The following is a 144,179-nucleotide window of genomic DNA, read 5'->3' as shown; positions in this document are numbered from 1 at the left end:
TAGCGTTTTTTAGTGTGTTACATTTCTACAGGATGGGGTCGCTAGCACCATGTCCAACCCTTGTAAAAGATGAATTCATTTGAACACTATTTCAAATTTGTTATATCATCTGATCACCACAGGTGAATGCACATAATCTGACATTTATACGAGTGATCTTGCATAATACAAGATTTGTCCTAATTCACTGAAATAATTCATGAATATTTTCTTCACTAATGTTCAAATTAAAGATAAATTTTTCTAAGTTTTTAATTAAGTTTTTAACATATATGAAATTATCAGAAGGTGGTTTTGTGGAGATTTTAGTAACTTTAGATATTTGAAATCATGAGTCAGTTGAAGCAAGAATACCACGGAAAACCTGGAAGCACTGGACGGCCGTTCCGTCCCATTGTGGGACTTCTCAACAGTGCGCATCCACGATCCCACCTCTCGAGATTTCGACCCAGGACCCATCAGTCACATGCGTGAGCGCTTAACCACTAGACCACTGAGCCGGCATCCAACGGTGTTAATGTCTAATTTCAACCAATTCCTGAAATTGAGCAACCGTTCACCATTGTGTTCAGTGAGTTACTATCTAGCAACAGATCCGAATGAACTCCACTGGTTACTGCTTCTCACTGGAACTCCAAGAAATATCTCAAGGAGTCAGTCACTAGTGAGCATGTGATCATTATCAGAAATTAATCAAGTAGTATGTGAATTGTTAAATGATTGATTACAATAATTGAGAATTGTGCTTAATAAGTGATTAATTGAAATCACAAAATATGAATCAGTTCAACAGTATAGCAAATGTTGTATTTGCTAGAAGTTTTCCAATGAACCTTTGGTAAACTGTTCAATGGAAATATTATGAAATGTTCGTGTATTTCAGTTTGCTTTTCAATAATTCTCTAGATCACATCATTATATATTGAATTTAAAGTTCAAATTTATGGGGTACATTTTATTTGTGATTATAAAACGTCCATTTAACTGAGAATATTCACTTTTGAATAATCAATGAATAGTGACCAATGTCATGTATGCTCAGTCTTTTTAGTGCTGAACAAATTCTGTTGATTAGTCCTCACTATGACTGTTAGTCTAAGTAATTCAACATTGAATGAAATATGATTCGATGTAAGGTGGTTGAATATAATCAACTGGAAACACTATTTTGTATAATTAAGCAACTGATCGATAGAATTTGGTCATCAGTAAAGGACTAAGTATCTATGACATTGATCACTAATCAGTGATCAGAGGATTCCAACTGTTTTTATCTCTTAGGTGGTTCCCGGAGAGCCCAATGTTAGTGTCTTGAAGATTGGTGATTCAGTGTAAAATCCCACAGGGGGCAATAACTTTTATGAGATTACCCGAAGTTTGTGCTGATGATGTCGTCCAGAAGGACGATGAAATCTTCACGACCAAACCATCCAGCTCAGAGAACAAAACTCCATCAAAATAAGATTACATGTAAGTTTTGCTGACTATAAATACTGTAACTACTGGTTTTTACTCGTCATCAGTTGTTTTCAACTCAAACTAAATTATTTCTCCTTTTCATTTATTCTTCATCCTTCTGAATAATTCAACAAGTGATTACCACTTTTTTCCTGTCTCTTTTCTCATAATCTTTATTTTGTAGACTAAAGAAAGACAAATATTCAACATTCATATTTTACAAATTGTTTTCATTCATCTCGCTCTTATTCTGGATAAATTGATTTACTTAACCTTCCATTACCATCTCATCACTAGTTATATCTTGTGACTTTGTAAACTTCGTAATTCTGTCTGAATTTGTTCTTATTTCTTGTTTTGTTGTGATTTGCCCGCACTCACTCACTCACTTGCCTATTCACTGACTCTCTCTCTCTCGCTTCTTCTTATTATTCATACTCATCAAGTAGTGTTTTTCACAGTAGAAAAAATATAAGATTATTGTAATCACATTTAGAGAGTTCTTTGAAAGAAATTGTGACTAAATAACTAGTAGAAAATCTGTGACAGATAATAAGATGAACTATAAAAAGTACTAGATAGTTATTATCAAGTTAAGTGGTACGTTACATATTTTTTATATATTTAAGTAGATATTTTTATACTTGATGGAGAAGCTTTGTAGGATGTGAAAACTTTTGCATATCTGATAAGCATCATTGATGAACACGGTGGATTTGATGCAGAAGTGAAGGCGCGAATCAGCAAATAAAGAGCAGCATATTTACAACTGAAGAACATCTGGAACACAAAAGAACTATCAACCAACAACAAAGTCACAATTTTCAATACAAATGTCAAGACAGTTCTACTGTATGAGGAGGAAACTTGGAGAACTACGAAAGCCATCATCCAGAAGATACAGGTGTTTATTAACAGTTTTCTACGCAAGAAACTTCGGATCGTTGGTCAGACATCATCAGCAACAACCTACTGTGGCGGAGAACAAACCAGATTCCATCCAGAGAAGGAAGAAATCAGGAAGAAGTGCTGGAATTGGATAGGACACATATTGAGGAAATCACCCAACTGAGTCACAAGACAAACCCTCACATGGAATCGTGAAGGCCAAATGATAAGAGGAAGATCAAAGAACACATTACGCTGAAAAATGGAGACAGGCATGAGTAGGATGAACAAAAATTAGATAGAACTACGAAGGAAGATGTAGGACAGAGTGGGTTGGAGAATGATGGTTGGCAGCCTATGCTCCATTCAGGGTAATAGACGTGAGTAAATAATTTAAGTAAATACTGGACTACACAGATGTATATAACCTAAATAGGTAATTCGGTTCTGTTCGTCATAGATTGATCTCACATAGGATGCTATTAAAATTAGGTAATAATACGCAGCTGTTTTATTTAGTATGGCAACTCTCTCATTGTTGAAAAGCCTGAAATTCACTAGTTCCTGGTTCTTTCTCTGATGTGGTCTTGAGTGCATTCAGCTGAAAAGTCCTGCAATAGGAAGAAACGGCTGCCCATTTCTCCCTGGTTTTCAGCAGTATCCCAAGGTCTGACTGTGAATTATATTTCTTACAAATTGAAGAAATGTTATGGTTTGGTTAATTTTTTTGGAACTGAATTTATTTGTTGATTGTTGTTTTACTGAATCAAACTTACTTTCCTATTCATTGGGACAAAACCATAAACATTTGTCAGTTATCTGTTCTGTGTAGATTCTCTACGAAAAGATCAATTATGAGCCCAGTTGTTTCTATATATGAATAATAGACCTGATAATGAAATCTAATATATAAACCTTCTACAATAAATAGGCTCCAGATCAGTGATAACAACTTCTGGTATAAAGTATGTCAGCTCAAAGAGAACGAGCTACAAACAAAAGCATCCACTTGAGTTGCGAGTCTTCTATAACACTTAAAAATCCTACATAATTAACACTTCACACATTTTTATCTCAGTAGTGAATTATTCAAGATAGAAGATATTCTCAAAAGGGGGTTTCGTGGAGATTTCAGTGATTTTTCATATAGTTGAAATCATGAGTCAATTGAAACTAGACCACCATGGAAAATCTAGAAGTACTGGACGGCCGTTTTGTCCTATTGTGGGATTCCTTACCAGTGCGCATCCACGATCCCGCCCCACGAGATTCGAACCCAGGACCTATCAGGCTCGTGCGTGAGCGCCTAACCTCTAGACCACTGATTCGGCATCCAACGGTATTGATGTCTAATTCCAACCAACCCACAAAATTAAGCAACCATTCACCAATGTTTTCAGTGAGTTACTATCTCCCAACAGACTTTGTTGAACTCCACATTCGTTAAATGATTTAGGTTATTTTCTTAAACATCATAAGTGAATTATACATTTTAATTTAGGCACTTTTCTGTCATTATAATACTTTAAAGTTTTAGTATAGATTTATTTCTTGGATCATTGATTTTTACAATTATTAAGAAGAAATAATCTTAATTTACTATGGTGAAACTGATTTCTGGTTGAATGATTACAATTAACCTATTTGCATTTACATCTATTTTTAGGGTGTAAAACAGAAAAAAAAAGAAAAACAAAGAAACGGTAGATTCATTAACTGAATAATAAGCAATTTCGTGGATCGGTTAAAGTTGGACATAAACACCGTTGGATGCCGGCTCACTGATCCAAAGTTTAAGCGCTCGCACATGAGACTGATAGATCCTGGTTTCGAATCTCGCGAGGTGGGATCGTGGATACGAACTGTTAAGGAGTCCCACAATAGGACGAAACGATTGTCCACTGTTTCTAGGTTTTCCGTGGTAGTCTAACTCCGATTGACTCATGATCTCAACCATCGAAATCCTTTTATTTATTAGAAAAAAATTGAAGACATTTTACTTCATTTTTATCTAAATTAAAATGAATATAATTTATAACTTCCGGTTGGCAAATGATAAATGGTTAATATATGAGTTTATTTAAAACTTTATATAATATGATCATCATATGAAAGAATAAAATGATAATTATAATTTTAAAATGTAAGTTATCAATGCAAAAACTTGATAGAAATGAGTTAATTTTTATCATTGACAAAAATGGATTGTTCTTAGATTAAAATTAAAAACTAGAAAACATTAGATAACTAGACGTTGGAAGTGGATCGGACATACATTACGGAAATCACAAAACTGCATCACGAGGCAAGCCCTAACTTGTAATCCTGAAGGGAAGAGGGAAAGAGGAAGGCCAAAGAACACATTACGTCGGGAAATAGAAGCAGAGATGAAAAGGATGAATAACAACTGGAAAGAACTGGAAAGGATTGCCTAGGACCGAGGTGGATGGCGGGTGGCCTATGCTCCTCCACGAGGGGTAACAGGCGTTAGTAAGTATTAGATAACTGGATCATTCATGAATAGGAATCAACATCAGTGTCCGTATACGATTTCAATATAAGAAATTACCTTTAGGATATTTGAACTCTTGTAAGAGCTCTAGGACTTCAAACCACTGAGATAATATCTAATGATGTATACGTCTAACGTCTATCGACTCGTAATTTTGGATGATATCATGTATAAGCTCTGAAAAATTTATCTTTAATTTGAACATTAGTGAAGATAATATTTATCAATTATTTCAGTGAATTAGGACAAATCTTATAATATTTAAGATTGATTTTATTGATAGAATGAGGTATATTACTCGTATAAATGTCAGATTATGTGCATTCACCTGTATTGATCAGATGATATAACTGTTCAGATGAACCCATCATTTACAATCTCACATTCAGTAATTAAAAAAATATTATACTTTGCAAATAAAATATATTAACTCCACCTGTAGCTTTTCTATAGTTACTGCTGATCACAGGCCCAGGTAAAGGAGGAGGGTTGGACATGGGGTTAACGACCCCGTCCTATATAAAATTAAACCGTCTAAAAAAACGCTAAGCAGAAAATAATATATATTGGTTAATGGATATCGTTGGAGATATATTTCGAAACATGTTCACTTGTATAGTCATAAACATGTTGGTTATACTAGTCGTTGGTTGTTCCTGACCTTGACGAGGATCAGTGAACCGTTCGATATTCAACGATCCGACTGCCGGATGTTTCGGCCCAGTGATATTTCACTAGCCCTACATACTACTTAAAGTAATCAAACAGTTATTTGTTAATGTATTCATTTTACCTGTTTTACTGTTTCACCACTAGGAATCATATAACTCTTCATGGAAGATTATATTCATCACTTCAAATACGACATATTCGGGGTAACTGAAGTACAACTAGTCATTTTTATCATTAGACTTATCAAATTATTAGCGGACAGTTGTTAACTTTATACCATTTCGGTTGATCAGATTTATAATTTGACTATTGATTTAAAAGTTTGGAAAGCGTACTACTAACTGACCACTGAGTAATGACCAATGTTAAGTTTATCTAGTCCTTACTGATAACCGGATTCTATCAATGAACTTGCAAGGTGAATAGCAGTTCGCGTGAATCGACATCGTATGCACTATAATTTGATGTTAAATATTTGGAATTAATTGACAGGAAACCCTCTTTGACCTAGGCTTTTTTCCAGTTGACACTTGTCAACAAACAGTACTAGCCATTCACTTAGTATTGTTTGTTTGAATATTCCCATTGATGTTTAAGACTGCAACTGGTCAGTCTCTAATTGACATATGTGCATACTTTGTGTATTGCCTCGACATAGCCTGCCATGTTGAGAAAATTTGTGTCCCTTACGACTATCAAATCTAAGTCAATTGACTTCAAAATCCGAAAGAGTCTCAAATTATACAATCCTAGTCTAATCACAAAGTCTATATGAAAATTTACAAAAACAGTAAAGAAATTAATTTGTTCCATTTGTTTTCAATAGATTTGTTAATTTTCATTAATGGTAAATTAGAAATTTCCCCTTGTCAAACAATAATATCTAACAATTGGACTTTAACCTGTTCAATAAAAGTTTATTAAAATATAGAATAATCGGAAAATTGATCTACTATAATCGATTGGTTAAAGGTGGTGATAAAAAATGATTATTGAGTAGTTCATTGAGTAGTATTTAATCTTAATATTAAGTCATAATAGGCAAGAGATTTGTCACATTTTAAAACTATATAGTATTCCTATAGTAAAAGTTCGTATTACTTACTTACGCCTGTTATCCCTAATGGAGCATAGGCCACCGACCAGTAATCTCCCATCCACTCTGTCCTACATCTTCCTTCGTAGTTCTATCTAATTTTTGTTCATCCTACTCATGCCTGTCTCCATTTTTCAGCGTAATGTGTTCTTTTATCTTCCTCTTATCATTTGGCCTTCACGATTCCATGTGAGGGTTTGTCTTGTGACTCAGTTGGGTGATTTCCTCAATATGTGTCCTATCCAATTCCAGCACTTCTTCCTGATTTCTTCCTTCTCTGGATGGAATCTGGTTTGTTCTCCGCCACAGTAGGTTGTTGCTGATGATGTCTGACCAACGATCCGAAGTTTCTTGCGTAGAAAACTGTTAATAAACATCTGTATCTTCTGGATGATGGCTTTCGTAGTTTTCCATGTGTCCGTCCCATACAGTAGAACTGTCTTGACATTTGTATTGGAAATTGTGACTTTGTTGTTGGTTGATAGTTCTTTTGTGTTCCAGATGTTCTTCAGCTGTAAATATGCTGCTCGTGTTTTGCCGATCCGCGCCTTCATATCTGCATCAGATTCACCGTGTTCATCGTATTTGTAAAAGGTTCATTTTCATTTTGAATTGTTTCCAATTACAAAAAGGAACTATTAAAATGCATAGTTATCATTTCAATAGCTCTTCTCCATGAACCTTATACGACTTATAGCGACCATCCAACAATCAATTTCGATTATAGCCAATTTTGGTTAAGCTCTTTTTATTAACTTACTTAACAGACATCGTCATTTGGATAGTAACAATTTGCATATTCTTTGCACTGCTATACCACTAGAGCACATGACACTCTATCCGAAATGTTGACTGCTTAAATATCATTCGATGACTCATACTCCTTCCCATATATGTACGCACGCAAATATTATTATCAGCCTTTGTTTTGGTTTGCTGTGCCCTTATTAAATTTGACTATAAATTGCCTATGTAATTACTTGCTATTCACTCGCTTGCTCCTCGTTCGCTTCCTTCGCTTATTCGCCTGTTTACTCGCTCGCTTGCCGCTCACTCGCTCGTTGATACTCGCTCAGGTGTTGTTAACTTTCTAACCTGAGTTATTCGACAATAAACTGTAGTTGCTGCTATCCTTTGTCTTCTGATCTTACGCGCCGTTAAGATTAGAATCATAACGGTTGTCGAAGTAAACGATTAACGAATCGCGGCACTACAGACTAAACAATTCATAATATTAATCTAATTAATGACTGAACACTAAACATGTCGGTTTCTTATTAAAACTGATATCATTTGAAAAGCAACTCAGAATTTCTTAACTTCATTATTGAATGAAGACTATGAATAATTAATGAATTCTTGAGTTAAATGATTTTATAAGTCACATTGATTTTCATTCATTCTCGTGATGATATTCATTTATTCATGATGAAAAATTAGTATTAATTATATGATATAAGTATTTATAAACAGTTGTCTACTCAATATACTCAATGTATATTGGCTGGATACCATCAGCAACAGCCTACTGTGGGAGAGAACAAACAAACTTCTGGCTGAAGAGGAAATTCAGGAAAGACGTCGAAAATGGATAGGATATAAATTACGCGAATCATCAAAATGCATCATGAGGTAAGATCTAACACGGAATCCTGAAGGGAGAAGAAAAAGAGGAAGGTCAAAGAATACACTGCATCGGGATTCGGCAGCAAACATGAAAAGGACGAATAGCACCTGGAAAGAAGTGAAAAGGATTGCCCAGGACAAAGTTGGATGGAGAATGCTGATGGGCAGCCTATACTCCTCCATGAGGGGTAACAGGCGAAAGTAAGCAATATGGTATAATTTACTTGACATTCTTCAAAAACAAATTGTTATTTAATTTCATCAACCAGCTTGCCAATCATGAATAAAATAAAATCTGATTTCAATACATATCAGTCTCATATTGATATATCACTTAGTTTTGAAATTAATTACCTAAATATAATGAATCAATAAAACTTACCAGTTTTTGGTGAAGCGTCGCCTCACTGTTTAGTGAACTATTTTGTATATTGAAACCCTAGTCCATTTGTTTCATTTTAGGTGATGGAGTATTATCACAATTTTTTAACTTAAAGTTTGTCATTAAATTAAGTAAACGAGCATGGAAATACTATTCATCACAAACTTAAAATTGGGCAGCCCCTCTCTGCCAGCCATAGGTACATGGTGAAGCCTAGTAGGCCCTTCTGGAGTAGAGTGCTACATCGAAGCACGGCACAACTACCGGGGCGGGATAGTTGTTTTTGCACTGCTTACGCAGAATCATTACATAACACTTTCATTCTTTTTCGGGGCAGACTCATTTTTTACCTTCTTTTTGAACCTTCAATAGTTATGCAATGACTCTTTGTAGCATTCGTAATCGTTTGTGGGTATAGGTAAAGTGGTTGATTAGGCCGATCTCTACCACCCGTATTACTGCTCACGTTATTACATGGGATGATTGCTATGATCCAGGATGCACGACGAGGATGTGTGAGTCGGATTTTGCCTGGTCCACGAAGGTTCTTGGTACCTGTGTGGTTGCGCCACAGGGTTGAGCTGTACTGTTCAGATTGAAGCATTGAAGCCCATATAGTTTCTGGTTCTCCTGTGGGGTGGGATTGAGCTGTACTCCTCGGGTTAAGCCTGGGCAGCGTCTAGCTCTCCTGTTAAACGGGATTGAGCTGTACTGTTTGGGTTGTCACGTGAAAGCCTGGATGATGTCTGGTTCTCCTGAAAACCAATGCAAAATTACCCTGGCCCACAAGGGTATATTATATAACTGTGAAATTCGGGTTGCACTCAACTTATATTTCATTTCATTAGAAAACTATTCAGTAGTACATATTCATAAGAACATCAGAGATTGAACCTAAGACAATCGAATGTCATTACATTGATTTCTATTAATGCACGTTTCCAACTTCAATCATGTTGTGCTCTAGCCCAACCAGAATTCAATGACTCTGGCAATGTGTGTGTTTCATATCTATCATATCTGAATTTCATTAGTCACTAATGAATTAATTATTATGAATCAGTAGGTAGTTTTGTAGATATTATAGTAATTTTAACGAAACGGCCGTCCAGTGCTTCCAGGTTTTCTATGACGGTCTAGCTTCAATTGACTCATGATCTCAACTATTATGAATCACTTCAATATACTTCACCTAAGATCACTGTCTAACGAATACAACCTACAAACTTTCTGTAATCTTTGAAAAAACTCCCTTACTTAACCATTCATCAATTTAGTAATATTAAATTCAATCAAATGTGAATGAAAATTCTACACTTTTTCTTCCATTCATTCATTCATTTCCTTCTTTTTTTCTTTGTGTGGACTTCAATGGTAAATTTTCATAGAAAACTTTGTTGTTGTCTTTTTTATTTTTCATTATAAACTTCAGATATTTTTCATCTTTTTTTAATATTTTTTTATATTTTTTACTTCTAATTAAACAAGTTGATCTCCCCCCCTTTTTTTCTTGGAAAAATCTCATTTTTAATGTTTCTTTTGTTGAATCGGTTTCTTTCGATTTTTACATTTTCAATGACTTAAAGTTTAGAAATAAACTATTTAGAAACATTTTGAATACGCTTTGTAGCGTAAGTCAGTCGATAGGATGCTTATAACCTTTGTTTTGTGATATATGTTACTTGCTTGCACCGATCTTGGATAATATTAAAGGAACTGGGACTTCTTATAATATTCGAGGATGTATAACTATTAGGAATAGAACGACGTTCAATGAGCGACAAGAACTCATTTATTTCATGGGGATATGAAGAGCCAAATTTGGATAGTGACTAACAGTGGAATCCATGATGCGCGTTTCATCCTACTTAGAACTCGTCAGCTAGATGTACCTGCATCTCAGAGTTGATGTTCACTCTGGGACTCGAATCCGGTACTTTTCGCTTCAAACACCATCGCATCAACCACTTAGCTACTGAGTCCTGATAGCCACTTACTTGAGCATTTTTTATCATGTTTAACTGATTTGATGTAGTCAATTGAATTGATTCGTGTAGTTATCACGTTCTAATGGTAATAATGCAATTTCATTATTATTGAACAAGATACTTCACGATATATAAAAAGAATATTTAGATGTAACACCAAAAAAGGAAAATGAAGAAATAGTATTTAATTTGAATTCTAAGAATTTTAGGAATGACTATTATCAATAGACTATAGTTCAATGAGCGACAAGAACTCATTCATTTCATGGGGATATGAAGGGGTAGAAATTGGTGTATATACAGTGAAATCATTCACATACACAACAAAAGTATTTTCTGTTGAAGATGATAGAACATGCGGAAGAAATTAAAAGCGAGAAAGAGGGAAAATCTATAAAAATTTTAAAACAGGATGTAATAAATACAAAAATCAAGTTAAAGATGGACTGAAATTGTTAAATGAATGATCGAAAACCTATAGACGACTAAGAAATGTTTTGTGATGTAATCACTAATCTAATGATATATTGGACCAAAGACCATTTACTTGTTAACATTTTCCTGGATATCTAAGCAGAATTGTAGCTAAACAACTTAATCTTATCTGATCTAGTTGAAACGAGTCATACATACAGCATTGATCAGTCATTTTCAATAGTTCACTATGTTAGTATTATTCTGTTTAGAGCCCCTTAAACAATACAAACAAAAGTCATAAGGCTTAAAAACAAATCATTATAGACTATGTTCCAGACTGATATGTTTCCTTAATGAACTTCACATTTGATAAGTAAATAATCAATTCAACCAAAATGTGACTTAGTTCAAGTGATGTTAACATTCCATCAACTTTTATATATTTGCATGAGTTCGGTTCATTTGATAGAAAAGGATAGGACATACATTACAAGAATCATCAAACTGCATCATGAGGTAAGGCATAACTTGAAATCCTGAAGGGAGAAGAAAAAGAGGAAGGTCAAAGAACACACTGCATCGGGATTCGGCAGCAAACATGAAAAGGATGAATAGCACCTGGAAAGAAGTGAAAAGGACTGCCCAGGACAAAGTTGGATGGAGAGTATTGGTGGGCGGCCTATACTCCTCCACGAGAGGTAACAAGCTTGAGTAAGTAATTCATTAGACTCGATCGTTATTACGTAATATTACCATTTTTTTATAATATGAAAAGTTCATTTTATACTCATCCTACTTTACGAAATCTTCCTGTTATAAGTCTCGATCGAATGTGCTATTTTGTTTTATTATTATTTCTTCCACTCTAAGTTACCCAATATTTATTCCAGTTAGCTTAAACAAAATCTTTTTATGATTCCAAATATAATCCCGTGGCCGAAGTCTTGAATTTCTAACGAGAATTCATAAGTAATCAGTCTTGTTGTGAGAGAATAGTGATCAATAATGTTACTGCACAATCATCGTGATGTTTAATAAAATGATTGATGTTGAGTAAGCATACTTTTGTTTACCGAATGATCAAACAGTCGATAGAAATTATCATGAAATCTAGAGTTCCATGATTTAATTTCTAGAGAACTCAAGTGTATGCATGGTTGATGGATCCTATACATGAATGAAACAGTTGTTCACTGTTCCCTGTTTACCAATGCTATCAAGACTAACACTATTTTGTGAAGTAAAGAAAATGGTACGATTCAATTATGAGTAATCTGTGAATATACGTTTCATTCAAAGATAAATTTGATCAGAATCTGATATTGATAATGACATAAATATGAAACATTAATGAGCATTGGATAGTGATTTCATCGTATTCTAAACCTATGCATAAGCGAATGTCCCCTACACAATACATTTGTCAATAATGTTTAGAAATACCAGTACGTAGTTGAAGGACTTTCGTAGAGACTCGTCTCATTCGTAGTTTCTATGGACAACGGACTAATTTCAGTCGAGGTATTGTTGATAACCAAGGAGCAATGCACAGCTGTTTCATCCTAGTGTGCGACTCCTCGTCAATGTACATTCATGAACCTATCTGAGACTGAACCCAAAAATTCAAGACCTAATGATGAAAGCTTGAATATTAGGACTACAAGGCCAGTTCCAAGTGATATAATCCCAACTCAAATCAATTTAAAATAGAGCTCATCAATCATCCAATCCCAATAGTGACAACTGCTTCACTGCCGACATGTATGATTCCATCAATCAAGAATTCTCACTAGAACTTTCAGAACCTATCAATGATCAGTCTTATTTGTAGACTATAGATTTCACGGACAGATTCATCGAAACTTCATGACTGCCCAATCTACTGTTAACAAACCTTATGATAAAATGAAAAAGCTGTCTAGTTCATTCTGACGAGTGTCAAGCAGCACGAAACCCGTGTCTAGGGTTTCCTGTTGACCACCTCCAACCACCATCTTATCTTAACATAGTGCACACAGTGTCAAGCCACCTAGACTAGTGGCCACATTGCAACTTGATCCATAGCATTTGATCAACACTAAGAAGGACTTAACACGCATGACATTGATCACCACCTAGTGATCAACCAATTGTGATTACATCTCAGTCCTACAGGAGGTCGGTCGCAGCCCCAATAGCTCAGTGGTAACGTCTCTGACTGTGAAGCTGAGTGACACGGGATCGAATCCGTCACGGAGCACCAGTTCCCTCAAGAATACAGGTACACCTTGCTGACGAGTGCCAAGGAGCACGAAACCCGAGTCCAGGGTTTCCTCTTGACCACCTCCAAACACCATCTTAGTTCACTCAAGTTTCTAATGATTTCTCGATCAGGATCACCCTATTATAAGTACAACCTACAAATACCGGTACAGATTGTTTTTAAATGACTCTCTCTATTTATATGTAAATCTGTTATATAAGTCGTTTTTTTTGTTTTAAAAGGAAAAAACAACAACTAAGATTCGATGTACTTAGAAGTTATTATCTAAGATGGGAAAAACAGAAGCATATGTCTACTACTACTACTACTATTTATATTAATAATTCCCTAAGGAATGATACATTTAAATAAATGACATCAAGTAGAATGTAAAAAATCAATAAATTTCGTAAATATAAAGTGTTTCTTTCTTCATTATTTATGCTTGAATAAGATTTACAAAAATTGTAAACAATAATTGAACCCCCTCTAATTTTATACAAAATAATTATTTTAGAGAAGAGTGAAAAGTTCACTTGATACATCTAGCTGACGAGTCCCAAATAGGACGAAACGCGCATCCTGGATCCCACTGCTTGCCACTACCCATCTTTGATTGGAGTGAAAATTTGCTTATCATTTATAAAATGAAATCTACTTTTATATTTAAAGACAACTTTGTTTTAATACTGTCTATTATAAGTATACTGTTGCGTGTGCTACTGATATCGATAGATACAAGTAGTACGTATCATCAATCGAGAGTGAAATATCTAGAGGAAGAAGGTTAAGAAGATCAAAGAAAACAGAACGAGAACAAAGAATGATTCGAGTGGAAACGAATGGGCAATGAAGTATGAGACAATTGACTGATATTTTGCAAATGAAGCATTTACGGTATAGTTCTCAGATTTTACTAAGATATTCTGTAATTTTGTATTCAAATATATTCGATTGTCCACACGTGTGTTTTTGTTCAATACAATACAAATGATTTTTCTAATGATTATCTTTGATTACATGTTTTATTATGTCCACCAGAATACTTAACTGACTAACTTTCGCGTTTCGTCCTATTTGGGACTCGTCAGTTGGATGTACCTGCATTTCAGAGTTGATATTCACTCCGGGACTCGAACTCAGTACCGTTCCCTCCAAACGCCACGTAGCTACTGAGTCCTAACTGACTTACTTAATTGACACTAAGAAACCATGAATTAAAAGAAATAAATAAGAATATGAAGGGGATAGAGAAGGATATATTTAACATACAAAATCAAGCAAATGATATATATAATTCTACTAATTTTTATTTGATCAATTTACAGTTAGACACACATTGAGGAAATCACAAAAATGCGTCACAAGACAAACCCTCACATGGAGTCCTGAAGGCCAAAGGAAAAGAGGAAGACCAAAGAACACATTACACCGAGAAATGGAAATAGACATGAAAAGAATGAACAAAAATTAGATAGAACTAAAAAGGAAGGCGTAGGTCAAGGTGGGTTGGAGAATGCTGGTCGACGGCCTATGCTCCATAGGGAGTAATAGACGTAAGTAAGTAATTTACAGTTATATTTTTACTGAGATGTAATCAAAAATCAATCTATAACTTACTATGTGAACATATATTTACAATTTCATATAATCAAGAGTTTATACCAAATAGATATAACTAATTGACAAACACACGAAAGGTGCCTTGAAGCTAGATGTGAATCGCAACATACACGATGAACCTGTTTAAAGCTGAATATTACAGCACCACAAATCATTTACCTCTTTGAATAGTTTTGTGGAAGGTATCTTTTGTTTAGTGATGAATTCGTCTGGAATTGATTAGAAAAGTCTGTCGTGGTATTGTCAAGTCAGAACGGTATGGTAATAAATGATAGTTACATAAAATTCCCTTTGATGTTTATTTCACTCTACATAAAAAATACAACAAGCATTTCTACCAGTATTTTTTAAAAATAGACATCGCATTGAATGACGTCATTACTGATGCTGGGAGCTAAAGATAATTTTGTATCGTTCAATTTGCTGAAAGGATTAGAAATGTCGTTTTATTTATTCAGTTCGTTATTACTGCAATCTATCGGCAAACCAGTATACAAATAAAGGTACTGGGTTCGAGCACCAGAGTGAACATCAACTCTGAGATGCAGGTACATCAAGCTGACGAGTCCCAAATAGGACAAAATGCGCGTCCTGAATTTTCACTTCTAGCCACTATCCATCTTCGCTTACAAACCAGTATACAAATACTTTGTCAATTAAATACGACCGTAAAAATGACTCAAATATAAGTTTATTTATTCTTTAGTGAATGAGTTTTCTTGGGAACTGTATGAGGCTTTGTAGACTATATTTTAAGTTTCTTGCTTCGCTTAATTGATAGCCGTTTTGATAAATGGTAATTTGATTTTCAATATATTCTTCTATTATTCTTAATCTCAATCCTAATTATTCGTCATTATCATCTTCATGTTTTTAAATGTATTCTTAATCCTTCTCATATTCGTCAAGTGGAAAGTTATCTGTCACATATTTGATTCAATCTTATTATCTCTCTTCAGTTTTAAACTATCAGTAACTTTCTTTGACACATGATATGACGTAATAATCCTCCCATTCATATATCTATATATATATATATAATATATAAATTAAGTGTAAATACGGTTGTACAACTTGAGTAATTGATATCGTCGAAAAGAAACTTTCCTCCGAGGAGTTGTCTTTAATTCTTGTCGATTGATAAGATGGGTTACTTTCGTTACTTGAAAATAGCTTTATTTTACATCAAATTGCACAATTGTATTAGCGCATTATAAATAATTATTATATCAATATGGCTTATTAGCTATACTAAGATTATTTAGATTTCACTTGTCAACTTAAATACCTGATTTTCTGGATTAAATCATTGTCTAAAAACAGTGATTTCTTTGACACTTCTACTAATCTACATATAAACAATATGAAAAGAATATTTATCATTCATTTATTTAAAAAAAACTGACAAAAATGATTCAGATAGAAAGTGATTTGATTTCAAGTGAATGAGCATTTTTTTCGTTAGAAAGCATAGTCTGAAATCAAGGATTTAAAAGAAATTATCTTTGAGGGGTTTCGGGGATTGTTGAGTTTTTGACTGAGATCATGAATCGATCAAAGTTAGACAATTGAATACATGAAAGCACTGGAAGGCTGTTTCGTTCTAGTAGGAGAATCCTCAGCACTGCATGTCCACAACCTCACATGTGGAGTTCGAACCCAGGACCTTCAGTCTCACGTAAGAACGCTTAACCTCTAGACCACTGCGCTGACATCCAAAGGTGTTAATGTCTAACTTCAACCAATCCATGAAATCGCGTGACCATCTTCTTTCAAAAGCAATTAACATGTATGACCTTACACAATACTATTTAAACAATAGATTCTTCATATCATATTTCTGTCTATCGATTTGTGAATGAAATGTATCAATTTTTTAGTTCATTTTCAAAGCTACTCAAATGTTATCAGCATACATGGCAAATCAATCGATGGTAACATTCATTTTATATTTACAACAGTAATATAAGTGATTGTTTTTCAAACGGATAGAAGTAAACATGTCTTATCATGATGATGATGATCATCATCATCATTAAATATTTAAAACAACTTTTGTTTATGTCTATTTTTCTCCTTCTCATACTCAAGCATTATTATACTAATAAAAACAAAGAAAATAGAAAATAATCAGGAATTTTATTTTACAATAGGTAGATGAAATTTTTTCTTTCTAATAAAGTAAGCTTAGTTGAGTTGATCAAACTTCAAAGAACAGATATTTCAGAATTGAATTCACTTAGTACTGTTTGTTTGAATCTTCCCATTGATGCTTAGGACCGCAACTGGTCAGTCTCTTATTGGCATATGTGCATACTGTGCGTACTGCCTCAATATTGCCTTAATTCACAAGCATTATAAACAAAGATAGATACTGGCTAGCAGTGGAAGCAAGTGGCTATCAGGACTCAGTAGCCGGGTGGATAACGCGATGGCGTTTGAAGCGAAAGATACTGGGTTCGAGTTCCGGAGTGAACATCAACTCTGAGATGCAGGTACATTCAGCTGACACGTCGCAAATGGGACGAAACGCGCATCCTGGATCCCACTGCTAGCCACTATTCATCTTTGCTTATTTAAAAATTGTTTTTATAAATGTGAATACTTATTTCCTTCAAATTTGAAGCTACTCATTGGTATGCATCCATGACACCACATTGTATATTACTTGTATATTCAATCATGGCTTGATTCGGTTAATTAATTTACCGATTCACTAGTAAAAAATTGCCTATGCTACTGAAATGATTAAGTTGATGGTGGGAAGGGAACACATCAACAATGTTGGTTGAGTATTGTATCATATTGAAAAGTAATGTACGTTAGATTTGATAAAAATCTGATGCCAACTCAATAGTCTGAAGATTAAATGGTCATTGTAAAGCCTGAAGATTCTCGGTGAGGTCAAAGTCGTTGATTGTTAAAGAATCCTATGCTAAGAAGAAATAGTTATTCGTTACTTTCTTTATTTCAGTGTTTGTCAAATTACTGTCAGTCCGTAATGTTGAACTACAAAAAAATCTTTATCATGAAACTGAATTAACCTACACAACCATTGAAAACCAGTATGCATTACATAGCTATTTTATTCCAGTTTAGGACTGTTCAACAATTCTTAAATCTTATTCCACTATACATCAAACCTAGAACTTTTAGGTCTCTTAGAGAATACATTTTTCTTAGATAAATAATTCAACATCCTTTGTTTTACTTCAATTGGTTAGAAGTATTGTACATATTTTCTCACAGCTGACTTCACAAATATCCCACAATAAGGTCAAATAAATTCTCGGTTTTCAATGATTATTTATTAGAAATCAATTCGAGATATTACATATTTATAGACTGAATAATTTTCACAAATCATTTAAGTTTTAATAGTTGAGATCATCCAGACCACCATGGAAAACCTGGAAACACTGGACGGCCGTTTCATCCTATTATGCGACTCCTCATCAGTGCACATCCACGATCCCGCCTCACGAGACCCGAACCCAGTCCGACAATAGGATGAAACTATTAAAATTACTATAATATTCACAAAACCCTTTCATCTAGGTTTATTGAATTATATTAATAATAAAAGAAATCATTATGAATCACCTTACGTTTTTCACTATTTTCTATCCATAATTCAAATGCTTTAGCAAACAATCAATAACTGTAGTTATGTAATGAATTTCATGACTTGTTATTTTGTAATCTTTTCTCCTCCCAGGGTGTATTGTCAATTTTTATTGGGTTCTTTCTTGTTTAGAAAAAATTACTGGATTTTATGCATCTGTCTATGATACTACTATGGAAAGTTTGTTAGACGGTTCTTAATTTGGTGTTATTTTTTTTAAAGAAGACAATTTATAAATAAAACTAATTTATTTAAACAAATGAAATGCTTGATTGATGAGAGATAAAAGTTAATGGAAAGAGAGTTAGAAAGAATAATAGACTTGGATAAATAGTAAAATCTAACAGATTGATACGGTAATAGTTGGTAGGACGATATAATCTACAACTGTGTATCCCATAAATAGAAACTCTCTAACAAAGTCTGCTCATGATACATCGTTTAAACTGGCTATCAAACAGATTTATTTCAGTTAGTATAGAGATCTATAGTTGATTTATTACTAGTGTGGTGATCAAAATTATATTTGTCCAACCTCTTATCATTGACCAAATTCTATCTATCATGTTGTAATATGATCACCATTCTGAATGACTCGACATCTCCTACACCATTTCCAGAGTTAAAGTGGTTGTTGATAGCCGGCAAGAAACTTTACTTGACCTAGATTTTGTAGTGGTTTTCACTCATTTGCAAGTAATGTTTGCGAATTTGAGGAAACTCATAAACCTATAGTATCTCTTATATGTTTATCGGGTATGGTGCTTTTTATCAGATCAAGGGATAGGTTTTATGTTTCCAAATTTTATTTCAATCAAAACATATTTCTTGACTTTAGAATTTTTGTCAGTGACTTCGAAGGAATTAAGAAACTATCAAGAAATTCTCAAATAAGCCATGAGTTGAACACGTTAATGGATAACTGGACACAGTGGATAATATGTCGGCATTTGAAACTTAAGGCACTGTCTTGTAAAGCCACTATGATCACAAAAAGACTGGTATTCAGGTACATAGTGTTGACACATCCTGCATAATATAGATATAATTATTATCTTTAGTAGTCTGTAAATTGTATGTAAAAGGAGTTATTATTATTATTGTACATTCTTTCTATGGAATATTAATTAGGAATAAAAACGATAATAATTATGATTATTAACATTATCATAAATAGAATAATATGATATTCAAAATGAAAAGGAATTTCTTATCTCATATCGAGACTTTCATAAGTCAGATTTACCTTTTTTTCGGAAAATAGATAATAAGGTATTAAATCAATTGATGTATAAATAATTCCCCGTTTTTTTTATAATGCCCTGGTATGGCTGAGAGTGGAGAGAGTCAATTCTCCTCTTCGAAATACTCCCATATAGTTACGTGTATATAACCAATGTCAGGAAAGTCCTACTCAATACCTTCTATTGAAGGGGTGTTGTTTACAAAGTTGAGAGGACGAAAAGCGAATTTTTGGCGCTTTAACCAGGTTGGTGGATTCGGAGAATCCATCTAGAGGAGTTGAGAAACTCACATTCCAAAGCAATGGTACATATCGGCTCCAAGATCCTATGGAAACAAATGGCGTATGAATTTATTTTTGGTCACCGGCTACCATGGGACTGCATCTCCTAATGTTACTCCACTGTTTTGTGGATTAGACCATTAGATCAAAGGCTCGGGATGTGGGCCCCTAACAAAACTACCTACTTCGGTTTGGGCACGCAGGCAGTATTCCAGCTCTCACACAAATTGAATATTTTATCCATGATTTATCTATTTGGTACCTCCTTGTACCGATGTCTATGTGTTTAAATAAATAAATAAAATGGTTAAGTTCACTTGGGTTTATTGTCGATGTTCAATAAGTATGTTACATCCAACACTGGTTATATTTTATTCAAATTACTGAATGAGTCTTTTATATGGGAAAGTAATTTTCATGAAAGATTTTATTATAAACCCTATTTCTCACTGTATGTGTGCTTTTCATCAGGTATTCTGGGTTGTATGACAGTGATATATTTATAATGGACAGTTTTAGGTACACCTCACTTAAGTGAACAGATAAATAGATGAAAGTGATGGAGAAAATGCATTTATTGAATATTAAGAACATTACAAATAACTTCAGTCATTTTTGCAGAAAATATTTTGTATGTACGTACTGTTACAAGTAACAGTATATTTCTGATTAGTAAAGGTTTGTAATTTCCCATTGAGGATACTGAGTACAGTAATTAATCAGTCTCTATTGTTGTCACAAGTTTTAGTAAATTTGGATTATGAATAGCATAGAGATCTCATTTAGAAATCATCAACTAGATCATTTAGTGGCTACAAAGATTAAGTAAAGCATTGAGAGTTCCCAGAGTAACGTACCAGTTACGAGTCTCAGTATGTACATCAGCATTAGGTTACAGGTACATTTAAATAACATGCACCAAACTGAAAGTAACACGCATCTTAAATTTCACTGTTGACTCTACTAAAATTTATCCATAGCCACGTGTAAACCATTATAAAGTATTGAAAAAGGAAACAGAAGATATCAGTCAGTCAGTCACAACGTAGGACGAGGCACATATATGCATCGGTCTAAGTTGCCATACCTCGTTAGCACAACAAGATCAACACCGAATTCATAGTAGTTAATTTAGTGGTGGTGGTAGTATATAAAAGATAGGTTGTATATAAGGATATAGTATAGGAAGGAAAAAAGTTATGAAGCAATTTTAATCTCAAGGTTTAAGGGAAGATAAAGAGTGTATACACCTACGCCATTGTGATCGATTCTGAGCCATGTCACCTAGAGTCTCCAACCATTGGTTACGATAGTCACGCGGACCCCAACCAGGTAGTCTGTATCTGCCAACATGGCTCAGACTAGAAGTTAGTGACTTCAAGCACTGATGCCATGTTTTGGTTTGGCCACCCCTAACTCTCTTTCAACCATCCCCAATACTAGTCATCATAGAGCGTCGTGGTAATCGGTGTTCAGGCATACGTAACACGTGGCCCAACCATCTCAGTCGATGAAGATTCATCACCTTATCAACTGATTTACCATCATTCCCTAATACCCTGCGTCTAACCTCACTATTACTTACCCGGTTATCCCAGCAGATGCGAGCAATATTTCTAAGGCATCTGTGGTCAAATACTAGTAACTTACGAGTATCTTCTACTCTTAATGGCCATGTTTCACAGCTGTAAAGTAGAACAGGGCGAACTGCTGCGCAGTATACTCGTCCCTTAATTGATAGACGGATATCTCGTCTTCGCCATAGGTGACGTAAGTTGGCAAAAGACAAACGAGCTTTTTGAATCCGTGCTGAGATTTCGTCAGACACCAACCCATTAGGGCTGATCAGACTTTCAAGATAAGTGAAGTTGTCGACGCGTTCGACTACTTCACTCCCTATCCTTAGTTCAGGTGTAGACGCAGGCCAGTCCTGGAGTAACAATTTACATTTGGATGGGGAGAAACGCATCCCAAACATCCTGGCATTATTACTCAGTTCTAACAGAAGACTCTGCATTTTGCCAGCGTCTTCAACAAACAGGACTAAGTCATCTGCGTATTCTAAGTCGATAAGTGAACCTCCTGGTAGAAGATCAATTCCTGAAAATTCAGTCGAAGAGAGTGTTATTTCCAGCAACAGGTCTATAATGAAGTCAAACAAAAATGGGGATAGTGGACAACCTTGACGGACACCACTTGATGTTGTAAAATCGGATGACAGTTAGCCATAAGCTCTCACTCGACTGGTAGTGTTCGAGTAAAGAGCCTTCACAAGGTTTATGTACTTCTGAGGTACACCTTTCAATGACAGACACTGCCACAGAGCCTCTCGGTCTACAGAGTCAAATGCAGCTTACAAGTCAAGAAAAAATATCATTGTCGGACGCCGATAAGCATGCCTGTGCTCTAAAACTTGACGAATGGTGAATATGTGGTCGATACAGTCACGACCAGGTCTGAAGCCAGCCTGATTTTCTCGTGTTTGGAGTTCACGAGTCTTAGTTAGGCGCCCGATAATTATTGAGGCTAGTATTTTAGATGCTATGTTAGTCAGACTTATCCCTCTATGGTTATCACAGGATGATTTTGGCCCCTTCTTATATATTGGGACAATCAGAAGAAGATATATATTAGAGTGAACAATTGTTTCCTAATACCTTTATTATAAGGATTTGTATAGTCATATTTACAATGGATAAAATGGGTCATGCGTGATTAAGTAAATTAAACGTTATATATTTTTTTTTAAAAAGTAAACTATAATATTTAATACAACTAAAATACACTTAGAAAAGTGTTACTTGGGAATTTGAGAAGGTCACTAAATGAAGTTGCTACATAGTATTAAGTTATAATGGATTTAATAGAATAAAAACATGAATGTAATGCATGACAACAGAAATGTTATGTTAGGTTAATAAAGAGATAATAATCATAATAATAATGATAAAATTCTGTCAATATGATGTTTAATAATAACGTTGTCAAGGTAAATACTGATAATAATGATAACAAGTTCATTTGAACTGAAAGAAATGATCATACAATTCAGTACGAGACAGTGCAGGGATGTACGTAAAAATCAGAATTGGATAAAGGTTAGCATTTACAATATGTACCTTGTTTATAAAGTGACCTAATTGTCGATCATATTAAACAGAGAGGTTAAATATATCTCCTTTGGAAATATTAATTAGATTTCTTAGAACTGACTTCAATAGTTTAGGCTATTCAACGAAGCCAATGTGTCATTCCTTTAGGTAGGTTGTGTGGGACTTCACATAAAACCGATAACTTTACTTCTTTACTTGCGCCTGTTACCCCCAATGGAACATAGACCGCCGACCAGCATTCTCCAACTCACTCTGTTCTGGGCCTTCTTTTCTAGTTCTATCCAACTTTTAATCATTCTTCTCATGTCTGTCTCCATTTCTCAGCGTAATGTGTTCTTTGGTCTTCCTCTTCTCCTTTGGCCTTCAGGATTCCATGTGAGGGCTTGCCTTGTGACGCAGTTGGGTAATTTCCTCAAAGTGTGCTCAATCCACTTCCAGCGATTCTTCCTGATTTCTTCTTCCGCTAGAATCTAGTTTGTTGTTTTAGCCAGTTGGTTTTCTACGGGATGGGGTCGCTAATCCCATGTCCAACCCTCCTCCTTTACCCGGGCTCGGGACCTGCAGTAGCCCCCGGTGGAGCTACAGGCGGAGTTATAAAACCGATAAACCTTTTATTTCAATGTAATATATATATATATATGTATATATACCATTGTTTTAACGCATTGTCCCCATTTTCTTCAAAATGAATGCTACCTACTCAAACTTGTGGATAAGTTATATTTTACAACTAAACGGAATTTCTACTTTGCATTTATCCTAGCTAATTAATTATTCATTTAACCCAACAACCTATTCCCATTTTCATTTCAAGGTAGAAAAAAAATCACACAATCTATCATAAAGTTAAAAACTTTAAAAATCAAACGGAATTTGTATAATTTTCGCCTTATCTAAAGTTTCCAAAAAAAAAAAAAAGAAGACAATAACAGGACTGAAGCACATCGCTGAGAAACTACATACTTACACAAAATAGCTGTTCAGTGTTTTGTTGTCGTTGTTGGTTCATAATGGTTGTTTAGTTAAAGTTAATCAATAGTGTAAAACTATTAAAAGCGATTATTGATATTATTATAACTACCTAGATTTAATAAATGTGATATTGCTATTTGTATTAAAGTTCATTATGAAAGCTAAGAATAAGTGAATTAACAGGTAATGAGATTAAATGATTAATAGTAATTACTGAGTGATGAACTGTGTATCATAATCTTAGAAGCCAAGATGCATAGTGGCTACCAGTGGAAATTCAGGATGCGCGTTTCGTCCTATTTGGGACTCGTCAGCCAAATATACCTGCATCTTAGAGTTGATGTTCACTCTGAGACTCAAATCCAGTATCTTTCGCTTCAAACGCCATCGCGTTATCCACTCGGTCACTGAGTCCTTATAGGACCCGAAAATTGGTAAGAAAATTAATAATGGAACTTCTACTACTGAATTATGTTAAAAAGGGAAAAAAATATTATTTTCAATGAGTCTAGTTTAAAAACTATCTATTACTTGGTAGAGATGGATGGTGGCTAGCACTGGAATCCAAAATGGGAGTTCCGTACTATTTGAGACTTTACAATTGGATATACCTTGAACTAAGAGTTGATGTCCAATCCAGAACTCGAACCTAGTACTATTCGTTTTAAACTTTATAGTGTTATCCACTTAGCTACTGAATCTAGAGAGCCACTGGATTGTGCAATGGGATGAGGTTTAATTCATTGGTTTTGGTTGTTTGAATGTTGCTATCAATCATTAGAACAATCTAGTGGCCCTCTAGATTCAGTAGCTATGTGAATAACGCGATGGGGTTTGAGGCAAATGGTACTGGTTTCGAGTTCCAGATCGAACATCAACTCTGGCATGCACGTACATTCAGTTGATGAGTCTCAACTCAGGTGAATTCGTGATGAGCATCACTGACAAATTTAAATACTCTCCATAAAACTGCTTGATATAAACTTCATCAACGAATGACTTCGAAGCTTAACCATGGCACAAAAAATATCATGAAGCTAAATTCATCTAATCAGTAAGTGAGCATCCTAAAGCATTAATAACTTGAATTATGTAATATAATATACTCTTATAATATTAAATAAGCTTAAACAAGGCTTCTTTACTAGTAATCAAGCGGTTAATTATGGTTTGAACAGTGATCACATAGAAACATTTTCAACGGATTTACCCCAATCTTGGTCAGTCACTGGATCAGTCAGTCATAAGAAACGTAGAACCTGACAATGATTCAAATAGACACGCTATATCAATGCAATCAAATAAAATTATGTAGATAAGTGTAGTCATTTAAATTGGATCCGGTTTGTATATCGTTGACGTAATATTTCGTAAACTTTCAATCAACGTTAAAATTTCTTATTAATTTACGGCAGCTGAAGAGTCGGCGAAGCCAAAAGTGCTTGATATAGTGTCAATTTTAGACTTCAAATTTTCGGAAGTAGATATACATGTTCAAATTCCTTAAATATTGCAACAAGCATATTATAATATCAAACTATCCGGTCGGATAATTCAATATCATTTGATTTGACATATCACGTGTAAACTATATGTACTAGTCCTGACAGCTGGACAGACTGATATGACTCATTTTGAAGTAACATTAGAATGGAACATCTGTATAATAATCTTAGTTTTCAATAATTCTCTGAAGAAACCAGGATTAATATGTTAAATTATACAATTGAACCATTTTATATTTTAAGCTCTTTGAGACATAGATGCTTCAAAGCAAACGTTAGACATTATTGGACATATGTATCTTTTCATTCGGTATTAATTAGCAAGAAATATCTCTAATCTTGAAGAAACTGATGTGCTTGATGGGATATTGAACTTCTTATCCAATTCACTGGTCAAATAGGTTGTCATGAAGCTATCTAAGCAGTAATCCGACTGTAACATAAGGTAACACAGTCCCATAACGAGGAAGAGCTTCCTTGAGATTTCAGATACACTGCGCTGTTGAGTATCGGATAGAATGAAACATAATTTACTCCTTATTTTCTCCAAACACCTAATAACGGACTTATAAGACTGAAAAAATACAATATACGCACTATAATGTATCTTATATCTAGAGCTTAGATTTTTAATATATTGCGTACTAATTGGGCGCTGGAACGCTAGAATACTCCCAAGTTGCAAATGAGAAGACAGAAAACAAGTGAAAGGAATGCTGTTCAAAACAGTTTCAATCACAGTGCAAAACTGTCAGACATTTATAGTTTTTAGTAAAAACGAAGTCATCATTATAATCCTCCAATCCGCATACAGGGGGTCATTGGCATTTGTCCAATAGGGAAGCTACACGTAGAGATTCTGGAATATCCTTCCAAAAGATGATTGTATGGAATATCTTCAGCTCCTTCTGAGCTTCTTAGAGCTTCCTCGAGTTCACCCATAGGCCGTCCTCACAGTAAGATGATTGTTTTGAGATTTAGCGTAGATTCAAAATAAATCCCAAAAATGATTAACCGAAACAGGAGATACTGAGATTTACACAACTCAAGGAAGTAAAAAATCTGATGAAAAATGAAGATTTTATTCAATTGTCCAAAAACATTCATCTATTGATTTTGATGATTAGCCAGTAAATATTATCCATAAAATGAAATAATAGGAATACATCTTATGCCTAGCAATCAACATACATTGATTAAACCTAAATAAGGACATATTTTTATTTCCAACCAACATGAATCTTCCATTGTATAATCCAACCTTGACCTTATATAATTAGCATACTATAATCATATATAATATATATAAATTCATAATACATGATAACAATTATTCGATGTCCACAAGACATTCAGTTTAAAATGTTATAAAAGGAATATAACGAATGATTAATAGACAGTAATAATTATCTCACAACAGATGTGGTTTGAACTCCACTAGTCACTGCTTCTCACTAGAACTCCAGGAATTATCTCTTGAAGTCAGTCACCAGTGAACTATGGCACGAGGCTGGTAGGTCCTGGGTTCGAATCTCGCGAGGCGAGGTCGTGGATGCGCACTGCCAAGGAGTTCCACAATAGAAAGAAACGGCCGTCCAGTGATTCCACGTTTTCCTTGGTGATATAGCTTCAATTGACTCATGCTTTCAACTATGCAAATACTAAATCTCCACAAAAAAACCCATTATGAGTAGTAATTATAGTAAATTTTTAATAATATGGATTATCCCATTGTTTATATGTTAACTGAAATTCGATCAGTCTTAGTTGGCATATATGTATCCTGTTCTGATTGCCTCGATTTAGTCATTTTAACAATAGTTAGTATATAATAGATGGAATATGGCAAGCGACGCGTTTCATTCTATCTGGTACACGTCTGTTGTATGCATTTGCATCTCAAAATATGGGGCCATTTATTTCATTAAAAATAACGTTTAAATGTATCACATTATGATATATCATTTTTACTTTGTCAGAATTGATGTTTTTTTTCCGCTATATGTCAAAACATTTATTGTCGCTAGGGTTAAAAATTATTACATCTGATATACAAAGTTTCCTTTCAGTTTAGAAGTCAACTAGTCGATTTAAATGAATAGATATTCATTTACAATTATTCAATCAATCATTGAGTAGTGTTTAGTATCATGTATATGAGGCCCTTCTTTAGTGCTGATTGAATTCTATCGATCAAGTTCTAATGTGGCTACTGGTATAAGTGACTTAACATTGTATTATGTTGAGATGTAAACTGGTGGTTGAAGGTAGTTGACAAGAAACTATGAACCTAAGTTTCATGCTATTTGACGCTCGAGTGCAAGATATATATGCATTACATAGTACATAAATCAATCAATTTCGTCCTAATTCATGTTATGTTTAAGTTTGTTGTTTATGATGAGATCATATAGAAATCATTTCATCAGTGATCCATTGAATAATGGATGAGCTGGTGAACTAAGAATACTGAAAATATTTAGCCAATTTTACACATGAATTCATTATATCGATGATTCCCCTATAACTTCATTTCCTCCTTCATTTAGGGAGTTTATTAATAGAGACTTTATAGGCAGTAATAAATTTTGAGATGGTGAAGAAGATTTGTAGCTCAAGTAGAAGTTTGTGCTGTGTCGTTCAGAAGGACGACGAAAGCTCCACGACCAAACCATCCAGCTCAGAGAACAAAACTCCGTCAAAATAATAAATTTTCTACAAAACTAGTTGCTTGTGAGAAACATTCAGCAGGAATCCATCAACTCATATTAATGATATTATTTGTGATATTTCTATAAATTTTAAGATCTAAAAACCAATTATCTACCTTTGAAAAACAATAAGCTTCCTAAAATCACAATATACTCTACCAGCATTCATTGTTTCTGTTTAAAATATACTTTGGATTTAAACAGACTTTCTACTGACTTGTTGAAATAAGCCTTTAAAACTATTTAGACATTTTAGGAATCATTCAATCTGGTTTCTATATCATACTTTTATTATGTACACCAAAGTGTAAACCGATTATTTCTCGACCATTCCCTATCCTATAAGTGTATTTACTAATAGAAATTAAAACCATATAATGAGTCCCCTATATGCATTTGAAAACAATTAATTCATAAATATGAAAGCGAATTTTCTAGCAAAGCTCAACTTTAACAATGTGAGTCCTGATGGGGACTTGACAGATGACATCAATCTATTCAAATTGAAAAACAAATCAGCTTATACAAAACTGTATCGTCCTTGGCACCATTGTGCTAATAGTCTGATTGTTAGAGATCGGTTGCACAACGCAGCAGTGAGAGCAGTTCTGCACCAAGCTTGAGAAACATGCCCCCACACCCCTTCTCTTTACCTTAATTCCTCACCGAAGATAATGGTGGATGGTGGCGCAGTTTCGTGAATTGATTAAAGTTAGACATTAACACCATTAGATGCCCACTCAGTGGTCTAGAGGTTAAGCGTTCGCAAGCGAGACCGATAGGTTCTGGGTTCAAATCCTGGGGGGTTTACGGATGCGCACTGCCGAGGAGTCCCATACCATACTAGGACGAAACGGCCATCCAGTGCTCCCAGGTTTTCCGTGATGTTCCAGCTTCAACTGACTTATGAATTCAATTATTAAATTACTAGAATCTCCACAAACCCCTCTTCTGATAACAATATCGGATTGTTTAAAACAACCGTAACATTACTTTTTTTGATTATTGAAACTATTGAAGTGAAAAATTTCAGTCCAAACTAACCGCTACAATTGTATGGAACTATATTCTTTTGTTGTCTTTCATTTAAGAAATAAAAATGTTACACAGTTTGATTAGTTTAAAGAATTCCACTACCAATTACTTCATGAACTATAATAATGTATGTATAAATGTATGTTTAGTTAGGAGACTAGTTGTTCTTTCTTATTTATCTGATTTTCTTAGCTTTTAAATAAATAAACTTTTTCCCAGATTATTTTGTTTGTGTTTAATTACTCGTGTTTTCTGCTTCGTTTAATTATAGTCTAATCAGTTGTCCAATCTTATCAGAGTTGTTGTTATCAATGGAGATACAGGTACGTGGTGTTGGTTGTTGTTCGACTGTCTGACAAGCCTGGATTTGAGTTGTGGCTTACCTAGACAACGAAATATAGGCTGAGACTTTAACCAAGTACATAGCTGAGGTCTTGTTTGTCATCTACCACCCACTGTCTGACCTTGAGATAGCATATGGACATGGGCATTTAATATATTTGGATTCTGCAAGATTATCAATGTCTCGGTTCCGTTGAAGAGCCGTCAGCCAGATATGTTTGAGTTCCAACGTGTTATTGTTCGTTACGAGACTCAAAAGTCGTACCCATACATATAGCTATTGACAAACGAGGAGCTTCTGTTTAACACACTAAATAAAAAAAATTCACCTCTGTGATGCTGAAATTGTGACAAATTATAAGATAGTATAGCACATACCAACTCGTCATCGTACCAAAACAATCTAACCGCACTTAGATTGTGATATAATTTCGAAAATAAAGGAAAACAGAGTCACTGCATACTAAATTTAGATTGAGATATCTCATGGTAACGGATAGGAATTAGTGAATCTTAATAGCTCGACACTATACACTATGTGGATACATTACGTGATTGGAGATAGTCGTCAGGAAATCGTGTATCTATGATTTGCGCTGGCTGAAATTTATCAGTAAGTATTATCTTTGATCTTATTGGAAGGAGAGTTACTACCTGTAGGATTCGAACCCGCTTCACTAAGCTTCATCTAACATCTAATCTCCAGTTTATGTACAAAAACGCTTTCTGCGAATAAATTATCTAAGAATTATCATTCAATGATTAGAAATGTTGAAAGCTGGATTATAATTCAATGGTTGAAAAGTGCAATTCTCGACGATAGACCTGAATTCTATACAGTTTGGAAATATATGTACATACATTATTTAAATGTATTGAACTAGGATAAAATAGCTTTGCATCGATTACTGGTTCTTCTAATAGTTTAATGCCTAACAACAGTACTCATTATTTACTATCTGTAATCAAACTGACTCAATATCTTAAATGACAAATTTTGTTTGAGTCCTAAAAATATCAATGATGAAAATTGAAATAATCTTTTCGGTATGAACACTAATATACACCATAGAATTATTTAGTCGGTCAAAGAAATAGGAAATAACTCAATTTGTCTATAAATCCGAAAATTCATTTATTTATTTGTTGAGGTAAGTATCCACACATACACACACATACACATCTACATATACATACATGCATATATGTATGCAAGTGAGTAGTGTTTGGAAAACAACTAGTAATATTCCATTTTTATTATTAAAATTCAACCGAAGGTAAACTGTAATTAAAAGGAAAACATAAAATGAGTTCAAGGTGGACGACAACAAGGAGGTGGTTATGAAGACAAGGATAAACACCCGGTAAATCCAAACGGTAATTGTAACAATAATTTTCTTTAAAACGATTTTTGGAATAGAGGGAAAAAGACTATGTGTGAGAGAGTAAAACAGTTAGGTAAATCATCATCTCTGTGTATATGAAAAGTAGACAAAAAAACACCAACCATATTACCGTTGATAAATGTCTCATTTACTAAAAACAGAGTAAACAGATGAGTACAAATTTTCTTTAAAAAAGTACTCATTTGTAATTTTGATTCATCAGCAAGAGAACAGCAGTAATTGTAGTTTTAGTGTAGTCAAAAGATGAGACAGAAAACACAAAATGGGACAAAGTAGAAAAATGATGTATCATCAAATTAATTGGAAGCTACGATCAGATGCGGTACATGTTGAAGGAAATAAACAATATCATAAAATATATTTATGGAGTGTTTTATTAGGAAACTCATTGACTAATCTCTACAAAAGTAAAATATCAAAACCCGATACAAAATACACACACACGTTCACCTACCTACGAAGGATGATTGTGTACCCAGTTTCCTTCTATTGAATATAAAGTAGTAGAATAGAAAAGGAACTACACGGTCATAAGAGGGGAGATATTTACTTGATATTAACAACATTGAAGGTGATTAGGGATGGTGGATGTAGGATGTAACTGGTACTGATGTATAGATATTAGTCGACTTCGGCAGAGTAAAAAAAGGATCGAACAAATCAAGGGCTGCAAATATATATATACATATATATATTTGCCAGTTTCATTCTGTCATCGTTTCAACTTGCATTTCGATCTTTCTCTCTGTATGTGTAAGTTAGTGCTTTGTTTAGTTTACTTGTAAAATAAATAACCAGAAAAAAAAGTACTAATAACAATGAGGAAATCGGAGATAAATTAAAGACGTAAATGAGTAAAAAGAGTAATTTTGATGTCAGTATCAATCAATATGATTAAATAGTATGGAAAAAAACTGTAGAATTCATTGAATCATACTTTCATAATTATTGTTATTATCATTATGCTTACATTACATTGTGTCACAATGTTATCCTACACATTTGACGGTACGCGCATAGATACACAGAAAGAGAAAGCGAGAGGAAAAAAGACATCACCTACCTCAATAACCGGTAGTATATATGCAGTGACAACAAGTATGCAAACACTGAAGACAAGAGGTCATGATGAGAGTTGGACACTAAGATCATAATCATGAAGAAAACAAATCATGATTTTGGTTAGCGGGAAAATCAAAAGAAAAACTATATACGTTTACATTAGCATATACATATACATACAAAAGGATGAATGAGTCATGTAAATCTTCATTTAAAAAGTATAAATGACACTGTACACATCAAGAGAAACAGAGGATACTTTGTAAACCTGGACGTACATGGATATATTTTAAGAATTTATTGATAACTTGAGTGTCAGTAATTCAAATCATAAAGTAAACGTAGTTACATAACAGAAAAAAGTATAAAAAGGGAAGAGTGAGAAATAATGTGAATACATGGGGAAATAGATGATTCATAACTCCGATTTTAGTCTATCTAATTAAATAGCTTGAAAAAGTAATCGAACAAAAAAGATTGATGAAAACATACATCCAAACACTCATAAACAAATGAAAGGTGACCAAACAGGAACACTTGGAAACTGCTACCATATGTATTCTAATTAATACTGATCGAATCGAAGACATGGATAATAATAATAATAATGATCATCATCGTCAACATGTTATCAAAATAATAATAAACCAATCAATGATGGAGACAAAAATAAAATTGGATAAAGTATTGATCGCCGACAACAGCTATAACAACAGAATATTAAACACAATATCGCAGATCATAAGAAAATAATAATAGTAACTTTTTCCCTCCACTTAATTACCACCTTTGTAAAACCAACAAAAAAAACAAATTTCAAACATGAAAAATAAAAGCGATTCATGTGTACTTCTACATTCTTTGTTTAGTTCGGATTTGTTCGCTTGGTTATTATTCAATACTTGTTTTAAATTAATGTAGACCATGATAGTTTCATTATTATTATTATTACTATTATTATTATTACTAAATATGCATATGTGGAAATAATAAACAAAAAATCTAATTTTGTTTAGAAATTTAGAAAAAAAAACAAGTGGAGAGAGTCATGTTTTTAAAAAAATGGAAGAGAAACTCATTAATTACAAAAAAAACGGAAATTCTACGCCAAATTTCAAGGCGAACACGACACATGACCAGACACACACACACACAGGATAGAGACATCAAGAAGCAAATAGACACAACAGGCAAGGAAATAGACAATAGATGAGCATTTTATTGTTATTATCATAGATTATAAATTTACTGGTCATTTAATAGTTTTCTACCTTAAAAAGAAAATTATAGTTGACAGGTCGATTACCGCGCGCGCGCGAGAAAGAGAAAATAACTGACCATAAGGTTGGAGAAAGTTAAATCAATAGATAAAGAAACTAAGCTTGTAAGAAATAGAGAGCAAAATCTGACAGTTTATTTGATCGTAGTTTGGTATGTTCTGTGTATAATTTCACTTTTTATCAGAACATAAGTTGGATAGTTTTTTGGTCCTCATATGTTTTTTTAAATATAAGCATTAATTTTTTTCCCATATAAGTACACACATTACTATTATTATTACCAAGGTAGTAGTATATATTTACAGTGTATCCGGTTAATCAATCATCTACACACTATAACTATAATGTCACTATATTTCCATGTGAATGTCCATTTTTCAAATATCTTTCAATTAGGAGTGAAGAGAAACAGTGGCGAACATGTAATACTATCATATTGATAATTTTATGTTGAAATTCAACACCACCCAAAAAATACACGTAGAGGAAATGTACACAAAATAATCGAGAGGGAGAGAGATCAACATAAATGAGGAAAGAAATCACGAGAAACGTCACTATGATTATTAAACGGACAAACAACAGTAACAACAACTGACCAAAGGGAAAAAGGCAACAACACAACCAACCAAGAAGAAAAATAAAGGAAATGAATTGCATAATATCTAAATATACGTATATTCATAGATTATATATCTGTTTGATTAGTTGGTTAGTTAGTTGTAAAATATAAATTTTCAGAATTAGTCATAGTGGACGTGGATAGATTGAATGTTCCTACGGAAGCATTGATGATTATAGGTTGTCCTTTTTTGATTTATTAGGTGTTATTGTCCTTATAATTGTTCTGTTTTGTAATGTTGAACTACTACTACTACTAATAGTAGAAGTAGTAGTACTAGGAGTTTTAGTAGTATGGTTAAATCATTTTTATTTGATTTTGTTGAATCAGCAGAACTAGTCGACTGGTAGGGATCACTCGATGTGTTGGTTATGTCAAGTTGATCAGTTAATTTTGCTGATCTGAGATCATTAGCAGTATTGATTTGTTGTTTGAGCTTTCTTCTATCATTTTTGGCTTCAGTATCATCATCACCAACATTATCGTCATCAGATGAGTGTTCTTCACAAATCGATGGTGGTCTTGGCACTGGTTTTTGTGAGCTGGGTGTAAGTAGAGAATCATTATCATCGTTTACAAGTGGCTCACGATTAATGATAATATGTGAATCAGACAATTTATTTTCTTGTTCATCATTTGTATTAATTGATGTTGTGGAAGAATATGGCCAACATCGCTTAGAATTCATATCTAAATGTGGTGGCATTCGTTCATTGACTTTGTCAAATGCTTTCGCTTCTTCAAAACATTGAATTTTATGCGGTGTCCATGTTCCAGAAACAGCTATGATGTAAAAAAAAACATATATGTGTTAAAGATTCCGATTGTGAAAGACAGAACAACACATATAAGTAAACAATATTGTTCAGCAATAAGATCACAATCAGAATTTATTCTTAAATACTTGAATATTTATATGGAAAGATTAAACCAAGTAAGGTAATATTTGTAGGAGACAGGATCGAACCCCATTAGGAAATGACGAAAGTATACAAAAGATCATTCGAAATGACTTGGCTTTATCTAACATATGATGACTGTTAACTAGGTGTCCCAAGATACAGCTACGTATTGTCCTTTTCTAGCCATTTACAGACCAAACTGAAAAACGTTCACTCATTCGTTGATTAAGTTACGTGATAGAACGTTCAATATAGCTTTCTCTTCAGAAACAGTGGAGTACGTGAACGCATATCGAAGAGCAAAACTCAGGTATTTTTCTGAGTAGATTTCAGTTGTTTACTACAAAACTTCAATGCGAGATTAGCTTCGCAGGATGTCCTATTAACTGCTCTTGTTAATTCGCCGTGCAGGACATTACTAGACACATCCACGTAGATATTTAGTTTTAAGAATATGGAGTTTCTTATGAGTGGTTAATATCTTTAACTTATTTTTCCCCATATACGTGTACATCTTTAAGAAAACTTTCTGGATAGTCCCATCTCCGTCATTATGTATATTATCAATAAACACTTTTTTTATAGCAACATCTGAACAGATCTTTTAAGCTCTGTTTATGGGACATTACACTGGATATATATATATATATATATATAACGAATTGTCGTTGTTTATTGTTATAAGTGGTTTGGGGACATTGTGGAATTTCCATAATTTACATCACAAACTGATCCTATTTAAATAACCAGGAAGCCCTAGACAGTTGTTTCATTCTGGCATAAGACTCATCAGCAGTGTGCATTCACGATCCAACCTATTGACGATCGAACCCAGGACACTGAGTTCTAACGGAGATTCTACCAATGCGACATTCAATGGTGTCAATACTTAGTTTCTTTTTTTTTAAATCACCAGCTTATAAGCAACGGAACTTTTTATCCAAAACAATTAAACCCGTTTTATAGATTTTGTTAAGGTAATGAGAAGACAGAGACCATTACAATAAAATAACAAATTAAACTAGAATAAAACCTTTTTGTGAAAATTACTCCAAGTGGAATAGAGATTTCGTCATTAATTTGATATTAGCTTGGTGAACTGTTGAAAACTAAGGAATACAAGACAACCGTTTCATTTTCTTTTTTTTCCATTCTACAGAAATGCGTAAAGAATCCAATATTTCTCATTTTCCAGTTCAGTTAATTTACCGATAATAATGAAAAAAATTACTATCCGCCCAACAGTTATATCGATTTCACTTCAGTTATGCACGTGATTTAAACTCTAAGTAATTAATCTAATCTGTCATTAAAATCAATAATCTAAGCCACACGTAACTCATTATTAACAGTTCCAACAAAAATAGTACTAATCGATAGAATAAAAAAAGTTTTATGAAGGTTTTTATTCATTGTTCCTCAATAGTTAATGCATTTGGTAAATTGAATGGTCGAGATACTGACGTCCTAGATAACTCGAAAACTCTCACAATCGACCGCATTTAAAACCCAAATGGAAACAGAAAGCGGAGATAAGAATGAAACTTCACTCCCAAAGTTGGTTTATATACAGAAAATAAGGGATATTTTTAAGACTACAGATGGCCTCAGAATTCAGTAATCCGTTAAAAATGACATGATTAATCAGAATGGGTTTTGTGGAAATTTCAGTATTTTCATGGTTGAAATCATGAGTCAATTGAAGCTAGACCACCAGGGAAAAACTGGAATCACTGGACGGCCGTTTCGTCCTATCGTGGGACTCCTCAGTGGCAGTACGCATCCACGATCCCGCCTCACGAGATTCGAACCCAGGACCTCCCAGTCTCACCTCAGAGAGCCTAACCACTAGACGACTGAGCCGACATGCAGTGCTTACAGGTTTTCTATGGTGGTCTAGCTTTAATTGACTCATGATTTCAACTATGATAATTAATTTTCCAATCAGATTTCAGTAAAGCATAATGAGTCGCTTTCTAGATATTTCTTTAGGAGATATCGAGACCATTAATTGGTCAAAGTAATTTTGTGTATTTTTACCAACTTCTAATTTTCATAGGATACCTTTCGATTTCACCGTATTCCTACCAACAGTAGAACATTTTCTTCAGAAGTTTCAAGTCATATACATTAATCGAAATCTATAAATTTTAACACTTTTCATTAACTAAACGCAATTTTATAAACATGGCTTTCGTACAAAAAAGTGACATGTTGCAATCACTGATCCTATAGAAATGGAAAAAATAGAATTTTCCACCCAATATTACAATAGATTCGATTATACCATTGAACTATGTGTCCCGATATTTGATTAAAACATGAATAATAATGTTGCACAATCAATAGGTCAGTCTGTTTATCTGATCAGAAAGATTGGAACAATTTTTAACAAAGAACAAGAGAACAAGCAAACACATGTATCCAGTGTATATACATATATGTATTTATTTCAAGGGGAAAATTATTTTCCACTAGGCTAAATCTCTATTTCTCTCCTTAAAACATTGACAGAAAAATGAAATTAATATGATAATGTGATCAATATGTTCTAGGAGAGAGAGAGAGAGAGAGAGAGATAAGGAGAGAGAAAGACAGAAAGTACATAAAGGAATTCAGATTAGTAATTATATATGTCTTCATTCATTTCTATCCATTTATGTATATATAATTACGTTTACATAACTTATTCAAATTTATCTTTCTAATCTGACCTTAAGATTTAAAATTATTAGAAACAAATAAAATCTAGAATCATGAATATCGACAACCATTTGCTGTAATAAAAAAAAATCAGTAGACAGACAATACTCTGAAGGAAAAAAAGTTTCAATTGTTTACTTTCCAAAAACAAACAAACAAACGAGAATTAACTAGTTAACCAACTTAAACAATTTATCTATCTATCCATCTACTTATTAATGTTCATTCGTTCTGTAAAAAAGTTATGCAAAATAAAAACAAATTAAAAATTGTTGAAAGCGTGAGTCAATTGAAGCTAGATCACCAAGGGAAACCTGGAAGTAGTGGACGGCCGTTTCGTTTGTGGGACTCTTCAGCAGTGCGCCGTTCAGTGCTTCCAGGTATTCCCTAGTGGTTTAGCTTCAATTGACTCAAGCTTTCAATAATGACAATGCTAAATCTCCACAAAAACTCTTTCTGAAAAATAAAAATAAATTGCGCAAGTAGACAGTTTTTCTCAATAGAGAAGATATCCATTCTGTTGTGTGTCGAGAATGCTGAATTTGAAGTTTCATATTATGAACTGATTTAGATTAAATGAACTAATTAAAGTCAACGAGCATTATACAGGCACATTTCGTTGTAGTATAGGACTGATTATTATTATTATTAGTGACTATTTGCAAGAAGTGATTCACGGAACTCTAGTAAAAAGTCATGATTAATGGAATTTAAACATATAAGTTAGTAAGATAGCTACTCTCATTAATGAAAATGGATGATAATAAAGTAATATTAAGAATTGATTAAAATTCATCTCGTATCAGTATGAAATCTATCTTTAAATACTTTTTTTTTGTTTTCAATGGTGGTCTAACTAAGATCAGCACGTAATCTAAACTATATAATGATTTTTTATATTCTTATCGATTCGTAGATTATTTACTATCATAAGGAATTCATAGTGTTTCCCATCACCTGTATTAAAAAAATAATTCAATTAAAGGTTGATCAGTTGTTGACATTTTAGAGAAAATTTGTACAAAACAATGCATTTTCTATAACTTTTTTCTCTTAAAACGGATGGGAAGGGACCTTCATTTAGTAGTTACTCATAGACCAATTTTGTTTTCTTATTTCAAAAATCTTCATAATCATTATCTTTTTAATATACGAGTTTTTCAAATTAGAAAGTTATTTCATTAAGGACACGGTTAAACAAAGTGTACATTTCGTTTGTATACTGTATTCTACAATTCGGTTATGAAATTTACTCACTATAAACAGATTACGTTATCAGATAATTACATGCGGAGGTAATTCAAAAAAATACTCATCTGGTCGTTCGATCGATAACTGAGCTGACTGAAACTTGTTCACTTTTCATGCTAAATAGTTGTTTATTGATATCGACGTAAGATGAAACTATTGCTTAATGTTTCCTGATTTACAATCATTTACCAGCCGATGTCAGTTGGTAACAAAGACGATCTGAAAACTAATACATTTTTATGCAAGCAATAAGAATTATCATGTGCTAATTAAAAAATTACTTCAAGAAATATTTTTTGGGGTAGTACTGAGGTGTGACCATTGGAGTTAAACTATATTGGAAGTGCTAAAAATATCATTGAGGGCAATGAATCACTGTTGAGCAATATATAGAACTGACTGAAGTTAGAAATATAAGCCACCAGCTATCACCACAATGATCTGAAGGTTAAGTGGAAGCTACAAAACGTGAAGGTCTTGGATTCGATCTCCAATGAGTGCGGTCGTAGATGTGCACTGATGGAGAGTACCATTAATCGCCTCAAACTCCTTACACTGAAAATTATATATATATATAATTGTGATATTGAAATCATATAATTATAATTATGATTATCTTACTAATAATTCTATATGTTCTAGCGAACTACAACATTTAAGCAACAGCCATTAAGATAATGAAAAATAAAGAAAAGCAGAAAAGAGGAATGAGAAGGAAGTAAAAAATCAACAGTTCGGTCACTAGGACAAATCTATCATAGTTGATAATAATTAGAAGTGGACTTATTATAATGTCAAGAAATTGTTTACATTGATATATATATATATATAATAGTATATATAATAACATATTATATATGTATATATCCGCACATTAATACACATACATACACACTTTGAAACCAGTATTTACAAACTATATATAAATACATATACATACATATATGCATAAATACATACACACATTCCACTTGAACTTAGAAACAATTGACTCTCTGATGATCTAATTATTATTAGATCAATAAAAAGTATAAGGCTAATATGTGTGAAATAGGAAGAAGAGGAAAGAGAACAGAAGAAATAAATAAATAAATAAGTAAATATACAAACTAGACACATACACACACACGTACACGTACACTCCATATTTATTGTATTGTGATGTGTGCTACTTATACAGATAGATATAAGTAGTACATAGCAAGGATTGGAAGTATCATTCTTAATGGTAGAAGAGGAAAATGAGAAGAAAACGAAAGGAACAAAAAATAATCGGAGTAATAACAAGAATGGAAGGATAACAGAGTTAGTGATTGAATGTACAGAGAGAGAGAGAAAAAACAACCCATAATTTTCATTTATTCGGATGTCAAATGTACTAATGTTGGATATGTAATGAATAAATATTTTTTATTGTATGACAATTACGTAGATAATCTAGTAGTGACATAAACGTGGATGATTTTGCATTCTGAATATTATGGAAAACTTTATTATCATTATTATTATTACAGCTAACTTTTTGAGTCAATTGTATTATATAAAAGGATCAGTTATTTGACTCTGTACAAATGAGTACAAATGGGTTTAAGAGTAAAATTTAAAAAAATATTAAAATCTGAATCCAATTGACATAACTTTAAAACAGATTGTATGAATTTTGAGCTGTTAACAATTAACAGCAATCAGTAATATGACTGAAGCCGTACGTCAATGTACAGAAACTTAGGTTTGAAAATGTAATCGTTTGTGTTTTTTGATATTAGTATAGGAACTAAAAGAAATACATTGATTTATCGAGTTTACACAAACAGAGAGAGCTGAGGAGTCCCACAATAGGACGAAACGGCCGTCCAGTACTTCCAGGTTTCCCATGATGGTCTAACTTCAATTGACTCATGATGTCAACCATATAAAATTATTAAAATCTCCACAAAACCCCCTTCTGAGAAATACATTGATTTATAGAGTTTACACTTACAGAGATTGATTGTTCAGACATATTTTAGGTGTTTATCGCCTTTTTATTGATATTTCCACAAACAAATAATGACACCTTGAATAACAAGTATGAATTCATAAAGTTATTGACTCTGGGATTACATATGAATACATATTCGTATTCCAGTAAGTATTAAGTGTTTTGACTTCACATCCTATTGTTAAAACTGTGAGCATATCTTAATCTCTACAGTTATTATCATAACTAATATCTTTAGACCTTGTGATAAAATTCAATAAATACATCAGTAATTAAAAAAAACTATGAAGCGATAAATAGGGCAATCAGCTAACATCACAGACTCCAAATGTCTTGGTACAGTCAAGGGTGGGGATGGTCGATATTCCTATCGAAATGCTCTCATATGGCCAAGCATATATAGTCAATGTCATGGAAGTTGTATTCATTGCCTTCTCGTAGCAAGCGTGTTATATACACAATTGAGAGGATGAAAAGAGAATGCCCGTCGAGGGCTTAAACTGAGTTACTTCTTCTTGTTACTCCTCCTGAAGGAGCATAAACCGCTCACTAGCATTCTCCATCCAGATCTGTCCAGTGCAATACTTTCTAGTTGCTATTCATCCTTTTAATGTCTGCTTCCGAATCCCGACTCAGTGTATTCTTTCACCTTCCTCTTTTCCGTTTCACTTCAGGATTCCAAGTTAGGCTTTGCCTCGTGATACAGTTCGATGATCTCCTCAATGTGTGCCCTATCCACCTGAAACGTCTTTTCCTAATTTCCTCTTAAGCTGGAAGTTGGTTTGTTCTCTCCCACAGTAGGCTGCTACAGATAGTATCCGGCCAACAAACATTAAATCTCTTGCGTAGACAAGTGTTTATAAATACTTGTACCCTTTTGATGATGGTTTTAGTAGTTCTCCAAGTTTCAGCTCCGTACAGTAGGACAGTCTCGACGTTCGTATTGAAGATCCTCCCTTTGGTAATAGTTGACAGTTGTTTTGAGTTCCATATATTCTTCAACTATAGGAATTTTGTCCTTGCCTTGCCAATCCTCGCCTTTACGTCTGCATCGGATCCTCCTTGTTCATCGATGATGCTTCCCAGGTACGTGTAAGATTCCACCTCTTCCAGAGCTTCTCCATCAAGTGTGATTGTGTTGGTGTTCTCCGTGTTGTATTTGAAGATCTTTCTTTATCCTTTGTGTATTTTGAGGCTGCTGCTACACTAGTTGTCTTCATATGCATTTGTTCGTGTGTATGAGATAGAAGAGCCAGGTCATCTGCGAAGTCCAAATCTTCTAATTGATTCCGAGCTGTCCATTGTATTCTGTGATTCTACTCAGATGTCGAGGTTTTCACAATCCAGTCAACAACCAGGAGAAAGAGGAAGGGGTGAGTAAACAGCCTTGTCTGACTCCAGTCCCCACTTGGAATTCATCCATCAGATTTCATCTATGCACCACTTTGCAAGAAAGATCCACCTCAGAAAGTCAAAAAATCTTATTCCAACTCAATGATCCACATGGGCTCCATGATGACAACTACTTTGCGACACATGTATATTTCGGTGCTTCCTTTGTGCTACTATTTATGTGTCCAAATAGATCAATAAGCCTACATCAAGAAATAGTGCGCGTGATTTCAAGTCACATAGAGTGAAGGTAATCACACTGCAACTAGGTCGATAGAATTCTACCAGCATTGAAAAGGATTCGACAAACGTGACATTAGTCACACTACTCGACGGTTAATCAATAAAGATATTCACTAGGATTGAGAAAAAGGAACGAGGAGGAGTAGAATACATACACAGTACAACAGTGTAAAATTAAACTTTATTGTTTAAATTATTTAAAAAGAAAGACGTGTATGTAAAAAAAGATCGGATTAACTATGTTCTTTCCTTCTGAACACTATCTGTTCCTATCTTCTCTAGAACTCTGCCCCTTTTTATTCCTCTTTCTCTCCCTCTCTCAAAAACACTTATTACTTTCACAAAATATTATGTATTTCTATGGACTGTATTAATTACAGGTCGATCTCACTCAAGGTTCAAGTGCGGGATTTCTCAACAAGGGGCACATACAATCCCATCAACGATTGAATACATGTCATTCAAATATGATAAAGTGTGATTTAATTTATAACATTTATTAATCGATTGTTGTTTATTTATTTACATATTTATTCGTTTATTCTTTTTAATAACAATGAAATAAACTAACACATCGTTGATCAGGAACAGAATATAACAAGTTTTAATCAATTTCTTATGAAAGAACAGATATTGAACTAAAACAAAACACAAAAAGCCTCGATTATTTCGCGTTTTGTCTCTGTTATTACATTTGTTATTCCTAGTGTTATTGTTAGTACTGTTTGTCTTTCGCGTTATATTTATATTTACCTATCTAACTAACTAATTATCTGTAAACATCGAGCGCCGTTTGGCATCTTCTCGACAGATTTTCAGACAATGGTGGAGACAATTCAAACATAAATCCCGATCCATACACATGCATGCACACAAACACTGATACACAAATGTTAAAAACAGAGGAATAGAATGACATAGAATAGAACAAACTGAACTAGATTATAAATAACAGAACAAAAACTAGGTTTATGGATTTAATCTAATTGGATCGATATAACGGCCCGAAAAAAAATCTATTAACTACTACCCGGTGATATATATATATATGCTGAATTGCTAATGATGTGGAACAATGCCGTGTCAGGTGTGAGGCAGTGACCCTCCATTGACTTTGGAAGATAATGAATTGATTGGAGCTTGACATGCACCGCTTCAGTGGCCTAAGGGTTCGAGAGCTGGTTGTTTGGCCTGAATATTTTGGGTTCTATCTTTATTGGGTAGGGAAAGGTAAAAAAATACTCAGTGTTGAGAGGTCTCATACTAGGATGGAACAGCTGTCTAGTGCTTCCCAGTTTGCAATAAGCGTCCAACTAAGATTAAACAGTGATGTAAACCAAGAAGTCCAGTAATTTTTACTAATTTTCTTGAACCATAAGAAAATCAAACTAAATTGTTTCATCAATCCCAATAATATTTCAAGAGATTTTGAAAGGATGTGAACTCTCCCCACCCACTATCAGAACACTTGGCTGAATAAAGTTATTCATGTTGATTGTAATTTACATTTTATTCATCTTCCAGTAAGATGGAAGACAGGTAACTGACTTTATTGTAAGAGATTATTTAAAAGATATCAATGATCTCCTTCATACGGAAAACATGTGACTTCTTATGGTGACGATAAATCATCTTGACGCGGAACTTTATATATATATTGTTCAGAAGGTACATCTAGTCAATGAGTCCCAAACAGGAAGAAACGCATATCCTGAACTCCACTACTAGACTTGATTCATCTCTTACATAAGAACTTGAGAAAATAAGACTGTTTGGAGGCAAGATGTACATCTGCTAACCAACATTGATCGAAATTTAGCTAAGCATATAAACAACAGGATAATTAAAGCCCCTTCTAATGATGGTATAACTAGCTATTACTAATGAATAGTAGTAGTAGTCTCTATGTTTAATTACTTAAAAGTGTTAGGAACTCGCTCTATTCATTGATAAATCTTATGATATTTTATGGCTGTACACGAAAATGTGTTAAATGAATTGAAACTCAACAATTATCAAAATTACCCAAAAGAGAACTCCATAAATAGAATTGATCACTGATTCGAATTTTAAACACTATCGGTCACAATAATGCCTATGTTATCTGTGATTTTATGGAATAGTACACTCTAACGTATTAGTAAAACAATAGTATATATGTCATCACAACAAGTCAGCAATATGTAAAGTCACACACAAAAATTAAAAATGAGGGCAACACCATTCCTAGAACATGTCTAAACTGATTTCGTTATTATTCTGAAAAAAATTTCAATGATTAACTAGTCATTATAGGGTATATGAATGAAGTTAGACATTAACACCATCAAATCCCGACTCAGTGGTCTAGACGTTAAGTGTTTGTGAGTCAGACTGAAGGTCGTGGGTTCAATTCCGCGTGTACGGTCGTGGGTGAGCACTGTTGAATAGTAGGACAAGACGGCCGTACAGTCCTTCCAGGTTTCTAATCATGATCTAGCTCAGATCGACTCGCAATTTTAACAGTGTGAATTAAATTGTGACCCAGTGCTAAACAACTACATATTTCTTAGGTTTACGTTAATGTCATTCATTAACCAAGTGTGCAAATCATAAAAATTCGAATCTCATATGAAGTATCAATTCTTTCAGATAACAGTTTCTTCTTTTTGGCAAGTGCCAAACCTAAGTCAATTAGGGGTTCTTGTCAACTTCGTGTAACAACCTAATAGGTTGATGTACGTACAGTTTGAAGCTATTCTTTGTACATGTGTACAAGTAAATGAACCAACTATCGTATCAAACTGAATAGGAATGTAAAATACTGGCCGGTAACATATCTGAGAGCTGAAAAAACATAATGATTAAAACACTGACCAATTGTTGAAAAGTAGTAGAAAACAGCAAATAATAATTCTAACAAAAGAATAAATAACAATATTATGACTATATTTACCTTTGATAGCTTCTCGACCACCGGCTAATGCTCCTAATGGAAGCATACCAGTTGGAGTAAGTCCTTTGAGTTCAAGTATAGTTTCACTCTCCTCTCTGAAAATAAAATACAACAATATTAATAAAAAAAGATTAATGCAATTTTTTAAAAAAGAAATGCGTATGAAATAATACAATTCACTTATATACGATTATTATATAGTTGAATATACGAATAGAATAGTAACAGGCAGTAATAACTTTGTGAAAATGTAAATTAAGGATAAATGAAGAACATATAACTGCGAAAGACAATTAAGTATAGAGGAGTACGTGTAGATTAGATAATTTTCATAGTCACGAATCGATTTTAGTTAGACTAATATTGGAAGCCAAAAAACACTGGACAGTAGCTATTTCATTTTAGTGTTAAAATCCTCAGAATTGCAAATCCGTAATTTCACCACAAGGAATCAAAACCAGGACCTTCAGTCTCAAAAGACATTACTTAACCTATAAACCACTAGACCGGCACCCTATGGTATATATGTTTAACTTCAATAAATTTATTGGTGAGTCTCATACTAGGACGAAATAGCTGTACAGTGTTTCCTGGTTTTCACATGTGGTGTAGATAGGGTCATTTCGTAATTTGAAATATGAAAAAGACAATTTAACAGTTATATCTGCATTTACACTAATTGATAACCAAATAGTAACGAATATTGTCATCATTATCAAGTGTTTATTGTTAATCAAATTCAATCGACCAAACTGTAATGCACCCACTAGCCAATCATAACTGGAATAGTCTTACAGGAGGTGGTGGTCAATTACAGTATAAAAGAAGGCAATAAGCTCAAATAATGTATATCTATTGTGAGAAGTGACAAGGCATTTACATAATACTCATACATAGCCCTCTAAAATCCATTTACACTTTTTAATTTGTTCCGGAAACTTCAGTTTTCTCATATGACTTTCAGGTGTTCTGCCAACGTTGCGCTTTCACTGTACTGAAACCATTCATTCCATCACACAACTTCGAAGCCACGTTCTACAACATATTACTTACAAGTAATTTGTGAGTTGTGTCCATTACAACAGCCCAAGCAGTTTAACGGGGCCGTCTCAAAGCTAGGCCACGTACGTTCTAATCGCATAAGACATATCAGTTCATATCAGATTCCAAGTATGCTTCGGTGAAGAGTGTTAACTAATACGAAACGTAAGTCAAACAGAACGTCTTGACCGACTAACGTCCACCACCAAACATCCAATTATATATATATATTAGATGACTGGTAAGATGTCAAAGAAATAATGAAATAAGTCATACTGAATGGAATAATTTATTATAGTTATTTGCCAAATAAGATATTAATCTAATCAAATAACAAATCGACTGACATCTAATCTTAAATCTAATCTTGAATACAAACAACGAATGAAGAAAACAGAAATAAATACAAACACAATTGGGAAAAAAAGAGAAAAGATCTTGATAACTTGTACACAACATTTTTTCTCCCCTCTAAATTATATTTCATATTGATTAATGTATATATTCAGTTTAGTCTTTATGAAAACATGTAAATATCATTGGAAATTTGATACATATATATTAGGGAAACTGACCTTAATACAGTGAATACACGGGCCATTTTACCAATTGCTCGAATTTTATTCCTGATAACATCTTTACGTGCTGTGATTTGTGCTGTAATGAAGAATTGGAAATTAGGAAGGAATTATTTATCGCCCCCCCCAAAAAAAAAACAACGAACAAACGTAAGGAAATATCTGAGGAGTGGCCCCCTAAGAAAACTACCTGCTTCGGTTTGGGAGCCCGAGCAGTTTCCTAGCCCACACACAAATTGAATGATGAAGTGTGTAGCATATATAATTGGTGTCCTCTTGTACTAATTTTTGTGTTTAAATAAATAAATACTTATATTGCGCAGTTGGTATGATTTATAATAATGATAATAATAGTAATTTTCATGCCATTGAACTCCATTGATCACGGTTCGTCAACACGACTCTCAAACCGATGATTAAAAAGATGTCAAGTCATTCCTGATTTTCAATGGTTATTAACTAAGATCAGTTCGCGATGTAGACTATGGGGCTTAACAAAGTCTACAAACTCTTTAAACTAATATCCAACGTTTTAGCTGAATTATTTTTGTTAGTGAAACACTAAAGATAGTGATAATCATATATGGGATTGTGAACAGGTATCGTTTTTGGAAGGATATTGTTTATTATCAAGATAAATAAATCAATAAACATATTGTGTATGAAAAAAAACTGAAGAAGAAACGGTTATATATGACTCTTTAAAATGTCCCAATCTAAAGACATGTAATTTAAAAAGAAAAGCAACTTACATAATCTACAGTGCAAATTGAAAAAAAGACAGCCAGCTAGCTAGTTTATAAATCATTTAACTGTTTCCTTTTATTCTATCGGTTCTTTATATGATTATTATTATCATTATCACGACTATGATCGATAGACAGACAAACTAGCCTCGATTATTATATAACTTTTGTGATAATGCTTGGGTTAATTCATATGATGTCATATTAAACAACTGGCTATGACCTTAGACAGTGATAAGTTAAATAATTCAATTACTATCAGGTACAGATTTGGTATACGTTAGTATCAAGACACATTGTAAATGTGAGGATTAATGACTTTAATTAGAATAAAGCTTCAGTTTGGATTGGATTTTAATCGGAGGTCAATAAACTACTAATATACTTCTTTTTACTACTATTAGTGTTACTACTACTACTCCTACACTGATTGATCCTTGAGTAACAAATATACTTAGTCAAAGAGGAAAATCCCAATTCAACAGGATTTCCATTACATCCCTATATAACCTAATGTTCACGTCTTTGATTGAGAAAATGACCGCCAAGCACTGTAATTGCATAGAAAGCAATAGGTTACAACCAAAATTGAAAATATCAAAGTTCATTTAGGCATGAAGCTTGTGATTGTCATCCAACCATCAAATAGTTCCTTAAAACTGTCTAAGTAGTGATCGTCAACTGACGTGATAAACAATACAAGTAAACCACTTAGCACATATATATGCAAATAATAACTTACATTCATCTTCTGGTGTATCCGACAGTAGTTCATCATCTGAACATATATTAAGTACATTGACTAACATTTCGGTAACTAAATAATACAATTTAATAAATAAGAGAAAGGTAGTAATTAGTCAAAGGTCTCAGTCACTTGAAGAGAAAAAGTGGTAGCAACAGAGTAAGTAGTTCTATTAATTTAATTTACATGAAAATAGTTTTTAATAATGTAATGATAAAAAGAATTTGAAGATCAAGTGGATTGATAATATTTGTAGTGATGTTGTATTCTCTGAGTTAGATGACTTGATTGATATTTTTTTACTTAGATGACAAATCGTGGGCATGAATTTAATTGATGAAACTCCGAAATTCTGGATCGAAGGAACTTTAGGAATGCCAGAAAATTTCTACAAACCCGGCAACCAGGTCAATTGACAATCAAAAGATACCCCAACATATGTCCAGTATATCAATCCATAAGGAAGGGGTTAGTCGATCAAACAGTCACAGATCCACCTAAAAGGATCATCAACAGGAATCCAGCGTGATGAGACACTCAGAAGTGGCTAACCGAGTAGGCCACTCGATGACAAACAGAAATGACCTGAAGGACAAACGAATGTCATTGGCTAAAAAATGAACTGATTTTCTAAGGGATTGAAATGTATATATATAAATGAATATTTATGCATATTATTCGGTAGCTCAATAGACTTTTTCTTCTACTCTTGAAATCTCGTTCAAGTAGTTAGTTAACGCGTAGCACTTTGTGTGTCAGTATCAGATTTCGGACACCACCCACCACAACAGGATTCAAAAACAAATAAAGGACAACTAATCACAGACAAGACCATTAGAATGAACTGATAAGCTCATTTCTATGTTTAAAAAATCTGATGATGTCTTCTAGAACGACAACCAAAGGTTTAAAATCACACCATCTAGCTAAGAAAAAACAATGCGATCAAAAGTTTGTACTACGAAATAAATCCAATTTTAACCAATACCGTATTAGCAAGAGAAAGAAAACAATTATTAGAGGGGTATCGTATCATAAATAAATGATAGTAATCCTAAAATTCTAAACATTATGGATCGAACACTTGTGTGAGCATCTGATTGTGGGTCCACGCATTGTCCAATAAATCCGCACTACAACGAAACAACTGTTGGTTCAGTGCTCGCTAGTTTTTGTTGTTGTTGATTATTTATCAGATGCCATTACATCGTGATAGAAATCAAAAATGTGAAAATATTACTGGAAAAAATTTTATAACCACAATATTTTGAAATATAAACGAACAGTAGCTGGAAGTAGGATCAAAGAAGCACATTTCTTCCCATTTAGAACTAAACATTATTTTTTAACAATCAATTATTTACAATTGACAAACAATTCAATGTTCAATGATGACTTTTCTTACAGATAAACGCTTATTCCAAAGGAGAAAAAATAATATGAATTTCTCACAGTTCTTCATGAAGAGAGACTCAATGTAATGAAATGGTTAACACAAATCGAGAGGAGAAATATGGTCATACGTAGAAATGAGCACCATAAAACCTGAGATGAAGAAAAATATTTACAAGAACCAAATGTGAATTTTACAGATGTCTGTTTTATCTGAGCCACATAGTTTAGAAGTGTATATGGTTCTATCGAGGAAGTTTGCATTTTGGCGATGTTCTCTCGTTTCCAAACAGCAAATGTAATACACAACTAGACCGTTTAGCTTAGAGAATAAAACATCTTAAAAATCCTAAACGTTTTTCATTTAATATTAAAACAAACACAATTCTATTAGAACAACACTACAGATAAAAAATCAAGATTATGTTCAATGATAACGATAAAGATTTTTACATTAAAACAAAACAAATATCATTGAAGTGTCAATGTATCATTTAGATATGTTCTTCAACTAAGTAAATAATTCAGTTTAACATAAAGTTGGTGCTCATATTCACATCGTTATTAGTGAATAAAATGGTGACTCAGCAGTTGAGGCGTTCAACTTCAACCACTTCGTCGCAGATTTCAACCCCATCTTACATATTTCAGTCTGGGAAACCACGTGGCATTATAAACCCTTCCAATCGAAGTTTAGCTTATAGTCAAATACATAAATATGTAACTGATAAATGAGTATATTCATAGTTTAGCTGTATTCAAGAAGTTATGACAGTTTTAAATTAAAAGGATTTGTAAAGGCTGTTCAAAGTTGAAAGTTATTTTACATTATGAAACTTTTAAACACAATTAAAAAGTATTGAATAATAGTCTTTTCGGTTTAGTGTATTTACAACTCCAACACTTAAAAAGTATGCACCATTCAATGATCAACAAGGACTTCAAAGTAAGATATTGGTCCATTCACGTCATGTTATAAACATGACATAATCATTGAAATACTATTAAGTCACAAAAGAATTGCTCATATTTTCAATCTCAATTAATATTTACAATTTCTATGTGAAGTAAGTGTTGATAATCTTGTTGTCCAGAATGACAATGAAAGCTTTGGAAATAAACCATCCATCTCAGAGAACACAATGTAACCATCCCCCCTCCCTACCTATGCTACAAATGTTCTCTATCATTTCACAATCAAATACTAATCAGTGTGATATTTTATATCTTTCCCTCATTAACCAGAAATACTATGTTAACAAATTAACTATAAATTACTGTAAATTATGAAATCATTGTAACATGGCTGAATAATTTTATTTTTTAGGAAATCCTTTTTGGGGAAAACAAAACAATAAAAATTAATTCCTACTTATAAAACCCAAAATAATATAACGTTTACGTATTTATACGTGATATGTAAATAGTTAGTAAACCTCTTTTTTCTCCTCCAAAAAAAATGTACACACGCTTTATATTTGTGTTCCATTTACTTCATCTCATCCATAAATCAGAAAAGAGAGAGAGAGAGAGAGAAAGGACGAGAAACAGAGAGTGAACAACTGAAAGAGGAAACATTTTAATTCTCATGTCAAAACGAGTTAAAATATTTACAACAATAACAAATTGAGCGGAAAAAACTGAATTCTCTGTTCATTATTAATGATCAATTAATTCTCGTTTTCAAATATCGTCACGAACACACACCTACACAGAGCGACAGTATACTGTAAGAAAGAAGTCGACAAAGATGGAGAACATAAACGTGAGCGTGAAAGGGAGAGAATACTCATGTAGATAAATCATATAATCAGTCAGCAAATACGTTGAGACACACATATATATGGGTTGTATACACCCCTCCCCCCCAACTTAGTAAACACAACGTGCATTCAAATGTTACAAAGAATTATATCATTGTGATGTTTTTTTAAGAAAAAAATACAGAGAAAATAACATTTGAAAGGCAATTGATAACAAGTAAGATATGGACGACGTAAAAGTAAGCTGTCAAATTGTGATAACAGCAACAATAACAAAACGCAATCCATCATCATTAGTTCATTTGTGTGTGTATAAACACCGAAGGTGGGTGATCAATGAGAATAATGATGCATACAAATGAAAAAGGCAACAGCAAGGAAGGCGAGGTGAACAAGTGACGAGCGGCAAAGACACAACACAAACAGAAAAATGACACAAGTAAAGAGACAATTATCCTGGGAAGAGTAGCAAATGAAGTTGAGAAAAAGGAAGATTATCCTTTGTTCGGGATTATTATTGTTATTAAAATGATAATTATTATGTAACATAAACAAGTGGGATTAGTATGAGCAGACTGAGTGAATGGGGTAAAAACATTTGATCAACATCATCTCGACGACATCAAGAGCGTGAAAGTAATATTAAGCGAAATATGGACAGAATTTTGAAATTAATAGAACAAAATTAGTTTCTAATTGTTTAGTCGAAAGAAAGCACACATACACACCACCATCACCCACCAATCCAGTCTCTATCAGTTGGAAAATAACAACAGTGAGAGATAAAGAACAAGAAGAGACAGGCATGCAGTATGTGAAGGACATTGCAAAAAGACCCTCTTACAGGCTGTGTCCATGATTGTCTAGAGATCAACATAGATCGCTTGATCTCCTAGCGTTATTTCTGAAGACTGAATGATTTTGTTTCTTTATATACTACCATTAATTTAAGGAACATTAAAGTTTTGGCATATATATATATATAGGGTTGTGGAGATTATTAAATTTTACAAGTGCACAGTGTAGACAGACTTCAACCAGAGAAACTATGAAAATCAGGAATTACTGGGCAGCTGTTTCGTCCAAATATAGATTCGTCACCAGTGAGCATTTATGAAGCTATCAGAGATAAAACTCAGGATCTGAAGGCCTATTGGTCTGAGGAATAAAAATCCGTAACGAGACCAGAAGGCTTTGAATTCGATATGAAATTATGAAATAAATTATAGGCCAATAAACAAATTGAAAATTTATCAGAATATTAACATGTTGAATCTTAAATGAGGAATGAACTACACTGTTAGAAGCAGAAATTTTGTAGTAAAAATGGTATTTATAAAACATAATGAATATCTCAACATTACAGTAAAATAGATTTGATGTAAATATTAATAATTTAAAGTTTGTTACAAAAAAGAGATGAAAAATGAAGATTGATCAAGAATGCCAGATACAAAAAAATATTTATAATAAATTCTGTGGAGCTATGCAAGTAAGCGGTTTTGTCGCATTCAGGAGCACCTATGTATATAGGTATAAACAATAGGTAACACAGAGAAATTAGGTCATTTTAGTTTGCAAGAATGTTCTTTATTCTTTTTAAAAAAAATATCATTTGTAGTATTCAATTGGAAGATTCTGATTTACTATTTAACCTACATTAGACTGAAGAAGCTTTGCCAATTTATGATCAGAAGTTGAAGTAATGTTAATAAAGCGTTTTATAAAATTTTCTTTATTTATATTAGTATTAAGATTATTATTATTATAAAAGATATTTCTAATTAAAATTAATTCTTCACTATTATTCGTTTTCTAATCTTGGTTGACGATATTCAAATTATCACAGTTGAAAGCATGAGACAATTGAAGCTAGACCACCAAGGAAAACCTAGAAGCACTGGATGGCCGTTTCGTCATATTGTGGGACTCTACACCAGTGCCCATCCACGATATCGCCTAACGAGATTCCAACCCAGGACCTACCAGTCTCGCGCCAGAGCATTTAACCGGTAGACCACTGAGCCGGCATCCGATGGTGTTAATGTCTAACTTCAACTAATCCACGAAGTTGAGAAACCGTTCACCAAATGTCTTCAGTGAGTTCCTAACTAAAATTAATTTTGCTCTCTTTTGTAACAGCTGAAATTATCTGCGTCATTTTCATGTTCCCTAAACATGCTGTAACCAACATGACTTAAGGTTGATTATCTTTATGTTTTCTAATCGCTATATATGTCTGTGATACACTGGATATGCTGATAGGACAAAGTTGTAAATACACTACCAGGCCTTTCTTCTATAACAATTTAGTTTAAATTATGTAGGTGAATTCCTGATCACTATTAATTTTATTCTACAAGTGTAAAGATTATAGGCTTGTAACTTGTATAAGAAAGTTTTCTTTGACTAAAAATTTATAAACAGTTGTCAGAAACGGTATGTTTATAACCGGATTTATGAAAGTAATAAATTCTGTCAACTACATTATATGTGAATGATGAACAAACATCAATGTGATATACAAACAACAATAATAATAATATAACAACCCTAAAAGTTAAGCAACACAGAAATAGGACAAAAAACTATTAATTTGCTGGTTGAGAGGTACTAAAAATAAAGATTAACAAAAAAAGTCTTACTAGCCCTATACCGTTACTAGTAAAGGTTTGAATTAGCTATTTGTTGATAATCTTAACTGAGCTATGATTAATATTTTTGTTAGCATATACAGATCGACAAACATATTTTTTAAAAACCCTATAAAACAAACTAAATCCGCCTGGAGCCTCTCTAGGGTTACTGCCGGTCCCTAGCCCGGATAAAAGAGAATTGGGTATGGAGTCAGCGGCTCCATCCCGTAGAAAAATAAGTCTCCAAAAAAACGCTAACCAGAAAAAATTATTCAAATCACTTAAACTCTGCCCTGGGAGTCAGAAGGTCTTCATTTAGAAAAGTTATGACACCTCATGATGAAAGCTGAATTCCTCCGGAAGCCACAAGGCTGAAACCCTCCTGACAACCAGAGCAACCATTAAGTACATAAAATGTTCGGACAATGTGGGAGTCCGGCAGAGTCATCCAAATTCCTGCAGAAATGAAAAAATACAACATGGAGTTGCATAGAATCAATGAAACACACTGGACGCAGGTTGGACAACAAAGACTAGCTTCAGGGGAGCTTCTGTTATACTCCGGTCATGAGGAAGAAAATGACACACAAGGCGGTGCACTGATGCTGTCCAAAAAACACAAAAAGCACTTATAGGATGGGAATTCCATGGACCAAGGATCATCAAAGCCTCCTCTAAAACAAAGAAAGAGAGCATTACAATAAACGTCATCCAATGCTATGCGCCTACCAACAATTATAATGAAGACGTGAAAGATCAATTCTACGATAGGCTTCAGTCAATAGTCACGAAATGCCCAATAAAGAACTTGACCATTCTGATGGGAGGTTTAAACGCCAAGGTTGGGATAAACAACACTGGATATTAAGACATCATGAGACGACATGAACTGGGAGAAAGGAAGAAAAATGGGGAGAGATTTGCAAACCTATGTGCCTTCAACAAATTGGTCATAGGCGGCACTATATTATCACACAAACACATACACAAAGTCACATGGAATTCACTGGATCACACTACACAAACAAATTGATCATATCAGAATCAACAAAAAGTTCAGGAGAACGATGGAGAATGTGAGAACCATGATAGGAGCTGATATAGCATCAGATAATCACTTGCTGGTCGCCAAGATGAAATTGAAACTCAAGAAGCACTAGACAACATCATAAAAGTTTAATAGCGCCTTTCTTCAGGACAAGCTGAATACACAGAAGTAAACAAGTAACTGAAGAAGAGCATCTAAAACCGATAAACGTAAATATGTGGAAGATTTAGCGATGACAGCGGAAAAGGCTGCAAGAAAAGGAAACATGAGACAGCTGTATGACACAACAAAGAAGGTCGCTGAACGATCAGTGAAAAGCAAGGAAGGCAAAGTAGTCATCAACATTGAAGAACAACGAAACAGGTGGGTAGAACACCTCAAAGAACTCTTGAATTGATCAGCTCCACTGAACCCACCCAACATCGAAGCAGCACCCACAGACCTCCCAATCGATGTTGACCCACCAACAATTGAAGAGATCAGCATGGCCATCAGACAAATCAAGGGCGGCAAAGCATCGGGACTAGGCAACATTCCAGCAGAAGCACAAAAAGCAGATGTAGCAGTAACTGCAAAGATGCTCCACATCCTCTTCAGTAAGATTTGGGATAAAGAACAAGTACCAACAGATTGCAAAGAAGGATATCTGATCAAAATACCAAAGAAAGGCGATCTCAGCAAGTATGTGAACTACAGGGGCATCACTCTTCTCTCAATACCAAAAAAAGTCTTCATCAGGGTATTGTTGAACAGAATGAAGGACTCAGTAGACTCCCGACTTCGAGATCAACAGGCTGGATTACGTTAAGATCGATCGTGAACAGACCAAATCGCAACATTACGGATCATTGTAGAACAATCAATTGAATGGAATTCATCACTCTACATCAACTTCACCGACTACGAGAAAGCATGGGATAGTGTGGACAGGAAAACACTATGGAGGCTTCTTCGACACTACGGCGGGTCTGAGAAGATAGTCAATATCATACAGAATTCCTATGATGGATTAAACTGCAAAATCGTGCATGAAGGACAGCTCACTGATCCGTTCGAAGTAAAGACCGGTGTCAGGAAAGGTTGTTTACTCTCCCCCTTTCTCTTTCTTCTGGTGATCGACTGGATTATGAAGACGTCGACATCTTGAGGGAAGCACGGGATACAGTGGACAGTTAGGATGCAACTGGACGATCTAGACTTCGCAGATGATCTGGCTCTTCTAACACACACGCAACAACAAATGTAGGTGATGAAGACCAGTGTAGCAGCAGCCTAAGCAACAGTAGGTCTCAACATACACAAAGGAAAAAGTAAGATTCCCTGTTACACCACAACATGCATCAATCGAATCACACTTGACAGAGGAGCTCTGGAGGCTGTGAGAAACTTTACATATCTGGGCAGCATCATTGACGAACACGGTGGATCAGATGCAGATGTGAAGGCGTAGGACAGAGTGGGTTGGAGAATGCTGGTCGGCGGCCTATGCTTCATAGGAGGTAACAAACGTAAGTAAGTAATAAAATAGATTGGTTGAAGCTTGAAACGGAAACCATGTTGGTATTTGGATTGAAAGGTACTGGTTCGATTGTCAAGGTGGACATCAACACACTGATTTGCAAGTAAATCTAGCTGACGAGTCTAAAATAGCATGAAATACATTTATTAAATTTTCATTATAAACCGTTAGTGATTGAAATGATGTTGATGATAATGGAGATTTGTAATTCAGATGGATGATTTTATTAATGAGTAATGTGTTCTTTGAACAAGATGAATTTAATTGTGCAGCATTTATTGTCTGTTTTGATAATATCATTTTCAAGTAGTAACTTATTTCATATAATGTAACATCACCCCAAAAACCATTAAGATGACAGGAGAAAGTGTAACTACTTCTATCAATCATCTCATATCATTCATTTTTATCTTTGATGAATATTTTTTTCTTGGTTGAGTCCTATATGTATATTTATAAATGACGAAGTATGCACATAAATTAGGGAGCTTTTTTTAACATTCATGTTTGCTGAAATCAACTTAGTTTGTGTTTGAGTATAAAATTCATCAGCAAATTATCAATCCATCAATCATACGTGCCAAATTATAATAATATTAAATTTCATTTTTTAGTTAACAACAGAATATCGGGTATAGGTTTTCTTCTAATTAAAGACTCATTAGCTGAGTGCATTTGTATAATAAAGTTGATATCCACGTTTGTCGCTCCTTAACGCGAACGTGTTATTCAATAAACTAATGAGTTAATACATAGGTACTAATTTGCCAAATGAATCTAATATTTATTATTCGTAGGGGTTAGTCATTTTCCGTTTTTTATATTTGGGACCTAGTTTATTCATTTATCTGAAGTTTAATGCTACCCAACAATCGAAAATTTAACTATGTAGATAGCACTAAAGTAGTATTCTAACTCTTTATAAAGAGAGAGAGAGCCAACCTCATCAAAAAACTGAATTGATATATTGCTAAAATGTTTGTCCTATACACTTTTTGTCTCAAAGCTCTTCACTCTGTAGAGAATGATTTGCAAATATACCACTGGTGAAAATATATATGACCAGAGTTGATAGTGTTAGAATAAGAAGCCATTGATTAGCTTTCCACCAAAACGTTTGATAAACATACAGAGGCAAATACGATTGTACAGATCGAATAAATTACATTATCAATAGGGAATTTCGTATTGATGAATGTTTTCAAATTTTTGAGTTAAATTATATGGAACATTCAAACTAATTCTACAGATTTCCAGTTTCGATTATCTAGTCGTAATCACAGCGCCTTTATTATTGATAATTGTTGTCGATAACTTTCATTAGAAATGTAAGTGTATTCTTTATACTAAGTGGATCATTGTCTCACTCTCCTTGCTTCCAGACATCCATACACAGTATAGTGCACATTACACCTCAACAAACATCTTACGTTCTTCAAACTGGACGTAAACCCACCGCACCCTGAACGTTACAATATTCTTATAGCTAGTCGTGGTGTATGAAGCTATATGCAGTAAACCATTGTTAACTATTCCAGATAAACAAATATCTTTTAATAAAGGAGGGTTCAAAAAGGGGAGCATAAATAAAGGGAAACATCAAAAAAGCAATTTGATTTTATTCGGAAAATGATAGTGTCCCGTTAGCTTCTTTGAAACAACCTCAGATTTTGTATGATAACGGAATCAACAAACTTCAATTTATAGTAATCAGACAATGCTTTCAAATCTTTCTGTTGTCAATAGCTTTTTCTTTTCATACAGTATGCCCATTAACTATCAAAAAATCAACTGGCTTGGCACTCATGATGTTGACTAGTAACATCCCATACCTGTCGGTTATCTATAATTGCTTACCATCCCGACAGAATCCACGTGCTGTTGGGTCACTTAGGATGGTGATTACACTGGAACTTAATCGATAGAATTGGATTGGTACTAAAGGAATAGAAAGCATGATACTGGTCGCTACTCAATGATCGGTAAATTGTAAGTATTAAATTATTTCATGTGCAATCATAATATGACCAAAATTAATGAATAATAATCAAGTTATTAAACTGCACATTTTCTGTCAATACCCAAGTATAGTCATTTTAGAATGAATGACTAATTATCTTTTATTTGTGTCTTTTTGATGCTCGTTTTTACTGATATGTGCCCTTTTTAAATGACACCTTAATGATGTTCACCCCTTTCACTAAGTTTTTGTTGAAGCAGACCAAGATAAATGTTGTTGTCAATGTCATAATTATCATCAATAACAACCTTCAACGCTATTTAACTATCAATTGGGACAAGAAGTAAATACTATTTTTCATATTGAAACTCATAAAACTAATTTATTTACGAAGTAAAAAAACAAGCTGCTAAGTCGACCATGTGATTATTTAACTTCTGTCAATAGTACTAAAGTCTTGCCGAAAACGATAATAACTGATTCCTTTTAATCAATTCAAGTTTTCTCATGACCTTCCCCTTTTCTGACTAATAGACAATATTTTTCTTTAGCCAATTTTCAGTACCTTTCAAGGTCAATCCCCCGTTACTATATATACTGAGTTGTACCCTCTCAAGTTATCTGCTATAATGACAAATTTTCCTGTACTTCATTTTTTCCCTGGATTAACTGCTAATTATTGAAGTGTTGTGTGCCAACTGTCAATGTCGAGTCCATGAGAGAACTATTTTTGATTAGACTAGTTCAATCGTTTCTTAAATCAGATGTATCATGGGACAACCGGAGACCACAACACTATATTCCTTGTTACAACGATTTAACACAACCAAACAAACATTGCAATAAATCCGTTCTCTTCTACTTATACCAATGATAATAATAATAATACCGTCTTTCATAAAAATAGTTGATGATTACGAAAAGAGGGAATAAAAATTAATTAAGCTGTAAAAACGTTTCTCCTTTATTATCATTTTTATCTCTTATTTCTTTCTGTAAAACTGGGATTTTTGTTGACCATAATTAAGAACAGAAAGTTAATGAGAATTTGAGAGAACAAGAAAAAAGAAATTAACAATGTAGAACATACATTCATAACAATTAATTGGAATAAAACTGATTATTCCCTATCATGATGATAACTGACTGAGGAAAAGAAAACAAAGACTGAAGAGAAAGTATTTTATTACGTTTGTACATAAATTTATTTTTTGATCACATTGAATATGTTAATTAAATAAAATCATACCGGAAAATCCAAGACGATGTTAATTACAAGTGATTTTTTTTTCTTTACTCATTTATCAGATGCAAATTCATGGAGTAGACTTTAAGTCAGCCGTTGAATGTGAAAGCTACTGGTGATGTTATTCAGTTGCCCAAACGGAATTAAATAGAATGAGGTTAGAAACTGTAACTTAGTAGATGAAATTCGAACAACTTAACTATTAAGTTACAGTAAAAATAACGGAACTAAGTCATGTTATCTTAAAAACCTGTCACGTTTAATTAGTATCACTATCTTTTAAGATACAAATAATTTAATTCAAAACTGAATACATAAATATATACTTAGTAAATGAGTTACATTACTCATTGGTAGTACTTTCCTACAATTTTTTAATGATTGTTTTCATGAATAATTAAAAAAAATAGTTTCATTCTATTCATGTGTTTAAACTATCATCACATAAATGTAATTATTACGAATAAAAACAAATGTATGTTAGATAGAGAGTTAAATGCAAAATCATTCATTCCATATACAATCTCGACTACAAGTGGACTGTACTGTGTTTTGATGATAAGTTGCATAGTTGATTCTTTTTATGAGTATATGTTTCACACTGCTTGTTATTATTAGCACCAGTATAGTAAGTTGAAGTATGATTTATTCTGTCAAACTAATCAGTCATCCACTTTGACCAACTCTTTCTGGAAATATATATATCAGACAACTATAACAAAATCAAGTTCCGTACAACTCTCGCGATCTTTACAGCTTCTAAATATGTAAACATAAGAGCAAAAAGTTCCAACTTTAACCTCACCCATTCATTTTATAAATATTATAGACACAATTTTCTTTTTTTTTTAATGAACGAACATCATCACCTACCTTTTCACCAACAAATGGTAATGACCAAGTAAATACATCCATGAAATTCGGCAACCAATATGGATGTGGTGAACAGTTAAACTGACGTATATTCATTACATTATTTTCATATTTTAATATAGCGGCTAAAAAACATTTAACAAAAATTATCAATTTAGTAACCAATCAATCCACCGGTTGGTTGGTCAGCGAATTGGCCAAAAAAGAAAACAAAACATAACAAATCAATAAACCTAGGGGAAAATTAGTCACAGCGTAAGTAAATAAAGAATAGCGGGGAGAAAATGTGGTAGAAAAACAAAATTCAAAGACACATGGGATTTCAAGTGTTGTTTTAAAATAAAACACTAAATTAAAGAATGAATATTTAGAAAGAAACAAATACTTTACATAAATAAACAAATATAATCACTAAGCTATAGTAGTATTTAACGATGTCTTGGTAAAGTTGGATATTAGTTTGCATAGGAACGAGGGGTTCGCGTTTCTCCCCATTTGGGACTCGTCATTTGAATGTGTACCTGTATCAAAGTGTGTCGATGTCCACATTAAGACTTGAACCCATTACCTTTAGCTTCAAACGCCTAATGTTATCTGCTGACCTAATCGGATCAAACAGAAACGAGCATAAGTAAAATACAAACCCTTACAAAAAAATCTCACGCCTATTGTACAGTTTAATGGCTCTTTTGGCTCAATAGTTTAGTAGACAACAAGTTGAGCATCTGAAGTGAAAGTTACCAGGTTCCAGTTTAAGTTCAGGAATTAACACACTAGGATAAGAGTTCATCAGGTTGATAAGTCCCAAATCGCAAGGAATGTTCGTCCTAGATTCCACTGATTCCCACTACCCAACTTTATTAAAATACCTGTGACTAAATGGAGATATCAAAGCAATCTACTCAAGGATCCACATACACCAACAGAAACTGATCAATTACAGTACTAGTACCATACTAGGGCGAAAGGTTGTCTTACTTAAATCGGTTCATGAGTTCAGCAACCGCTATTTTTTCGAAAATTCAATATACCAAAATAGATCAAAAAAACTTTTTTTCATTGTTGGTTAACCTTCATTAAATTAGAGAACTATACTAAAAAGCAGAAGAACACTAGGTGATCGTTTTGTCACAAAGTAGAATTTCCCAGATAACAAATAAATGAGCATGATTCTACACATAAAAGTCTAGTAGAAATATCCGTTGACTTACGCTGATATATCTTATTAGACCGACAAGATAAATAACAAAAGAGATATTTATTTAAAAAGGCATGATTATTCTCAATTTAGTAAAATATGTACTATGTCATATGGCCAGATGTGAATAAAAGAGTAATCATGTACAAGTCTATGTATGTGAATGCGAATATGTATGAGATACGACTTTATGCTCACGAAGTAAAATATTTTAGAGTCAATAAATCATGTGACTACAACACACTAACTGAAGGCATCACGTCAATAAGTGTTTTTTTTTCTTTAAAAAAAAAATTATTATCTTGTGACCTCCGCTTTGACCTTAAAGTAACTTAATACTACTAAAAAAATCGTGGCTACACCTATAATACATAAAATAGTCAATGATTGTACAGTATGATTATTTCTTACGATATATATGCTGATTTATACAGATTTATGAGTAGATAGTTCAAGCAAAGAAATCTTATCTTCAATGATGTTGTGATGCATGCTACTTGTGCAGACAAATATAAGTAGTATGCGGCACCAACAGAAAGTGAAATGCCCTGCAGTAGAAGGTTAACATGAAGAGAATAAGGAAGAAATTGGAGCGCAATCGAAATAACAACAAGATTAGAAAAATAATGGAGTGAGTACAGGATAACACAAAAAGGATGTGTAAATGATGTATTTAATGTATGATTTCCATATTTTACTAACCCATTGTGTGATTTTGCTTTAGACAATAAATTGCTCTTCTCCATCTAAGTTCTCGGTCACTACAATGTAATTTACTTAAACTGTTTAAAAGTATTTATATTTCTAAACAGCTCCAAAAGAGAGAGAGAGAGAGAAGGTGAACTGATAAATGAACACCGAAGTGATCAAAAACGCTAGTATACATTGGACCATTCTTTTGAATGAGATGCTAAATGGAGAAAACAATTCGGAATTTCAATGAGTAAATCTTTTTCAAAGATTTTTACGATTTATTCTTCGGTGTTTCGTTTTTATTAATCCAATAAGTCCCACTTATACACATATATATAACTGGTTTACAAGAATTATCTTGTCAATATTTCGCTGACGCAAGATTTTTAGTTGATCAATAACTAATTGAGATGAAAATTTATGGAAGGGGTTTATTTATTAAGAGAATATTTAACGTAGGATGTTGCTCTAATTTGGATGCAATTTCTACCTCAACAAGAGTTATTATCAATTAAACGCTCAGTTTAAGACCTGAAGTTCCTGAGTTCGATCCTAGATATAATCATCTATATTCCCAAGCCTGGAAGAAAACTTCGTCCAATGATAACCGATTTTCAAAGGTTGTCTAAACAAGGTCAGTTCGTTATACCAACTACAAAATGAAAATAGTCACAAATTCATAATACTTAATGATGATCACATTACCTACATTTTTTAATTTATTATTGAAGTCAGTAAAATATGAACTGTTAGAAATTGTGAATCAATGATTGAAATATTCCGTACTCACAACAAGGTGATAGAGAATATTTATATCTCAGAATGAGGAGTTTCATGTTGTTGTATTCTGTGAGCTAGATAGTTTAATCATGTGAAGCTTTCATTCGCCTTCTAGAGAATATTTCATTTTCCCCCTAACACAGGGAACATAAAGAAAGTCAGCAGATTTTTTCAGAAGCCTGACACTCCAGTCACACACGCACTAACACATCAAAATCCGTTCAATCTATTAGGCAGCAAGAAAAAGGACAAACAACTGCAAGGTCAGGGCGAGAAAACACTTGGAATAAACATTCAAACAACAGTCACACGGAAAACTGATAACATTCCAGGTGAACAGAATAAACCGTCAACCAACTATCGTAAAATTCTAATAGGTCGCATTGTTTTGAAATATGAGATGATGCTGTTGTTTAGAAAGACAATGTGAAAGCTTCATATGATTAAATCATTCAACTAAGATATCATAACACGCTTCCAATATCACTACCAAGTCTTTAGTTCAACAATACATCAAGAAAAGAAACATGTTCACCAAATTAAATCAATAGACAAGTAATTACATCCTATAAGAAAAAATTATCATCTTGAGAAGAAAAGAATCAGTAGATTGTTTAGATCTCGACTTCATGAATACACTAAAGATAAGAAACTAATTTAAAAACTTCAGTAGGATTCCTGGTACAGCTTTCTGACGAATAACAACTACCGTAAAACCTAGATTCAGGATTTTCTACCAATTTACTTCAACATATGTAATAATTAACAAAACTCATTGGTCATATTAAGTTCTGTCAAAAACAAAAATAAAACAACACAGTCTATATTTTTAATTCACTGAAACAATTCTGTTTGAAGTTAAGTGTTTTGTGAAATGGAGATTTTTTTGGTTAGCTGAGTAAATTGATCTACATTATGGATAAATAACCGTGAACTAAAGCAAACAAGCTGATTAATTACTATTCTGTACTATTTCTACTCATTTATGCATATGAAACATTTATAAGTAATATAGTTTGATAATGAGATATAATTATTCTATCGTAGTTATCAGATAAAATAGTCTCTTTATACTTATTATAAACAGCAAAACATTTTGTATCCATGTGTTTTTTTGTTGTTGTTGATGTACTCGGTTAATCTCTAACAAAACAGTGAAATTGTTATTGAATTTGTGTAGGATTAGATTTTTTTTTGATTTTTTTTTAAAAAACGATCTTTTGTTAAACTATTACCCGGTTGAATTGTCTTTATCCTGAAATAATTAACAATTATTTATCAGTTAGTTGCCATCTTAATAACAAGAAACTTTTGAAAATCTACACTTCAAAGAGAATACAAAATAAAAAAGAATGAATATGAAACAAAATTAGTAAACAAGTAGAGAATAATTATTGTCTGGAAATAATCTAATGGAGTAGAGGCTAGCTTAGTGATTAAAGTATTAAAATGTAGGTCATTGAATGGTAGGTTCAGGCTTAGCTCCACCCACTAAGGTTTGGGCAACTGAATAGTATCAATAGCTTTCATTATACCTAAAATGTGGCTTACAGACAAATATATAAATCAGTATCTCGTAAATGAGTTATTAATCGATAATTTTGGCTTAAAATCAGATGGGGTTTTGTGGATATTGTAGTAATTTGAACAGTTGAGATCATGAATCAATTGAAGCTAAACCACCATGGAAAACCTGGAAGCACTGGACGGCCGTTTCGTCCCATTGTAGGACTCCTCAGCAGTGCGCATCCACGAATTCTAGTTTAGATGAAATGATTCTTGTGATGACAATTTTAAATGATAGGTGGTTTTACCACAGACCGGTTGATTTCATTCGGGACAGCATTGAAAATCAAGGAACATGTAACAGATATTTCGTCCAAGAATAAGACAATTTAGTATTCTGCACCCATAACCTTTAAAGTATAACCACTAGACCACTGAGTTGTCATTTAATATTACACATTTCTAGCTTAAATCAAATTCATAACATTGAGTAAGTATAACCTAATGCCATTCTAGAGAAAACTGCTTCACAAGCAACATATCTTAACCTAACCAGTTACAATTCCTCATCAGAATTTCAGGAATTCATCTATAATTAAGTCATTAACAAGTCAATGCCTCCTTCATATTGAAGATGTTAACGAATTTCACAAACAAAATAGGGACCTATAGTACTTTTGTTAGTCTACATACGTCTATTAATAGATGTGAAAAGCAGTGAGATGTATGAAACTGATTTACAGTCAATCGGTATGTAACTATATTTAGTTAAATAACCTATAGAAAACATTTATTAAAAACAAATAAAAATATGTGATTGATATGTTCAACATTCCTATGAGTCAAGAGACAGATGACCGGTAAGAAAAACAGATTATGTGTAACAGACTCCATCAGAATATATCAAGTATTAAGTTTCATCCTTAAAACCATCATTAACCAATAAATAATTTACATCAATATCGTTTATAAAACATTTGGAAATAACTGGATAACATTAAATAGACATCTCAACCTAACTTAAACAATCACTGCACTATATAACAAAATAAATCGAAGTTAAAATACTGTCAATTATTCACATCCTTGAATAATTTTATGTTTACTTCCATGATTTCAAGTAATAGATCCTATTGAGAATTCTATTGAAAGATAGCATATAACTGAGGAATCCAAACTACGATAAGAAAGCTGTCAGAAATGATCTTATAACAATATTCACAAACTTCCTTGACATTCTATAGTTGTGAAAAATTCAACTCAAATAAAAACTATTTTACCATATATAATCTCCGTAAATTCATGTCAATGTTTAGATCTTAGCGATTCACAAATTAAATGTAATTTATGGTGTACAAAAACAGTTTATTAAATTTCTGGATTTAGTTCCTCTTAGAATTACAAAAAAAGTTTATCTTGTCATTTAGGCCACTCAACGAATTCTGTTTAAGCATCCATCATTAAACCAGTAGAGATTGAACAGTTACTTTATCCTAGAATGAGATAGTTCAGAAATTAGTGAGCACAACTTTATCACAAATCAGGCGAAATATCTTAAAATCTTGTAGCGAGCGTTTAATCTTTAAACTGCTGAGTTGGTATTATCCATTAGTTTATATATATAATCTTTAATAGTTGGGATTCATGAGTTGATTTAAGCTAGACCACCATTAAAAACCCGAAAGCATTGGACGGCCGTTTCATCCATGCATAGGAATCCTCACCAGTGCGCATCCATGATCACACACACGGTTTTCGAACCCAGGACCTTCGGTCCCGCGCGCGAACGCTCAACCTCTAAACCAATGAGCCGAGACCCAACAGTGTTGATGTTTAACTCTAGTCTATCCATGATCTTGCGCAATTCTTTATCTATTATTTGAGGTAATTAACTGTCTCACAACCGATATGGACTGGACAACATTGGTCACGACTTCTCACATCTTGAAACCAGTGTTTAATATAAAAATTGAAAAATTTCATAAATACCCCTTATTTTAATAGCTACGAAAAGAAACGATTCAACTTAAAAAGAATCTTTTGATGACTTTTTTCCAGATTGTATGTGTTTTCATTCAAGTGTTTCAGTAAATAACACAAATCGCTGCATACTGTTCAGTATATACGTATAAAAAAATATTTGAACGATTTCTCTGGAATACTTCATAAATTCGACTTCATTTTCCTACCTAAAACCGTTTCCCTAAAACTAATGCAATGAAATGTTCAAATCACAATTCAAACCGTATGAAAATATCCCAGGAAATATATACAATAATGGTTTAAGGAGCCATAATTTGATTATACAGAGTCTTTGACAATGAACTTCTTCAGAAGCACTTCATTTACCAATAAGTTATTTTCTAGTCATATATGAAATCAAATTATGATGAGTTGTGTCCGGTATTTCAGACAACAAACAACGATAGAAAAAAAAACTAATAGAAAACATGAATTATATTCTTCGAAAACCTGATATGTTCCATTAATGACAGATAATTATTCATGACTACAAAGTATGATGAATAGAAAATGGAGACTGTTTGGCAATCAATTCTACTTGCAATGGAACATCCAACTGAGAAATAACACAATATTATCATGAGTCGATCAATGTTAGACCACCATTGGAAACTTGGAAGCATCAGAAAGTTATTTATCCCCAGTATGGGACTCCTCAGAAGTGTGTATCCATCACCACCCCAACCAGGAGTCAAACTCACGACTCTCAATCTCACGAACAAACACTCAAAATCTGGACCAATCACCTGACATTCGTACTAGAACATACAATGCTCCCAGTTTTTTTTACGGTTGTCTGACATTGGTCGACTCATCATTTCAAAGAAACTCAACAATCTTCACAATCCCATACTTACATATCAATATAATTAGAATAGTGAACATAGTCACATGGTATTTGAAGTAATGGGTATGCATATAAGTTCTCAGTATTGATATGAACATCAACACTGAGATGAAGATAGATGCATCATGTTGACGTGTCACACACGGGCTGAAATTCGCCTCTTGAATCTCACCATACAGCCTGTTAATATTCCAAGGTACAAAACATAGTCACAGTTTCAAACTAAACATACAATTTTGCCTTGACTTCTTTTTAGAAGACTAAGTTTAGTTGGATGTGTTTAGAACGGGAGATTAAAAGATAATAAATATAAGTTGGATAGTAAATGGAGTAAAAAAAACTGTCGGTATATAACATGCACAAATTTGTAATAATTAATACAACTGATAACACAATTACACTCATTTCATTAATTAGATAACTAGCAAAGCTATATATGATAAAAGCTTGTTCACAGTTTTATGACTGTATTATACATTTAAGTAAAGAATCTTTATTAAAGTTTGACTGTGAATTGGACTGAAGTTCAGGACCCACACTTACTATTCGGATGTGAGAGCATCACAGAATTATTGTTCAAATAGAGATTTGAGTCCAATAAACGTTGCTTCACACGCCATAAATAATCCACTAAGCTAGTTAGTTTAGATTATCACAGATTAACACAAGATTTTATTTTAGTCAATACAAATTTCGGTAGAGAAAAATATTTTTTCTTTCTTATTTTTAAAGAAATGGTGTATACATTCTCTATCTTCCCTTAAACTATGAGATTAAAATTGCTTCATATCCTTCTTTCTTCCTGTATTATATCCTTATATACAATCTTTATTTTATATATTACCACCATTAAATTAACTACTTCTATGAATTTGGTGTTCATCTTGTCATGCTAATGAGGTATGGCAACTTGGACCGATGCATATATGTGCCTAGTCCTAGGTTGTAGCTGACTGACTGATATTAAATTTCAATAGATTAACTTCGTTTATCACTGATAATATTAAACACACACACGCACACACGAAACACAAGTTTTTCACATTTCCATATTGTCATTGAAACGCTAACATGTTTATACAAACAAACAAGCAAACATCTAGTCAAGTCAGATCTAACTAGCAAAAATATAAGTAGAACAAAATGAATTAACATGATTTACTGTTGCTGATGATAACGATGAAGACAATGCCAGGAACAAATTAAAAGCATACATGTATAGAGAGCATGTTTACAGTTTCATGTTTCTTTTATAATCTTTATCTTTGCTTTAATTGAAGTTTAACTTCTTTTAATAAGTTTAAAAGTGGATCGAATATGTCGTTTTGTGTCGATGTGATTGTTTCTTGTTTTTCTATTAATCACTTCTCGGATTTAGATTCTTTTCAATTTCCTACTGTAAAAAGCTAAGTCAATTAGTTCACAGAAAATAAGCCTGAATGGATCAGAGATGAACTTCACAGACCATGAAATTGAATGATGTAGGCCCAAATCTTGAAAGGGGATATTATAAGTTCCCTGAAGATTACAAGTTTGAACACTAGCATCGAATCTAGATATAAGCTATTCTCATATAAAATGCCCATCAATCACTTTTTCTTAATGTTGATAATGATACTCAAACGATCAGTAGTGCAAAATGTGAACAACTCCACGTGATTCGGGAGATTAGGAAACGAGTGATTGTACAAACTCCTAGATTTAAAACTTCAAATTTTATTAAAATAATAGTAGTAGTGTGGTGTATGCTACTTATCTTGACAGATTCACTTGTTGACTTAGAATATACCGACGACAGAGTTCTATTTGGTGAAGACGCTGACAAAATGCAAAGTCTTCTGACCACCATAAGCAACAATGAAAAAATGTTCAGGATGTGATTCTCTCCCTCGAAATGCAAAATGTTACTACTGGATTGGGTTGCATCGACACCTGAACTAATGATAGGTAGTGAAGCGATTGAGCGTGTCGACCACTTCACTTATCTTGGGAGTCTCATCAGCCCTTGTGGTCTGGTGTGTGACGAAATCTCAGCACAGATACAGAAGGCTCGTCTAGCTTTCGCCAACTTGTGTTATTTATGGTGTAGGCGAGATATCCGTCTACCAACCAAAGGACGGGTTTACTACACGACAGTTCGTTCCGTCCTACTTTATGGCAGTGAAACATGGCCAATAAGAGTAGAGGATATTCGTAGGCTACTAGTATTCGGTCATAGGTGTCTTCGAAGCATCGCTCGTATATCCTGGGACCACCAACTACTGTTTATACTCTTACTACCTCTACCACTATGGGATTTGAATTGACAACTGCATCTATGTGCTAATGTGGTATGGTCACTCAAACTGATGTACGTACGTATGCAGTTCTACGTTGTGACTGACTGACTGAAGTAGTATTTAAAACTAATCGGAAGTGGTATGCATGCCAGAAGATTGAGATTGAAATGAAGAGGACAGAAAGCAATTGTAATAACAACAGAATTAAAAAGAATCATGAAGTATATAAAGGACAGCTCATGAAAGATGTACAAATAATGTATTTAATGTATAGTTCTCATATTTTATGAAGGCACTCTGTAATTTGATCTCCACCAAGTCTTTGTTCACTACGGTAATAGTAAGATTGTTACCTGAACTTACCTTTATTATTATACACATCTAAATAATTGGGTGCTGAGAAAATAGTAATTAAAGCAGGAAATCCAGTTTGTCGACTTTTTCTGTACATTCGATAACTAAAATTGAAGAAAACGAAAACAATGTAGGAGAAAAACAATCCAATAAAAGCGATGATATTTAAACGAGTTCCTTTTTTTAAAGGATTAACAACTTGCACTAAAAATGGTGATTCACGTATTTTGGTATTGTTTTTTCAAGAAAATTATTTTTTTTTAAAAGTGAAATATGGTTGGAACATGGATTATGTGTGTACAATTACCACCTACATCGACGCATGATATTTGTCAGTGATAGGAGTACGTTGAAAGAGTGCTATAAATGGATCAACTAAGGCATAGAATCAACCCATGCAATCATTAACAGTTAGATTAAGCCATGTTGGTAGTTTCAAACAATCTCGTCAAGGTCTGAACGATTATCACGACTGATGAATGGAAACAATAGTTGTTATGGTTCAATTATTGCTCGCGATGGAGTAAATCCACACACGTTTTTTCCCTCAGATATTGGGGATTGAACATTATCATATACCCTTTATTTATCCTTTCCGAACCATACTATTGATGCCTGGCCTTTTTTCAGTATCACTAATATTACCAAAACTTCCACTACTCTGACATTTATCTTGATAATGTTATTTCTCTGTACTGATAAAGTATGGCAACTTGAACGAATTTAAATGTGTCAGGTTCTATGTTCCATGTGACTTATCGACTGTTAGATGTATCTGATCAATGTTAAATAGTATCTTTCTAAATATAGATGTGTTTTTTCTTATTCTAATTACTAAAGGTGATATTTTTCTTAAATTGTACAAAACATCTTTACTACATCATCAATGATACTAAAATATATCAACACAAAGACAATTTATAACATTAGAAGAAAATGAATTATCTGATATTAGCTAGACCACCATTGAAAATCATGAAGTAATAGATAGCTGTTTCGTTCCAACAAAAGACTCCTCAATAATACGTACTCATGACCTAACCACGAGAGGTCAAGCCTGAAACCATCAATTAAGTATATGCATTATTGGACGACGGGCTAAACAGTTTAGGCGTTAAGAATTCGCACGTGAGACCGGTCCTTCATGATTTTCGACAGTGGTCTAGCTAAGACCAGTTCGTGATTCAAACTATGAAAAATACTAATATTCACAAATCTCCAATCCTAATATAACAGATTTGCAAATACGTTTAATAATGATAGGTTGTACACCTTCTTTAGGATTCGCTCATATACTACAAACATTCACTGACAACCAACTTATGGTTTTTTAAATGATTTAAGTGAGAATTAATATAAATACTTCGAAACAATCTATTAATTAGCATTAATCACTTCCCATTATGTAATTAATGTTAACAAATTGTAATAGATTATACTTATAAATAATCTATATCCCTTTAAGAGGTTTTATGCTAATATTAATGAAGTTAAATAATCATTATAAGTCTTGGTAGCCTTACAACCTCAAAGACATACATATTGAAATACAAATTTTTTCCAATTTATTAGCCAATGTATTTCACAATGAAATTTAACAACAAGTGAATATGAATTGTTGAAGAGTTCCATATACTATAATGAAACAACTTCCAAATGCTCCTCGGTTTTCAGTGGTATCATCGCCAAATATGGTCAACCTAAAAGCTCTTCATCAGTTTTTTTTTTACTGAAGTTAACATCACGGACTGACGTTAGTCAAATAACATATGCAAACTATAAGGTATTGGATAGCTATTTTGGTCCTGGAATGGAAGCCTATGGCAGTGTATATCCACAACCCTATACATCGAGAACCAAACACACGACTTTTATGTCCGGCGCCGGACAATTATTTTTAAACCATTGAGTCCGCATCAAATGGAGTGAAATAACAGAACTTTATTGCTATGTTTATATAATAACTGTATCAGAACTGAACAATCTGTGATCAGAGAAAGGATTAACTATTCCCACAAACCCCCTGTACTGAGTACTAATGACAAATTTCCAAAGATAATCACTGAATTAATGGTGAAAGCCATGAACACTGATTTTCAATTATATAAGTTATGACACCTATCGATGGTATCGGAAGTCGGTTGTATCATACAGTACTGACTGAAGTTATACATGTAAATTGTCGGATCCCAGCTCAGAGGGCTGGAGGTAAAGCGCTAGCTCAGAGACATGAAGGTCTTGGGTTTGACTCCAGTGTGTGGGTTTATTGCTGCACACTGATGAGGAGTCCCATACTAAGAAGAACAGATTTCTATTGTTTCTCAGTTTTCGATGATTGTCTAACTAACTTTATTCCAATAATTTTCGATCGTCCCTTCTTCATAGGATAGATACATTTTTATAAATAACAGAACCTATCAACAGTGTAGAAAAGATCATAAAAACCTTAAGCATAATAAACAATGGTGAAATTGCTGTACATATTACATCTATTGTAATTAAAGCTTTCATTTATCTACACAAAATGTTATGAAATCACGTCTTCTTAGTCCGGGCATTTATGTAAGTAATTTTAGAAAGACAACTGAAACTACAGATTTTTTTCTGCAAACGAAAACAGAAGTTGAAAAATGGTTATTATTACAGTGTATCTTGAAGTGTTACGACAAAAGCTACCGAAATATTGGCTACTCTATGATAATCGACCTTCATCATGAATTGTCATCATCTGGGAAATTGTTGGAAAACAAAGAGTACTTGTAGGTTATTTCGTCCTACCTTGGGACTCCTCACAAGAACAAACCTACAACCTGAAAGCATCTCAGACAATATGACACTGTTCAACAAGTAAGTCACGATAAATATAGTATATTTCAAGCATTTTATGCTATCAATGGATAACTGTTAGCGTGATTAACCTTTGAATTCAATTGTAATTTGGATGATAGATGAGTATATATAAGAAGTCTCAAACTATAATAAAACAGCTTTCCAATGTTTTCTGAAATTGAGACCACCATGAACACTAAAAGATGATAAAATTGGTGATGGAGAAAAAATGCTACATTGACTAATATGGTTTCGTGATATGTATTACGTATTCCAAGGTACCGCTTATTGTATATTAATATAGTATGTCAATTCACAAATAAACACATTAAAACTACTTCCTACTAATCAATAATTGACATCAGCACATGAGGTTAATGTCTACTTATCTGGGATGCAGACATTTACATTATAAGAGTCTGTAACATATGTGTATTTATGTAGTAAATGAGAACTCAAGTGAAAAGACCAATCTATTGTTTAGTACAAAATTACACAGTGCTTTCCTAAAATATGAAAACCCTATATCAAATACATAATTTACACATCTTCTACTAGTTGTTTCTCACAAACTTCATCATTCCTTCATTCCAGTTGTTGTTACAATTACTCTCTGCTGGCATTTCTGTCCTCTTCGATTCGATCTTCTCAAACTTCTGCTGCCAGGTATTCCACTTCTGATAGGTATTACGTACTATTTATATCTATCAACATAATTAGCATACACCACATATATACACAATCTATGATTAAAGAACTTAGCTGATATGATTTGAAAGTGATTACAATACAGTGTATTTATTGAATCTTTACTTAACTCTATGCTTTGAAATCTTCTCACCTACTTTTTTTCTTTGACATTTATTACAATTTCTACTACCAGTAAATAGAATAATCTTGACTTATATATTTCGATAATATAGTAACTGAAAACCATCAAAATGTATCCAGTTAACAAGATAATAGAAAATTTACAAAAAAAAAACTATTGAAAGCATAAACATGGAAGATGATCAACATTTATTTAACGAAAAAAAGTCACCAAATCACTATAGGGATTGAATAGAGACAATTCTCAGTGATGACAACTTTCTTTATGAAGATATTATTTTCTGAAGTCGTACAATCGTATTTATAGGTAATTTTTTAATACAGGTGACATTCCACGGTAAAATAGAAGTTTTACAAAATTATCAAAAATAATCCAATCTATTCAATCGTTGGATGTGAAAGTCAAGGAATTAGTGTTGCATAATATAATCAAGATAATCGAGGTCACATCCTACCACGTGAATCATAGTCCAAAATACTCTACAGAGTAAAATCTACTGGCTCTAAAAAAAGTTTGGATCAAGAACTTGTGCACAATGGATAGTATACCTATTCGCCATTTCAAACCCGACCTCTGGGTACAAAAGAGTCATGTTCAATACCTCATTTTCGTATGGTATTGTCTCATCATTACTCCGAATATTAAAAATCGTAAGTACTAATTATTTTCTTACTCTTCACCCTCTACTTCGTAAAGTAGACAGTTATCTTCTGCTTTTATTCTATAAATTATTAATTCTTACTTCCAACACTAATACACAATTTTAGGTCTTAATGATTTTTGATTACCTTACCAAATGATATAACTTTCACCCTCTCGTTTTATTCATATTTGAAATCTTTTGATAATCTTGACTATATTATGTAATACTACTTCTATTTTTTGACTATCTTTGACAATTTTGTAAAACTCCTCTATTTTGCCGTAGACTATTACATGTATTAAAAAATTACCTATAAATATTATGATTGTACAATTTCAGAAAATGATGTCGACGAAAAGAAAACGTTCTTTTCCGAGAATAGCCCTCATTCTTTCTTCTTAATTAGTTTAATGACAAGATGCTGAAAAAACATATCAACTAACCCGGCATCTTGTGCTTCATGGGCTCGTATAATAGACAGTAAATTATTAGCTTGTAAAAAATGACAACATGCATTAAAGCTGTAGAAATATGAGCATCCACGGACTGTATTATGACTGAAATGTTCTGAATTTCTTTCTTGACCAAAATCTTCACATGGATCAGCCCATAATAAATCACACATTGCACCAAATGCCGGTGGTTCTTTAAATCGATCCAACTTTGAGAAAAAAAACATTGAAACTCATTGTATAAGATCTTCAAATTTTGGACACTATTAATAAATTGTACATGACTGAGATTGATTATGAAATGAATTCACACCAAAGAGTAGCATTAGTTCTATCAAAATTGACGGTAGACCTTATTGTGGACAAGTACCATGCAGTATAAAACTTGGATTAAAAACGGTTTACTGTCGACTAACATCTTAACATAGTGTACACAATGTTGAGCGTTACTTAGACTAGTAGTAATAGTCACATTGCAACTTGATTAAAAAATGGACTACATAAACGTGATATTTGGTCACTACTGCTCAGTCAGTGATCAATTTATCGTAAAGGTATGAATTTAAAAATTAGTTCAAATAAAAGACTGACAATAATCAACTTAACAAAGAAAAATACTCCAATCCCATTGAATAACCTTGAAATAATTCTTATTGAAAAAATTCCCTATGAGTATTTAGTTCTCATTACAGAATAATTTCCAGAGAAAGAGAGAGGGAGAGAATAGTTTCAAATATATGAGAGCAATAAAAAGTTGCTTTGCTCTAGTATGAGACTTCTCATCGGTTTTAATGTTATGAAAAACCGAAAAAAGACGACGATCAATTAAAGCCACTGATTATTAATAAAAGAGTTTAATGGAGAACAATCAATTTCCATAGCTTGCATTATGGACTGATATTAGTTAGACTATCATTGAAAACCAGGAAGCACTGAACATCAGCTATTTCATCTCAATATGGAACACCTTAGTAACAGCGTGCAACTACAATCCAACCGATTATCAAACTCAAGACATTAGTTATCTTACAATGACTTCTTAACCTTTGAATCAATAAAATTTGTCAATTTATTTCCAACCAATCTATGCGTTAAAGTAGATAACTATTCAATTTGTCAGTTATACCATGTATTATCAAAATAAATAGTTAGAATAATGTAACAAAGTGAACAAGAGAATAAAAAAACACATTACCTTACGTATATCATTTAATGTATGCAATTCAGGTGATAGTCCACCATGTACACATAAAAATTGTTGATTGATCAATGCAGCTAATGGTAAAAGATCAAATGCTTCCATACAAGCTTCATAAACCTGTTCCGTACTCTTCATGATACCTAATATTGTTCAAGCACAAAAAATGTAGACATTTATAAAATAGGAACAATAAATAATAATGATGATGATAATAATAGTCACAATTATATTGCTACTACCACCGTGTACGATATAGGTATAATGTCGACAGGAAAAAATAACAGATCAGTAAAATGCATGTATATTTGTCAAGATTTACTCTCCATACAGCGATTACTAGTATTAACATAATACTGATTGCATTGCATAATATGATATACAGAAAAAAACAAGTAAACATTATATATATATATATATGGAAAATTGTTGATAATATCTATTAATTGAGACAGGTTGAACAATCCTATTGAGAGATTAGAACAACATTTATTGTCACAATGGAGATTGTAGTATTTTAACAGTTGGATTCACAAGTCAATCTAAGCTAGGTTATTGTTGAAAATCCGAAAGCACTCGACGACCGTTTCATCCTTATATGGGACTTCGTGGCAGTGCTCATCCACGTTCCTGCACGTGGAACTCGAACCCAGGACCTTCGGTCGCAGGCGAACGCTTAACCACCAGACCATTGAGCCGAGATCTAACGGTTTTAATGTCTGGATTCAATCGATCCATGATCTTGAGCAATCTTTTACCCATTACTTGAAGTGAATAACTGTCTCACACACGACATGGACTGGACTCCACTGGCAACGGCTTCTCACTTGAACCCCAGTTCTGGGTTCGAGTTCAACTAGCAGGATTGTAACTACGCATTGCTCAGGAGTCCCATTATGAATGAATTAAATCAACTTAAATTTAAATAGTGCAAAGTAACAAAGCAAAAATATTTAGGAAGGTCAATTAGAAAAACAGGTCTGATCAAGTCAATGTCCTGTCCTTTCACACCAATTACCTTGACAGGAACGACATAACATTGACTTGATTAGACCTGTTTTTTGATCGATCTTCCCAAATATTTTTGCTTTTATTCGTTTGTATTATTCGACTTCGAGTTAATTTAATTTATTTAAATAGTCACTGAAAAAGTGGCGTACATGGAGTCGTGAAACAACGTCAGATAATTTAAATTTTCTTCCTCTTCGGGATTAAGCGTTCGCCTGTGACCGAAGGTCCTGGGTTCGAGTTCCACGTGCAGGAACGTGGATGAGTACTGCCACGAAGTCCCATATAAGGATGAAACGATAGTCAAGTGCTTTCGGATTTTCAACATTAGCCTAACTTAGATTGATTCGTGAATTCAACTGTTAAAATACTACAATCTCCACAAATCCCCATAGTGATAAGAATTCTATCAGTTAACGAAAAAAGGGTTCGTCTTATTTAAAATTACATCATAGAATAGCTGAAGAATTATTCGTATGAAGAGATGTTATGACGAGAAAAATAAAGGAAATCGACAGACTGAATAACCTATTTTTTAAGATATTTGTTTATTATGTGACATTATGAATAATCGCGTTATACTTTTTTTCTTATAACTCTAATCTCCAGTTTTTTTCTGATCTATAAGCTATCGCTATATCTTATTCGATTCTCAAACTATTGTTATACTATAGTCACAAGATTATTATTCGGATTTTCACCCTAAATGACCTGTTTTCAGTATACATGGTATTTTTTTAACCTTATTGTGCATCTCAATCTATATGTTTTTTGTATTTAACCATATAACTTTCGAGTGAGCATAGCTACGCATCATTAGCTAGTTCAGATATACAGTTAATTTTACTAGAGTTGTCTTATGTTCTCGCAAATCAATCAGCCCCCACTTAGTTGATTATTAGTCGACCATTAGGACAATTTTTGATCGTGAGGCCAAATCGGTTACAACTGAAAGCACTCATTCAATGTCACGGTCACATAATTCAGCCTACCATATTAAGGACGTTTACCAGTTCTGAGACAGCTTCCTTGTAAATCTAGTAGCCGGACTAATGGGCAGATAAAATTCACCTGAGTGGTCCTATATTAAAATAACACAAATAACTAGTGTTTCCTGATTTCATTGGTTGTTCAGCTAAAAATATTTCGTGATGTAAACTATGGAATTGAAGAATGATTCAAAAGTAACACAAAAACTATGTCTACTTTGAATCTTTATGTGGAAAGCAGCTTGGTAGCTGAAGTTATCATCAGAAAACAATCAACATATTAAAGCCATAAAAATCCGAAATACGTCCAGAAAGCTGAAAGTAATCACAGTAGGATGAACCGACTTGATCTATATTTCACGGTTAGTGGAAAGCACTGATTTCTTTGTTTCAATCGCCCAGAAATAAAATTTTTGTTCACGATGTGATGTCTAGTTTGTAGTGGATGGTACTATGTCAAGCCCATAGAGCTTATTCTAGCTTCTGAACAGACCAATTTATTCATTCTTCTCAAGCCAAATGTTGACCTCATTAATTATTCGCTTATTAACCCTGACTGTTTTTTATGCAGTTGTTAATTACATACCCTACTCATTATGTGTCTAACTTATTTTTGCCTGAATATAAATATTAGGTCACGCTTGATGAAATCAACTTGGCTCACTAGCCTTCTCCACTGCGCGTCATTTCGTTTCGCTTCGCTCTCTCCTCGTCGCTTACTTCGCTTTGTTTCTATGATCTGTCTGGATCAACGATTGTATGGAATATACGTATTCGAAATCCATTCTCGTATTTGACTTATTTAATTCCGTTATTCACTAACACAATTTAAGTCTATGATTATACACGAGGATAGCCGGGATGTATATTTCGGTAGTAATCATCATACGATATAACTGGAGTCAGATATAGGGATACATAACAAAAAGCTCGATAGAAATCGATTAGTACCAAAGACCAGAGAAATAGATGAAAGGAGGCCTTACTGAAGACCTCCACTGATTTCTAAAATGATCTTGGGACAGTAAAGCTTGCTTTCAACCAGACGGAATGCAGATAATAAGTAAAAACTCGAAAAAAGGTTTCAGTTAGGATTTAGGATTAAAGTTGAGTTTGTGTTAGGATCTTGACTAATGGCTAGAAATAATGGTTAGGAATGGAGTGGGAAACTGTTAAGCATCAAGACGGACGAATACATATACAGTTGAAATTCTTTGATTCTAGATATCAAAAACCATTAAGTTACCTACAAGACTCTATAAAACACAGTACCTGTTCTTTACCAATAGTGAGCATCCTCGTAATCAAGGTCTGGTAAAGTTTACTTATTTCTTAATTAGCCTTTAATAAGATAGAAGTTATCAGTCATTGCGTTTTAAAATCCACGCAAATTTCCAATAACCTCCGTCTTAAATCTGATTAATTCATCGGTAACGCATACTTTTACCGTCAAATATGGTATTGATTACTACTATTCTATGAAAAACCAGCGTAAGTACAACCCCTTTTCTCGGTTTAATATAGGCTTTATTCTATACATTCAATAAAAGAATATAAAAAACACTAATCACAACAATAGTGATAATAATGATATCAATAAAACACTTACACTCTTGTCGGAATGTAAAATATTGTGTTAAATGACGACATTCATGATTGCCACGTAGAAGAAACAGACTGCGTGGATGTAGAATTTTCAAACTAAACAAGTAGATTACACACTGAAATATAAAACAAAAGTAAACAACGTTAATTATTATGACCCGTTTCTTTCTGTACAGATTTACACACAGGTAACAGAAACTATGTTAAATATATAAGAAAAAACAACTCATTTCATCACTTAAAATTCATATTAAATAACTATTTCAAAACGTAAAGTTATTCGACCTTAGTACATATGTATAAGTTGATAGTTGATACCTACGTACCTGTCCAATCAATTAAATATATAAAACGAGATAAGCTCAACTGGATGGTTTAAACTTTTATAACTTAACAGGGAAAAACTAAATACCACAAATTTACAATTTCAATGTATACATACGAAACAGTAAAACGAGTAAATTTGAGACTAATAAGTTTATCTATACGTCCATAGATTAGTAATAATTCAAATCTAATAATTTCCACCTATAGATGCTATCTCGACGTGATGGTTAGGGGTTGTATAATATAGCAACTTAGTCAGGTTATATTAGCTGGAAAACTTATCTCTTTAGATATTATCATGCCACACATCAGTTGTAGGATGAAAAGACTAAAAACTTGGGGTCCGGGGTGAGGTCATACGACTGAAAGTACTGGAATATGGTAGCAATAAGGCGTTACCCCCAGACAACTAGCATCTGAGGTAATTCTGCCATCTCACAAAGAGAGGGGAATAAAGAGAATCGGATATAAAATAACACATTTTAAGTAAGACCCATAGTTCTCCGTTACCTATGATAAGGATCTAAAAGTATGATCGCAACACACCTAGAACAACTAGCAAACAAGGGTTGTGCGTGAACAGCCTCTAACAAATATCCACTATGAGTTATGGCCACACCACTAGGTTGTCAAGACCACTACTAACGCAGCCTCTTTCTAAGGTACTTGAAGAAGAAGCACTCTTCCACGATAAATGAGACCAATAAGTGAGCCGCCTACATACTTCTAACAATACCTAAAATATAAGTTATTAGTAGCCAATTACACCATTATCAAAATGCTTTTAGTACAATAATAACAAACCAGAAGATTTAACGAGTTAAATATTATTCTTAATGACAAATATATTACGCGCACACGCACATACAGCTATAACAATTAACTCAATCACATTCTTGATAATCAAGTTTGATCTAACATAATATAGCAATTTTTTTCCTTTGTTCACTGAAGTAAAGATTAAACCTTACATAGCCAATTAATTCTTCATGAACTACTGTTTAAGTTTCCCTTAACTGCTATTCATCTATATATATATATATATATATATATATATATATATATATATATATGCATATTCAGTTTACCACGACTGTGTCGGTGTTTAAACCAGATTTACAGCTCGGTGATGTTCATTTGTTTGTTATTCCTTGTTTCCTACATTATATAGTGTATGGAATTAAAATAATTGAAATTTAATTGGAATACCTTTAATGAGGTACAAATATATACATTGTGATTTCATTAAATAGTCAAGTAATATTGATTAATGATGTCCAATACTGTGGTTGTGTACTGACCCGAAAGACTTAAGATTTATTTTAAGCATCAATGAACAGTAAGGTAGTTAGTAACCATTCAACAATATCAATTATTTTAATTAATCCAATTTTTTTTCTTCAAAACGAAAAAAGTGTAAACCTATTTTAAATATTACAATCTTAAGTTGGATAGAAAGTTTTTATAGTCATTCTAGACACTATCATCATTAACGCTTACTTCATGCTGTTCAGAAAGACAATGAAAGTTGTGCGATTTAATCGGTCAGTTTAGAGATTACAATATGATCAAAAACCATTCATTTCAGCTAAAAATTCTCTTCAGCACTTCTTTAAATTTTTATTACATTAGTTTCATAATTAAGACATTTATTTTGTAGGAGATACATTAACAATCAAAAATGTAACAGAATAGGATTTTAAAACAGTTTACATATCAAGCAGTGTAACTTTGAAACATCAGTAAGTTAAGAGAAGAGAAAAATATGCTTATTTAAGTGGTAAGCTTTGTGTAAACAGTGATAAAGATTAATTTGAATAAACTCAAGATGACAATCAATTCAGAAATGAAATCTTTCTCAATTGACGTAAGTAAATTTGTTATCTTTTAATCTCCCGTTCTAAACACATCCAACTAAACTTAGTCTTCTAAAAAGAAGTCAAGGCAAAATTGTATGTTTAGTTTGAAACTGTGACTATGTTTTGTACCTTGGAATATTAACAGGCTGTATGGTGAGATTCAAGAGGCGAATTTCAGCCCATATGTGACACGTCAACATGACACATCTATCTTCATCTCAGTGTTGATGTTCATATCAATACTGAGAACTTATATGCATACCCATTACTTCAAATACCATGTGACTGTGTTCACTATTCTAATTATATTGATATGTAAGTATGGGATTGTGAAGATTGTTGAGTTTCTTTGAAATGATGAGTCGACCAATATCAGACAACCGTAAAAAAACCTGGGAGCATTTTACGTCCTAGTACGAATGTCAGGTGATTGGTCCAGATTTTAAGTATTTGTTCGTGAGATTGAGAGTCGTGAGTTTGACTCCTGCTGGGGTGGTGGTGGATACACGCTGCTGAGGAGTTCCATACTAGGACTAAATAACTGTCTGGTGCTTCCGAGTTTCCAATGGTGGTCTAACATTGATCGACTCATGATAATATTGTGTTATTCCTCAGTTGGAATTTTCAATGCAAGTAGAATTGATTGCCAATCAGTCTCCATTTTCTGTTTAATGACTTGATAATTTTCTAAGATTGTTATGAGGACAGAAAATTCTAGGTCAATTGTATCGTGGAACCTGATATGTATGTACAAAGCTTCAAGTTGCCAATTCCTATTAACACAGAAAGACTAAATTATTAGAGTGAATCTCAGAGTACTAGAGGTCATAATAGAAAAGATTATGCATCGAACATATGATTCAAGAAAATAGAAACTAATGAAATAAAATAAAGATAATTACAATGAGTTTAGGAGTTTATAATTTAGAAGAAAACAAAACATAGTTGCACCTGTGTCATTGCCAATGGGCATATTTCACATTCACAAAATAGAACGGAGAATAATTTCAAGTAACAATTGAAAAATAAATAAAACACTTAAATTTACAAGCACCTTGGATGCATTTATAACTTAAGTATCTATATTAAGCAGAGGTGGATATATCGAGGCTATACGCACAGTATGCACATATGCCAATTAGAGACTGACCAGTTGCAGTCCTAACACATCGATGGGAAGATTCAAACAAGCAATACTAAATGAATTTAAGTATCTATAGTTTTATAATATTATGGCCAATATTATTACTACTAGCAACTAGAATTATTCCATGTTGTTAAGGTGAAGGACAGTAAGTAGTTTAGGGATCGAAATGTGACAATTACGATCTAAAAATATAATACCGAACTCTACAAAACCTCTCCAAATAAACTATAATAGTCAGCTCACTAGCAACTTCAAAATATCCCTGGTGTTCCAGTTACGACTGGTGGAGTTCAGTTCAACACTTTGCCAGTGATATTGGTTAGTCATCGAGCTATATCGCAAATCGATTGATATATATATATATTGCGATTGTTTTTATTAACTTTCATACAACTAATCAACACAACCACAGTCATTTTAACAATTTCAAACGGTTTATAAACGATTAGGCCGAGAAACAAATTCGTTCGAAATATTGTATTACCGCGTAGGGAAAATTAAACGATGCGACCTGTAGCAAAGAAACGCTGTAAACTAGCGTTTTCAATAGTGGCCTGAAATTCATTAGTTCATGATTTCTATGAAACTCAACAACCTCCAGAACCCTATACTGATAATTAACATATTATTGAATAAGTTTTATATACGGTCTAAAGTATTTTATGGATAAATTGGTAAACAAACACACATCGACAAACACCCCTATGCGAGAAAAGCGCCTACATAAAAATTAATGATTAATTGAGCGATAATAAATACAAAATGATTGGTAGGACTGAAATGATGTACACTCGTTAACAACATGAGTTATTCTTTAAAACAATCTAGACAAGAATAAGACTTTATGGATATAGCCACTAATTAACTCTGCTTAAAAATGCTTGTGACTGATGATAATGTCGAAGCCAATCCAGAACCAAGTATCAATGATGTCAGGAAACATAATAACATTTTTTGTCAACCGCAACTAAATCAATTACGATAATTATATAAATAATTTCACTTGAATGAATGTTTCTCAAGCTGGAAACTAACACTGAATTGCTTCAAATTAATCCTTACATAAATAATAAGTCTGAAAGTCAAGTATTAGGACAGAAAACCGGTCTTGGAATATGGGAGAACTGAGGTATGCACGACAAAACAAAACAAAAATTAACGCCAAATGAAGATTTTATTAATCCTTTAAGAATAAGACGAATAATTTAACCAAATTCACTAACTTATGTATAAATCTTACTACTAATATTTAGTAATTAGTTAACAAATATCACATATAATCAAAATAAAGGGTAATACATTCATAGATTTTACAAAGAACTAATACAGAACACGAACTGTATATTATAATGAACAAAATTCACATAAAATTAATACCAGATGGAAACTATACAGAGTAATTATCAAATAAAATGAAAAAAACGAATGTAATGCCGAACAAGAATCACATTGAGTTATCACACGGTTTTATTCTATCCTAACACCAAGTGTACACAAACAAACCTATTGCATGTAGTTTGGTAATGAATTTTTAATAATAGTAACACATTAAGTTGAATTATTATTACAGTCACTATTATTATTATTGATCGACAATAATAGTTAGAAAATATGGGGCATGAAATCAATCACTTTTCTTCAATCTAATCCGGTCTTGGAAAGAATCAATGAATGTTTCTATGCACATTATATTTACTACCAGGCTACAGCGATAGAATTCATATACTCTTAATATCCTATTGATTGTCTACAAAAGTATCTAACAATAAATGAAACCATTGATTATATTGAATCAATTAAAGTTTCCATTGTTCAATAAGTTCGTGTTGTGTCCAACACTGTTAAGCAAATTTACATCTATTCATTCAATGAGTCCTGCATCCAAAAGTTTATTTCTAACGCTAATTTACGCCATATTTGCTTATAAGAGTTAGTGCGGATACTTTGAGAAACTTGAAATGAAAACTTTAGTGAAAATTACACTCTAGAATGTAATGTTCACACACTAAAATAAACAGAAATACAGTTGAATAGTATTGGATACAAGACGTATATTGAAAATCAAGAACATTGAAGATAACTTCAACCAAAGTAATTTTTTTCATAAGATGAAAAAACTACGATTTCAGATCTAAATAACTGAAAAAAATTACAAAACACTTCATGATTATAATATTAAATTATAAGTAAAACTTTAAGCAAAAATGGAAGGTGATTAGTAGTAGAATCCAGGACGCACGTCTGATCTTAATCAGGACACAGTTTATAATGATTGTGACTTAAGGCAATACGCACTGAATTCATATATATACCGAAAAAGATTGATTAATTGTAGTCCTAAACATCAATGGTAATATTCGAACAACCAATACAAATGAATAAGTGAAATTAAAAACAATTATTCATAATGTATCTGTATTCTTTAAATGAAATAAAAAATAGCACATAAACACACATACCTCTAAGCTAAAATAACCTCTGTCAACATAATCTCCAAGAAAGAGATAACGTGTTGTTTCAGGCGGACCGCCAACTTCGAAAAGTTTCATTAGATCGTAAAATTGACCATGTATATCACCACAGACTAAAATAATAAATAGATATACACATATTATATTTATTGTAATAAAGATTATAATAATTTTAAAGCTTAATGTTAAAATCTGTTTTCAATTATAAATGGATAGATTGGGAAGTAGTTTATTAGAATCTTATCAATATTTATTTTAACAATTATGCCAAAGTTTTAACTAATTTGCAGTTTAAGTGAACACTGAAAATTCCCACCAATATTCAATACTTAATTTATCACATCAAGAACATTTGCGATAATAATAATAATAATGATAACGTGATTAATTTATGATTTTCAATGGTTGAATGATTCATTGATAAATACTGTGCACAAATTAAGCTAAAATCCATTAGGTAAAGTAGCTTAAAGAGATTCTTGAATACGTAAATATTATAGCTTGAAAAACTGACATTAGTCAGATAATGATTATAAATCAACTAGGAATAGGTAGTTGTTTTGCATGATACTTCATAATAGTGCGTACAAACGAATGCTCAATCAGGAAGAAACACTTTCACAAGCCTTCAGAATGAATGCTGCATTTGAGTATTGCCATTCTCAAAATGTTTATTTGTTATACAGAATTTAAAACTGAATATTGATTGTTATCATTATGGGGACTTATGGAGATTGTAGTATATTAACAGTTGAACTCACGAATCAATCTAAGCTAGACAACCATTGAAAACCTGGAAGCACTAGGCGCCATTTCATCCTAGTGTAAAACTTTTCAGCAATGAGCATCCACGATCCCTCTAGACCACTGAGCTGGGACCCAACAGTGTTTATGTCTAACTCCAATCAATCCATGATCTTGCGCGAGATGGTGGATGAGCACTGCCGAGGAGCCTCATACTAGGACGAAACTACCGCCCAGTGCTTCCACGTTTTTAATGGCGGTCTAGCTTAGATTGATTGATGAATTCAACAGTTTGAATATTGACTATTTTTAAATGTATAATATGCTCTCCTTGAATTGTTTAATTCAATAAAGACTTGTAATTATGTACACACTTTCAATGCAAAATTAATTCAGTGTAAAATTTATGTTTAGTAAAACTATCCATTCATTTGTATAAATTAATCCCATGTGATTTTTTCTTCATTTAGCATAATGTTTACTTGCCTTAAATTTTATGTAGAAATTTGTTTAGTGTAACGAATTTCTTTCAAAAATAAACATAACAAATAACTTTATACATAAATGAGTGTATTTCAATGATCAGTATCCTTTTTGAGTGTTCAACAAAAAAAAAATCTTCCAGACAATTTAGAACTTCCATCTCTATTTAGCCGTCAAGGCAAAAGAGATCAGAAATTGATTTCATTCAGTACTATTAAAATCAGAGCTGGATATCAATAACCCAATGTGAAAACGTATCGCCTGCTAAGTATAATTGTTAGGTCAGAAACTCAATATAAAAAGGAGTTATGAAATATAAAAAATCTTGCGGTAATATCATCTAATTATCACAACCTTGAGCAATTTCGATTTGTGAACTTCACGGTCACTTTGATCTAAATACTAGTCATCTTATGAGTAAAATAATGCGATTTGATAGTCTTATTTCAACAATATTATATGTATGGTTGATTATTCAGTGGTACATTCGTACGTGATCTGTACAATTGACAGTTTTGCAAGCACAATGGAAGACGTGAAAACCAGGAGAAGAGCTGACATAGCTTCAGATCACCACCTGGTTGTGGCCAATATGAAACTGAAGCTAAAGAAACACTGGACAACTGGAGAAACGGCATAATAAAGGTTCAATACAGCATTCCTTCGAGATACCGACAAACTCAGAAAATTCAAGATAACTCTCAACAACAGGTTTCAAACCTTGCAAGATCTACTGAAAGAAGAAGAAACTACTATGAAGGACAGAACTACTAGAAACCATCATCAAAAGGGTACAAATATTTATAAACAGTTGTCTACACAAGAGACTGAATGTTCGTTAACCGGATACCATCAGCAACAGTCTACTGTGGGAGAGAATAAACCAAATTCCAGCTTAAGAGGAAATTAGGAAAAGACGTTTCAGGCGGATAGGGCACACATTGAGGAAATCAAACTGCATCACGAGGCAAGGCCTAACTTGGAATACTAAAGGGAAACGGAAAAGAGGAAGGCGAAAGAACACACTGCGTCGGGATTTGGAAGCAGGCATGAAAAAGATGAATAGCAATTGGAAAGTATTGCACAGGACAGAGCTGGATGGAGAATGCTAGTGGGCGGTTTGTGCTTCTCCATACCAAGATTCTACTTAAAAAGACAATTAAAGCCTTACTTAAAAAACCGTCCAGCTCGAAGAATGTAACTCCAACAAAAAGTCCCCCAACTAAAGTTAAACAAATTTCTATATTGCTCAGTTTGTTTATCTGTACTTTTTTCATGAAGAACAATCGATAAATCACTTACAAACTTCTGCGCGTCCGTCTTTTTATTCCCTCTATCTTTTGCGCTCGCTTTATTATGCCATTCATAGATAAGTTGTTGTGGTCACTCTACTGGACGGCATACGTGCAAGCAATTCTTTCGTAAGTTGTACACTGAATATATTTTCTCTTCTTACTCGTCTTTCTCCCTTTTCCAATTTAAATATAGGCATTGTATTGCATATTTGTGATACGGATCATAATAATTACTGATCGAATTAGCTAAACAATAATCGATCGATTCATTGGAAAATATGAACCAATAAAATAAATATTCCAGTAGAAAATACTTTGAAATTTTCTTTTATTCGAAAATATTTCGAACTGGTTTTAATTCCGAACTGGTGGTCGATAAAACAAGCAGTCACGTGTTTATGTAGAATACAGAGGAAAAAAATACATTTTTTCGATTTAAAGCAAAAAATTGAAAAATAATTGTTCGTTGTTTGTAGTTGAATAACTTACTAAATTATTTATGCAAGCTACCTGTCATGGAGAAGCACAAACCGCACACTAGCATTCTCCATCCAGCTCTGTCCTGTGCAATACTTTCCAGTTGCTATTCATCCTTTTCATGTCTACACATAAATTGGCAAGTATATCTTCATTCTCGTTCCTTTATCCCAGTCAGACCATGTCGTTCTATGACACTTTCATATCTGGTGATGTCCGTTCCGACTTTCGTGTTTAGGTCTCTCATCAGGATGGTCAGGTTCTTTCCTGCGCACTTCTCTACGATCGACTACAGCCTCCCATGAAACTGATTCTTATCGTCGTCATCACAATCATTGGTGGGTGCATAACATTGGATAATATTCATTGTTATTCACTTCTTTGTTTTGAATGATGCTTTGATTATTCTGGATCCATGAGATTCCCATTCTATAAGAGCTTTTTGTGCTTCTTTGGATAGCATTAGAGCAACTCCCTGAATGTGTGGAGTATCTCCTTCTTCGTGACCAGAGTACATTAGCATCTTTCCTGAATCTATCCTTTTCTGTCCAGCTTGAACGCGATGAGTTCCACTCATCCCGAACACCGCCAATTTTTATCTCCTTATTTCCGTAGCTATTTGGTTGGTCCTCCCGGTCTCCCACATTGTCTGGACGTTCCATGTACCTTCATCATGAAGTGTCATAATGCTCTCTTCAACTCGGAAAGCAGAGTTTGAATGGTTTAATTTGTTTAATCTGGTTGGCGTATTTTAGCAAGGTTGTTTTCTACAGGATGAGGTTGCTGACCCCACACCCAACCCTCCTTATTTACCTGGGCTTGGGACCAGCAGTAACTCTATAAGAGCTACAGGCGGAGTTTCGTAGTTGAATTGGTCGAAGAAAAAATATAAACTAACAATAACACTGAATTTCTTCTGAGTTATAACGGAAGAATGTTATACTATTGTATTAACAATTAGTTGTTTGTTTATTACGCGAAAAACAACGAAAATTTTAGCTTTATAATGATCAACGAAATAATCAATAAACTGTAATTTCACCAATAAGATTACATACTTTTATAAATCATAATTTTCATTAAATTACTGTGAAAAATCACTAGAAATTATGCAGCGACAGTGTGCTATGTGGGCTACGATAAACAAAGTATTGCATCTCAATAAAAAAAGAAACGAATCTATCTAAACTACAGTGGTCATTAGTCGTAGTTACATAGCTCGAATAACTTTTTAAAACTAAGGCTTCAATAAACCTTAGTATAAAATGGCGTATACTAAGGTTTATTGAAGCCTTAGCCATATGAAAATTCAAACCCCCTTTGTGTGTTCAAAAACAGTTTGTTCTCACCTTAAGCCTACCTTGGTAACATTAGCTTATTATCCAGAGTGATTAGGTTTCAAATTGTTTTCACATTATTTTTATTACTATTATTATCATTGTCTCCTCTTACCCCCATTTTTAGTCTAGTTGACCATTTATTTCTATATATAAATGTTCTTAACAAGTATATCTGTGATTAAACTGTTCGAAATGTATTGCGCTAATATATCACATATTTCTGATAATCTTCGTCTTCTTGTTACACTATGGAGACAATAAAAATAGTTAATTATTCACACAAACGAAACTTAAGACAGGTCAATGGTTAACAATAACCAATCAAGATCGAGGTCTACAGGACAACCTGTGAGCGATAAGTGGAAAAATTCGAACATTTTACTTTTGCCAGAACCAGAAGTGTGTGATGATGATGTCGTTCAGAATAACGATGAAAACTCCATGACCAAACCATCCAGCTCAGAGAATTAAACTCCACATAAAATCATCCACCTGAGTTACAAATCTTCCCCATTATCTCATAAATTATAGTCTCGTTGATTTTCTAGATATTCTCATTAGAACTAGTAATGAAATAAAAACTAACCTACTAAACTTCGCATAATATTCGGGGACTTCATCTAAAATAAAGTAACTCATCTAACAAGTATAAATGTGTTCACTCAATTTTAAATTATACTCGATCAAATTATTGAATAGGGATAGGCTGATCAGAATATAGAATGTGATTTTTAAATTTTTGAGCAAATTTTCCAATATGATGTGTAGGAAGCAGTAGAAATATCTTTGTATACTGTTTAAGATGTTGAAAATAATAGCGAGAAATTATTTTTTTTACATCAGAAAGTAAACATGACAGTGATTAATGTATTAAATGCTCAAATGTGTCTCTGTAAATTGTATGTAACAGGTAGTCCAATACTATTTCAAAGCTCTAATCCTTCATTCTGAAACAGACCTGAACTTGGTCTCAATATACTTATTTTTTATGACCTAACTAACTAGACAGAGCCTTTCAGATTTTGTAGCGAAATTCATTTAATCATGTATATACAAAGATTTTTTATATTATAAATTATTTCAGTTCGTGATGGAAACCCGAACCCTTACCTTAAATACCTAATGCAAATCAAGAACAAGATGGAGACTCTTCGAGATCTAGTTGTGACGTTTTAACGAGCCAAGAATAAAGACATTTTTTTATTTATAAAGATGACTTTAAGGGTGGTAAAGTAACCTGTAGAAAATTTTAATAGCTTCACTAAGTATGTAAAATCTGTTTACACACTGAAACTTTATTGTTTTCTTTTCTGTTTTCCAGCCATTTTTAAAAGCTATTTTATGATTCGTTAAAAATTAGCCTAAAATTTGTCACAGTCATGTTAACCCCGTCCCTATACCATATTTTTACCTTATACTTTAGCCATGTATGACGATCAGAGATAATACCCAGTTGCTTAAATCAAAGTGGAACCGGATTGGAACTTGTGGCGTATTGTTTGTGAAAGTAGAACGCTCTAACCATGAAGTCACTGCTTTCTAGTTAATTTTATTTATTTAAACAGTCTTGTGAAGATATCAACGGGAAGAACATAATTGAAAGATAACGAGGAATACTCCTTACTTGTTTCATTATACTAAATTTTGAAACCTATCATGTGTCTGTTCTACACAAGATCGGGTTCACAAGCTTTAGGTTACACAATAATCATAATAAGACCAAGTCTTATTAACGTCTAAATTCAACAGTATACATTTTTTGATTTCATTTCAACCGGTTACAGTTATTCACCACTACCAACTATGAACATATTTAGTGCAATCCAAATCAACACACCGGACAAAAAGTACAAATCTAGTAGTGAACGTCGGAGCTTGAAATAGAATCTTTGACTAAAAAAATTACTGAAAGTATAATGCATGACACATTCAGTAAACATTGAAAAATTTACAAATAACCTTAGGGGTTTTCAATAATTTTCCATCGTTTTATGTCAGCTGACGGGAACAAAAACTGATAACTTATGAAAAATTTTAATCTAGATTTTATTCTGATTTTATCTTTCTGTATGTGTATGTACCATCCATAAACCATTAGAAACAAAAAACATTTGAATTGGAAACAACACCAAGACTTAGTTTATTAATACAAGTGTGATCGCCTGGTCAATCTTACAACCATTTTGTATGAATGGATATCTGTTTCCTCTTTTTCTTGCAATAATAATCATTAAATGACTCTGCTAATGACAGTTCTACTGTAGATGCTTTCTCTCTTTACCTTTCTGTTTTCAAATATCGTAAAAATAAATTGACTATTTTTTTTAATAAAAATATTTTCGACAGATACAAATGAATATTTTTTACTTCAAAAAAATAATGATGAAAACTCTAATATAGAGAGAGTAACGAGGGGAGTAATTAACAAAGAAACAATAATAGCTAATCTGAAAACAAGAGCACTAAGACTGAATAGGTCAACGCTAGAAATATTTGAGGATGATAGTTCAATTAGGACAGTTGCATAAACTAATATATTAGCTAAATTATAAATACTAAATCTAATTCCATACAACTGATCTAGATCTTTGATTGTCCCAATTTATAAGAAAAGACAAATCATCTTGTGATAACCACTGAAGAATCAGTTTGACTAAGTTACTGCCGAAAATATTGGCCTCAATAATCATCCAATGTTTAACTGGAACACATAAACGATGAATTCGAGAAAACGAGGCTAATTTCAAAATTAAATACCGAAGTATCGACCAAATATTCACTCTTGTCGTACATTGACATATTTACCGAGACCCGACAATAATTTGATTTCTCAACATAAAGACACCACTCGACTTTATAGACCAAGAGGTTCTGTAACAGTGTTTGTCATTAAAATGTGTACAGAAGAAGCATGAAGAACTTATGAAGCCTCTTTATTCGAATAATATTGGTCAAGTAAGAGATTATGTAGAACTGTTATTAAAAATGCCAATCTCAAGTTGTCTTCGTCAGAAATGTCCACCTTCTCCATTTGATTTATTTTCGTCATAGACATTACTTTTAGAGATAACACAATTTTCTAACTTTTTAAAACTTTTATTCCACCGGGAGATTTGCTTATCAACTCAAAATACGCAGATAACATAGTCCTGTTTCGTATATATTTAGGATTCATTTCTGTCCCTCCATACGCGAAATTTTCCCTCAAGACTGGTCTATGCCAATCAAGAAACTAATAACGGGAAGTGAAGTAGTTGGAGGTATCAACCACTTCACTGATCTTGAAAGTCTAATCAACCTAATTTTTTAGTGCCTGACAATATCTTAACACAGATTCAGAAATCCCAATTGGTTTTTGTCCAAAGCTCTATCTAAAGCTACCAACTAGCATATCAAAGAGATTAACACATAATTAAAACAACTTCCTCTAAACATCAATGACTTCCTTCTATTAATGTTTGACTAGCATAAGACTAGTTGACAGAATAACATATTAATTTCTCTCAATTAAAAGAAAACCATAATAATAGGCAGAAAAACAATAATTTTCACAATAAATCATTCTATAAAATAATAAATATACTGGACAATGTTGGCCATTTTCAGTACGTAACAATGAAACAATACAGCTGATCATTCTATTTAGTTATTATATAAGGGGATGAAAAACAGTAGTTAATAATAACATAATTGTAAGAATGCTTAATTTGAAAAGTTAAATCACTTCTGTCTTATTCTTATTTCTTCTTTTTAAATCTAAAATATTTTAAATAAGAAAGACATAGTACAAGGACAGAAGCAGCCATTGATATCTTCTGAACATCAAGAAGAAAAAAGTGCAGCGTATCAAATGATGAGGATGGTTTGTAGCCCCCTCTTGTTTTAATATTCTTCTTCGATTTATCTCTTTTTCACATAAAGACGGAGTTTATCTTAAGACAATATCCTGTTTCAGTATTTAAAACACTAAAAGCATGAATTACAAAATGGAATTCCGTATACGTGGTTCGAAAGGCTAAAAAACGAAACAGACAATGACCGATCATCTCTACCTTATTATTAGGTGGAGGAGAAAATTTGGGGCAATCGTAAGAAAACTGATTGGATAAAACATTAGCCCCATGTTGCAACCATAAAAGATAATTGTCATTATCAATAATATATACATGTATAACAGATTATTTGAAAGTTTGCCCATACGAATTAGAATGATCATATTTGTAAAATAGACATTTATTTGACTAGGAAATGTTTTTAAATGACTTGTAATTATTATCATTTTAAAGGATAGATTTATACATTCTGATAAAAAACTGTTTTGGTCTTTTTTAAATTTCTACTGTCGACAACGTCATTGTTTATAAAGTAGATAATTGGTTTTATAGATAAATCAGATTTAAATTTGTAGATCATTTTCATCAAGGATCGATAGCAGTTAAAGTGTTATTGGAAACTATGGGGTACTGAACAACTGTTTCGTTCTAGAATGGGACTCCTGAGCAGTGTTCATCGATGACCCTCTCACAAGAAATCGAACCTATGAACTTCGGTCTCGGTTTTATTGAAGAAATCTTGTAGAGATTAGTTTTATTTTGTAGGTCATATTCGTTACAGATTTATCCCTAGTAGGTTGTGGATGCGCGATTCTGAGGAGCCCCTTACTAGGAGAAAACAGGTGTTCACTACTTCCACGTTTTCAATTGTTGTCTAAATAAGATCAGTTCCTGATGTAAGCTATGAGTTTTAAATAAACTGTTACACAAATAAACTATCGCTAGAAAGTTTAATACAATGTATATTATATACATATATATTCAAGTTAACTGAAATTCTTTATGGGTGGTCATTGTAAAAGAAACCAAAATTGCTTTAAAAAGTAAGTTTATTTTTTTTATTTATCTATTTATTTATTGATTTATTTAAACACATAAACATTGGTACAAGGGGGCACCAACTACATAGGCGCCACATAAATCATTCGATTTGTGTGTGGTCTTGAATACTGCCAAGGTACCCAAACCGAAGCGGGTAGTTTTTTTAGGGAGCCACTCTATGAGACTTTAACATAAAGGTATAATCCACAAAGCAGTGAAGCAACGTGAGGAGATGCAGCCCCATGGTGGCCGGTGACCAACAATAGGTTCATACGCCAATTGTTTCTTCAGGATCCTGGAGCCCATGTGCACTATTGGTTCGGAATCAGGATTTTTCAACTCCCCTAGGTGGATCCTCCATATTCATTAAGTAAGTCTTCAACAATGATCATTTCATTTTATGAAACAAAGATAATTTTGTCAAAAGTACACATAATTATGTTTTGATTAAGTCTTTAAAGTCAACAATCAATCAATAGTTAACCAAGAACCTGAAATAATTAATTTAGTGAGAATGAAGCTGTTTCGGGATAGCAATTAATACCTACTACGGTCTACCAATGATCCATTCTTCTTTGGAATGAACATAGCATTTGACTCAAAACGTCTAAACATCTTACTCAGTAGAGAGTGATAAATTTTATACTCTGAGTTACATAGCCATGTACAGGTTTATACAGAATTGTTACATAAGGTGATAATAACAACTACTAGGGACTGAACAGAAATGTTCAATCAACTAGTTTATAAACCAACATTGAATGACGAGTTTGTTTTATGAACTATACACAATTGAAGTAATTGCCATAAATGGACCACCTAAAACATATTATTTTATTGCGGAGCTATGATCTGTGGAAGTGAGGCAGATACTTAGCGATAACATTGACTAATGATTACTGAATATATTGTAAATTGGCCACTGCTTGAAAATATGTACCTGAAGGTTGTCATATGTACCTGAGTTTCAATTCCATATGAGGTCTTAGATGCGTGCTACTAAGGTGTAACAAACTAGGACACAATAGTTGTTCATCCCTGTCTGGCTATCATTCCGTTCTAATAAGAATATTTTTAATGTTTATTTAAAATTAAAATAAACGAGATCAACAATTCATGAGAAAAGCATTGACGATTGATTTATGTTATTCATTTTCAGTGGAATAATGTGGTTAAAATATTCATCGAATATCTTCAATCGGTTTTTATGATGATCAGTGTTAGCGGGATATAGATCGCATTAATGCATGTTCCATACAGAATTGAGTTGGGGCACACGAGTTGTCTATTTCTTAACCAATCAGTACTAGCGGATACTTGGAGAAGAGTTTGGAATCTATCTATGCAAAACTCATAAATATAATAACTTCTTTTCTTATTGTGATTCCTACTTCCATCTAACATTGTTTATTTGAAATATAATTACGTTCCTGTTCAGGCGTGTTCTGATTTGGGGACTTGTCGAGTGAATTAGAGTCCAAGAATACTAAGCAATTAGAGTAGCTGGGTCACAACAAGCGAATTCCTAACAATGGAGATGGGGATGGGATTTTAATGGAGTTAACATTTGCAAATAACAACAACTAAAAACATAATAATTATGATAGAATATTCAATAACCTAGATCAGAAATCCTCCTATAATGGACTAAAGTTGAAACAATCAACTGACATAGTGTTAACCAAAAAGTCAAAATATTTTGATAGAACATTGTGAAGGGAAAATTCACAATAAAATTGTGGGATAGAGAAACAAAAACAAAGGATGAACTAACTTGTTATTGGAGCTTCTAATTCAAGCATAGTTTTTTCTGATTTTAAGATGGCTGAACAATCATTAATAATTCTTAGTATTGCTTCTTCTGTCAGTCGTCCCTCAGAAATTAAATGTGGTCCAATTATATCTAATTGAGGACGACCCTTAGAATCGAACACCGTACTTGAAGGCATTAATTTGCTCGGAGGAGAAGGTACACCTATCACATACAAAAAAAGTAATGATTAAGTAAAATAAAGAAACACTAATGAGAGTAAGTAAAATTGGTTATGTAAAAACTATACGATCCAAAAAAACCATTCACATAACCATGAATGACATAAATACAGAAACAATAAATCTCCTGGTAACAACTATGTATTCAATTCATACATGTATATACATAGATTGTGTCAAATGCAATAACCAATAATACAATTCTTTGTCATGGGTTACCATTAACTATAGGACTAAAGTAAAACACTGAACATCTATTTCATCTTAGTACGATACTTCTCAAAAAAGAGCAAACATGACGTTATCAAAGACCAAAGCCAAAACGTTCATGTTTATTGTTCGGCGCTTAACCATTAGACCATCTAGTTGAAATTCAGTGGTCCATGTTTCTGATTTCAATCAATTTTCGATATTAATGATTCTTATAGATAACTCTTTAACTTAAAATGTTTCTTGAACTCTATTAAACACATCATTATAAAACTTTGTAGATCACTTTCAAGAAAAGTCAACAAAACAATTGGACACATGATTATTATTATCAAACTAAGAAGTTTATCAAGACTGTTAAATCTGAAATGGATAAGACTTGAAAGTGCTGTATTCCATCGTCCCCATACCCTATAAGTGTAACAAAAAACGAAGACAAAATGATTGTTCAATTGTTTCTGATCTTTAACGGTCATTACTCTAGTAGACGTTGATTCATTGAAAATATTATCTTTGAAATTCAATTATTCTTTATAAATTTTTTAATCAATTTCTAAATGACTTTTAATACATCAATCATTAAACAATAATTTTTTATATTTCCTTGAAAAAGCTTGGACCAGATTGCCAGGCGAAACGTTGTTGGATTTACTTTAAATTCATTCGCTGAGATTTTACAAATATATTATTCCTATTCAATGTCTTACATCAACTCGGCGCTCAAATACTATGAAACTATTCGCTCTAATTTAGACGAAAGTTCTTATATTTAATTAACTACGTTACGTAGATATGTATACACACATGCACATGGATAATAACAATTAAACTAAAATTGAGTTAACTGTTCTATACAGAATGTCTTCAATATTTTCTCATAGAATAAGATAAGTTTACAAAACAGTACGTCAGACCAATATATTTGTTTAATGTTCATTTACAAAAATACAACAATCTTTTCTATGTAGTCGAAGTAATTGATAAACCTTTAAACTTAATTCTTTCCCTCCACTCACATAAATACATAAATTGACACATAAAGTACTAGACAAAGGGGCACAACTTCTCTTTGCTAACAAAAGAAAAAGACTAATTTTTGAAATGTTAAAATCACTGGCTCTTTCATTAAAAGTAAAAATTTATCTAGGTTTCTGTAACCAAAGTGTTTTTAGAAAACCAAATAGCAAGAATTCATTCAAATTTATAATGAAAGGTTTTGACGATTTATTTTATTTAGCTTAAAGAAATAAAACTATCGATCAAATGAAAAAATAGGGCAATTCACGCGCAAGTACATATAACCCAGATCTAGGCCCTACTTAGTTGACAATTCATTGTGCATTTTTTATAATATTGTATATATGTCCATAGGCGCCTAAGTTTTCTACGCTCCCATCCCACAAAAACATATAATATGAAACAACATGCCCTATTTCATTTATCGCTAAACAGCACATTCTTAAGAGCTGATGGATTTGTAAAAGGATCACTAACATTTTAGTGTAAAATTCAAAAAATAAATTTCTAAAACGGTACAACCAAAACAATCGCATTATTATGGGTTCTCTATATTTTTTTAAGGAAAGGAAACAATGGATCAATAAAGATAAACATGAATACACGCACACATAGACTATCATTACATAATTTTATGTCTAATCATTTTACCCAGGGTTGGTTAAAGGAAGAAAGTAGAACAGAAAGGAGAAAAGAATTGGATAAAAGTAAATATGTATTAGTGTTTCATGTAAGATGACGTTCGCATGCATATACATGCACTCACAGAGAGAGAGAGAGAGAGACATTCGAATTTACTTTTTTCCCGGGATGAAAACGACGCATTGTAAGAAAAGTCATATGTGTGCAAAACAATAGAGAACAAGGTAAAATAAAAAACAAAAATGAACAAGGTTTTATCGTGTAATCTTTTAACAAGGAATAAAATGCCTGCTCATCTTTCCACTACTACCGCTGCTACTATTTTTCTTCAGAATTTAAATGATAGTAACCATCAAGAGAACTATTTTGATATGTTGAGTGAATACAAAACATAATGAAGTAGTGGGTAGCTCAGTGGTCAAGGCACTCAACTTTCAGACACTATGCATCAGATTCGACCCCTGCTCTACCCACTTTGATTTGAGTAATTAAGTAAAGTATCACTCATTATCTACTATCATACTTAAATTGGGTCTCGAAGACGATTGCATGAATCTATACTTGATGAGTTGAAAATAAATTAATAAATAAGAATACAACTACAATAGAATGAATATGATGCGATAGATTCCGGCTAAAGATGCATTACACATTAAGAAAAAATAATCCACAGTGAGCTTTATAATGATCTACAGATCATAATGTAATTAACAAAAACGATCGATTAGAAAGTTTTAAAATGAAACATGTTGTTTAGTTTGTAGTACGATACAAATCGAAAAATAGAGGCTAATTACTAGACGCTGATAGTTTACACTGAATCAAGGAAGTGACTAGAGATATAAATCAGAGAGTCAGTCAGATATACTCAATGTAGAACCTGACACACCTTCATTAAATCAAGATGCCACACTATATGCTCACAATAAGATGAAATTATCAAGAAAAATCTCAGGGCAGTAGAAGTAGTAATGTTTTCAGCAGTAGTGTTGTAGACGCTACTAACAAGATTCATTATAAGTAGTACGCAACGGAGCATCTTATGGGAGTTGCTGCAGTAAACAATCAAAGACAAGAGTCTCAGGAAACAAAGAACACGGTGAGTTCAGAATACTTGTGAGACCAGAAGAGGAGCTAAGGAAGACAGTCTATAACCAGCTTGGATCGCGGAACACATAAAAGATGGAAATGAAGGATTGAAAACTAAGTAAATGCTTCATAAACAATCTGTGTTTGCAGCTGGATTTAGCTTGTTCATAAATTACGGTAGTAGCAGTAATCGAAAAGATAAGTTATAGATAACATGATTTGAGAAGCATGAATTTGTGGGATGAGAAACGTTAAGATAATTTCGAAACTCATGAACAAAGAGTTAATACATTAGAACCCAGTGTGATCAATTCTGAACCATAGTACCGAATGTCTCCAACCACTGGTCACGACAGTCGAGCGAACCCAAACCCGGCTGTAAGAACACACTAACAGGGTTCAGTCCAAATGTTAATGACCTCATGGACAGATACAACATCTGAGTTCATTCGCCTTTTTTTTCTTTCAACCCACTCCCATACAAATTAATATATAGCACATCGAGTTTGGCAGCGGTTGGGCGTAGATAATACATGTTCCTACGATATAAAAATAAAGTTTCAGCTAACTGACAAAACAATAACACACCCATTGGATGATTTAAACGATCTGATCACTATCTCTTGAGACAATGTGTGTAATACAGAGAGATCACGACCATGTAATAAAAATGTCAAAATAATAAACTTGGATAAATGGAAGCAATAAGGGTAATTTGGGCAAAAGAAAGACAATGATTAGAAGTAGAAACAGAAATGAACACAGATAGAAAATAATAGTAGTATATATAGTAGAGATAAATTGATAAGTAAATTCTTCTCTCCTAGTTGAATTATTTTGAGATAAATTACTACTACCACTAATACTGATATCACTTACACTTGTGTGAATGATCATTTTAAGCAGAAATAAATTAATTAATAGTCACTTTATGAGGAGAACGGAGAGAGAGGCAATGTTGAATACCTATTGATTTATTTCATATGGAACACCATAAGATATGAAAATTACTTAGCTAATGTAATCCATATATTGTAATTTTATTAAAATCTATCCTATAATTAATGGTATTGTGGTGTATGCTACTTAGACTTACAGGTATAAGTAGTATGTAGCACCAACAGAAAGCGAAATACCTAGCAAGAGAAGATTAAAATAAAGAGAATAGGAAGGAAATTGGCGAGCAACCGAAATAACAACAGAATCAGAGGAATAATGAATTATATAAAGGACAACGCAAAGATGTGCAAATGACGTATTTAATGTATGATTCTTATATTTTACGAAGGCACTCTGTAATTTTGCATTTAGCGTTAAATTAGTCATCCCCACCAAGTCTTCGTTCACTACAGTATATTTATATTTATATATGTTATTAGTTAAAAGGTATTCTATTAGTGTGTCGTTAATATTTAGGATTGAATTAATCAGTCTCTGTTAGCACATATATGAAACCATCTTGAATGCATGTATCAATAGTTTAAAGAGGGTAAAAATAAAACAACCATTGATGCACAATAATATCAGTCAATTAGAGACTGACCAGTTGCAGTCCTAACACATCGATGGGAAGATTCAAACAAACAATACTAAGTGAATGAAGCTTTAATATTTGTTGAATGATAGCTAACAGTAAAATCTAGAACATATGTTTCACCCTATTCAGAAAATTATTAGATGAATACATTCGCATGGTATGAAAAAACTCTATAAATCATACAGAAAGTATTAATCGCTTCAAAATTACAAATATATTTTGCTAATGAGTGACAAATAGCACGAAATCTAAATCAAAGGTTTCGTTCCGACTACCTATAACTACATTACATATATATACTAATAAATTTGCAAATCAAGTTGTTAAAAAATACTCGCGAATATAACCATTTGTACCTTTTAACTATTTTCAACAGATAATTGATTATACAACACAATCATTATGATAGAGATTTATGTACTTGGTTTTGACATTGTTTCATTTGAAGATTAATAATATTATCCGACTATTCAAAAACGGGAATTAGGCAATGTATGCTTTAAATACATACCTTTAATGTTTGAAAGATAAGTACCTTAACTAACAAAAAATATAATGTAGACAGCATTTGGGAATCATATTAGTTTTTACCATTATCAATTAAGGTATCTTTACAAAACTAATTGCTCTTTTTAAACATTCAATATTTCTATATTTTAGTTCACGTTCATATGTATATAAAAATTACAAACATAAATTGACATTATTTTGTACTGTAGATATGATCTACTGTATAACTGGAATAATACAAAACAGTAGTTGAGTGAAACAAAACAACGGAACTTTTAACAAGTGAATAGATACAAACTGTCATAAATGTAAAAACACCAATTCAGTGGTTTTGTTTTTTTAAGGTAGATGGTTCAATTAAAGAGTTGTCATTGTTATTTTGAACAACAATTGAAAAAAAAACAAAGTCAGCGTGAAGAATAAAAAAAGTGTAGGTATCAAAACCTACTAGTATACACAACCACACACAAAACCAACAGAATGAACTAATATAATACTTATGGAACAAATGCAAAGTTCACTTGTACATGAAGTAGGGCGCTAATAATGCTGTTCAGGAAACAGAAGAAAGCTTTGGAATTCAGTCATGTAGTTTAGACAGCATAACATCATAAAAATAATCTATATAAGCTGGAAATCTCCATCATATTTTATAATTTTTTAACAATCAATCTCACTTGTGTTTTAAGATTATGTTGCATCATACTGAGAATTATTTACTGTAAATTTGCTGAATAAGTCAGTCAGTCGGCTACAACGTTGGACCAGGCACATATATGCATCGGTCCAAGTTGCCACACTTTATCAGCACATGATGACCACCAAATACCGAATAAGGTCAGCATTATTACTAATATAGGTGTTTACGTAGAGGTTTACTAATGTGAAAGTGACTGAATTATTACCACTACTAATACACAAGTTAATGGGATTAAAGACTTCTAGTAGTTCTATTTTGAAACATCACTTTCAGTATCATCAATCGACAATCAAATTCTATTCTTCTCAAGTTCACCGAAGCCATCAAACGACTCAAGTCGTACCTATGTATCTAAAAGGGAACAGTTGGAAATATTTCCTTACTATGATGACTTTATCGTCAATTTGTGACATCATTCTTGCAATTTTCTCTCTTACTCTCTTATTATAAGAATTGCATCACTTCTTTCAAATTTGTAACTTTATTTTTTAACTGACTGATCTCAACTCATATTATGTTTAATTGTTATTAATTTATGCTCAACTACTTTATGATAGAATCAATTAATTAATTTTTTTTATTGTCGTATGATCCAGAATCCTCTCTCATATATTTATTTATTTACAACACTCTATATGCTTTTAATCCCATTACTCAACCATGATGTGATACAAATCCATTTTCACTGTTATAAATAATGTAAACTTTACAATAACTTTGATTTTAAATATTATAGGTTGTAAACAGTTGATAAGAACCTTATGAAATAAAATGCATTTACTGCAAGAAATCAACCCATCTGAGCAAGTTCAAAGAAGCAACGGAACAGTATTTCAGCCTGGAAATTAATGCTTTGATGACCTCATTCATATTCTCTTTAAAAAAAACACAAATTCCCGAAAACCTATGTTTTACAAAATAATACAATCTTGGACAATATAACACTAGTTAACACTTAATCATTTAATGAATGTCAGTCATTGGCTTTGTTACTAAGTGAAATGAGTTAGGATAACTATTAAAGCGTCAATTTTATCACAATTACAACAGATATTAACTTGCTCAACAATATAGTTGACAAGTATCATGAAATCTAGATCCAGGGTTTTCTGTTAACTGCACATCTCCAACTAACTAACACCAATCCCAAATAGATGTGTTTATTCGATAATGCAAGTATAGGAAGATTTCCATACACACTTATTTACAAAACAGAATATACAAAATATCTGACCTCTAGAAATTCTCAATAAAATATGAAACATTCTACTGTATACATTTTTCCCCACTTTCAAAGAACAAACGTAAAAGCATGCCCATTGAAAATATATATATATATACAATCAATTAGTTTTATTATTAATAATAGTAGTATTTTTAGCTAGATGTACAGTGTAAAATCCTATCGTATCAACAATACAGTACTACCACCAATCAATCAGTTTTATACACGATCGATCAACTGTTAAAGCGTCTTTTCCTCAGATGAAACACAAGCACAAAAAGAAGAGGTAGATTAGGGCAAAAAAAATACCTAAACTCTCATCCTGTAAAAAAATCGAACCAACCAACAAACAACAACAACCAAAAATATAAGATGCAAAGCAACTGTGCACTGTATGAATGTATGTATATAGGTGCACCCAGCGAAAACAACGTTCATCAATATATATATATATATATATATATATATATATATATAGAGAGAGAGAGAGAGAGAGAGAACTAGGGAATTGTTGCCAGCCTGTTTACAGCTGCTCTTTCATTTATCATTATCACATGTTCTCTTTTCGCTTGTTTTTCCTTGACTAACTAAATATGAATAAATCAAATTGGACAAAGAACGAGGTATTTAGGTCATGTGTATAGGATGCTTAACGCTAAGAGAAAAAAATAACATAATAATAGTATTACTAATAATAAAACGGTGACATAATTAGTTCACCTAATATATATATATATACCGCTAAAATACCCTATACTCTAAACATTTGTTAGGATAAATTATTCCCCATGGGACATAAGGTAATTAGCAATGATACTCCGATTATCAGTAAACAAAATAGAGTATTTAAAACACCCTTGCCATGTAACTAATTAAATACTAATTTAAAGAGTCAAAGACAATATCAAGAAAAGTCAATAAGTTGGAATGTGCTTAGGAGTAGAATAAAAAAGAAGAATGTCGCCTCATTTTTGGATCCGATAGCTATGTGTAAATGTGTCCTAGGTTTTGATGTTCCCATTACAACTGGGATTCAATGCATTTTTGCTTGAAATGACAACTCATTATCAACTGAGCTATTTTATCATCAAAGTTGATAACTATAGTGATTACGGTATAGTGATGATATTTTCCATAACGAATACCTGATACAGAAAACAATATCTTACCCTATGACATTATGTGAGTTAAACGAGGAGACCGATACATCTCACTTCACTTTAGGCAGACAAACAACATCACTATCTTAATCATGAAAAAACAAAGAATAGCTGACAGTCGGGTGTACAGTTATGCAATCAGTGTTTGTTTGTGAAGATTATCAAACAAACCTTATGATTAAGCTATACTTTCAAACGAAACAAGTTATTTATCTGATTTATGTAATGTAGTCAGTTGTTCAGTCATATAATCAGTATAGGAGCTAGGCATGAATGTGAATTAACCTAAGCTGTCGTGCACCATTAGTACAACAACAAAATAAGTAGTAAGAGTAGAAAAGACAGTAGTTTAGATTATTGTAAGGATGAATTAATCTTGGACAATACAGTCCAGAAAGTATGAAGTAACATTGAAGCTCAAGATTCAGGGAAAGATAAGTTAAGTCACTGCGAATGGTTTTAAGCCATGTCATTCAACGTTTCCAACTACTGGTCATGATGATCAACAAGACTTCAATCCGGCAGTCTATCTACAAGTATATCTAGCAAAACAAACCAGTTTGACAGATGATTTCATGTATTGATCCTACATCTTCCTTCGGTCGCCCCCAGTTTTCTTTCACCATATATTCACACAGGAATCCTAGCCGCCCTAACTTGGAATCCGGAAGGGAAGCAGAAAAGAGGAAGACCAAATAACACATTACGACGGGAAATAGAAGCAGATATGAAAAGGATGAATAACAACTGGAAAGGATTGCCCAGGACAGAGTTGGGTGAAGAATGCTGGTGAGCGGCCTATGCTCCTCCACGAGGGGTAACAGGCGTAAGTAATTAAGTAATATATTCACACTCCATGCAGCACTGTGCATCACTGTAGGTGGTAGTTGGCTATAATTAACACATCCTAACCACCTTAGAAAGGATTTATATATATATATATATATATATATATATACTCACTTAAAAATGAGCTATTTAAGTAATCAGCTTTAAATTATATGCATTTACTGCAAGAAATCAACCCTCAAACCACCCATCTGCGCAAGTTCAAAGAGGCGACGGAACAATATTTCAGCCTGGAAATTAATGCTTTGATCACCTAATTCACCTCTCCTCTATACATGAATGAACACAAATTTGTCACTTTATAACCAATTTTCTCTTGACAATAGTCTTCATGGAAAATGTTAGTTAATAACCCCATTTATAACATCAGCAAAAAGTTTTGCTATCAAAACTCATCTATCAGCAAACCTACCTAACCCACTAAAAAAGGAACAGCAAACAGTGACGTACAGAAAACGTCTTATCTTAACATGCAATAACATAACAATACAATGATCTTTAGCGTTGCTTTTGAATAATTAGACCTGTGAATATTTATTTAACTGTATTCTTTCGTACTGAAACTTATGGGTACGCATAATTATTATCATTTTTGTCAGTTGTTTAATTCCCCTACGTGAACAGCAAATTTCCATTTTATGTACTTACTTATTATTGTTGCGTAAATCAAGAACTGAATTATTTGTCTGGATTTTCAACCGACTATAAATCACATAGACACATCATACAGAAACAGGAAGGAAGAGAAGGAAAGTTATTCAACTTGAACTGATCACTTTTCAAGACTTTCCATTCAGTCATCCATGATATAAACTCCTTAGATGTATAGATAAGATAGTGAAGTAGTGGATAAGTGGTTAAGGCATCCAACTTCCATCCACTAAGTCCAAAGTTCGAACCCCACTGAGCCTACCTCAGTTTGGGCAACCGGTTAGTACTACCAACCGATACTTAAGGTATAACTTATCCCCAAGTGTCTGGTGAATGATTTAATTACTAAAAATAAGACAGAAACTGAACAAAAGAACATGAAACCTAATTGTTGTTGGAAATACTTTACAGTAACCATACGAACTATTTTTTTATCTATTGTTTACTGACCCTCTATTTTTACCTTGCTAATCAAACATTTGCGTTTTATCTAAAAATGATTATTATCATTATCATGAATTCTTTTTACGTTTGTTCAGGGATTTAAATTTTCAGCTAAAATTAATAAAATTATCACCTTTACGTACAAACTACCGTGAGCATCTGCCTGAAAAATAGGTCATTGGTAGTCAAAGTAAAATGCAAACTATCAAACAATCGATACCAATTGAAAGACTAAATAAAGGTATTCATCATATACGACTTATCTGATAAATTCACGAACAAGGATCGTTAAGATTTCATTTCTTACGCTTTAAAGTATATCACCTTTAATTCTGTAAAATACGCACCATTTGTTGACTGGCTTCATTTCTTTACATTATTTTAAACATTTCTGAAGGTGTTCACAGTTGTGCTCTTCAGATACCAGGTAATTTTATACAATTTTCTCAACCGCAAATGTATTTTTAGAGTCATGTGTACAGATGACTTCCCTAGATTCCCATCCTTATTAATCATTTAGACAATAAATTAGATGGAAAGAACTAGATATACTGTACAAATTAGACATTTACATCAACACTCAGGAAGTTGGCAGTCGTCTTGACTTTGCACCATTCATCCGACCTTTATAGCCTAACTGAAACATCTGATTTATTTAAAGGTTTGTTTTCTGTCATACGTTATTTTTATGAAGAGTATTTAACATTTGACGGACTTGCAGTATCTTTTTACAGGTTTACAGCTTTCCTAAATAGTTAAATTAGTCTGTTTGTTGGACAGACAATACATGTCAAGAGATGATGATATGAGCAAAAAGCCAAATGATTACTCTGGTGGACTAGAATGGATAGTAAAATTTAACGAAAATATTGAATGTAGTGTTCAATAAACGACAGAAGAAGATTGTTTATCGCCCGACATACATCTGGTTATAAATATAGCACCATAAATTATTTAGATTAAGAAAAAACGAAATACGAGATAGCTCTCTGCTGTGTCCCGATAACAATAGTGAATGGTAACTTTGACATCCATTTATGGGCCAGTATTATGCATATATTTATTATCGTATAACTGCCAAATAACTAAACTATTCATACTCATGTTTCCCTTATTATAAGTTTTATTTTGACCTATATACTGTTGTTGTACGATTTACCATTCTCGAGTTACCCCTAGTCTATTAATTACTGCCTCCCACATTCACAGCCACATTTGGCTAAATCTTGTACAAATGTTATTCCCTATTTTATTGGTACGATGTGGTCAGTCTGTTGGGTATATAAGACCAGTATGTTTGAAATACGATTCATACCACAGAGGCTGTTACTGGTGTTCTGGACTTAACTGGCTGGGCTAGGCAGAAGCAGGATCGATAAACACTCTAGACTGCTCGTACGGTTTTCGTGTGTCACTGTTCCAATCGATAGTTCGCTGCTCTCTGATTGGCGGTTTTATCACGTCATACATTAACTGGGCATCTACTCGGCCACAAGATATAACACTCCTTGAAAAATACAAATAAATCCCTAGAAAAAAGAATATCATAGTTCATACAACAATTTGGCAAAGATAGTCTGTATTGTGACTGTGAAATAAATGTCTTTAACAACGTCGGTTAGTTGCAGATCCTGTCGTATATCTGTCTGAGCACCTAATTAGTTAATACAGTGAGTAACTGAGGACACAAAAGCTGGTCAGTTCACAATTTAAAGCAGAAAAGACTTGTTAATGGAGCTATAAAAAACAGTAGTGATAAAACCAACAGAAACCAAACTTTTACAGGCAAGATAAACCTAAAACAGTGCACAGACTATTTATTTCAAGACACGATAATCATTTGTAAAACTACCATATCTGCTATTTTCAGGGAGATCAGTGAGAAAAATTGAATTCCGTAATATAACAAATAGACAGTTCGACGGCAATTCGATTTAACATGATGACTCAAATGTCAAACATCTCTCTTTGAAATGATAAAAGTCTCTTATCTATAAGCACTGCTTGATTTCTCGTTTTTAACGAAATTTAAAAATAAATTTCAGTCTTACTACAAGATCAAAAAGTCATATCACAAAAGGTATTAACAAATGCAAATGTAATAATACGTTTAGTAGTATTACTTTTATAACAAGTCTTGTAAACTTTGAACAAACCAAGAATTAATAAGTTTATAAAACAGCAAGAATAATTATTTAGCACATTTAATTGCTTGTCCTTCACAAATAAATGATTTTCTTTCACTTTGAAATGATAATACCAACTCAAGGATTCTTCCCACTCCATAAACTCATGAAAACCAGACTGAAAACAGGAATGCTAGACCATGAGTTACCAGACAAAATGTTAAAAAAATCACTCTTCTAAATTGATAGCTTGCACCTACAGACTTTGGCAAAAAACATTTTTAAAAACCACGTAAATAACGCAGGTTGCGGGCAACTTGGTATTTTAGTCATGCTAAAACTCTGCTTAAATAATCTTAAGATATCAATACCAGACAAACAACAAAAATACCCAGCAATGACGACTTCGTAAAAACCAACAATAAAAAACTAAAGAACGTGGTTTTAGTCGAAAAATGTTACAGGTTTGAGTTATTTTAACGGCTTTTTAACAAGTAAACAATAGAAAAAACTTAATCAAATATTACGTTATAACTTCCCGAGTTTTGTAAAAAATCTCTTTATGACTGTACAACTCACAGCAGAAAATCGTTACTCCCGGAGTCCTATACAATTTCAAGATAGTAGAGTAGAACAAACGAACGAAAAACTTGGGAAATGTATAATTCAATCATGTCAATACATATTATCAACAAATTTCACAGCAAATCAAACGCAGGGACTACAATCAGCTTACTGAGATACCACATTAACATACAAGCATACTTAGTTTTACCTATTTGTTACTACGATGAACATCCTAGTGAAGTGTCCTCAATGAAAAATTTGAAATTTAATCAGTTGAGGAAAATTTTAAACAACTTATTGAAAAACAAGCGCTTATTTTATCACGAGCAAGTAAGGATTTTCGAACAATCTCCACATCTAAAGGCATTCCGAACCCAAGCATGAAATTTGAAACTTAAATTGCAGTCAAGTAATTCTTTGAAATTAAACAGCCACTAACTCTGGATACAAATCTCGAATATATTAAACACGAATAGTTTAGGTGGTGAGACTATAATTTATGGACGAACCAATCAGACTTACGATAACAGATCTTGAATTTTGGGGCAAAATTGACTCATCCATTCGGCTAGATGGAGTTCTAGCATTATAGCTGATGTTAGTTTATGATAAAAACCCTAAATCTAATTCCTAACCCTAACTATCAACCGTAAATATTAATCCGAATTCCTCACACTGGTTTACAACCCAGATTTGGCCGTAGTATCTACGCAGACATTATGAAGGTCTTTTAGCATGTCTCAAAGGTCGTCCATGAATTATAGTGTCACTGATATTAACCCCTAAAACATTTGTCTAAACCGTTATTACAAAAAGACATTAAGTACCACTCACAGTTACGGCAGGAATGTGCACAACTTCCAGCCTCCCATAAGTAAACCAAAAGCACAATACAGAACACTTTGTCTTTTAGAGAGGAAATCACACAAAACTTAAATTATTGGATCTATCAGTAATAGAGTTGATCATGTAAAATATCAAAGTACAAAATTCAACAAAAACCCAGAAGTATTCCCTTTTAGGTTGCAGCTAAATCCTAATAATTCCAAACAGAATTCTTCATTATCCATGATAATAAAGAAAAAAGAGAATTGTCATTCATAAATTGTCAAATGAAAGAACAACTGAAAATATTAAGCACTCTCACTTGTGACAATGCGATCAACTGTCGGCAGTTTTGTTTCTGATCGCGTCATTAGTGTTGATTAAAATTTTTACTTAGATACTTGAAATTTCTAGTGACAGAGGAAAGGTAAGGATCTAAGTAATAAGCGATAAATGTGCTGAGCTTCGAAGTTATCGCGAAAACAAGAATAACCTTCTACGCTACTGGGTTAAACAAACTAACTCAGAGAAATCACATATACCTATTGCAAAATGTACTGACAGGAATTATGGTATTAAGTCAAGCAAGGTATTAATATGTAGAGGATCTATCGAAGCTCCAAAGCGTGTGAGATTCATTTTACGCCACTTTCTCGGCTGAACGGTTTGAAAATTATTCGCACGCCTTACCCCATCTAGTCATGAATGTTATTCATTTGTAAGTGTGATTCATTATTATCCATGATCTTATTTATCTGTAGATAGGTTATAAATTAATTAACTGTACCAAACATCCGTGTGAATTCAATGGTGAGCAAGTGATGTGATAACATGTTGAATACCAGCATGTCACAGTAGTTAGTGTCAATAGAAACTAACAGAAATGTTGCTCGTAAAATTGGTTTTCTGGTAGTTACTACTGGGAAAGGCTGAAGTTCTGTTTCATCACGGTGTTCTTCATGTCTTTTATACTAACTATGCTACTCTATCCCCATCCTTTGTATTCTTTAGAAGACCTTAGCGGCAACCGCTGATTGAAACTACAGATTCATGTTGTAAGTTTCTATCCTTTGATTCGAAAATTCCATTTTTAAGTATCCATCATACAATCTACTACAGCTACTGAGATCTTTTTCTAGTACTCCAAACTTCTCATTTCATATAGTACTTGAAGATGCAGACTGCTAATAAGATTGGACTTACGAATAGGACAACCGGCCGATATTTCAGGATAAATCTACATACGGACCATCTAAACAGTTTAAAACAAACCTGGTTGACGAATTTAGAAAACTTATATTTATGACAAGACTAAACATCTTCAACAATTCCAAACTGGATTAAATGATTCAATTGTCACCGGAATGGACATACGGAAAGAATATGGGGAATAAGAGAGCGATCAGTGGAACATTTTCTCCCATTTGCATGATTTCCATACTGTCATATTACTTCACCACAGTGACTACATAAACATGAAGGAAAAACCGACGTTCAAGCACGAATCACACCGAATAAACACACGCCAGTTAATGGCATCTTCGTAGGATTATACAAGCGCCAATAGTTTCAGCATGCAGCTTCCTTGTCAATTACTCTATCGGACTTGAAAATATCCCCACAAAAAGTTATGAGGAAAGTCACTTGTGGTTTACGAACAAGACAAAATCTTTAAGATACCCAGTTCACTCTCATTATTGATCTAGCTACTCTGACAACACAGATCAGTTGAACTTAATAAGTAGATTCTTAAACGTGGGTAAAATAATCTGAAGCTCCTACTTAATGTATCAGAGATCCACCTCTTGATGGTAATCAATTCCAAAAGAATTATATCCTAATATAAGGCTGAATGGGTTCTCAGGTTATCTATTCAGAAATCTCAATTTTTTCACCTTAGGTAGCTAACTTTTCGTGCTCCACTATTGAGGCTGTAGTTCCCGTTCGTTCTACAGTCACTAAGTGGCTTGCAGGCGGTTGTAGTAGGTTTACTGCCAAGAGGTTAGGCAACTGAGGTACTTTCATAGTATGCTGTCTTTTCTCCACGGCATTTATCTACTTACAGCGAATCACCTCACATGACTTATTATACGAGAATAGGAGCTAGTAAGAGGATAGAATATGAGAACATGAGACAAGGATATTTGAGAAAGTGTCGCAAGAAGGCTATCTAGCACCATCTAGCACCATTTTCTAATGCTCTGTTCAGCTATCAGGTGTTTTATCACTTGGCTCTTCATCCCTCCCAAAGTAAAAAGTAACTCGAAAGAGAAACGGATGAAAAATTTGTCCAAACATGAAAAATTATCCCACTGCCGTTATAAAATATTTCTTTGTCAACAGGAACTTTAGTTACGAGTGATAAATTTTCAGCTTTACACAAAAGTTTTGTCTCACAGAGCATACTGGTGATCTAGAAGAAGATAGTGCAGAAATCTTGTTATTAAAAACAGGCATTAAATTGGAATGTTACTTAAAACTTTATATTTGTGTGAACCTGGAAGTGGGATTATTTCCTCTACTCTTTCAAATATGTGGCTTTCAGTCTACGACAATGGCCTTTTATGACCTGGTTTGTAACTGTCGATAGATATAGTGTATTCTGAGCAAGAATAATGAAAAATAAAAAACAATGAACTGGAGCCACGAAAAGAATTACGATCTAATTCGGTAGACATCTTTGTCCATGCCACAATATTATATTTTTTAGCCACTGTAGGCAAACGTATGCACAGATGTCAAGTGGCTACTATGATGGCACTGAGCTCTAGACATTGTAGTTATCGGTTCTGTATTTTATATTGTACTATTAGACAGGAAACTGTAGAAATGTTAATCTTCTGACCTTGTTGCATTTTCTTTGCTTTTGTTCTAGGTATACTGTAAATTAGGTCCCAATGTTGGAAAGGATCCTTAAAGCCGATGAAATAATCGAGGCGCGCTTGACTTACTATTTGGCTAGCTTGACTTCATTATTCATATAACAGCATGAAGCACACTTTCCCTCAAGCCATCTAGAAACCGGGTTGTTTTCCACCTTCAAGGTGTGTTTGTTAGATCAGTCTCAACTAACGCTAATGACCGGTCGGAGTAAGGGGATATAATAGTTGGAATCTCTACAGGGTAAATACGTGGTACAGTATCTGACCGAACAATAATCTGAGTGTATTGGGAGGGAGTACTTTAGTTCATGAAACTTTTAGTCATATGAGATGTTCTTTGAGTCCTAGCTACTCAGATATCAAAAATAAATACAAGTAAGTTTACTTAGGACAAATCATTGTTGCCAGAATATACGTAGCTTCTGTGACTTGCATACACCATTTATTAATCATGTGCTTCAAAAATTATAACTGATATCACAAACACAACGACTGTCTATAAAGTCTGTAAACTCATAATTAAAATAAATTGGTGATGATTCCTAACACCAACGAATAACAATAGTGATAATAATAATCGTAGCAATGACAAGAAAAGATTCCATGGGTCCAATGAATCGTCACCATGGACCTACCCGTATTAGAATCGGGTGAACGAAACAGTGGTAAGAAAAAGTAAATTCAATAGATGACGAAATGCTTTGAAAGACTGGGCAAGCAGCTTTTCCGTATGCGTACTTAGCAGGTCTTTTGTTCATGTGGTGGATGATCATAAAAGAGATACTCCCAGCTTGTTAAATACTGACAACGATAACATCGATTAAATGGGAGTATGTGCAGCCATGTACCACAAAATACACGGGCGCCTGGTGGTCGAACCTACGCCCACCTACACTTAGTACATGGATCGTGTCGTCGTTCGAAAGAGATATTTTGAAGACCCCATCATGGAAGTTCATAGCAACAATATATAAAAAATGTGGTCGATGCCAAAATAATTTTTGAGAGCTTACAATGGCTCCAGAGGTGAACTCTATGAGAGTCAGATGGATAAGTTCCTGCGCTGTAAACTTTACTATTCCACAGCTGCAGAGTTTGAAAACCATATAAAAGTAGTATAGTCAATCTAAAGTTCCGATTTTTTATGACAGATTTTGACTGTATGCCAACCGTATCCTGATTAACTAAAGATTACCATGGTCACCTAATATTCAATCAGAAGATATCTGTTCGTTTTCAAGATGAAACTGAAAATAAAGAAGCACTGGACACCTCAAGAAAGAGCATAACAAAGGTTCAATACGGCCTTCCTTCGAGATAACGACAAACTCAACGAATTCAAAGAAGCTCTTAACAACAATTTCCAAGCCTTAAAGGATATGCTCATGGAAATTCACCGCGTGAATTGTCAAACAATATTTGTGCCAGGAAGAGCAAAACACAAAGTCATCATACGTGTCTTTTCATAGTTGTCATTGGGAAAACAAATACAATAATTCCAAAATAATGTGGGTCAATGCAACATTATACTCTACCTTCCTCAGATCTGTTCGTCTACGTTACCATGCATTTTACTTGAGTGGTCAATGTGAAATCCAAACTAAGGTTTGGCTGAAGAATAACTGTCTGGGCAGTTTAGAGACTCAGTATTACCACTTTGAAACCAGAACAAGGTGATTGGGGAAATAACGGTTTTAAATTTCATTATAAATACAAATGTGCATTATTACCTAAACAAATATTACTGCTCAGTTATTCAGCCAATAATTGTTCCCTCAATAATCGATCTAAATTACAATAAATAGACAAATTGATAAGGAATATAAGAAAACTACCGAACGCACCAAAAAATAAGCGTCGTTCTATTCTTTCTGAATATATCACATCAAAATCCCTTCAAAAGATAATAGTTTGTTGTTTTATAACACAAAGTGTTTCCGATTCTGGAAAAGTGCTTCAATTCATGATCAAAATGAACGACCTCAGTCAACTCAAGCAACACAACCAAAGAATGAACAAACAATATGGCTGCCGCTAAGATTAAGTATCAACTAAAACAACATAAATACAGTTCAGGAAGAAACGTGGTAACACAGGGAAGATGAAAGAAAAATGAGAAAACCATAATATAATAAAACATTAACATCTTAAATGGTACCAAAAAGAGTGACTAAATGTACAACTAAAGAAACCAACAAGAACAAGTTGCAAATGTATGCATGGAGGGATTTTTACAAACGAAACCTTCATAATGAATCTTTCATCGGCCCGCAAATTCCCTCCATACTCAACAAATAACTTCGATGCTTTTGGCCGTGGTTCATTATGTAGCACAGTCCACACTAAAAAACGAGTAGGACTTACAGCAGTACGCCTACTCGACCTGCCTTTATCGATATAACAAGCAACTGATTGGTACCTTCAAGGAAACATACCTTACATATATCCGTTCTAACTAATCCGTTATTCGTGCGAATAGTTACTATCCTAAGCTTTTCATACCTGAAACCTTCAAAAAATCTTACAATCAATGAAGAAGGTGACATAACAGTGTAGTGAAACACAAAGGAACAGAAAATCTGCTAGTGTAAAGCACGTGTGCAGGCCACTCCATAAGACGTTTAGAGAAATTAATTGTATCAGTCTCGACAACCGTTATAGAATAATGGTCGTGCACACGTGATCGTAGAAGCATGGTAATAGTCGTACGAAGATATAGACAAATTATTACCAAGCGAATGAAAATATGGAGTTAATTAAACGGCTCAACAATATGAAATATATATACTCAGGTGTAGTTGAGATGATAAATTAACTATTCTATCGAAATTCCCGCCAACAACGTTAAAAAGTGAAAAATTTTCAATGAGTCATGAAACCAGAATCTGAACATTTATTAAATGGCAAAGACAGCAAACAGAATAAACGGTAATGAACTTGAAAGTGGTACATTCCGCCACAAAGTAATTTTATTTTATCCAGCGGCGACTTACTATGTTAACATTTTTCAAGTTATACAAAGTAGCTTGATTGTAGTGTGGATATTCATAACTGAATTTTCCATAACTCAGTGATTAGCAAAGTGGTCTGGAAAACCGTTGTATCTTTTTAAACTTAGAAGTTGCACTGCCACATTGACCTGGGTCAGGGGAACAAAGTAGGGTTAAAATGTACTAATGTTATGTCTATGCATACACACGAGGCTACAATGTGTTTGAACCAGTAATCCGTAATATTTTGCTTTTGAAGTGCTAATGTCAGAGTTTGAGCAGATAAAACTTTGTTAGTGATGTTACACTTATTCTGCTAAACAGAATTTTATTGTGCGTACAATATTTTTAACCGTAGGAAAATTTAACCTTCTTATGCGGCTCAAGATTTTCTAGAACACGCATGCGTTGACTTGGCAAAACAATCAGATTTGATAGACAACTACGTATATATCAGACTTCCGGATGAACGTAGAGGAAAATTCAAATTAGAAAGCCATGTCTTATTGTCCCTACTACTGACTAAAGTTCACCACGTAGTTTTTTACTGATTACCATTAGTACTCATCAATGCTAATGGTTGTGACTGATTTTCTTTTTCACTGTGAATTTATAAGCTTTCAAAAAGTCTTTGTGATCGTATAGCTGTTTGTAATTTGTCGGGTATAAATATGACGAGTAGTGCAATCAATCCATGAAAGCTTCCCAGGTTTGGATATCAACAATTTGTTCTGATTAAATACGTATATTTTTCCATGTTTCATCGAATCAAAGCCAGAGTTTCGTGAATAAAAGTGTCGCCCTGACATGCACTCAAACCACACTGTCATAAACCAGTGTAAGAGACAACCGGATACTTAATTTATAGATCAAAATTACTCAAGCAGTCTCACAGCTGCATTTTTTAATCCTAATTGATTATGTGTGACAGTCATAACTGATGTGACACGAACAACCAGAACAAAGAAAGCAACCTACAGTCTAAGTAATTTAGGAAAACATACTCCATAATATAATATACGAAGTAATATCATACTAATAAGGCGGCAAATATGCTATCCTTGAATTATTTCATTGGTTTTAAAAAGGACTTTCAGTTCGGGAATGAGACTCGGTATTCGTAGAGCAGGAGCATGTAGAAGGTTACTGTTTATTATTCCCCTAGTTTCGTGCCTAATGCTTTAACAAGGTTTCCTTTGTACATATGCATTTTTCCTTGCCTCTTTACTCCCGGTTAACTGATACTTTGTATCTACGATTGAAAACAACAATAAAACAGACCGTTCAAGCTCAAAGCCAGATATCTATATCAAACTAAATACTAGAGAGGTTGGAATTGTATCATTTTCAGGTGGCGTACTAATTCGATGTATGCTTATCCCCAGGATGTTAACACCTTGTTTATTTTCTTTTATGTTGCTATTGAATTCTGTTGGATTGAACGCCTGCTCGAGAACGAGACACCTATTATACTTGATCATGCACTTTTGTCCGACTGCTTGATAACAGCAGTGAGGAAACTCTTAAGGTTTGTTTTAGTATGCTATTTCACTTCTTCTTTGCGGTAAACTCATATTGATCATTTGACCATAAAATAACTTAAGAGGCTGGCTGGTTAACACGTGATTATCCATCATAGCATGGGAAAAATCCACCTCGCTAACATGGTGTTGGGTAGCCAGTTGGTGGCAGTCGGCCACGTATTCCAGCTTGTTTTACCCTTACTTTCATTACTAGCTTTCGTATGGGATAGACACAGCAAGTCACTTGGGATAGCCTACTAGGAAAGTATTCGGCAGCTAAAGATTATATCCAAATGCTAGGTAGAAGGTATTCCTCATTGAGTGTATGTGTATTAGTGTCAAATGCTGAAAGTACTGTGATAAATATCCGTTAGGTTGCATCATTTTTTAAATCCGCTGAAGTGTTACGTTTTATAATCAATTCAATCAACACACCTACGGAAGCTAATTTTAGGAGGAAGATAGAGTAGCACCCTAAATTACATCGTTGAATCTGAAATTTGCCGATCAGAGAAAATACAGCAACGCGCCCCAGGTGAGGATATGAGAATGGCTGTTTATGGACAAATAATTTTGTACGGTAACACGAGAAGCTGTGCAAAACCATGTATATTAGTAGTACTGAATGCATAAATATGTTCCATAAAATAATTTAAACATACCTGGACTGAGAATTCTTTTTCAGGTACACATACTGTCGTACAAATCAAACTTCTATTATCAACTACAGAACAGCAAGTGACTTGCGCAGAGAATATTCAATAATCACCTGACAATTAGTAAAATAGCTGACGGCAACCCGGAAACAGGGTGCTCTCAAAAATGATAGAAAGATCACGAATGAAATAGATGTAATGTAAACAGAGAACTGTCCGAAATAATAAACTCCCCCAATAATTAGGAATATCATGGCAGATGTCAGAATTCTAAGTATTTAGCGAAATACGAGTAACACATTAGACAAGACCCTAATAACATCCTAAAGTTAACAACACCTCGGTAATTGCAAAACATATAGTAATTGTAATTGGAAATCAACAAAAAGTGAAAGAAAATATAGGTAGATATAGTCACAAATATAAGAAACAACACATATAAACAAAGAACAAAGGAATGCTCAGAGGTAAGGCAGTTCACTGGGGGATATTTTTTGTGTACTTATGCAAACGAATTCTGCACTCCTGTTGGGATTAAGAGGCCATATATGGACGTTGGTTATTCTATATAGGGATAATATTTCCTACTTCACTTTGTTCGATGATGAAGCACGTGTATTCAAAAACATTGATCCTCACGCCCCACTCACTGTGTTTTGTAATGAAAAGCATGAAAAATAAGTCAAGCTGTGGGTTATCACAAACAAATTGCGTGTTATCGAGGTTTTCAGGTGTCTTTATTTCTCATCTGTGAACAACGTTTTTACTGTCACATTTCAATTTCGATTATGTGTGCGCTTGTTTTATGGCGTTTACCACAGTAACATTTGGCCGTAGTACTTTTCGACCATCTGGACGAATTTTAAGTCAACTCCAATGTGGTTATTTACATCAAACTAACTGAAGTGTAATGCACCATTTATCAAGTCAGAGATAGACTACTGCCAGACTTTTAAAACAAAAACGGACTCTTGAAACCTTTAAAATATAATGGCATTGGTTCTTTACCACACAATCTTTGGAGACGATGGTCTTGGCAGGACGAGTCAGTGTAGACAATGATGGGACTTCCACGCAAAATATTATAGATCAGGTAGTCACATCATACCAAATCTACATTTTTGGGATTGGGTCAATTATTATAATGGTAATAATAGCGAACTAGACCATAATCTTATGAACATACGACTTGCAACCCAAAGGAATGTTGATGAGCAAGGGAGTCTTGAATTTGTTTAGTAAATGCAGGTTGAGGCGATCTTCTTCAAATTATTTTTGAACATTATATACTTTCAAAAGCGATTCTAACCATTACTAGTATGTTCACCTTCTTGATGGGACATATCTGAGAAAAAATAACTGTGTGAATGAATACTGAGGCTGATGACCTTTCCTGCTTACTTTCTGAACACGTGCAGGGACTGTAATATAAGATCACTATGAGTGTCACGTTAATCGGTCACAGATTCTTCATAAGTATAGTGATGGATGTTTCTTTTAAACTGGTTAATTTATTTATGTTGTTAGTTGCAACTAATTTACGTGTCTGTTATAGAGATTGAGGGTGTACTACTATAAACAACATGTGCAACAACCGACCGAATTATAAACACAGATATAATATGTATGTATGGGTAATATTTAACTTTTGCTTTCCAATGATTTCGTATTATATGTAAACCGAGAACTAGTACCAGTATTATGAACTTCTTAACAAGATTTTTTAGAAATTCCGTCGTAATACTAAAAGTTTGTGAATAGTCCAATTTGGTGCTTAATATGTGTTTTCAAATACTTAATGAGTACGTAAAATCGTAAGACGGTTAGGGAATGTAGGGCATAGTAAAAACAAGTAAAACACTCATGGCCGCATTTTATCGGCCGCTGTTCTATTTAAGTGCTGAGTTTAAAACAAAGTGACTTGATCTAGTAGGTTATTTACATATAAATAAAACAACTTTTCTCAAAGTTTTAGGATTTTTGTAAAAGCATACTACAAGTGAAGAATACATAGCGTCCCAGATCATTTGTAAGCTTGGTGAAAGTTTGTAATATTTTACCTCACGGATGAGTGGTTGCTCAACTGCTCATGAATCGATTGAATTTAGACATTAACACCGTTGATTGTCGGCTCAGTGGTCTAGAGGTTAAGTGCTCGCTCGCGAGACCGAATGTCCCGGGTTCTAGTCCCATTGGTATGGGGCTGTTAATGCGCACCTTTCAGGAGTCACATACTAGAACAAAACGCCCGTCCAGTGTTTACAGGTCTTCAACGGTAGTCCGGCCTACAGCGACCCATAAATTCAACTATTAAAATTTCTACAATCTGGACAAACCCCATTCTGATAAAAAGCATAAATTATGTCCATCATCTTGTATTATAACAGAATTCTCAATGCTTCAAACTGCTGACGCGTTTGTTTGTAGTCTTTGTAATAACCAATAACTTATGGTTAATTGTTTTTAGCATTGTTTTTCCACGATAAGACTTGGTAACTAAGGTAAAACTCGTCATGTTTCGTGACTTGATAAACCGGTCAAATCATATCATTCGTAAAATTAGGGGTAACAATCATTGCCTTGCACTTTGTGAGCTCCTTACAAAATCACGGTTATTGACAATAACAAATAAAACAATTGTCACGTTGAAAAGTTTAGGACCCAGACATTATACAGGCATCCGGCCACCTCTCAATTATTTGCTCAGTGTATGCTGAACATAAGTGTTTAAAAAATAGATATTATATTTATCTGGCAACACTATCAAAATGCGCAAATCAGTGAAATGAAGTTGACGTTTCTAACAAACTTTTTATGCATTTACCGCGTTACTACTAGTTTTAAACAGCTCTGGAATTTATTTGCTTTCATTATCGACCACCAGTTGATTTTTGCAACGCAACTTCTATAAACAGTGACAACTCTCACAATGAATATTCCAGTTTTACTGGCATTCATATTCTGGCGTACAGCAACGTATTCCCTGTTCCTATGACCAATGTGTCCCATAGCATATCAATCTGAGTAACTTATTACAGTAAATCCTGTAGCATTTGCAACAGTTTGACTTTGCCTGTAAACTGCCATGTCTCGTGTAACATATTTTTTTCGAGAATAATTTATGACTATTATTGCTGTTAGGAAACGAATTTTGTACTTTGTTTATGAGCATTACCATGCCCTATGTAATAATAATGTAATATAATATATTTCTGTCGAGGCCGGTACACGCCATTTTTTCAGGCATGATCCATAAGCTACAACATTGGTTCGCTTAGAGTATTCTACTGAAGTAGGGTTGTTAAACAAATGAGATCAATAAAAACAGAAGACAGTACACTCGTGCAGATGTACCAGAGCGTTGATGAGTAGGTTTATGTTTTAGATTGAACTTAGTGCAGTTTTACAAACACTTTTTCCAAAATGGCGCACTTATTGCACACCAGGTTCAAACTCAGCATTACTATGTTAGAATTCTGGTCGTACGATGTATTTGTGCAATACTTTTTAAGTTTATAGTTGTTATAAAGCAAATTTATAGAGCGCTTGGTATGAGCTGTGACCTCGAGAAAACGGGTATTCCAGGTGTGTTTCAGGCCTCAAAAGCTTTACAGCTTTACCCTGAGAGCATAATGTTGGAAAAAGAAAAACAAGAGAACACCAAGGCACTTAGATATAAAGGTTAAACAAGGTTGAACATTTTTTGGTGGAACAGACTGATGTACAACAAACTCATGCCGGCTTCCGTAGCTAGAGGGAAGTTTATTTAGGGCTTTCAGATAAGAGAATGCTGTAATAAGGAACAATGAGTTGTGATGTTCAACAAGGTGTAATAGGTTCAAACAATGGAAAGTCGAAGTTAGAATGAAGAAGGCTAATTAGTAGAATGAAAAGAACATCAAGAGAGTAAAGCGTTAAAAAACACTAATAAATACATCTTTTTTGTCCGATTTTTTTGTTTTTTTCACTGATACCAGCCACAAGGTCCTAACGTAAAAGTTCGGGTTAGCATGTTATGGGTTTTCCTAGTAGAATAACTAATCCAGTATAACATTGGAAACATGGGTCTGAATAGTGGGCGTACGAGAACAACCTCAGTATCACTGACTGGTTCCCTCGTTCTCAATCATGTTAGGCCTGGTGCGAACAAAATGTTCTGCCCCACAAACATGGATAGATTGAAGTCATCATCCTCACCGTCAACGTCTGCCAATCAGTAACTTCACCCTCCCTCCTCTTGTGATTCTGGGCTCATTTAAGCCTATTCTTAGATAAGTATTAAGGCTTACGCAATAATTTGTGCTTCACACGCTGTTAGGAAACACTACTTCTGTAAGCACCATTTTACAAACTTATCAGGCGGTTAAAAATTATGGAACATGGGTAAGACATCGATACAATACTTTAAATGACCCCGCCAGTTTTTCTGCCGGAAACGGTGAATATATTACAAATGTGTTGCATCTACTCTCTCTCGTGAATCAATTATTGTCGTAGCCAATCCTAAGACTTTTCATAGGACTGCAGATTGTGATATTTACTCTAACCTACTACACAATGATATCTCTCAGGTTCTTATTCTTTCGTTCAACACCCGCCCTCAGTCCAATAAAATTATTCATCCTGAGGTCTACTTGATGATTTTCTTTCTGAAAGTGGTTTGTTTCACCTATTGAATAATAATAATATATTTCTGCAAGAGCAGGTACACGCCATTTTTACAGGCATGACCTACAGTTTACAACATATACTGGTTCACAGTATGCATCCCAAGCAGGGTTGTTTAGTAATTATAATCTATAAAAGTTGATAGTTCATTCGTTCAGATATAATGTGTTTTCATCAGAATAGTTTCCAAAGGGGCATCGCGTCCACGTTACATACCCGATTCAATCTCGACAAAAAGTGTATTAGGGTTTCGGTCGTGCTAAGTATCTATGTAATGCAGTTTTTTAAGTTTATAGTTGTTATAAAGTGGACTTATGGAGCGCCTGGTTCGAACTATGACCTTGGGAAAGCGCGTTCGTCGAGCTTGTTCCAGATGTCAGAAGTTACATAGATTCACCCCCAGAGCAACATTCTGAAGAGAAAAAAAGAGAAACCGAGGAGCAGCAAGGCATTTGGATATGAACAATAACCAATGCTTAACATTTATTGGTGGAACAGACGGAGGTACGATAAATTATTAGATTAAATTGATACTAGCTCATGTTGCTAGAGTGAAATGTGATCAGGGGCTCCAGAAGAGAGAATGCAGTAATAAAAAACAATGAGTTGGGATATTTATCAAGGTGGAGTAGGTTCGAATGAAGAAAGGGAAGTCAAGGTTGGAATGAGGAAGAACAGAAAGTGCATACAGAGAGTAGAGTGTTAAGTAAAATAACAACCACATTCTTTACAGTCTGTTTTGTTTTTCATCATCCGATGCCTGCCACACAGAAGTTATGTAAAAGTCCGAGTTAGCATGTTATAGGTTGTCTTAGTAGAATAGTTAATCCAGCATAAACAAATTAGAAACATGAGTCTGAATGGTGAATGTAATAGAACAACCCCAATATCACAGATTGATTGACTTGTCCATTGTGTTTATCAGTGATTTATACAAACAAGGTCCTTCACCTATCTAACTAACTGAAAACGAAGTAGAACCTTTGAAACCTTTCTTATTTTATTTTTTTATTCATCTTAATATCTGAAGTTCGCTTATGTTCATATTTATGATAATAATTATTATTATTGGTCCCTCGATACATTGGACACTCGTTTTGTCCCTTCGTTTCCTCATAAAAATCTAAGGGCTATAACTAAAAACAAATTATCTTATGTTACTATCAAATAAACTACTCAGATTCATTTTGTCTTCACCACATATGTATAACACATAGAAATTTATATTTGTTTATCCGTTGCCATTAATTATGACATCCATAGAATAATTCTAAATTATTATTGCACAAGAATTTATACTAATATGAAGTTTCACTCGGTATCCTACTGCATAAATTTGCATGTATTTACCCAAGTGAACTCGAAAAAAATTAATGGTTCACTTCAGAGGTCGATATTATCATACTTGAACCCTCTCACTAGGTGTTCAGCTTCTTTTCTCTTAGAATTTTCTTTCACTCTCTTCCTTCTAAATAAATATTATTCAAAGGTATTCAAAGTTTGTAATGAAGACAATTTCTTGTATTATACTCAAATTAACTTCTCAGATTCGTTTTATCTTCACTACGTATATATGACTCATACATATTGATATTTGATTATCCTCTGCACCTAATTGAGACTTTCATAGCATCGCTCCAAACCATTACCACGTAAACACACATTCTACCATCATATATTACTTCGGTAATAAATTGTATTCTTGTTTATTTATCCGTAATCTTTTTCGTCTTCTCTTGTTGTTATTCATTTGGCGATACATACATAGTCGTTTATTCTTGTTCTGTGTTCACAAACATGCTTATATAGCTATTTACGTACTTCGCGTTTCCTTCATTTCTATTCCCTTATTTTCTCCATTTCCTTCTTCAAAATAAACTCGATATTCTTCTCAATTACACAGAATCTGAAGTACTCTTCTCCTATTATCACCATTTTTCTTTTTCCTTTTTCTCTTCTTTCTTTTCATTCAAATGTAGTAAACGTTATGCTGACCATTGAAACTTGGGTATTATTGCATTTCTGAAGAAACCCGAAGTGTTTTTTTCACAACACTTATGTACCCATAAGATATTTGTGAATAATAATAAAGAATTGGTGCCTACCAAAGTGGGTGGAAAAGTGTAGGAATATATTAGTTATAGATAAGGCAATGGGTAACGAAATAAAATTGACGGTAAGTCGACATAATGTACATGAGAGTAGAAAGCTAATGAAAAATAAACAAGAAGGAACTCACATTAACTTGGTGCTGATGTTACTTTATGCTGTCCTAACCGGTTGATGAGTTACAGGCTCCATAGATTAAAGACCTTTGTTAGAAGGCAAAGTATCTTGAGGTTCTCTCAACAACTTTATAGGGTAGTAATGAACATTCCTTCACGACCGAACGTAGTTGAGCAGTGAGTTACTTGTCGTATTCAAGTAAAAATCATATCTAATACAACTGCAAAAAAGTAAAGGATACTATATTATTATTATTCACAAACACCTTATGGGTACATAAGTGCTGTGAAGAAACCATTTCGGGTTTCTTCAAAAATGCAATACTACACAATTTTCAATAATGTTAGCATTACATATGCCACGTTTGAGAAAAGAAGGAAAAGGAAAATAAAATATTAATAATAGAATAGTAATGATAATAGTAATAATAAATCAGGTTCTGCGTAATTGGCAAGAATTTTGAACTGATTTTGAAGGAGGAAAGGAAGAAACTAAGGAAATAGAAATAAAGGAGTCGCGGAATACGTTAATATCTTAACGCAGAACAAGAATAAACAACTATGTATGTATAGCAAAAACGTTAGTTATGGTCCATACAAGTAGAGGGCCGATTATATCTGAGTAGGACGAAGATGTGTTCGAGAGTGCTAGATCAGTACAAGTGAGGGCTTCGTCAAGAAGTTTTACAAACGTATGTGGTCTATCTGTCACACGTTTTTCAGAGAGAAGACCGTTCCATATTAACGCATACTTGATGAGAAAGAAGTTCTCCGAGTTCTCGATCCACATTTTTTAAATTATTGACCTAATTCTCACTATGAAACATGGGCACAAGTTTTTATCATTCATATCACAACAAGTACACCTGTCATCACACTAAAAATTTAGACTTCTTAGTTATTATGTTTACGTAATCTATACCAATGAAGAGAACACGATTGGTATAACAGAAATAATTATTAAAACCAATTGTACCGGTGATTGTTTTGCTGTACCTGTTAGTTCAAGTGTACCAAAAAAGACAGTCTTCCGTTGTTTTGTGACCTTGCACAAACTCATACGTTCAGTAGTCTCGCTTGTAAACTACTGGAACGATATCGGTATTGTTTCCATACCACGAGATCGCCAACAAATACATCCTACTACAACCTTCAATCGCCTTCTCATATTTGGCCCTCGGAGGGATCTAACCTAGTAACTGGCACGTGGTTTACCTGTAATGATGATCATAGTCAACTGCGACTCGACAACTGAACCATAAACCGCCTTGCTTGGTTCAATAGTTTCGTACATGCATATAAATACTACCGTATATTAGAATAAAGCCTGATGAAGATCCGGTCAAAAACAGTATTAAGAATATAATTTAGTATTAAGAATAGTTTGGATATGGTGCAATGCTATTTCATTGACAATAATCAAAAAATTAGTCTACAACAGTTAACGTGCGTAAGATTTTCATTCACAGTTTACTACTTCAATGTCTAAAGTTATCTAGTCACCCAGACCGATACCAGGAAATAGTTCACTAAAATAAATGGTGTTGCATACATTCTTGTTAGTTATTACGTCTAAAGGTATGTCTGAGGGATTTCCCAGCACCTAGAAAGTTATACGACCCATACTACTGGTTGCTGATAGAGAACAAACACAGGACTGGTTACAAGCTTATATTAACCAGCAAATGTGAGTAAATGATCGGTGATAAACGTCAAACAGAGCCAGAACATCGTGTATTTTATTTCAGTCACAAAAGTTCTGTTCGGAATAATTTGTTTTCAAAGCACGCAACGCAGAATGTTCGACCGACGACAAAGAAAGAATAAATAAATCATTCATGAGCAGCTGATAAGTCAGCAAAGGGATTTTTATGTATAGCACAGATGAGTTGATAGATAAGTAGACAAACAAGCAAACACCAGGATACTGGCATATATGGGTGGTGTAGCTGCATAACAAATCACTATTCATCACATCAGAATGAATTTAAAATGATTTACAGTACTGAAACAATACATTTCCTAATGACACGAGTTGAGAGTAATGGTGTGAGATACCTACAATCTCAACATGAAACTTGGGTAGTTCTTTTCATATATGGTCGGTCGAACGTGAGTCGAATTTAATTAGCTACTAAGTGGCACTAATTTTACCATCGGACTACTCATAGCTGTATCTCACCTCAATAATCATTTTTGTGCGCCTGTCCATTTCCTAACATTCTCACTACTACTAAAATACATCGTTTCGCTTTTACCGTGGAAATTATCCGAATTATAATTTTAAATTTTTCCGACTAAAATACCTTCGCATCAGCTCAGTTATTACAAATACTGTTTATTAACCAGGTTACTAAGATTCTCTTCAGTTACATAGTTGTTTGAAAAGACATACTAAGTTTAGTTACCCTATAATTATTTGTTGATGTGAGTTTGTTTAGCTGGACAGCTCATTCTCGACCCTTAACTTTTCATTAGAGTTTCTTCCACCTTAGAAATGCAAAACCGAGTGGGAAAATATTATTTTGTTCATATCATTTTCATACCTTGATACGAGATATTGAATGCGTAAACTGAAAGATGTACATAGATTTGAATTTATTGTCCTTAAGCAATCGCATGTCTCTAAAATTTTAAATTTCTAGAACGTATTATCGGTTTGAGCTTAGTATCACAAACAACGACCTTGTGTTTTTATGCACTCAAGGTCTCATCTATCACGTGCGCCAGGGTCACGAGGCGTAGGCCATGGCAACGGAGTGGTTATTTATGTGTTTTGTACCCGTTTGGGCATGATTTTCATCATAACTGTCCCTAAAAATCATAAACATTCTTCCTAACTATTAATTCATTGCTTTGAATGCTTTGATGCCATCGAAAATCAGGATTGTTTTGGAGGGATACGCGCGGTATCGTGATGGTAAGAAGGTAAGTAAGAAACCAGCTGTACTAAGATTGATTTTTGATGGATCCTTAACGAGGTTTTTTTGTTTTGTTCTAGTGGAAGAAGCGGTACTGCGTGTTATCACTCTCACCAACGACACCCGGTGAGTTCATGATTATCATTCAAATGTTTCACGATTTAGTTCGAATTTATAGAAGAAATTAAGTTATTTCTCTAGTACTTTGTCATAATTGTAGTTTCCCATACCATCAAACGTCCCATGTTTGTTGTATTCTCAAGTTGATAGTCACTACTTATCTAAGATAGTACCACGACCTCACTACTCGCTCTATCTCACGTATCATCAAGTAAACGGTAATCTAACGTGCTAGCCTACATCAGTAAACACTTTTCCACTGACCATAAAACCTAGGTCTCGGATAATCCAAGTGTGAGCCTATCAAACTTTGAAAATTATCATAAAGGTCGCTTTACCGGTGAGTGCAGTTTAAACAGCATATGTTTTGCAACGACTAGGACATAAAACTGAGTGGTACCATATCAGATCTCCGGAACACTCTTTGCGGACTAGATTAAGTAGGTTGTCAAGATACGAAGTTTCCTGACGCATATAATGTGTCAGTCTACAAAGTCTTTGGACCCAGGCCAAGTTTGTATGGGATGGCGCGTACAGTCAGTCAGTCAGTCACAACGTAGAACTTCGTACGTACGTATATCAGTTCGAGTTGCCATACCACATTAGCACAGAGGTGCAGTTGTCCATTCAAATCCCATAGTGATAGAAGTGATAAAAGTATAAGCAGTAATCGGAAAGATTAAGGTTTGAAGATGTTATTCAAGGAGTATAATCCAATGAAATAAATTTGGAAAGAGAAGAAAAGATAGGGACATGAAGAATTCAGAAGATTAGAATTTGAGAGAACACAAACAGTGGATACACCATCGCCACTGCAAACGATTTTGAGCCATGTCAAACTCGTCAGTTGTGATCCATAGAATACTTGTAATTCATGGTAAAAGATTTGAGGTTACTTAGCTCGAAAACGATCTCAGTGTCGCATTTGTGTTCATTCTATATTTTCCCGTAAATACTGAATATGGTCTTATTCAGTGGACTATGTTCTCAGATCTGAGTTGTATCTTTTGGACTATATTTTCTGTTTGTTCGCAATTCCATCGTCACTACTATTATGGTCATAATCTTTTTTGTTTCCCATTGACCTGCGGCATTTAATGCCGACTCATGTTTGTCTCTGGTTTTATATTATTTGTGCCCTTCTGTGTAACTTCATCCAACCAACCTAGTTTTACGTGTATTGTTATCAAATGAAAATACTTATTACATTTGTGGTTCATCCCAACGACTTGCTTAATTTAGCTAATCATTCGTAATTGACAGTATTAATGAGTTTAATTCTAGCCCACAACTCAAAGCCGCATTTGGTTACTAAATCACGGCAACTGTTTCTTAAATTCGCATGTTGGAAGCGTTAGTTAACTCAATATTTAGACTTACCACCCGCGCTATTGTCATTTTAGCTTTGTGAGTACCAACTGCAGTTTGCTGGTGGCCTAGTGATGAAGCCACTCGGTATTCAGTTTGGTCTAAACTTTGAATGCTTGGTATATTCAGAACGTACGGCAAACTGCCATCTAAGTTGTTAGTTTTGAGTTATATTCTTCAGAAATGTCTTTTCCAGACTTCGTTATAGGTATATTTTCAGCAATAACAGATTGATATTTTCAGGGGATTTACTCCTCGACTCAGAAGATGCAAGTGAAATAGTCCTGTTTGATACAGACTCATAATGAAAAATTCTGGTCGCCTTGAGCAACAATTCAAGGATAATTGGGGTGTGTTTTTCCCCTAAATCTATAATGTTGTTTTAAGGCTGGCCTACACCGTATATGTTGATTATCAGGGGTGAAGTAGTCGAGTATGTCGACTACTTTACTCATCTTGGAAATCTCACTATCTCTGGTGATTTTCAGTTTGACAAGATCTCGGCACGGATACAGGGAACTCGCTTCGGTTTTGCTAGCCTCTTTCACCCCCCCCACGAGTATACTGCACAGCCACTTGCTTTACATTACTTTCTGGGAAACATGGTATACGTAAGTAGAAGACACATATAGGACTCCTAATAAGTGTCTTCCAAGCACTACTCGATTAGATTTGGATCACGAATTAAGCTATTCTGAGATTAAACAAAGGATACTAGGCAAGGATAACAATTCAGTTGGTAAGATTTTAAATCTTCATCAACTGAGGTCGTTAAAAATACATCCCACAACCACCATCTACTTCGACGCGTGATGTTAGTTGGTGTAGTAATTAAGTTGGCGCAGACAAACTAGAACGTGGTATCAGTCCATGAAGTTATTTACCGCTAATCTGAGTTATGTTGGTAGGTGTAGACTTCCTGATCGGTGTTGGGTTTGATTATCGTTACCAACATCTCAATCGAGACGTTGGGTGACATGGTTCAGAACTGGTCCCTGGAGTAGATCCATCCATTTTCCATCTTATCTTAGATCCTGAGTTGTAGACTTATTTTGCGTCTTTTATTTAACAACATTGTTCTCTAAATATGTTCTCTGTCGCTAATGTTATTATTTTCTACCATTGATGCTACTACTGCTTTAATATTCACCTGTTTAATTTCATTCCGCTGAGCTTATGTTATGTGTTAACTTGATCATATGGAGATTTGTGCTAGACTGTATATTGATAATGAAACGAAATGTTTGAACTCAGTTTCATCGACTTTGGTTTCAGAGGCTTGGCGGTTTGTAAAACCTGTGTTTAAAAGCTAAGTGAATAAACCTGTATGTGGTATGTTAGATATCATCTAAATAATGAGCTCGCTATTACTTCGTCTAGTCCCGAGATTATTTGGCAATTTTTTGGTTTGATAGCCAATACATCTGAATAGTTCTTCAAAATACCTTTTACCATTATTTATTTATTTGAACATTAATATTGGTACAAGGGGGCACCAGATACATATACGCCACACAACAATAATGTGTTGTTGAGACGCACACAACAATAATGGCCCCCAAATGCCCTGGTACGGCAGAGAGTGGGGAGAGTCCGCTCTCCCTCTCGAAATGCTCTCACATTGCCACGCGAATATATAGCCTCTGCCAGGGAAGTCCTACTCGCTGCCTTCTCACACCAGGGGCGTTGTTTACGAAAATGAGAGGATGAAAAGTGAATGTCCGGCGCTTTAACAGGGTTGGTGAACACGGATGGTCCACCTAGGGAGTTGGAAAACCCTGATTCCAAACCAATGGTGCACATGAGCTCCAGTATCCTGATGGAACAAATGGCGTATGAATTAATCGTTGGTCACCGGCTACCACGGGACTGCATCTCCTCATGATGTTCCACTGCCTTGTGGATCAGATCTTTAGGTGAAAGGCTCGGGGTGTGGCCCCCTAAGAAAACCATCTGCTTCAGTCTGGGCACCTAGGCAGTATCACAGCCCTCACACAAATCAAATGAGATTTGTGAGGAGCATATTTATCTGGTGCTTCCATGTACCAATATTTATGTGTTGAAATAAAATAAAAATAAAATAACACGCATCTAGATTAAATGGACTTTTCAGATGATTGTGCTCTGCTATTGTATACATAATAGCAAAGGCAAAAACAGCTATGAGGAGCGTCCTCAACAGAAGTTGGCCTCGATATTCAAAAGAGAAAAAGCAAAATCCTTAGGCACAAAACCGAAAGTACTATCTAATTCACACTTGATGTGAAGAGGTGGAACTTTTTACGTGCCTGAGTAGCATCATCGATAAGCACAGATGATTTGATGCAGATGTCGAGGCACGTATTGGCAAAGCAAGAGCAACATTTCTACGACTGGAGAATATCTGGACCTCAAAAGGGAAGTACTGTACACGTGAAATTCAACTTTATGGACACAGATCTGTTGTTGAGTACATGGAATATTTAGTAACCTTTAGCCAGTTATCTACAATTTATTGGAGACGACCATTAAACAAGGGATGTCAGTGAGGAGGAAACGATTGCGAAACTCACAAATATGGTGAAAACTGGATAGTTTGAATATGTTCTTACTATAGCCCTATATAATAGTGTCCTGGACCTATACAACGATAAGTCTGTGTCCAACTATTGGCTGAAGAAACTTGACTAAAGATCGAAGAGATACATAAGTTTTAAGGTCTTAAATGAGTAAGGCGTATATGTAAACGTATTATGAAAAGCACAACTCCTGACATTCTTCATTGTTTAGTGAAACCAAAGGTGCAAGGATGACTATTTGTGTCAAACATGTGTGTCGCTTTGAGGGCAATTAACAGCATTCGAAGAAATCGCTGCCTATTTTACATATGTGAACACTGGTTACACTTACATTGATCATGTGTATATTGCCATTGGGAACTTACTAAAGCTATCGTGAAAGATTCTAGACTATTTGTTTCATCTCAGGTTACTAAAACTTTGCTGTCTATGGCTACTCTGTAGCGCGAGGTACAGTTCAATTATATTGAAAGATATTGTCTTAGCTCCATGCTATTTTTATTTGAAATAACAAGCTATTTAGACTGAATTCGAAAACTTAAGACTAATTTGTGGCTTATTATGAAGTGGGAGCAACATATTCAAAAAGTTTTCACACTTTTTCGAAATCTGATAGGTCTTGTCGAAATCTCCAACAGACTTGAGCTTTAGTATCAAGTCTCACCCTACGTTTATACCATTTTAACAGTTCAGTATGAGGATGTCTACATCCCTTGCAATCATAACGATTATTGTTGTTGCTCAACTACTCGCATTTATTGGCAACAGTCAGTAATACCGAAGCAAGGCTGGCAGGACCCTGATCCTGTACTCACAATGAGTGGTGAGCATACAGCAGTCGAGAAGTTCGTATGTCCAGGTAGCTGCATAAGCGCTTGTGGTGGTGGGAGTGATGAGATCAATTCGCGTATAATGAAAGTCAGAGCGGCTTATGCCAATCAGGGCCACCTTCGGAGCTTTCGTGATGTTAGTCTGGCTGTTAAAGACCGGATCTACAACGTGTCGGTGAGAGCAGTCTCGCTCTATGCTTGTGAAACCTGGCCTCTCTCAGTTGAGGATGTTAGACGACTCTGTGCTTGATCATCGTTGTCTCCGAAAGATTGCTGACGTCCAGTGGCAACACCATGTTAGTAATGCAGAGGTTCGGCATCGTATGTTCGAGCGCAGAGACGATAATCCAATTGGTGTCATTATTTTGAAACATCAACTTCGGTGGCTTGGACATGTTCCACGAATATCGTCCCAGAGAATTCCTCGTTGTGCATTATTTGCCGATGCTGGGACTTGTTGGAGAAAGCGGAGAGGTGGTCAGTATATGACATGGTGTCGTGGTATGAAAGAAAGTTGCGCAGGACTGGCTTCTGTCAGTCCTTCGCGACTCCCTGGTTGGGGTCCTAGAAATGGTACAACACAGTGGCTGGAGATGTTAACAGATATGGCTAAGAATAGAAGCCAGTGGTGATCCTACCGTAAACTGTTTTTACTTTCCTCATAGAAAGTGGTCGTAACTTCTTTGACTGAAAGAATTCTTTCTGGTTGTGCCTTTCTGTTTCGCCCATTACTATTATTTTTTCACTACCATACACTAATTTGTGGTTGTTATTGTTCTCTTTTCTTTCATACGCACCTTACACTCTTTATCTCTTTTCATTATTGTTGTTTTTATTTATTTATTTATTTATTTCAACACAAATATTGGTACATGGAAGCACCAGATAAATATGCGCCTCACAAATCTCATTTGATTTGTGTGAGGGCTGTGATACTGCCTAGGTGCCCAGACTGAAGCAGATGGTTTTCTTAGGGGGCCACACCCCGAGCCTTTCACCTAAAGATCTGATCCACAAGGCAGTGGAACATCATGAGGAGATGCAGTCCCATGGTAGCCGGTGACCAACGATTAATTCATACGCCATTTGTTCCATCAGGATACTGGAGCTCATGTGCACCATTGGTTTGGAATCAGGGTTTTCCAACTCCCTAGGTGGACCATCCGTGTTCACCAACCCTGTTAAAGCGCCGGACATTCACTTTTCATCCTCTCATTTTCGTAAACAACGCCCCTGGTGTGAGAAGGCAGCGAGTAGGACTTCCCTGGCAGAGGCTATATATTCGCGTGGCAATGTGAGAGCATTTCGAGAGGGAGAGCGGACTCTCCCCACTCTCTGCCGTACCAGGGCATTTGGGGGGCATGTAAGGTGTTCACTGTGCTCTGTCCTTTTCATGAGTTATGTATGTCTCTTTGTTCCAGTCAACAGCGAACAGAAAAATGAAAGGCGAAAACAGCTAGTCTTGTTTAACACCAATCTCCACTTAAAATGTATCTGTTAGGTGCCTTACATGTATGAGTTTTCTACTTTGTCCCTTGTAAGAGTCCTGCATAATGGTGATGATCTTTTTAAGCACTCTATAGTATCGATAATTTCACAAGATTTTTCTATCCATATTATTGAATGCTTTCGTAGTCAAAGAAGTTAATGCATACCGATGAGTTTCATTCAAATGATTGTTTAACAATGATTCACACTGTCGTAATAATGTCAGTACATCATCAATCCAACCTATTACTTGAAAATCAGGCGCTTTATCCATTAACACACCTATCTACCAAAGAAATATAACGGCGTATAAAACTATCCCTAAAACAAAATCACTTGTTTTCTTTTGTACAAAAGTCTTCAGGTCTGACAGTTGTAAAGATGTACATACACGATTTTCTATTATTTGTAGTAATATAAGTCTTCTCTCTTTACTATCGACATCAATCCAATTAGTCTGAACAACATATATTATCTTCGTGACTCATTTTTATGAATACATATATTTTAAGCAACCAGAAATCGGCTTTCGCTTATACCTTTTTTGCTAACCTTCACCCTGTCATCACGTGTGTGTCTCAAGGTCATTCTAAGGTGAACTCTGGTCTATATTATGGTCGAATTATGCTTTGTAAAGGAATATCGTTCAAAAAAATATTTAAAGTTTTTATTGAAGCTTTTACGGAATACCACTTATATGGAATCAATTTATCTGGAATAGTTTTTTTCTTCTGCTCTCTTATTATTTCATTTCAAAAGCTTCTAAATGGTTTTTGCTTTTCAAAGATAAGATAAAAGTTCCGGCATAACAAACGTTTAACACTCTACTCCCAGTTCAGATAATGATCTATTCTGTTCTATCCATATTTTATCATTTAGATGATAAAAATCGATACTAGTTATCAATGTATTACAGTTGCTAATTGTCTTTATCCCTGTTATTATCCCTACATTGCCTTTTTCTTGACTGTAATAACAATTCAGAATGGGCGGGTTGTGGCTAGCAGGGAAATTCAATATACGTATTTCGTCCTGTTTGGTACGTGTTGCCTAGATATATCGGCGTCCCATTGTTGATGTTCACACCAAAGATTGATAAAAATTCAGTCTTCCATACTAACAATGGAATAAATCAAACTCTTGTAATTAGTGATATAACTAATAATAATTGGTTCGTGAATAGTATATAGAAAAGACCCTACCTTATTATATAATATCAGTTTAACTGAAGCATATTTTGTCAGCTTGTTACGTACATAACCGTCGTGACTATTTTTTCTTATGGAATACAATGACTTACATACTCAGTGATCTTTATATTTAATCCCATCATAGTTATTTTACTTTTGTAAACCGATTCGTATGCATGTCATGTTTTGGGAAAATTCCATCACATAGTTGAAGAGTTATGATTCAAATTGATTTCCGAAAATACTGCTTATCATCTTAAGTATTTAACTAAAGAAATAGTTTTATACTCAGAAAATACTCTGTTTTACAGGTTGGATATTTATTCATTCGTTTTTACGCTTCATTATATCATAATTAAAAGTATTAATTATTTTAAGTTTTAAAGTAAACCGCTCATCGTTCACACCATTGAACAATAACAGATGATTGTATCCCCCTGTATTGTTGTATCTAAACACCGGATTATACATCCGAATTCACCGCTGCCATTCCAATAATTCATCAACAGTGAGCTTTCAAAATGCATCAAAGTAATTAGCAATCTGGTTTTTTCTTATTATTCTATCAATTGATCCATATTAGAATGTCTTTTTCTTGGCATTTTACTTTTTAGATGCTTTACATTTATACATCACTAAAAGTTACGACGATTTTGCAGCTTATCGTAATTCAGGTTCAGTGCTTACTGCAATGCTTCCACCTGTTCGCAAATTACATGAATTGCCAATTTCTCCAGAATCCCGGGCTTTACTTAGTGATACTCCCAATATTATACAAAGATCATCTGATCACAATCAAAATACTTTAACTTCTCAATCCTCCACATTAGCTAATTACTGTCCATCGATTACAACTTCTAGTGGTCCACTAATTAATACTGCAGCTCATTCTTATAATACTGCTTCAGGGAACACTTTATCAGGACTTGCAACAGCATCAAATTTAGCATCAAGTGTTGGTGGTCCAGCACCTGTGGATGAAATCACAGGTTTTGAAAGTGGTTATCATATGGATAAAGAATCAAATATTATAGTCTTAATTGGTGGATCATCTGTGTATGCATTAGCTCTAGCCGGTATGGATGAAATGTTCTGTTGGGCTGATAATTTAGCTCGTATCGTTGTTGGTGAGTTTTATTTCTCAATTTAATACCTTTTTTTAAACAACCTCATTTTCTCTTTATTTCAAATTGTTCATTAAAGAAACGTCATTTTACAGAATTCTCATTTAGTCAATTAGCAACAGCTGATTATTCTAACACTTATCTTAAGAAATTAGTGTATTTTTTCCTACTTTCATATTTCTGAAAGTTGGTGGTCATCATCAACGGACTGTTTGTGTTATAAATAAATTACTTTTTTCTTCATTTCATTGGTATAATACCTGGATTCAAGTAAAACGTGCGTATAGAACAAGCTAACTCATTCACCGGGTATTTGGATATAAGCCACACCTTAAAGGCTAGTGATACTACCCGGTTGCCCAAACCAAAGCGTTCAGGGGTTCAAACCTCGGACCGTTCCACAAGCCGACGACTTAGATGCTAATGCATTCGACTTTCAACAACTAAATCGTAGTTCCCAACCCCGCTCCCCCTACTTCAGCTTGGGCAACCGGGTAGTATCACCAGCCCTCACGCTTAAGGTATAGCTCACACCCAAGTACCCTGTGATAAAACTTACACTATTACCAGTAATAGGTAAATAAGGCAAAGATTCGTATACCCACTATTAATTTCTAGCGATAAAATCATGTAATTATAACACTATTCCACCAGTCTAAATATTTTTGTGCATACGACTTTCATGTAATGTAGGTATCTCACTAAGATTAAGCCCTAAATTTTTTAGCGCAATTCTATTCAATGCATTTCATGGAATCCAGTGATCGTCGGACTGCGATGTATGTGAAGGCATTGAAGAAATTGGCGATGTAGGAATATACTCAGTGGTTAATAATAATAACTTAGTGCCTAAAGTTACACACTCTACGGCTTGCATATGTTCGAAGTTTGTTTGACCTACTTCGGGTTTAAATAGCCGGATATAGTTTTTGCACACAAACATCGTACCACTTAAAATTTGGGCAAATAAATCTGTATGTGCAGTCAATAAATGAGTTATAGCCTTTTCTACTTGATGACAAACATATTCGACCTATTCAGTCAGTCAGCTACAACGTAGGACCAGGCACATATATGCATCGGTCCAAGTTGCCATACCTCGTTAGCACAACAAGATCAACACCGGACTAATAGTAGTTAATTTAGTGTTGGTAGTAGTATATAAATTATAGGTTGTATATAAGGATATAGTATAGGAAGGAAGAGAGATATGAAGCAATTTTAATCTCAAGGTTTAAGGGAAGATAAAGAGTGTATACACCTACGCCATTGTGATCGATTCTGAGCCATGTCACACAGAGTCTCCAACCATTGGTTACGATAGTCACGCGGACCCCAACCAGGTAGTCTGCATCTGCCAACATGGCTCAGACTAGAAGTTAGTGACTTCAAGCACTGATGCCATGTTTGGGTTTGGCCGCCCCTAACTCTCTTCCAACCGTCCCCAATACTAGTCATCATAGCGCGTCGTGGTAATCGGTGTTCAGGCATACGTAACACATGGCCCAACCATCTCAGTCGATGAAGATTCATCACCTCATCAACTGATTTACCATCGTTACCTAATACCCTGCGTCTAACCTCACTATTACTTACCCGGTTATCCCAGCAGATGCGAGCAATATTTCTAAGGCATCTGTGGTCAAATACTAGTAACCTACGAGTATCTTCTACTCTTAATGGCCATGTTTCACAGCCGTAAAGTAGAACAGAACGAACTGATGCGCAGTATACTCGTCCCTTAATTGATAGACGGATATCTCGTCTACGCCATAGGTGACGTAAGTTGGCAAAAGCCAAACGAGCTTTTTGAATCCGTGCAGAGATTTCGTCAGACACCAACCCATTAGGGCTGATCAGACTTCCAAGATAAGTGAAGTTGTCGACGCGTTCGACTACTTCACTCCCTATCCTTAGTTCGGGTGTTGACGCAGACCAGTCCTGGAGTAACAATTTACATTTGGATGGGGAGAAACGCATCCCAAACATCCTGGCATTATTACTGAGTTCCAACAGAAGACTCTGCATTTTGCCAGCGTCTTCACCAAACAGGACTATGTCATCTGCGTATTCTAAGTCGCTTAGTGGCCCCCCTGGTAGGAGATCAATTCCTGTAGATTCAGTCGAAGAGAGTGTTATTTCCAGCAACAGGTCTATAATGAAGTTAAACAAAAACGGGGATAGTGGACAGCCTTGACGGACACCACTTGAGGTTGTAAAATCACATGACAGTTCGCCATAAGCTCTTACTCGACTAATAGTGTTCGAGTAAAGAGCCTTCACAAGGTTTATGTAATTCTCAGGTACACCTTTCAATGACAGACACTGCCACAGAACCTCTCGGTCTACAGAGTCAAATGCTGCTTTCAAGTCAAGAAAAACTATCATTGTCGGACGCCGATAAGCGTGTCTGTGCTCTAAAACTTGACGAATGGTGAATATGTGGTCGATACAGCCACGACCAGGTCTGAAGCCAGCCTGATTTTCTCGTGTTTGCAGTTCACGAGTCTTAGTTAGGCGCCCGATAATTATTGAGGCTAGTATTTTAGATGCTATGTTAGTCAGACTAATCCCTCTATGGTTATCGCAGGATGATTTGGACCCCTTTTTATATATTGGGACAATCAGTGACTGTGACCAGTCGGATGGGATTACATCCGTCTCCCAGATTTTAGCCAGAATATTAGTCAACCTAATCGCTAAAATTGGACCACCATATTTAAAGACCTCTGGAGCCAATCCATCAGGACCAGCTGCTTTTCCTCGTTTCAGATTACTTATAGCCTTTTGAACTTCAAGTAGGGTCGGGGGGCCTACTTCAATGTTCCATTCAGGTTTTCTGGGAATAGTGGGTAGTTGTGCAGTAGCTGAAGGCCAGCTAAACTGCTCCTTAAAGTGTTCCGCCCATCGTTCTAAACGTTTAGGTTGAGAGCAGATAAGGGTTCCGTCTTTTTCGGAGATTGTCTCACTTACACTTGACTTCTTAATTCCGGTTTCTTTTATTAGTCTGAATAGTTGCCTGGTGTTGCCTACAGCCGCTGCCTTTTCCATCTCTTTTGCTTTCGTTGCCCACCACTGCTCACGATCGTTCCTTAGACTTTTAGTTAACCTAGATCTAATTTCTTTACGCTCTTCGTCGTGTTCAGAGCCTGATGGGATGAGTTTACGCGAATCCATCAGTGAAATAGACTTAGAGGAAATCCACTGGTTTTTTGGAGCCCTATGGTTTAAATGATTAATAGATGTGACTGCTGTTTCCACAGCTGTTCGTATGTCTTTCCAAGCAGCATCTGGGTCAGTCTCGTTTACAGAACTGCCTAGATGTGAACTCAGTTGTTTCTGGAATTCGCATTTGGCTTTCTCGTCCTCCAGTTCAATCCTAATGGGTCTTCTTAGTGTAATTTTCCTGCGTCCATTGAGGCGCAGACAAATGCGCGCTCGTATTAAAGCGTGATCAGAGTCTAAACAAGTATTCCAATACGAGCGACAATCTTCTATTGAGCCTCTCCAACGATGACTGATGACAATATGGTCTATTTGAGTCCATCGTTGGTTTGGTGCAGGTGGTCGCCATGTTAGACGATGTCTCTCCTTATGTTTAAAATTAGTGCTTGCTAAAAATAAACGGTTGTCTGAGCATAGTTGCAACAGACGATCACCATTATCGGTTCGTTGGGCCGGAATACTAAAACACCCACCTAAATGTCTTTCTGTTTGATTTAAGCTGCCTACCTGGGCATTAAAGTCACCCGCTACGACTACTATGTCTGAGCGCTTAGCTTTCTGAAGAAGCTCAGAGAGTTTTCTGTAAAAGTCATCTTTTACTTCATCATGGCTGCAGTCAGTGGGAGCGTAGGCAGAAACGACGAAAAGGCAACGACGTGTGTCCCTATCCTTCCGAGTTCTTACGGAGCCATTTAGCCGGACAGCACACAGGCGACTGTTAACGGGGATCCATTCTAGTAGTGCCTGTTCTGCCCTTGTACTTAGTGCTATGCCTACACCTGCAAGTCCGCGAGAACTAGCCAACGGGTCGCCAGATACACGGAGGGTGTATTTCGTCGGCTGTCCATTTTGGCGAGGTGAGGTCAAGTGAATGACCACACTGGGATCCTGTATGCGTGTTTCGGAGACACAGCATACATCAATGGTACGAGATTCTAGAGTTTTAGCTAAGGAGGCCTGTTGACCGATTTGGCATAGGGTACGTACGTTGAAGGCTCCAATGTGTAGTTTGGAGCGAGGTTTTAGTAGACCTGGGACAGCGTTTCGCGCACTAGAATCGTTGGCCATGGTGACACTTGAGGAGGAAACCGGAACAGGAAGTTTAGTGTTGAAAGTCAAGGTAGAAGGAATAGTAGGAAGTGAAGAAGGAGATTGATTATGAATACAGTGGTCTTGAGTGTTGTTAGAGGTATGAGGGCAGTTATCACTTCCCGGTTGCCCACACCGTGGAAGGATTCTTCTAGAGGTACCTGAAAAGGAAATTGGGTTAGAAGTGGTCTAATGACCTGAGAGCGTGACCGCAGTGCCCAAGGGACAACTGCTTGAGGTCGGTCACACACGACCTTTTTGTGGGTAGTTTTTGTGTTAGCTCCGTTCTTCAAAGGGCCTTATCGCCGGAGACGGATATCCGTGGGATAAGGCGAGGTGTGCATTTTTAGGGTCGACCTTTTCTAACCCCACCCCTCCTTGTGGGAAGGCAGCATCGCTGTCATGCTGGTTGTCTGAAGGAAACACCTTACTGCTGTCACACCTCTGTACAGTCAGCAGTACGACTTCGCCTTCGGACCTTGGGTTTGCTGCTTTTAGTCTCACCGCTCTTCAACCGACCTGTCTGGCATGGTAGGACCTCGAGGAACGATTGTTCCAGCCAGCATAGCTCGATTGCTTCATCACGATAGGCAAGCCCGACCACCACGTCAAGGTAGCAGCAACGATCGACCTATTCACTATGAATCGATCTTGTTGATATTTCTTTTTTTGCCAAAATTTACGTAGAATTTCCGTAACTAATAATGTGAATGTAATTGACTATAGAATTGTCCTGCTATGATGTGTTGTTATTTGCTTATACATAGCAAATGATATAAAATATTGTTACACCCAAAAATATCAGTGCTCTTTCAAAATGAAATGGAGAAGATTACCAACATCCTCCCAACTTACATTGCTCTTTTCCTAAAGCCTGAAATACCAATGTTGATTGGATTGGAGTTAGAATGTCATTACTGTCTACGTAATCCACTGTATGCGTTACCACCTGAATACTTAATTTCCATAATCAAGTCACTAAAATGTAGAGATAAGCAAGGTTATTAACTCGATTGTTAATTTCGGATTGCTCAACAGACCAGTTAGCATCGTTCAAAAATGGTTGGTTTTGTACGGAGAAGTCCTATACTACGATGAAACACCCGTACAGTGCTTCCAGGTTTCCACTGGTGGTCTAACATCGATCAGTTCATGATTTCAACAATCTCCACAACCCCTTACTGACAATCACTTAATTAAGTTATTTTGGAACATTAAATTTTATTAATTGTTAGCTCACTTATTCCACTACTCCGCATACATAAAAGTTTCATGTAAATGGTTTCCTTTACGAATGTGGATAAAGCCAAAATAATAATCGAAGCAGAATAACATGAGTTCATGATACTTCGTGGTTTCTCATCAACTGTTTACAACCATGTATGTATTAGAGTGTAACATTGAGATATAATACAATATGAAAGAATCGACATTGATGACTGAAGTAACCAGAATAAAGATTATCAGTAATAACTATATATATATCTGCATATGAAAAGGTGTAAGGTCGTTTGGAGATGGAATTCAACAAAATAGACGACGGGGGTAAGGTAGTAATTAAATAAGGTCCGGAAATAGGTAAGATAAATTGTGTGATAATTATAGAAGTTGTAAAGAGTGATGTTTCTGATCAATTGAAACTAAATATAGACGGTTTAGAGAAATGCAGTTGTTATTGTCTAGAATTAGAAATTGAAGGGTTACGTAATAACTAGACATTATTCGAAGAGTTTACATTAATTAAAAGAATTGAGTGATTAAAAAAGGCTGACAAATGAAAGAATGGTTACGGCGTTCATGAAATGAGAATTCGTTTAACGAAGATCGCACAACAAAAATAAATACTGAATAATCGTAGTTCCAGGTAATATAAGTCAAAGTTGCGAATTTAAAAAGGTTGTAATAAGTTGATTATCGTCTGCTTCTGGACACAAATCCCTTTCGAGTTTTGTAACTCCTACTGTTTCGATAGATCAATAAGACGCTGCGTTTCTTTATCTACTGATAGTTTCTAAGGATTGGTAAATGTCAACAATGTGCCCCGTATGAATTAAATGCTAAGCTATTGCATTAGTTAGGGCAGTTGCATCTCTCAGTCTCAAATTCTTTAAAGCGTGCTCGGAGATGCGGACATGTACTCTTGTCTTTGTTCTTCCTATGTAAGTGTTTTGGCACGTACATGTCAATTGGTAAATGCAATTGAAGGTATCGAGAAAAGGGGATGTATTGATGTTACACTCTAATACATATATAGTTGTAAGTAGCTGATGAAAAGCCACGAAATATAATGAATATATATTATTCTGCCTTGATTGTTGTTTCGGCTTTATTTACATTTATAAACATTGATAGTTGTAAATATTTTCTCATGTTCACTATTTTACCTAAATAAAATACCTTCCAACTAATTTTCCCTTGTTTATTTTGCGATAAAACAAGTTCATAAGTGATTGGTATGTGCTATAATCGA

At 34.0% G+C, this 144,179-nt stretch overlaps 2 protein-coding genes across 2 annotated transcripts in view; one reads left to right on the top strand and one right to left on the bottom strand.

Annotated features, from left to right (window-relative positions):
* Positions 1-45,352: 45,352 nt before the first annotated feature.
* Positions 45,353-111,223, bottom strand: Smp_141950 (putative protein phosphatase-2b; the record flags this gene model as incomplete). Its single annotated transcript, XM_018798189.1, has 12 exons — positions 45,353-45,393; positions 45,510-45,597; positions 47,134-47,207; positions 48,682-48,691; positions 61,057-61,181; positions 70,745-70,839; positions 75,483-75,700; positions 76,687-76,832; positions 80,296-80,407; positions 86,084-86,208; positions 97,083-97,283; positions 111,175-111,223. The coding sequence occupies 12 exons, from the start codon at positions 111,221-111,223 to the stop codon at positions 45,353-45,355; spliced, it is 1,284 nt and encodes a 427-aa protein (XP_018653155.1).
* A 17,273-nt stretch (positions 111,224-128,496) lies between these two features.
* Smp_036760 (hypothetical protein) overlaps positions 128,497-144,179 on the top strand; it is a gene marked incomplete at its 3' end in the record, with an annotated part of 27,595 nt that continues 11,912 nt past the window's right edge. The window contains exons 1-3 of the mRNA XM_018798188.1: positions 128,497-128,724; positions 128,798-128,843; positions 136,886-137,398. Of these exons, the coding sequence (XP_018653154.1) occupies positions 128,665-128,724; positions 128,798-128,843; positions 136,886-137,398 (619 nt within the window). The 5' untranslated portion in view covers positions 128,497-128,664. The remainder of the gene's footprint in view (positions 128,725-128,797; positions 128,844-136,885; positions 137,399-144,179) is intronic.

The sequence above is a fragment of the Schistosoma mansoni genome, chromosome 6, assembly GCF_000237925.1.
Source record: "Schistosoma mansoni strain Puerto Rico chromosome 6, complete genome".
Classification (NCBI taxonomy): Eukaryota; Metazoa; Platyhelminthes; class Trematoda; order Strigeidida; family Schistosomatidae; genus Schistosoma; species Schistosoma mansoni.
Note: the sequence above shows the minus strand (reverse complement) of the source record. Positions and strands in the feature narration are given on the sequence as shown.